Here is a 114118-nt window from a genome sequence, read left to right as displayed (position 1 = left end):
GCATGCAACATAAAGTATTGTTAAAATATTATTAATATGTAGTTGGGTAATAGATATTATATTCTCCATTCATATAAGTATATATTCTTTAATTTATATATAGCTCATGTAATTTTAAGAAGAAAAAATGATGCTAAGAGTCTTTACATTAGTTTAAATACTCCTACATAGTACATACCATTGATGTGTTAAAGATATAAACTAATTATTTATGTATCTCTTTTTACTAATTTAAAATTTTAGAAGAAATAATTTTATAATATTATATCAAAATTTTTATAATAAAAAATATAAAAAATTTGATTTTTATTAAATTCCAAAAGAAAAAAAAATTTAAGTATGAGATAAACAAAAAAGAGAAAAAAAATATATGCAAAAGAATAAGAGTAAACTCAAAAATAATTTTTTACTTGAATGATATGTTAGAAATATATAATTATTCTTTTTTTTTTTTTTTGTGATTTGAAATATAATTGTTTATATTCCTCTTCTTGTTATTAACTTAAGTTTTTAGAATAAGTAAATATGATTATATAAATTATTTTTTAGTATTTTATTATAAGAATAGAAACATATTAAATTGCCTTAATTACTTTGTAATTATAATTATTAATTTATAATTAATACATGGTTGCGGTATCTCATCAATTCTTAAAAGTGATACATCCACTTTGATGGCTTCAAAATTTCTAAAAGATATTACCGGCCAACACTTTGATAAAATATTTTGAACAAAATAAAGGATATAATAATGCATAGTTTGAGTCCCACTTTTCAACTATAATAACAGTAATAGTCAAGAGATTACATATAATTAAATTAATATTTTTTTAATATATATTCATTCCCTAATTTAATAATAATTTTTTTTAACCAAATTCGAAGTTGAAACTTTTTTTAAAAGCAAACCAACCGTAAAACACGCCCCAGAAAATACCTTTGAAAAAGTAAATTTGGTTCATTAAGATATTTTTAATTATATAGCCATGCATAGGTTGGGCCATATTTAGACCTAACCTACCCAAAACGTATGTACGCGGAGCTTTAATGCTATCAACTTGTAATTTTTTAACTTATTTTATATATTTTAATTATGCTAGCTATGCATGCATCAACTTTCAATCTATCATATAATAATGATATAATCATATGCTTGTGTTTATAAATTATGTAATATAATTATTGTTTGGTATTAAATTAAACGTCTTTATTAATGACTTACTAGGTATGGCTGGCAATGGGTAGGGTAGGGTAGAGTTTGGATCCTACTCTAACCCTATCCGCAGGTTTAAAATTTTATTAAAATTCTATCATATCCTACTTGCGGGTTGAGAATCTCTCAATCTAACCCTACCCGTACCCTAAAATTCTAAATTCTACCTTATCCTACTCTACCCGCAGAAATATCAATTTTTTTTAAAGTAAATATAAAATTCAATCATTTCGAATTTTATACATATTAATAACATAAAAAATAAAAAAACTAATGCTCTAAATTACTAAATTAACTAACTAGTTTTAGTAGTTGTTTATTTATTGTAAGTCATTACATAAGGGAGGTTGTGGGTTCAACTCTCACTTCCTTCACTATATACCTAATTTTTATAAAATATGTGTTATATATGAGGTGCGATTAGAGTAGGATAGGGTACACCCTAAACCTGTACCCTATTCTATCTGCAGACATACCCAAACCGTACCCTACCCGCAGCGGATTGGGTAATCTACCCTATTCGAACGGATGAATTGCCAGCCCTATTGCTAGGATGGATCCACTTTTAAAATTTAATTTGGCATTCTCATTAGTTGTATGTATGTGCGTAGATAAGTATTATATAATTTTAGATATAATTTTTTCATAAGTTTCTAATTATCATATATTGTGTATTATTCTATTTTTTGTAAATTTAAAAATAAAATATTTTAATCCTTATGCAAAAATATATCATATAATTCTTTTTTGGTGAAAATGTATAGGGTTATTAGACACTAGCAATATATCAACCGTATAATAAGTTAACCACATAAAATTAATTAAATGACCCTATAATTAAATTATATCCGTATGTATATTAAATTCTTATATTAACATGTACATACAAGAAGGCTTACCTAACTTTTTATAGTTAATTAATAATGGAAGAGTTTCTTATATTGTACCAAACTATATATATAGTTTTGTGATATTATTAAACTAGTAAAATCACTAATAAAAATGAAAGAAGGGGTACTTAGGGTTTCTGGTTAATTGTGTAGCAAATTAAAGCATAAAGAGAAAAAACTTTTGACCATTAAAATTACTTGAAGGAGAGAAGTGCTTTGCAATTTTAAAAAGAAGGGTCCTTGCTAAAGGCACTTATCTTTAATTTGTTAATTTTTTTTATGAAATAATTAAAAAAAAAAAAACAAAACACATAGACACATTTGACTTAAGCTAGAGAAAAAGTTAGTGGGATTTGAGAAGATTCTTACATTTCATTGTTTGATCTTATGCATGGTGTAAGAGGCACATTAAATTCAATTAAGCTAATTAAGATTATTCATAGTTTAATTTCTCAATCAACAATCATAAATAAAATGTTGTCAAGTAATTAATGTTAAATATCAAATATAAAGCATCCAAAATTTTGTTTGGTTGCCAAAAGAATATATATGATAGTGTATATTATATAGTCAATAAAGATAAATAGTAGAAAGTGCAATAATCCGAGGACCAAACACTTAGTTTGGCCAATGGTTTGGCTAAGAATATGCATTGAATTTCAACCCCAATAACCATTGTATGTGATAGGATCCACCACACAAGAAAACCCTCCTTGACTTCTCCTACTTGCATTAATAAATAATAATATAATATATTGATTGTTGACACATACTTGATACTTCTATAGTTAAAGCTGTGTCGGCCAATGGGGTCATTCTAAATTATAATCTTCTATGCTTATATAATAATATGCTTCATGATGATTATGTATGTTATGAGAGTTTTCTTGTTATTATTATATAGGTAATCAATCTTAAATGTATTATTTTTTGTTTTTTTTTTTGGTGACTGTATTATTTTTTTGTTTAGTTTCAAATCTGATATTTTTTCTGCAATTTGTAAGTGTCGTTTGGCTATTTTTTAATTGAAAGTTTGCTTCTGTTAAATTTTTTTTAAAATGTATTATTATTGTTGTACAATATTCATAGGATTTAATTTTAATTTAATACATTTATAAAAAAATTTAAGACCAATCAATCTTAGCTTTATAAAGTCAATTAATGAAAATTATATTTTTAAATAATTTTTTAAATAATAAATTTAAAAATAATTATTTTTATTGATGTGATAATAACAACCGAAGAATGTATGTAAAATTCTTTTACTCTATCCATACATAAAAAATTAAATTTACATTTAAAAAAAAATAGGTTATTAATAAAGTTAATATGTATTATGTGAGACATGTAATTTCATGGAGTTTCCATTTTTGTTATAAAGTTAAACTTGTTCATCTCTTTATTAGTAATATATGGTATGCTATAAAGAAAATGTTAAAAGGGCCAACATATTTAATGAAAAAAAAGGAAATTAGTTAGTATTGGTTCAAATACAAGATAATATATATACTGATCTTAATATTTTTTATTAATAGTATTATTTTGTTAATTTCTATAATATTTAGGTTTAATTATTTTGTTAATTTTTATAATTTTATTAAATTTGTAATTATGTCTTTATAATTTTTTTTTTCTTTCAATTAAATTTTTATATTGTTTTTTATTTTTTAGTTAAGTCTTTCTTAGTATAAAAAATATTAGAGTTAACAGAATACTTTTTTAAAAATTAAAAGTATCCACAATTAAAATTTTAATTAGATTTTTTATCACATATTTTTTAAGAAGAACATTCTGTTAATTTTAACGCTTTTGAGACGGCAAAGACCTAATTACAAAATTAAAAATCAACTGAAAGGAAAAAATATATAGAGAGACCTAACTGTGAATTTGATGAAACTATATGACCAATATAATAATTAAACCTAAGACTTATTGTTGAATTTATTTTTTTTTCCACGTATCTTTTTTTCCGATAAGTTAAGGTCTAATTCGTCGACAATTTAAACTCTACTAGTTAACAATTTGTCGCTAGTTAATAAATTATTGCATACACAAAAAAAATTCAAAATTGCAATAAGTGAACAATTGAATTGATGATTCGACTAATCCATATTAATTTATATTATTTCCAACTATAAATCATTGTCATCTGGACCATATTTTTTAACACAAAATAAGCTATTTCAATTATATATATTGTTAAAATGACAATGATTTCTCCCTCTAAAAGAAAATAAGATGTAGCATTTATAATTTTAAGCCTGCTACGTACTGTCACATTATATATAGTTATGGGGTATGGATGAAGTATATATGCTTCACTCGACTTGCCAATTTATGAAATTGAAATAAATGATAATGACAATGATGTTCTTTTCGGGAGATAGAGTTGTAACGAGTAATAACGAGGCTCATCAACTTAGATTGAGAGAGACCCCAATAATCCATAAATTGTTTTATGAACTTTAATTTTAATATTATATATATACATTGGTCCATCTATCCCATCCACCGGGCTCCTTGTGAACATGGAGTCATGGAATTAATTAATATTCTTCTTTAAGCTTTATATATAATTTCCAGAGAAATTAAAGAAGTTTATACCGTGACAAATAAAAAAACAAATATGTGAAAAGAGTCGTCTATCTATTTAATTTGTTTCGAATTATATATTAAAAAAGTGACTGTACAAGCTAAGTTAACTGTTTTATAATTTAAAAAGTTTATTTTTTTAGACACCACTTATATATTTTTTATCAGGTTATACTAAAAGCCTTAAATATTCTGATTAAATAAAAATCATAAATTTATAAGATTCAAATTTTTAACAAAAGAGTAACTTTTGACAAACAAAAAAAAAATCACATAAATTTATGAATAACCAACATTGTTTAATGTTACTAAAAGAATAAATAATGACTACTTAAAACGATCTTAGATATATTCTATGTTCTGAAGTTTATTTGAGATCCAAGTTTTTTTTATGAGATAAAAATCATCCAAATTTTTTTATGAGAATAGTGGATGGTATCTGTAAAGAATTCTAATGCTTAAAATTAGTAAGAATTTAAAGCAGTATTTATTCTAAAGATCATAATATTTGTATAAATATGTCATTATGAATATGTAGATAATTACTTTTAAAGTTATTATTTTATTTTTGACTGTAGATAATTTTTTCTTTCATCAGAAAAATTATTGTGATCTCTATTTTAAATTAGTAAAAAAGATTGTAAAAATTAATTAAAATTCATCTTATTTAAATAATTCGGATTGAACTGACTCCATTGTAACTGATTTCTATGAAGTCAAATATAAATTTAGATTTTTATTCCGTAAATTGTAAATTGAACTTTAGTCATTTTAGACCAGAGTTTTAGCACTATCAAAAAGAAGGGGTTTAGCCATGGAAAAATCCGTGGCTAAACTCCAAAAAACTGTGGCAATTATGCTTTTGCAACAAATGAACATCCGTGGCTAGGGAGGGCGACGCGTTTTTAGTTAGCCACGCTTTTTACTCCAATAGCCACGGTTTTAACACCCGTGGAGACATTTGGTTAGCCACAACTTTAGCACGTTTATACACACTCTTTTCCGTGGCAAAATAAAACATTTACCTGTGACAAAGTTGACCAGGCCGGGCTTTTTTGCCATACTTTTTTCCGTGGCTAACGATAGAAGTTAAATTAAAAAAAAATATCATAATAAAAATGCTCTTTAATATAAAATTACATCATATAATATTAAAAAAATTAATCACATTCCTATACGTATTATCCATAGTATAAAAATATAAAATTAACAAATACTTAGTATTGAAAAGCAAATATCCTAGATTAATGGATTTAATGTTAAAAAAATATTCAAATAAAACTATTACAAAATAAATATCAAACTTTGCTAAAATGATACAAATCTTGAAAGTATCAAAATAATGAATTTATCAAGCTCTCCATTTCTTGTTACACAGACAATCTACATGCAAAAATATTTTCAGGTGAATAGTAAAAAATACACATAACTTCGGCCATTAAATTATACACCACTGAATTATACACCCTGTCGATACTCCAGTTGCTTTGTGTACTCCAATAAAATCTGTTAAGCAAAATAGAGATCAAGAATTAAGCTAAAAAATTAATAGGTCATGATTTGACTCCTTCGAAGATGATAAAAAATTAAGGTACAATACTTACTTTTCGAATGTAATTTGCAGCTACTTTGCGGCCTTCAATTGTCAGTTGCATAACATCTTTCAAAATGCTAATTGGTGATTTAGAATCTATCTACACAACCAGTAACAAAAGAAAGAATGCATGTTGGAATAAATAAAAAAAAAAGGTCTAAAATTAACTTTCATTGTTGACTAAAAGAAATATAAAAAACAAAATGATGTCATGAAAATCTTCTTCGCGATTCGGGTTTACAGATAGAATTCCGATTCCACCGATTTTGCTTGCTTCTTCGGCGACTCAAACTGAACGGTACTCGAACTGCAAATCATGGTCCCTGCTCTTTCACAGAACGTCCGATGTGATTGTACCTAGAACCTAAACAGGAACGTCTTGAGCGAATTGCTCTTAAGGTTAGCTGAATTGATCTGAGTGCAGGAGTTAAGAAATTACGATCGGGAGAAACGGAAGAAAATGTTATTAACGAAAGGGTTGGCCGCATGTTATCAAACTTGAATCAATTGCAGGAGCTAACAAATAGGGATTTTGGAAGACTGGGTGAGTGGGCTACTTAATAAAAGTTGCGCTTAACATTGCCGCTCAAAATTTCATTCATCTTATTATAGATGTTAATTTGAATTTTGTTTAGTGAACTAACTATAATTTTTTAATTTAGAGTAAAATTTAATTTTAATAAAAAAATATCAAATTGTAAAATTTACAACTTTAAATTATATTAAAAAATTTCACGTATTAATTAGAATTTAAAATTTTTACTCGTTGAATTTTAAAAAAATGGGATCGGTAAAAATTAAAATAAATAAACTTAAAACTTAAGAATTTGATACCTTTAAATTGAAGAAAAAAAATTTTGTACATAATTAAAAAATGAACTCCCATAAAAATAATTTTAATTTATTTTTTAAATTAAATTAATAAAATATAAGTATAAAACTAATATTCTGAATTTTAAAAGTTAAAATTCTGTTTATTAATGTTGCCATAAATTAAGAGTGAGTAATTAAATAATGAATAATTAAATTAGTTATTATTTCAATAAAATCATAGTTAGTATCTTTTACTTTCTAAAATTAGTTAGAACTATTTTATCAAAGATAAATATGTACTCTTTTTATAAGTACTCTTTTTTATAATTTTAACATTTATTTTCAATTGAATCATTTTATTCTATCACCAAAGTCTTTAAATAATACATACGGTAAAATTGGACACTGAAACTGCATTTGACCAAAAAGAACACGCACAAAAAAATGTAACAACTAAAATATAAATATTAAAATTGTATGTATATAATTTAGTCTTTTAGGTTACATTACAATCTGATTTAGTAACAAGTAATGAATAATACAACCACGTTAAAAAACTACAGTTAAATTAAAAAGAAAAAATTAATCAAATCAGCGCATAGCTAATACTAAGTAAAAAAATACATGTTTCAGAGATATGGCCAAATTCAAGGATCATACGAAGTGAGAAAATTGCACATCATCAACAACATCTAAAATCAAACCATTAGCATACTTTATTAATTTTTCATGGCAGCACTCAAAAGAGGGAGAAGAATTCAACAATTGAAGAATTGAAAAAGCCTGCACATGATAAATCGAATTTACTTTTAAGTTACGGTTTAAATTTTGAAAAAGTAAAAACTGCATAAAAATATTTTGAGAGGGATGGAGGACAAAACCAAATTAAACGCGGAATTTAAAAGTGTCGTTCGATTTTGTCACGGTAATCATTAAGTCTGTGGTCATTGAGAGAACTCATCTCAAGTTAGCCACGAACAAACAAAATCGTCGAAAAATTTCACAAAATTTGGCCACGGAAATATAAGACGTTGCAAGTGATTACCACGATCATATAAATTTGCCATTCTTTTTAGTTTGTGGGTATCTTTCCGTTGGTAATGTCCGTATTTCTGGTAGTGTAGGATAAATTATAATATAAACACTCTGTATATAATCTTAATAATTTATATAAAATCTAACTATTTCAAAATATTTCACATCAATTGATCAATGGTCTAAGTTAAATCCTCCTATACCTGTATGGATCTCACAAGATTTAATGGTAACTGTAGCATCATATTATTATTCATTTATGCCATTATATATTATTATTTATTATGGGGAAAAAAATTGGATTTTCCAAAATGAATGATGTCGTCATCAGTACTATATTCATTCAAAAATCAAAATGGACATATATGGATATAGATATGGACATATATCTTCCAATATTGGACATGAGTTTATGTTGATGACCAATGTCAGGTGTTATCAGAATCATGACACCGCAACCACACATCTTATAAGCGTGTTTAGAAATTTGGAATCTCAATCTAATTTTAAAGTCGTACCACATCTAAATTTATTATATAAAAAAGGTTAATTGTCCTGTCTACATGAATTTAGTGAATTATAATTTAGGATGCATTATTTCACATGTAACATGATGTAAGATATTTTTAGTCCTTCATCTCATCATTCATAAAATTAATTAGTTTTAACTATTAATTTTAATCATAATATATATATAATTAATAGTAATGGCTAAAAATTTTAGAACACCTAATACTATAATATAGTACATTTAAAATATTTTCTATAGTTTATAGTATAAATTAGTAAGATATTTCAGTAATTTTAATTATTAATTTTAATTATAAAATTAATCTTAACTATTAATCTAAATCAATGGCTAAAACTACTAAATTAAAATACTTAATTTTTTGATACAGTTGAAATAATTCTTATAATATATGATATGAAGAGTGACTAAATATTTATGCAAATTACTTTAGTTTAGTAACCACACAATATCAATTTTGTTTTTGTGTTTTGGATTCTCTTAGTTTTTCTTCCCATAAGCAATGCTTCTATTATCTAATAAAAAAATTTAAGTGATCAATATTTTTCTTTTCTTATATTTAAACTAATATTAGTCCATTTTTAATTTTTCACACCAAAAATAAATTAAATTATTTAATAAATTTTAATTATCAATTTCACATAAATATAACATTCTTCTTCTCGGTTCAAAGCAATTTCAATGCCTACTTCACAATAAAATTTCTTGCAATGTATTAATTCCTTTGTCTGCTTCAGCCCCTTTTTGTCCCAACATAAATGCCTAGTAAACTCAATGCAATGCTGAGAGTAAAAATTAATTTAATACCTAAAATTGTAATTTGATCATTTCTCAACTTTCATTTAAATCAATTTGGAGAATTTCGTGATCCAAGATTAATAGGAACTTTTGTATATTTTGTTTATGATAATCCGCATCAGCAATTTGGGTTATTTTATTGTTTAAAGGTAAATTTGTAGAATTTAAAAATTATTGTTTTTTGAACAAATTAACTCCTTTTTTTTCCCTCAACGTTGCTAATATATCACAATATACGCATACAATAGAATAAAAAATTGGGATGCTCCCATAAAGATGCGTAAAACGTCTTTTGTAAAGACATTTACGTGTTGAATTATTATTGAACGTATTAATGAACCAGTTATTTTTTAATTTTTTAACAAATTAGAATAAAACCGATTTTTTTATAACAATAACAATAAACCTAATTTTTTTAGAAATTTAATTGTATTTTTAAATTTTTAGGGATTTAAATGTCCGAAAAACAAAAAGTTAGGAATATAATTATCTTTTTATCAAAAAATTTAAAGATCTTCAATTTAAATAGTATAATTCGATCCGATCAAATCGAGTCAAATAATTATAATGCAGACAATTGAGTTTATTATTGTTGCTATAATAAACCGATTTTGTTCTAATTTATTTTTATTAACCGGTTCAATAATAATGTCCAATAATAACATGACATGTGTAAATATCTTAAAAAAAAAGACATTTTTAGTATCTTTATTAGAGTGGTCTCCTAAAAAGTTTAATTTTTCTTAAAGTACCTAAAAGTAATTATATTAATAAAACGTTGTCTATTTGACCAATAAAAACAACCAACAAATGTGAGTAAAAATATCTTTGGTTTGGAAAACTTTTAACATGTAATTATTTAAATGAAGATGATAATTTAAAATTATTTTTTGACATATTTAATTAAATTTCTTTTCTGCAGGTGTCTAAATTTACTCCTAAAAATAAAAAATAAAAAAAATAAATTGTACTTTATTCTATCTTTATGTTTAGATAAATTAAACAAAAATTTTATAAACACTAAAAAACCCACCTTTAATTAAACTAATTAATATAACATGTATTTCTATGATTATATTTTAACTATTACTTTCTTAACATCAATCACTATAAAAAAACAATATTTTTATTTTAGTAGAATGAATATTTTATTTAAACAAAAATTTACATACAATTATTTTTATATAAAATTAATAAAAAATTATTAAATAATTTAAAATTTAACTAAATTATTATCTAACAATTTTCTTCCATTAATTTTAAATAAAAAGAATGATTGCATGCGAGTTTTGTTTTATTTAAATAAATTATAGAATAAATTATGATTTGTACTTATGAAAGATATAGATGCTGATAAATGTATCCATATAAGAATAAAATAATAATTATAACCATGAAAGATGACTTTCGTGTGCTAAGAGTATCCGGATATTGGTTAGTGGTTACACAATTGGTCCATTAAGGTATTTTTGGCACACGAAAGCTATATTTCGTGGATACAATTGTCGTTTTATTTTTATATGGATACATTTATCAGCGTTGGTATCTTTCATGGATACAAATGATAATTTATTTTAAATTATAGAGAAAAGGACAAATAGGTCCCTGACCTTTTGTCCCGCAGACATTTTTATCCCTGAGCATTTGAAAATACTTTTAAATCTCCGACCTTCACAAATCTTGGACGGATGAGTCCCTCCGTCCAATTGCCTCTGTCAGACCCAACAGAAAAGTCTGACGTGGCTCCGTTCTGATGATGTGGCATGACGGATTGACACGTGAACTGTTGACTGGAATGGTACTTTCAAAAATTGGACAAATAAGTCCCTGTACATAAACACTACGTCATTTTGCTTTGGCCCTAATTCTTAAATTGATTGCGTTTCTTTCTGGAGGCTAGTGGTAAGGAGCTCTACTTGCATCAACCATGGCTGCTAATGGAGTATCATCAACATCAAATCAGGCCAGGAATGACAAGGTGCTCCACCTGGCCCATGTCAAGGCAACTTGAAAACAACACGTCCATCCTTAGTTTTAGGAACAATTAAGCCCATCTCTCCGGAGAATAGTAATCAGGGAGTGTGATATGTACACACCACTGCTGGGAGCAATCATTTCTTGTGCCTTTTCGTTGGCCATTTTCCTTACACCGTCACAAAATGGGCCAGTCGCATTCACAACATCTTTTGCATATATATCAAACTCTTCCCCTGAAGCATTAAGAATTTAACATATAAATATCAAACTATAAGTGACAATTTGATTATGATTTTCAAAAATAACTCAAGAGACACAAGCAATATAAATAATCGCCACATGACATTGAGTAATAACTTGGTAAATGAACCAACTTTATGCATAAAAATAACATCATAAGAAGATTCAAATGAAATGTACCAAATTAGATTTAACAAATCACCAACCGGCAGCTACTGTGTTTATTGTTTATAGGAGTGAAGATGTAGGGGAGGTTCACTGTGAATATGCCGTTTAATCTAAATATTCATTAGGAATGAATTTGAACAATCTTGTTGTTGCTGTGCTTGATGTTGCCAATGTCTCCTTGGTAGCTGCTGTACTTGATCCTGGCCTGACTTGAGATGGTTGTGAGTTAAGTGGAGCACCTTGTCATTCATGCATGGTTGATGATGCTCTGTTAGCAGCCATGGTTGATGCAGGTAGAGCTCCTCACCACTAGTCTCCAGAAAAAAAAACAATCAATTTAAGGATTAGGGCCAAGCCAAAACAAAATGACGTAGTTTTTAGGTACATTGACTTATTTGTCCAATTTTTGAAAGTACCCTTTCAATCAGCAGTCCACGTAGCAATCTGTCATGCCACGTCATCAGAATGGAGTCACGTCAAACTTTTCCGTTGGGTCTGACGGAGACAATTGGACGGAGAGACTCATCCGTCCAAGATTTGTGAAGGTTGGGGATTTAAAAGTATTTTCAAATGCTCAAAGACGAAAATGTCTGCGAGACAAAAGGTCATAGACCTATTTGTCATTTTCTCTAAATTATATTATGTTGAGAAATATAGTAGGAGCCAAAGAGGGAAGCGCGTGGGGCAAGTGACGTCATCTACCCTTACTTTTGAAGAGTGTACCTGACTGAGGAATGAAGAAGATTACGTCATACTCATACATTGATACATACAACCCCAAAGGCTTTGAAAATCAATTAGTACGTACCATTTTATGAGTTTGATGATTACTTACTACTTAAATTCTGAATAGCCTCTCATCTCATGCATGCATTTTAATAATCATGATGAATCATAGAGTCCTTGATGTGAGCCTCAGGTTTATATCATCACTTGCAGCCTTTTCATTCCTTAATTAATATGTATTCTAAAAAATATGAATGAATAAAAAGTAATAAATTTTTTTATTCATTGAACTTTTAAAATATTGATAAATTTACCTATATAAAAACTTATTTTTATAAATATAAAACTAATTTCATTTATTATTAATTGATAGATTTATAAGTCTTTGAAATTTTTATAATTTATAAATAGTAATTTATTCTAAACAACCAATACAAATATTATTTAGGCTTGATTCGATAAAATTTTTATTTTTTAAAAATATTTTATTAAAATTGATTTTTAAAATATAATTTTCAAAAGTTGCATAATTATGTTTTGATGACTTAAAATAAAATTAAGTACAAATAAAATAATTTACAACAATTATGTTGGGTAAGATAAAAAAAAGATTGTTAAAATTTATAATAACTTTAAAAAAAATAAATATAAAATATATTAAATTATATCAAAATTTTTTATTTTTTTAAAAGTACCTCAAACTTTAAAAATTACAAATATAAGCACGTAAGTTTTATCAAACACAGATTAAATTTTCTAATTAAGAGACGATTTTCTCCTTATTAGATTAGCTTGCATGTAGTAGTATTGTAAAAGAAAAAATATTACATCATCAATTTTTAATTATATTCATAATTATATTTAAAATATAGTTTAGTTGTCTATATAAATTATTGATATAATATTTTTATGATAAAATTACAAAATTGTTTAATTTGACACATGGATTTGCTTATTGTATATAGATGTTGCGTTTGCTTTTCTAACTATGCTTTTGCTGGCAACAACACTGAGACAACTACCACAAGCTTACGTTATTAGATTTTTCATTGTTTATTGTTCTTTGAGTTGCTTTTGACTTTAATTTAATTTATTATGTAACAATTTTATGAAAACCACAAAATCCTACATTATACAACAATGACTTACTATCATAGAAGTTAATTGCAAGTCCAAGCTCAATTCTGATGTTTAAAATATTTAAGTTGAAAGAAAAATAACTACATACTACTCTAAAAAAATTACTATAATTAAGAATTATCAATACAAAATATTATATTGTAGAATTTAATTTTTATGTATTAAATGTATACATCAACAAAAAACAATTAACTTTTAAATTTATCACTCAAAAAATTATTTAAATAAATATAACTCATTTGATGATTAAATTATGGTAAAAATTCACATGCATGCTGTTATCTTTTTTATGAAGTTGATAGTAAAAAATCGTTTGATAATAATTTAATTAAATATGTTAAATTATTTAACTATTTTCAACTAATAATTTTATAAGAAGATAACTGAGTTTACCCCTTAAATTATTTATCAAAATTAAACTTTTTAAATATGAATTTTTTGAAAAGTTAACCGTATCCATGCAATAGGTGCAACTTTTGATTGATGAGGCAAAAGGCAATTTGAGCAGTGATGATTTATATGGCTAAGAAAAAGAGAGAATCAATAAAAAAGGAACTAATTTTTTTTTTATATGAAAAAAAATAGTGGTGTTTTTATTAAAAATAGTATTTTTTGGTGTAATTACAGGTAAATAAATTTTGCAGGTGGAGAGTCAATAGACAGATGCGTGTTGAACATCTTTTTTTACATATTTATAATATTATAATATATTTTAAATATCAATATTCAAATAAAATATCATTTTTATTTTCATATTAAAAATAGTTTTTGTAAAAAGGGTTAATATAGAATGAAGGAATGAGTGGAAAATAATAACAATAATAAAAAAGGATTATTGGTTGTTAGGATATTTTTACGTGAGAGAGATTCCAATATTCTCCACTTTGAAGAGATGTTTATTAACTTAAGAAACTAGGCCTGCCGTTTTGTTTTATATATTGTGTGTAAATTTGCAAGTGGAGTCATTTACACTCAAAATATTAAGGATTGGTGTTTTGCATTTGAATCAAATGGATTACGCAATATTCATCTTCATATAGTTCTGTGACTCTCTCTCTCTCTCCGCTTTTAAATTTAAAATCTGATTGCTTAACTTGTGTTAGCCTTGTTCATCAGCACAATAAAGTTGGGTTTGTATTTATTCAAATTCGTCTTATATTTTGACTGGAGCAATTTTTTAGATTCTCTTATTCGATTTAAAATTCAATAAAATTTTTATTGTTTTTGAGTCACAAATATATTATGTTTAGATCGGGTTTAAATTAGATTTAAATCAATCATAACAAAAAAATTAATTTTAAAAGTTATTTTATCAAACATAATTATTATTATTTGTGTTTATTAAAATATATTTTTAATTTTATTTATCAAATATCAATGTTATAATTTTTAGAAAATTATCTTTAAAAGTTAGTTTTTATAAGTTATTTTTAGAAAATAAAAATTTTATCAAACTAAACCTGATAATAACAAAAACAAATCAATTCGATCGGAGGGGTTCACCAAAGATCGAACTCTTGATCTTTCGGATCTAAAATTCTAACATCATATCATGATACCACTCATCCCAACAACTTACGCTAATAAGAAAAGATAACACTAATGGTTATATCTCTAATACTCTCTAAACCTTTATTATATGCATTGTACAAATATTTCATTGGCTTCCATATTTTCTCATAACTAATTTGTAGCAGATTGAAGTTCCATTTAAAAGTTAAAGTTTATATTTAATTCAATATTATTTAAATCAGATGGATTTGACCTAAACAAACTGGGTCGGTGCCGTTTTTTCTACCCGGACCGGATCTTGAGTATGAAAAGTAGGAAAAAAGAAAATGAAGTGGACTTTTAAATCATTGGATTCAACAACTGGAAATTTAATATACTAATAAATCCTTGAATTTTGTTCACGAGAGCCAAATGATGAAACAATGTAAAATTATCAAAGACATAATGAAAATAAGGCATCTTCATTCCCTTTATATCGGTCACGTGTTTTTCTTTTACTAACTTCTTTTTTTGTTGGGTCATGTTTTATTGATAGGTCTGAATTAAATAATATTTTCTTATAAAAAAAATGATTGCAAATGTTCAAATTGATCCTTCAAATTTAATGCGTGAATTTGAGATACTAAATTGATGAGCAATTACTAGTTTGTTATTCTAATATATAGCAACTCCAAAAATAAGTTTTCAATATGGTCTTTTTAGTCAAATCAATAGTAGAATCTTCGATCAATAGGTCATGGAATTAAAAGTCATAGATGTTAAAGGTATATTTCTCAAGGAAGATACAATTTGTACAAATTATTTATTAGTCTATTTAAAATAATAGTCATTATTTTTCTGCCATTGAACCTGTTTCTATCAATCAATGAAATTCCTCTTTTGAAAGTGAAAAAATATATTTTTTTTTCCCGAACATAAGGAAAAAAATATTCTTATTTCTGACACCGAGAGAAACAAAAACGTATCTTCAAATATATTGGTGCATGTAAAACGTATAAAAATTTATTGTGCAAGATGGAAATGGAAAAAAAGAAAATTGAACAGAAGAACGAAGAGTTTTTTATTTTTGGTCTGTTTTTAATTTTTTTAAAAAACTGGTGTAGTGGTTGATAATCCCGTCCATTTGGCCTAAGAAGTTTTGATTGGGCCCAATATTTTGCCAAGAACAGATACCCTTAATGGGCCAAGCCCAATAGTCTGGCCTGTTTTGTAGTTTGGTTTCTGAAAGAAACTCAGTGCTCTGCTCTTTTTTCAGATTTGTTTTTGTCCTTCTTGGCATTTCTTTTTCTTCACCCAAGAAAAACAAATCCAGACAATTTAGGACAGCTCATTATGGGGCACCGAACCAGATCCAAGCTTCACCCAGAACAAATATCGTGAACAACAAAAAAGAAAAGCTCTCCCCTTATTTTATACTATGTTGATTTTTAAAATTTTATTAAATTTATAATTAAATTTTTATATTATTTTTAATTTTGTAATGAGGTTATTTTCATATCAAAATTGTTAAAATTAACAAAATATTTTTTCAAAAAATATGTGATCAAAGACCGAATTAGATTCTTAATTGTGAGTATTTTTAATTTACCGAAAAAATATTCTATTAACTCCAATATTTTTTACATTATCGATCTAATTACAAAATTTAAAACAATATATAAATTCAATTAAAAAATATAAAGACATAATTACAAATTTAATAAACAATCTATTAGAAAATATAATTGCTGACAAGGAATTAACTCTATTGGCACGAGTCTTTCTTTAATTCTAGAAAGAGGAGTGCTATTCAACAACTTTTGTAATTTGTAGCCGTCAATATAAAATTACATTTAATGGTATAGGATTACTCACTTTTTTTTTTGTTAATTAAGAGCTTGTTTGGGTAAACTTATAAGAAAAGATCTTTTTTTGACTTATCTTTTTTTAAAAGATCTTATGGAAAAGTAAAAGTAATTTTATGTTTGGGTATTTCATGCAAAAAGATCTTTTTATCTATCAATTATGTTTGGGTATAACGATATAAAAGTACTCTTTTGTTTATTTATTAGGCGAAAAACATCTTTTTTTTAAGAGAAAAAGATCTTTTAAAAAAAGATGTAAATTACCGCTTCTCAAAAAAGATCTTTTTTTTATTTTTCTAGTACTTTTATTTTTAATACTAGAATTTGTCAAACACATTAAAACACAAAAAAAGAAATGAAAAAAGATTTTTTTTATCAAAATAATAGCGCCCAAACAAACACTACTGACCAAATTTTAATAAAAATGCTGGCTTTAAACTTTCTCCAATTGGTGTACCATCCTCTCTAGGTATTTTTTCTAAAATTCTTACTCACTTAATCATTCATGTCCATTTTTCAATTCTCTATTTCAGGTAAACTTAGAAACACCATCCAACCACGCATAAAAAAATCTTAATTTTCTTCACCATGTTTTTGGCAATAACAGTATTTTAATTACACATGTTTCACAACTTCATCTCATTTATTTATTTAGTGTAACATACTATTGTGAGAATTGTTTGCTTCTCTAGTTTTCTAGCTTTATTTCAAAAAGAGACAAGACTAATCATACCCCACTAGTGTTGTGTGTTTGTGTGCTAATAATTGTAGGTTGAAGTAATCATGTGAGAGTAAGTGAAGTGTGAAGAAGTTATCTTCAAAGCTCCAACCATGGAGGCACCATTACTCATGAGAGAGTCAAGTCCTCCAACAGAATCTGATGATTACTTGGAAGTGAAGAACTTGAAGGATGCAAAATTTGTGTTGTGCAGTGAGACAGTGAAGTTATGGAAGATTGCAGGGCCAGTGGCACTCTCATCACTCTTTCAGTACCTCACAGTTTCTTCACTCAACATCTATGCTGGTCACCTTGGAGACATTGTTCTATCTTCCATCTCTCTTTACCTTGGTGTCATATCCTGCTTTTATTATAATTTCCTGGTTCGTATATCTCACTTCAACCTTTGAATCTAAAACTCTAATACCATGTTATGAAACTACTGGTCCCAAAAGTTTAAGTTGATAAAAAAATGTAACACTAATAATTATATCTCTAATACTGAATCGAATATTCCTAAATCTCCATTGTACACATTGTACAAATATTTCATTGGTTCCTATAATTGTAAACTCCTACTATTTCTAAATCAAACATGGAAATTAATTCGATACTTCAATTATGATTAAGGTGCGAACCATTTTTATTGTTTTGTCGAATTAATCCAATTTTTTTATGAATACCAAGTTAAGTTAGTTTAGATTTTTTTTTTTTAACCAAGGTAGAATTTGCATTCATCTATGATGCACGGTGACACGGACACGGGACACGACACGACACGGGACACGCCGACACGCGAATTTTAAAATCTTACATGACACGGGGACACGCATATATATAAAATATAAAGTATTTTTTAGATAAATTGTAATGATATTTTGATATTTTATTGATATTAAAATATAAATTAAAATTTTAATTATTTTTAATGTCTTATTTTAATTATATCAAGTATTTAAAATATTTTTTATTTTAATAAATAATAATATATACTATATCTAAATTTATTTTAAGAATATATGTTAAGAATAAGACTGGATATGCGGACACATGATGGTATTTAGGTGTGTCCAGGCGTGTCCGAAGAATAATTTTTTTTTTTTTATTAAGACACGATTGGACACAGCAGACACGCGTGTCGGACGAGTGTCGATAAGTGTCGTGTCTGAAATGTGTCCGACATGCGGACATAATAACTCAGCGAAGTGTCCGTACTTTATAGGCATTCATTGATGAAAATGAGTACAAAAAGTCCATTAAAAACACACACAAGTTTAGAAATGGGACAACCTAATACCAAGACATAAAACAAATATATTATATAAAGAAAAGAAATGTAGGCTTGTCTTGAGAAGAAACTCTTCACTTAATTCAACTTCTTATCTCTACACAAATTTACAAATAGTTTTTTTTTTTTTAATCCAAATTTGCCAAATGAGGACAAATAAGTCTTTGACTTATTAATGTCATCACAAAAATAAATTAGTCTCTGACTAATAAAAAATACAAAAGCATCATGATCACTTAGAACTTAAGAAGATGTTTTTGTATTTCCATTAGCCAAAAGAGATGAAAAGTCTGAAATTTATTCGTCCTTTTTTCTTCTATTTATTATCCAAAAATTGTAGTTATTAGGATTGTATAACATGTATTTGGAAAATGTGACATAATAGACAGAAATATAGAGATATTACATGACAGTGATCTAAAATAAGTGTTAAAACAAACCAAAATGTGTATGTTTGAGCAAAAATTGCAGTTTGGCATGTCATCAGCACTGCTAACACTATGTGGACAAGCTTATGGAGCAGGACAAGTTAAATCCACTGGAATCTATCTCCAAAGATCATGGATTGTGCTAACTATGAGCTGCATAATCCTCTTACCAACCCACATTTATGCAACTCCAATCTTAGAGTTCCTTGGCCAAGACAAAGAAATATCAGAGCTTGCTGGAAACTATGCATTAAAAGCAATTCCATCCATGTTCTCCTTTGCTTTCATACTCCCCACACAAAGATTCCTTCAAGCTCAAAGCAAGGTTATGGTGATAACATGCATAACATTTGTGGCCCTACTTGTACAAAATTTGCTTCTTTATGTCTTCATCTATGGATTTAATTGGGGATCAACAGGGTTGGCTATGGCTCATAATGTCTCACATTGGGTTCTTGCTTTGGCTCTTGTTGTGTATGCTTCTTGTTGGTGTAAGGAAGGTTGGAGTGGTTATTCTTTCTTGGCTTTCAAAGATTTGTTGCCATTTACTTGGCTAAGTCTTTCTTTATCTGTTATGACATGCTTGGAGCAATGGTATTCTACTTTCATTGTCCTTCTTGCTGGTCACTTAGACAACCCTGTTATTGCTCTTGCTTCCTATTCTATTTGGTAAGATAATAATCAAACTTCATTATTTTATCATGACTTTAATTTTAATGATATTATTACTTATTAGATTTGTTCATTTTAATCATTTTTAAGTAAATATCTAATGATATGTTAATACATAATTAAATATTTCGAATATTTTTTTTTTAGGAAAAGTATAGATAACCAACAAGATTTTTGAACAATGTGAATTAATAAGGTTAAAAAAGTAAATTTAATTAGTAGCATTAAATTAGAGTGTAGTGTATTTTCATTTGATTGGTGGTTGTTCATATTGTTCAAAATTTTCATTGTTCCCCTAGCACTCTCCTTTTTTTTTATTCTGACATAATGCAAAAGACAGTTTGATGCACAAACATCCTGCGTTAACACAGGATCTAAAAAATGATCGTATCCAAAAGGATATAGACAACCTAACCTAATAATTATATCAGTAATAAATTCCATAATTTAAATCTATGATCGCTTAATCTTTACTTCAGGTTTCTATTCTGTTATGACATAATGCATAAAAGTTAGAAGTAATAAATAAATTCTTGAGAAATTATAGCTCTGGGCTAACATATTAACATTTTGTGAAATATGATATTTATTAGTTCCTTTTATCAATTATTTTCAGCTCTTTAATTTTCTCTTGATTTTCATAACTAAGATGCTTTTGTGTTTTAGCATCAATATTCAGGGTTGGTACTTGATGCTGCTACTTGGAATAAGCACTGCCATAAGGTGAGTTATATATAAAAATAAAATCCATTGGTGTATGATTGATGTAACGAAAAGAATAGGGTACCAATATATTATCTGTCAACTTATTGTCAACAATAATTAATTATTATATTTTAAACACATATATAAAAAGACACTTCTATTAAACACAGCCATAAAAAATGTATTTTTATTAGACACATCCACGAAGACACTTCATTAAACACAATTATAAATAAGAGTTGGCAGAAGTTGGCAGAAATACTATTGGTAACGTAACAGAACCGTTGATGTAATTATTATCTATAATTTAGAAGCATTTTATGCATAGAGTAGTAAATTTTCTTAAAATTGTTACACTTGATTGTTGATTTTATTGGTTTGTATGAATTGAATTTGAAGTGTTCGAGTGTCCAATACGCTTGGCATGTCACATCCAAGAGCAGCAAGATACTCATTCATTGTGACAATGTGTGAATCTCTCTTCATTGGAATTTCATTCATGAGTGTTGTTTTGTTGTGTAAACAAAACCTTGCCATGATCTTCACCAACAGTGAGGATTTGATCAGAGCAGTGGCTGATTTAGCTTACCTTCTTGCTCTATCCATGCTTCTTAGTAGTGTTTCACAAGTCATATCAGGTCAACTATATATAAATTTGCTTTAATTTGGTGACTTAACCTAAGTCACAACCCATAATAAATTCTAATAGACTTGTGTTTATATAATAATGTTGATAGGTGTTGCAATTGGAAGTGGATGGCAAGTGATGATTGGATACATAAACTTGGCATGTTATTATATTGTTGGACTCTCTCTTGGCTATTTTCTTGGTTTCAATTACCATTTGGGACTTAAGGTAATTATTAAATGGTTTAGTTATTCTGTGGTTTCTTATAGTTTTATCAAATTTTTAATTAGTTTTTTATATTTTTTATTTTTAATTAAATTTGTATATTGTTTTTAATTTTGTAATTAAGTCTTTTTTTATGTAAAAAATATTAAAATTAATCGAATTTTTATCTAAAAAAATATGTGATTAAAGATTTAGTTTGGTTTTTAATTATGGATATACCTTTAATTTACGAAGAAATATTCAGTTAATTTTAATATTTTTTAAACTAGAAATGACCAAATTACAAAATTAAAAGTAATGTAAGAACTTAATTAAAAAAAATATAAAAATTTAATTAAAAATTTAATAAAATTTGTCGACTAATTAAATTTTATTAAATAATTATATCTTCTTGCAAGCATAATTAATTTCTCAAAATAGCCTATATGATTTTATAACCATAAAAGGTATATCCAAAACATTATCTATTAAATTAATCCTTCGTATAAAATATAGTAAAATATAAAATATATATTAAAAATTATATAATACATATATATTTACATATAAATAAATAATTATTAATTTAATGACTTATTTTTAATATACACATAATATTTTTGATATTTTACAAAAAGAAATATTTGTTGAGTTACTTAAAAAAATTATTATTATACTCTTAAAATATATTTTTAAAACACAATTTAACTAAATTTTTTGAATTAAAATCTTTTAAGGTAAAAAAGTTAAAAAATAATTATTTTTAAATTAAATTAGTGAGACATATATTTCATAAAAATTATAAAATTAATAATAATTAACTCTTTATTTTATTATTTTACTAATTTTCTCTTTTTAGAGAATTCAAATTCTAATAGTTTTATATAAAAGATTATGACTAACATTTGTTTTTATTTTGATTTCGTGTGAATGTAGGGTCTGTGGGGTGGCACACAGTGCGGTAGTGTCATTCAAATATTTGTCCTTATAATAATTATTTGGAAGACCAACTGGACCAAGGAGGTAGTAATAATAATAATAATAATAATAATAATGTGAGATCCGATTATGTTATATGCACATAAAATCAGTTATTAAAATTAGTTATTAGTATAAAATATTTGTTAAAATATAAATATATATTAAAAATAAATTAAATCATATATATATTTATATACAAATATATTAGTAGCTAATTTTACTATATAAATATTATTTTTGCAATGGATCTTTTTCTTTAATTAAACAAGTGATTAAAGTTTTAGATATAGAATTAGCGATTTATGATTTACCAACCATAATTTAATTTATAATAAATATAATTGCAGGTGGAACAAACAGCTAACCGTATGAGAATATGGGGCTCTAGCAACCACCACAAGGAGATGATATAAGATGTGAAATTAGAAAATATATTTATTTTGTTATTAATAGAATTGACTATTCTAATATTATATTAGAATTTTGTAAAGTGAACTCCAAAAATATTGTTATTATTATTATTATTAAATATATTTCAAGATTCTCGACTATATGATTATTGTTAATATAGTTTTTTTCAAGTTTATTTTCTACTATTTTCACCACTTATCTATCTTTTATCTGATCTATTCTATTAAATGTTCTGATGATTTTCTCCCCATATGTTCCTACATGAATTTCTTAACACACTAATAAAAATTTAGTCAAAAATGATAAATATTTTGTGTTTTGCAAAATAATTAAATAAGAATTTAAGTTGAATGTGTGGTTGAATCTGGATGAATAATCCCACCACATTTTTCTATTTATAACGGGATCAACTATTCATTATGCTTTATGCAATCAATCAACGATAGTTGAGTAATTAGTTAAGGGATTAAGCATACTAATTATGTAAATTAGTTCATTCTAATCCTAATTGCTCTCACTAAAATCTAAAAGAACAAAACACTATATCATGATGATGAAGGCCCAACTTCCATGATAAAAACACTTTGAATAACGTGCCACAAAGTGCTTTTAATTAATTGAGATAAGACGTATGATGCACGGATAATGACACGGACACGGGACACGACACGAGACACACCGACACGCGAATTTTAAAATCTTACATGAGGACATGCATATATATAAAATATAAAGTATTTTTTTAAATAAATTGTAATGATATTTTGATATTTTATTCATATTAAAATATAAATTAAAATTTTTAATTATTTTTAATGTCTTATTTTAATTATATCAAGTATTTAAAATATTTTTTGTTTTAATAAATAATAATATATACTATATCTAAATTTATTTTAAGAATATATGTTAAGAATAAGACTGAACATGCGGACACGTGATGGTATTTAGGTGTGTCTAGGCGTGTCCAGAGAAGAATTTTTCATTTTTTTATTAAAACACGATTGGACACAGCAGACACGTGTGTCGGACGAGTGTCGGTAAATGTCGTGTCCGAAATATGTCCGACACGCGGACACGATAATTCAGAGAAGTGTCCGTACTTCTTCATAGGATAAGACTATAAACAAATTATGATCACATAAGGTTTGTTAGTTAGTATTGTTTGCAAGTTCATAACAAAATATTCATCACCCCTTTACTGAGTTCCAAAAATGGAGGAGGCACCATTATTGGTTATGGAAGAATCTACCTCAGAGGCTGATTACTTGGCAGTGAAGAGCTTCAAGGATGCCAAGTTTGTGTTGTGCATAGAAACAGTGAAGTTATGGAAGATTGCAGCACCAATGGCACTCTCATCACTCTTTGATTTTCTCACAATTTCTTCACTCAACATATATGCTGGCCATCTTGGAGACATTGTTCTTTCTTCAATATCTCTTTACTTTGGTGTAATCAGTGCCATCTATTTTACTTTGCTGGTTTGCTTCTCCCCATTCTTCCCACACTTGCTGCTACATCTTTTAATTAATTAATGTCTATGTTCCAAAAACACACAATTAAAGATAAGGTTAGAACTTAGAAATGTGTAACTTTACTCCCTTAAACTTTAGTCCTCATCTTATACTAATAACTACACTTGAAAGAGTAGTTAGTACTAAAATAGGGCATCTTGCGTTAAAAATATCGCACCCAAAGAATATAATATAGACAGTCTAACTTGATAATTATATTAGTAATTGATTTCGGTTTGAATTTTGTGACCTTAAAGTCACAAAAGACAACTCAACCGTTACTCCAGGACTCGCCTAACAAATAATAGTTATAAAAGTAATTAGACTTACTTTCAAATACTCTTTTTCTTTGAACATAAAAATTTTGAATTTTTTATGAGATTATAGCCTATCTCACTATCACAGCCATAATTTAAAAAAAATGAAAGTGCCTTTTTGTCTAGTGGTTAAAACCAGATTATTAAATTAATTATTTAAACATATATATACCATAATAAATTAGTCCTTGATATACCAATGTTTATTGTTATATATTATTATTATTATTGATGAACAAATTTAATGGAAAAATTGCAGGTTGGTATGTCATCTGCATTAGCAACACTATGTGGACAAGCTTATGGAGCAGGGCAAATTCAATTCACTGGAATTTATGTCCAAAGATCATGGATTGTGTTAGTTATGACCTGCATAATCCTCTTACCAACTCACATATATGCAACACAAATCTTAAAGTTTCTTGGCCAAGACAAAGAAATAGCAAATCTTGCAGGCAAGTATGCAATGCAAGTAATTCCCACCATGTTCTCCTATGCTATTAGTTTTCCAATTCAAAGATTTCTTCAAGCACAGAGCAAGGTCAATGTGATCATGTTCACATCACTTGTGTCACTAATGCTACAAAATCTGTTGCTTTATATATTCATCTATGCAATGGAATTGGGTACAACAGGGTTAGCTATGGCCAATAACATCACATGTTGGTTCATGGCTTTGTCTCTTGTTGTGTATGTTGCTGGTTGGTGCAATGAAGGTTGGAGTGGTTTTTCTTGGTTGGCTTTCAAAGATTTGTGGCCATTTACTTGGCTAAGCCTTTCTTTATCTCTTATGAATTGCTTGGAGCAATGGAATGGTACTTTCATTGTGTTGCTTGCTGGTCAACTAGACAACCCTACTCTTTCTCTTGCTTCTTATAATATTTGGTGAGACAATCAAACTTAGATTGCTTAGGAATTAGAGATAGTCAATAATAATGTTCTAAAGTTGGTAATTTGAAGAAGTTTATAATCTTTCAATATTGAAAAAGAAAATAATAATAATAAGTTATTTAAAATAAGGTTTAATTACTCCGTTGGTCCCTATAGTTTTGCGAAATTTTCAATTAGGTCCCTATACTTTTTTTCCTTTTAATTGGGTTCCTGCACTAAATTTTTTTTTCAATTGAGTCCTTACACTATTTTTTTCCTTTTATTTGAGTCCCTGCACCAATTTTTTTTAGTTGGGTCCCTATACGATTAAGCTAATTACTATCAAGAGAGACCTAATTGAAAAAAAAAATTGGTACAGGAACCCAATTAAAAGGAAAAAAAGTATAGGGACCTAATTAAAAATTTCGCGAAACTATAGGACCAACAAAATATTTAAACCTTAAAATAACAATATTATTAGATTAGATCTCTTTTATTCTCTTTATTACAAAACAGTTTTAGAATAGTGCTCGATTTTGCGATAAATAGGATTTATGATAGGAAAAAAATGTTAGAGGGCTATCAATTTTTTTTCAATAATTAGCTATTAATGTTTAAAAGTGTGGGTTAAAAACATGTTATTGAATTACTATACTTAAAAAATTAGATTAATGACTAAAAACAATAAATTTTGATGGCCCTTAAACGTTTCTCTAAAAAGAATGGTTATTCACTAAATTTTAATTAGACTCAAATGACCAATACCAAAGTCATACTAGGTGGTTACTGAATCTATTGCTAAGGGTTTTAGATAATTTCTTGTAGTGCATGCTTTTCTCTACTAACATGTATTTATGTTCTAGCTTCAATATTCTTGGTTGGTACACCATGCTGATGGTTGGAGTCAATACTGCTATAAGGTGAGGGGACAAGCTAAGATTAGATACTAATATGAATGTAAATATTCCCTTTAATAATTAGGTACTAATTATAATTAATCACTAATTATGGATTTTTTCTATGGCTCCAACATCAAGTGTTCGAATCTCTAATACACTTGGGATGTGTCATCCAAGAGCAGCCAAATACTCATTCTATGTGACACTGTCTCAGTCTCTCTTCATTGGAATTTTATTCTTGATTCTTGTTTTGCTGAGCAAAGAGCATCTAGCTCTCATCTTTACCAACAGCGAGGATCTGATTAGAGCTGTGTGCGATTTAGCTTACCTGCTTGGTGTAGCCATTGTTCTTAGTAGTCTCTCACAAGTTATATCAGGTATTTAATTACTTGCTTTGGTAAGTCCAAATTAAACCTACAAAGTACACAAAAATTAGTGTTTTTATATTTTATTTGGTAATAAATTAAAACAAGTTATAAAAGTTTATTTTTTTATTTAAAAAATTTGAAAAAAAAATATAATAATAAAAAATATAATTATAAAAAATTATTAAGAATAATACAAAATAAAAAATAAATTATATCTCTTGTTAGTGTGTCTGTGTCCTGTGTCTTTTTTGTCAGAATAGATACAAAATACACTAATTCAATCTCTCTAGACACAATATCTCTATTCATATCTCATTTGCCAAACATAATTTTATGTCTCTGACTCTCTGTATCAGTGTTCCGTGCATATATAATTAGAAAAACAAAAGAATACTGTGTGTGTGTTTTATTAGGTGTGGCAATTGGGAGTGGATGGCAAGTTATGGTTGGATACATAAACTTGGCATGTCATTACATTGTTGGACTCTGTCTTGGCTATTTTCTTGGTTTCAATAAACATTTGGGGGTTAAGGTAATAATTAAGGATCTTCTAATAGCACATGCATATAAAATGTGTCTTCCTTTATTAAGAAATTTCTCATAGGGTCTGTGGGGAGGCACAATGTGTGGCAGTATCATTCAGATTTTTGTGCTTATAGTCATTATTTGGAAGACCAACTGGACCAAGCAGGTAAATCAAATTTGGATCTTTTTATGTAATGCTAATTATCACACCAAGTTATTTATACTATATACGAGTTTAATTAACGTCAAATAAATGTGATTATAGGTAGAGCAAACAGCTAATCGCATGCGAATATGGGGCTCCAAGAATTTCCAGAACGACATGATCTAAAATTGAAAGTGTGTTGGATATGGGTGATGAGAGACAAGAAGCTGAATGTGGTTACTTTGTGTATAACTGTAATATAAATTGAGTTCCACTAGGGAAACAATGAGATATCTATACAATATGTATAATAGAATTTTAATTTGGCCCGCCAATGACCGAAGCCTACAATGTGTACAATGGATTAAATCTTTGGTCCATGAATAAAATGAACATCACCTATACTATTCAGAATAACCATCCGGATACCAAGGATAAAGAATCGAACTCTTGATCTTTCGGATCTAGAACTCTAATACCATATCATGAAACCACTCATCCCAAAAAGCGTAACCTGACAGGACAATGTAATACTAATGGCCATATCTTTAATACTTCTTAAACCTCTATTGTACACATTGTATGTTTAGGCATTGGCTCCCTATACTTTCTCAAATCTTATTTATCAAGTGTCTAAAGACACTACTAATAGTTAATAATACAATAGTAAAAAATTTTTGATAAAAATATAAATTAAATATTTTAAAATCTTTTCTTTTTGTTCTCATGTTCTTAGAATTATGAAATAAACAATTTGTTTTTAACTACGTGAGGATAAATTCATTTTTATTTTATGTGAATGATTTTAATCTCGATAATGACACGTGCCTTACGCCACTATCTATTGGCATGTGTTGAAAATCATAAAGATATCCAAGAAGATTAAACTTCATTGCTTCTCCTTCCTTCATCTTCTTCTTTGGGTCTCTTTCTAACTTTCTTTATGCCATTTTCTGAAGAAGGAGGGACCAAAAAAAAAAAGAAAAAAAAGTGTCCTTTATCCTTTTTATAAGTAGTGCAATTATTCGTTTTTGTTCATCCACATGTTCCCACTTAGCTTCTTTTCTTCTCTAAATTGTCCATTTCTTTCTCAGTTATTATTCATTTTAGTGCAATCAATGGAAACCTAGACTTTGAAAAGAGAGAGAAATGCTTTGGATTTTATTAACCAGTGTCGGCAATCCAAGATAGATAGATATTTTGCTAATATATGCATAATGAATATTGATTAAAATTTTAAATGTAAAATAGCTATTTACTTAAAAGCTAAGAAAAAATTGGCTTTAATTAAATAGCGTAATTGAATACACATATAAAGCTATTTTATATTGATGGTGCATGAGTGCATCAAAGTTAAATTTATTTTTTATAATTTCTAAATTTTTTAAATTTTAGATTTCAATAAAAAAATAGAAAATAAACTTGTTACGATGGGTAACCGGAGATTAATGGGCTGAACTCGTTGGGTTGGCCCAATAATTGTCTGAGAAAGGAAACCTCCGAGCAGGTTTGTGTTCCAGTACCTCCGTCTGACTTATGTGTATGAGAGAATGGGGAGTGGTACCTGCAAGGACACTCCGATGCCTAAGTCAGCAAAAGTGTAAGCAGGTCTAAAGAGTATTGGGACTTAGTAATACCTGAGGAGTGTCAATGTATTTATAGTGGTGAGCCAATAACCACCGTTGAGGTAGTTCCACTTTTAAAGGAGGATAACCGTCCATTTATCTTAGAGAAGTTGGGATATAGCTCTTGAAAGTGGGTTGAGAGATTTCAAAGGCAGTTACTTGTTTGAATGAGTGTTATCTGCCAGCTAATCTTCGTCCCCGATTTCTTTAGAGCAAGTCGTGGTAAGAACCGACTTCTTTGAGACAAGGTCGGTGTAGAGTGAGGGTGAATCCTTTAGATTGGACCTCTTATTGGGTTATGAGCCTTAACGTTGGGACAGGATATGAACAAAACTTGTTATTCAAGTTAAAACTCATAATAGTTATAATGAATACCTTAAGATAAGAATAGAAAATAATTTTTAATTAGTTAATATTAGTAAAAAAATTTTATTGTAACTTTGTTTTTTAATTTTCATTTACTGAAAAAAATTAGTTTTTGAGTTGAATTCATAAATATTTATAGTAAGAAAATTTAAACTTATTATACATTTATTAAATTATCCAAATTGTGATGAGTATATAATTCCTAGTACCTTAATTAAGAGGGCCCGGAGAACTACTAGAACATGGAATGGAATCATATTGAGATTTGAGCAGAATATTGACCACCACTACGTTAAGACACATGCATCTATATCCCCCTTAGATATTCCCAGAAGAAAAGTCACAAGTCACAAGTCACAACAGCAATTAATGAGAAAGCTAATTACTAATATTTCGACGCTGAATTTTGTTTGGACATCTGTTAGTAGTGTACTGTTGTTTTGCATAAAGATAAAGATATTATTTAAATAAGATATCTATTCAAATGAAGATGTTAAAAATATTTTTTTATAAAAATTCTTATGTTAAAAGTGTGTTTTGTATATTTAGTCATATTTAAAAAAAATAATATTTTTACAACATAATAAAATCAAATATTATAATTTATTATATAAAGATAATTATAAAATCTTTATGATAATATCTACTATTAAATAAATATGATTATATAAAAATATTTCCCCTAAAAAAGTCTTTGTAATAAACGTTTTTTTTTTTAAATTAAATGTTAATGTACACAATTACACTCGATATAACATAGGATTTTTTTAAAATAAAATTCAAATACTTTCTTATTAAAGTAATTTTGAGGACAGATATAGTGTGTGTGTGTTTTTTTTTTTAATTTAGAAAAAATAAAATATAATTTAAATAACCTATGTTCTTAGAATATATAATAAGACTATATTATTAATAAAATGTTTTAAATATTTTTATGTAATAAATAAAAAATAAATATATTAAATTTTAAATTTTTTAATTTATCATGTTAATATGTATCCTTAAAATATAAATTAGATAAATCCATTAAAATATCTAACATTGAGTGTTGGCCATGCAAACTAATGTTGTTAGCTGTTAAAAAAAAGACAAGCGCTATAAATTAAACGTGCCATACTTGTGTCTTAGTTGAGTAAAAGACAAATAAGAAAAGGCTACAACATTGCATATGAAAACAAAGGACTTGTTTCGTACAATGCAGCATTCTAAAATCGAAAACTCCGGTTAATAAAATATAACAGTCCAAAATAGAGTGTTAATAATTTCCTCTACACTATTTTCTTTTGTATGGCTGTGAAACTATATCAGCAAATTAAAGCGTTTGTGTAAAGGGGATGCTCCCGTAAAGATATAAGAAAACGTCTTTTTTTAAAGATATTTTTTAATAATTAAAATTTAACACATATAATTACTTAAATTATATTATTTTTGTCAAAATTAGGTCAGACAAATTAATTTGACCGAAAAATAGTGAATCAAATTTTGAATTCGTCTAAATTAATATTATTTTTTCATAAAAAATTACTACAATACCCTTATTATATAAAATGACTAAAATACTCTTATTATATATATTAATTTTAAGAATTCTAAATTTTAACCCTTTTCTTCTCTATCGTTATAGGATTAGAATTTAAAGTTTTCAAAATTAATATATATATATATAAAATAGGGATATTTTAGTTGTGTTTTATAATAGGGATATTGTAGTAATTTTTTTATAAAAAAATATTAATTTATACCGGTTTAAAATTTAATTTATTAATTTTTTTGCTAAACTGATTTATCTAGTCTAATTTTAATAAAAATAATACAATTTAATTAATTATATGTGTTAAATTTTAATTTTTAAAAAACATCTTTAAAAAAAAGACGTTTTTGACATCTTTATCTAAGTGGCTCCTTTGTGTAAATATCTTCATAGAGATAAGACTTACATACATATTAATTTATATATTAGAGTGTTATCTTTATATATAGAATTTTGGGGAAGAGGGTGGCATGCTTGAATTCAAAATGGAGGCACCACTACTAGTTGATGTGAGGAAAGAATCATGTAGTGATCATCATCATCATGATGAAGAGAATGATTACTTGGGAGTGAAGAGCTTGAAGGATGCAAAGTTTGTGTTGTGGAATGAGACAGTGAAGTTATGGAAGATAGCATTGCCAGTGGCACTTTCCTCACTCTTTCAGTTTCTCATAAATTCCTCAGTTAACATATATGCTGGCCATATTGGAGACATAATTCTCTCTTCTATTTCTGTTTACACTGGTGTCATCAGTTCTATCTATCTTTGTTTGCTGGTTTGTACCTTCATTCCTTCTCAATAACTCTCTTCTTACTTCTTCATTCTTATATTACTCATAATTCTTCATCCAATAACTTGGTTTTTCTTCTTTCCATTTCTCAACATATAGCAATACATACAGTGCTATGTGTTTCAAAAATGCTATAAAAAATGAGAAACTATTGGGGTTAACAATATTTAGTATTTTTGGCCATTATTTGGCCAACACAAATACTAAATTGTTTTTAACAAATAAATTTTATTAATTTATGTATGCAAATTTTGAAAAATTTGGGTGCAAATTGTATTGATTTATGTGTAAAATTTTGATAAATATAAGTGTAAATTATATACTTCTTGTATATAAAATGCCTGTAAATATAGATGTAAATTATTGCTGATAAGATACTTGCCAAAAATAATAATATTTGCTGGTCATGTAGCATTGCTCCAAAAAAAAAAATACTAATCAGTTACTAAATATTTCTATATATTAATGTGATATTTCATACATTTTCAATATATGTTTTGCAGTATAATTAGTGATCAAAATATTTTTTACCTTAGTCAAAAGTTGGTTTCTAGTTGAATATATATGTAATCATTTGATATTTTTTCCTTCTTTTAAATTATTTATTATACTCAAATTTTATATAAAACAACTATCATGGAGATTTCAATAAGATATTAACACAATAAATTAGTTAGTAAACAAGATCATTTTAGTAAATACTTTTATAATTAACCCTTGATTTTAAATTCATTGAGAACTATCTAATAATTATCTAAGAGTTCATGGTTTCAATAAAATTGCAGTATGGTATGTCATCAGCAGTGGCAACACTTTGTGGACAAGCATATGGAGCAGGACAAATTCAATCCACTGGAATTTTTGTTCAAAGATCATGGATTGCATTATTTGTGACATCCATATTTTTGTTACCTACACACATATATGCAACACCAATCTTAGAGTTTCTTGGCCAAGAAAAAGGCATAGCCAAAATTGCTGGAAATTATGCCTTACAAGTAATTCCAAACATGTTTTCCTATGCAATTAGTCTTCCAATCCAAAGATTCCTTCAAGCACAATGCAAAGTCAATGCAATCATGTTCATATCATTTGTGTCCCTAGTGATACAAAATTTGTTGCTTTATGTATTCATAAATGCAATGGATTTGGGTACAACAGGGTTAGCTTTGGCCACTAATGTAACAGGTTGGGTTTTTGCTTTGGCTCTTACAATCTATGCTTCTTGTTGGTGCAAAGAAGGGTGGAATGGTTTGTCTTGGATGGCTTTTTCTGATTTATGGGCATTTATTAGGTTAAGTCTTTCATTTTCTGTGATGACTTGCTTAGACCAATGGCATGGTAATTTTGTTGTGCTACTTGTTGGTCAACTTCAAAATCCTGTGATTGCTCTTGGTTCCTATTCTATTTGGTAAGATAATCAAATTAAATTTCATTGTCTGTTGTTATGTAATTAACTAATTATAGAGTTTAATTTTAATATACTGATAATATAAAAAGTTTACACAATCATCAATTTAGACGGTTGAAAATTAATTTGAGTAAACATCTAAACTGATTTTCAAGACATTTTTTATTGAATATTTTAATTACTAAAAAAAATTATTACACTAAAAATCCTTGAGATATATTGGTATTTTTGCAGAAAGAATAATTTATTTTATAATAAAATTTGTTATATGCTTTTTTTTTCAACACACATTAAAAATTTTATTGAAAGTGATGAAATAATTTGTCTTAAGAGAATTATTTTTAGAATAATAAAAATTTTTCGAGATCAAAGTATCAAATTTAAAATTTGTTGTGATCAAATTGAGTATTTATTTTTAATATTTTTTACTGATATGTAAAATATTACTTTATACTTTCCGTGTATAAAAATTAAATTCATACTTATATTGCTTGGAATACACATTTTTTTTTCTATTGAGTTTTTGTTGTTTAAAATCTAGCGTGTAATTCCTATGTTATCTTGGTTTACTTCACTAATGTTACTTTATGTTTCAGCATGAATATTCTGGGTATCTACGCCATGCTTCTCTTTGGAATGAGTATCGCCACCAGGTGAATGACGGATTATACTAAAAATCAAAATGACAATTATTATTATTATTAACAGAAAATAATATACATAATGGCGGGGAAATATGACTTTAAGAGAGTGTGTGTGTGTGTTTGATCTCTATTACAATATTATTTTTAAATAAGTCCTTACAAAAAAGTTTAATCTCTATTATACAAAAAAGTTTGTAATTATATTCTTACAATATTATTTTTAAATGATAATTATTTAGAGAAATTTGATTTAAAATTTATATCTGCAATAAGAATCTAATTTCTTTTAATGATAATTTGTGTTCATTTTTCTTTGTTTTGTTCTAATGCTTATTTCTTAATGTGATTTTTTATTATTGTACTCCTAGTGTTCGTGTGTCTAATACACTTGGCATGTCACATCCAAGAGCAGCAAGATACTCATTCTTTGTGGCAATGTTTGAGTCCCTCTTCATGGGGATTTTATTCATGATCGTAATCTTCTTTAGCAAACAACAAATTGCCACAATCTTTACCAACAGTGAGGATATGATCAAAGCTGTGGGTGATTTAGCTAATGTTCTTGCTCTAGCCTTGATTATTAGTAGTGCTTCGCTAGTGATAACAGGTAATTAATTACACTTCCTCTTTTAACCTTATATAATTATTCACCAAAGGAAGAAAAAAAAGGAAAGAACCTTGTGTTTGTGTAGAGTTATTCCATTTCCATTAACTATTAGGTATTAACCTTAGTTTGTTTTTTAATTATTTTGTCCATAGGTGTTGCTACGGGATGTGGATGGCAAGTAATGGTTGGATACATAAACTTGGCATGTTATTACATTTTTGGACTCTCACTTGGCTATTTTCTTGGTTTCATTCAACATTTTGGTGTGAAGGTATTCACCTTGACCTTGTTTCTATACCAATTATTTTTTCTTCCTTAATCTTCAAAGCGTCCCTTTAAAGAAAAAATAAATTTAATTATGGTACATTTATATAAAAAATTAAACACCAATATAGAATATATATTAAAATATAAAGAATAAATAATTTATTTATATTTATACATAAATACATAATTTACTGATTTTTAATGTATCCAATAACCAATAATGAAAGTACTACAGCATGGAAAAGCATCTTCTAGGCTTTATTTACATTATATTATTTGATACCTTGGTGGATGTAGGGGCTATGGGGAGGGACACTGTCCGGAAGTATTATTCAGATTTTGGTCATCACAGTTATTATTTGGAGAACCAACTGGACCAAACAGGTAACACATTGTTATTGTTATTATATGTAAGCTAGTTATGTCAACGTCTTAATCAAGCATCATTAAGCGAGCCAATTAAGTACTTTTTGTGTAGAATTTGGAAGAATCATTGTCCATCAATCATTATGCATTAAGAGCTATTACAACACAATGTTTCTTTTCCCCGAATGTTTCATCCTATTCAACCTGTGCTTTGTAATTTTCTTTTTAATCATCTAATGTTACCTTGTGATAAAATCATAAATACAATTTGCAGGTGGAGCAAACAGCTAATCGCATGCAAAAGTGGAGCCCCAAGGGAATCCGAAAAGAGATGATATAAAATATTAAAATGTAACATCTCCCAAGAACCTTAAAAGACACAAGAAAAGGACTCTGTTCTTCCCATTTCATATGGTGTGGAATTGTAATTCGTTAGTATAAAAAAAATTGTTGATATTGTAATCATATCTCAATAGGGTTAATATTTTGTAAAGTTAAGGGGTAAGTACGATTTTGGTCCCTTAAGTTTAGTGCCAGAATCGAATTCGTCCCTCTTGTTATTTTGCCATTAAAGTCGTCCTTAATGTTTTTTTTCGTATTAAAATCGTCATTTTCAATAAAATTTTTTGTTTTATTCCTAAACTACCCCTATCCTATTTTAATAATAAAAATTATAAAATTAAAAAAAAAAAAAGAAAACGCGTAAAAACGCGTTGGGGGTGGGAGAAGAAAAGGGTTACAAAACGAAGGGGGAGGGGAGGGGAAGAGGGGGACGGGGACGGCGCCGGGGAGCCTCCGTCATCGCCGCCGTCGTCGCCTCCTCCTCCTCCAGAACTCTGATGATGATGACGATGAAGGGGAAGGGAAGCCGCCGTCCCGCCGCCGCAGTCTCGCCGTCCCGCCGCCGCCTTGCCGCTCTCCGGCACCGCACCGCACCACCATCACCTTCTTCTTCTTCTTTGTTGATTTGTTGCTTTCTATTTTTGCTTGTGTTAAATTTGTGTTGGATTTGTTGATTTTCTGCTTTGTTTCTGCTTCTCTGGTGGTGGTGGAGGTGGAGGGTGGGGGGAAGGGGATACGGGGAAGGGGTGGGGCCGCCTGGTGGGAGTGTGGGTGCGGGGAAGGGGAGACGGGGAGGGGGAGGTGACGCGGGGTGGGAGTGTGGGCGCTGGAAAGGGAAAACGGGGAGGAGGGGTGACGCGGGGTGGGAGTGGGGGTGCGGGGAAGGGAAAACGGGGAGGGGGAGGTGACGCGGGGTGGGAGTGGGGGTGCTGGGAAGGGAAGACGGCGAGGGGGGTGACGCGGGGTGGGGGTGCGGGGAAGGGAAAACCGGGAGGGGGAGGGGGAGGGAACGCGGGGCGGGGGTGGGGGTGGGCGTGGGGGTGCAGGGAGGCAGGGAGGCAGGGAGGGGAAAGGGGACAGGGGGGAGGGGGAAAGCGGGGAGGGGGACGGCGGCGGTGTTGGTGGTGGTGCTGGTGGTGGAGGTTGTGGCGGTGGTGTTGGTGTTGGTGGTGGAGGAAGTAATTATGTTGGTAGTGGTAAGGGTATTTTTGTCCAAAAAAAATAAAAAGGACGATTTTAATACGAAAAAAAACATTAGGGACGACTTTAATGGCAAAATAACAAGAGGGACGAATTCGATTCTGGCACTAAACTTAAGGCACCAAAATCGTACTTACCCCTAAAGTTAATAATCCCTTCTAAGAGAGGATAAGTTATAAACTGTTACTAAAATTATAATCCAATGGCTGTTAACACTAAAGAACTTCCCAATTCTATATCAAAAGAAAAGATAAAATTCAAATCAAAATGCAGGGATTCAACCAGATAAAATTCATACATATGATGATGATATGAGAGCAACTGAATGCAAGAACCATATGGAGAAAAATGGCACTCGCAAGCATGTGCTCAATCATCAATTTTGGCAACCAAAAGGGCTGAATACGCTATTCATATAACGCATCAGTAACGCAGAGGATTGCCTTTTCTCCCTTTAAAAGAAACTTAATTGAAACATTAAGAGAAATTGCTTCAACCAAGCAAAAAGATAACAAAATAATCACTTTGATAACACTATAAGAAGAAACCCAACCATGAAATTACAAATTTACATTACACATTCTTTTGAAAAGCTTCTATCGAGTAGAGACTATCAGAACAAGGTGTAGGTATAAAAATCTCAAGATTTCTTTATTCACAATATATCACTAACATCTCAAGATATTGAATATTAAAACATGTAATGTAATCTTAAAAAACAAGTTTACTCGGCATCTTTTTTCTTCTTAGGCATTCTGTATCCACCAACGACACAGGCATGGTCCCGTTCGAATGGTTCAAGGGTGACTTGCTCAAAAGGCTTAAACTGCTCCGCCTTCAGCTTATTGACTTCACTTGCAAACACCGACTCCGCTGGTACTGTGGAATCTATGCAGTTGGCCTATTGCATACAAAAAAATTAGATTATTGATCACTACCCCTTTTTTCCAAGTCAAACAATCCAACACATTAAGGACTCGTTTGATCCACATAATCAAACTGCAACCATTAGGATAAGGTTTTCAACTGTTGCTGAGCAACTTTAACCATCTATCTAATTCATTCATAAATTATATTATGAAAGGACAGATTTCAATTAAGAATATATGTGAATTATGGATGTACTCCACATGAGAGGCATCTTATCAACAAAAATCTAACGTAAACAAACCTTGATTGAAATAACAAAATGACCCCCTGCTTTGAGATAATATGAGGCATTCAATGCTAAAATCCTTGCCTGCAAGGGTGATCAATATAGCATAAAGTTTTAGGGGGAAAATATTGATGCATAATCTAATTTATAATCCAGACTGTTGGTAACGTAAGGAAATAATGTTCTCATAGAACTATTATCCGGTTAGATTACAAGTCCACAAATAAAGCAGACTACATGCTCAGAGAAGACCGGAACATCGAAAGAAAAACCAACTTATCAAGGAACTAAATACTGCAAAAGCAAGTTTACTGTTCTAGAGAGAAAACATTGGGATAGAAAAAAAAAATAAGTCGTGCATCAGAATCTCGAATCTGCATCATCCAAGATGTCCTGAAGGGGAATCCGAGTATATCTCCTCATGTGCACAGATGTAACATATAGAAGAGGAAATTGTTCAAGTGAAAAAATACTTTGTATTTGAGAACTATTAACATCCATCAATTACTGAAAACAGGAAGCTTTTAAGAGAATTTTAAATGGAAAGTACATTGCATAAACATATAAAAAAATTTGAAAGAAAAAGACTTTGCCCTATGCAGCAGGTTATCACTAAAAGTTAAAAAAAAATAAATAAAGATAATAATAAAAACATCATTTGATTGCCTCAATGAAAATTTTGACATGCAAAAACTGTAGAGCATGAACATACAGAATTGGAGCAAAGAGATACTTACCTGAAGTTTGACAGCCATAAAAAGACATGAAAAGAAGATAAAAAATGAATAGGTTAAACAGTCAAAAGGAGGGTGGAACCATCCTCTAAAACTTCAATATTTAACAGATATATCTTTCACAATCGAATTGCCAAGAAGCTTAAAGCCTTAAACCACACCTGATCAGGCTGCGCAACATCAGAAAATATCACATCTACCATGCCAATCAACATCCTGTACTTAGCTGGATGTCTAGCATCTTCAATAATGGGTATAACATTGGTGCGTTTCTTCGCCATGTTGACCAAGTCACGCCCGCTACGATGAGAGAACTCCACGGCATAGACAACTCCATTCTGCATACATCAATCACAAACAACAAATTCTTAGCAGCTCTTGAAAACCATAAAATCACTTGAAATGATTATAGAATTTTGAATTAGTACATACCGGACCAACAACATCCGACACATGTGAAACAGTTGTTCCAGAAGCAGCTCCTAGGTACAGGACTCGAGCACCAGGTTTCTTTATAGAACACAAGCGAAGCCGATCAGAATATGCAAATTAATATACAGGATTCAAAGCAAAGGCTAAGACACAACACATGTTATTAAGACACCTGAAACTACTTACAATCCATATGTTGTCAACCCCACCGAGAATGGCAGCAGCCAACTTGGAACGGAAAGGGTTCCAAACCCTGTACTCATCTTTTGAGCCATCCTCCTTCTGCAGAATGTAATAATAGTTCATATGCAACATAACAGATGCTATGTTTAAGTACACTAATCTAATTTTTTCTTTCTTTTTGCAAGGCATGAACAAGATAATAACAGATGCTAAAACCAACAGCTCTCAAGCATTTCATTACATAATGCAGCATATTATAAAAATCAACAAATTATTTACACACCAAAAAAGAAAAAAAAATTGGTACAAGCTGAAGAAGAAAATAACCTGCACAGTGATCCTCTTCTCATTATAAACAGCTTCACCAGGAACCAAATTCTTAGTAACAAGAGCATCTTCTTTACCCTTTGCAATGAAAATACCTTCATGTCTGTGAGGTTCAACCACAACCTTGCTGCCTCCCTTCATTCCTCCACGGCCACCCCTACCTCCTCCACGACCACCACCACCTCTGCCGCCGCCACCTCGAGCTTTGAATGGCGTACCTCTTCCACCACCACCACCTCTCCCTCTGCCTCTGTCACCTCTGCCACCCCTGAACCCTCCACCAGCACCACCACGACCTGCAGAAAATGAAATTTCAAACTTATCAAACATTATGAAGAACCAGTAGAATCAAGCCAAAAGTACTAGAGATTGAATTACGAAAAAGGAAACACGATTTGGCAATAACCTCGGGGAGGAGCCATCTTCGAAAGCTTAGATTATAGAAGGGTTTGAATGAATACGGATCGGAATGAAGACAAAATGAAGTGTGGTAATGAAGAATTTATAGCTAAACTTTTAGGGTTTAGGGTTTTTGACAGTGCGAGTCTCGGATCAACGAGTTGCTTTTTTTTTTTTTTGGTCATGGATCAACGAGTTGCTTGGTTACTGGCTCTGCGATCGGGAACTACTTTGTGGACCGAAAAAACTTAATGGATCACAAAGCCCAATTAATATTAAATATTGAATTCATTTTAATTTTATTATTTAAATTTTAGTTGGATTTTAAATAGACATGTGAATAACTTCTTTTAGCATTTAAGAATGGTTTAATTAGTGTCCGAAATCTAAAGCTTGTTCAACTATCTTTTAATTAATGTTGAATTAATAACTTTTTAAAGTAGAAATTCTAAAAAAATATAATTAAAGAAAAAAGCTCAAAATTAAAACATTAATTAATAAATTATAAAAATAACTTGATTAAAAATATTTTTGGTAGCCGACTCTATTTACATTCTTAAACAAAGGTCGAAATTCTGGGAGGCACTTAAGCTGACTAAATACATAATATAAAAACTACTCAAATACTTAGATATTGGGAGACACTTAAACCGATTAAAAGCATAATATAAAAACTACTTAAATTTAATAATTAAAGATCTTTTGTTTCATTTTTCTTTAGTAAACCAGACATCACTAACGATGATGTCTATTGTCATAGTTCCTATAATGCTCATCAAGATCTGATTTACATACAACTAGAGAAACTGAAATGAAAGTAATTGATAAATTCGTATTAATGAAGAATCACATTAATTACAATACCAATAATAACTATATATATGGTTATACTATTTTAACTAATTTTGTACAGTTCAATAAAGCTAATGATAACAGATCTGAACAAAATGCCTAATTAAAGCAATGGAGTACTAAAGGAGTACTAAAAGAGTACTACTTCTAATTTCCTATTAAATAATTAATCAGCAACCGTTATAATCTAGACAAGTAGTGCATACATTGGTTTCGTTAAGATGAACTCTAGACTGATGATCTTTAAGAGCGTGATCATTATCACAGTCTTTATCGCATAAGTTACAAAAACCATTAAAATCTCTTCTTCCAATCTTTTAGCTTAATCTTTTATTTTTCTCTTTTTCTTCTTCTTTTTCTCTTTTCTTGGCTTGCTTACTCTTTTTTTATTAGTCTTTTTTCTTTTTTTTTTATCTTTTTTTTGTTTTTTCTCTTCTTTTTTTTATTTTTATCATTATTATATTTATACCTATTTAGTCCTACAGTAGCCATTTTCTATTAATATAAATATAACAAAATATTAATAAATAATATATATTTTATGTGTGGTTATTAATTAGTAGGTGAGATTGAAATTTAAATTAAAGCTTGGTATATATACTACCTATAGATGTTATAAAAGTGTGATATTGATTTTACAACTAACATCAAATTCATAAGCTAGTAGGTATCTAACTATTTTGCATGAGTCTAATTTAATACCCAACAATGAATTTATTATTATCTAACTGTGTTTCATAAATTCATCAAAATAACATGAGTTTATTTATAATTAGTAGACATAAAAATTGAAAGTGAATAAGGGTAAAATAGCATGAATATAATTTTTATAAATTATAATTTATATATAAGAATATTAATTATATATTTAATATATCTTTTTACATAAATAATTAATTTAATAATTAATATTAATATATAAATAATATAATTGAAAAAGTAAATAATTTATTTTAAATATTATTAATGGATAATTTAGATATACATAAAAATATTATATTAATAATATTTCTATAATTTAAGTAAAAATATGGTACTCCAAGAGTACTCTCATGTATATCTTTATTAGGATAGAAAATTAGGCATTCTAATTTATCATCCTAACAAATTAGAATGTATAATTAGTGTTAGCAACCTAAAATTTGTTTAACTATACTTTAATTAATGTTGAATTAACAACTTTGAAATGAGAGATTCTGAAAAAATATATAATAAAAAAAAGAAAAAAATGAAAACATTAATTAATATATTATTAAAATAACTTGAAACATAACATTAAAATATAAAAATCTTTTTGGTGGCCGACACTATTTACATCCCCATACAAAGGCCAAAATTCTGGGAGGCACTCAAGCCAACTCAAAACATACTATAAAAATTATGCATTCTAATTTACGATCCTAACAAATTAGAATGTATAATTTTCTATCCTAGTAAAAATATACACGAGAGTACACTTGGAGTACCGTATTTATACTTAAATTATAGAAATATTATTAATATAATATTTTTATGTATATCTAAATTATCCAATAATAAATATCAAAATATTTAGAATACTAACTTACACATAACTTATGTAATTTAGCAATTTATCAATATAGTGTGTGAAAAATAGAGCTAACTTACTAGCAAATAAACTAAGCTTAATATATTTAAGCTTGGGCCATTTAATAATAAATTTTTTAACTCAACTTATCTAATTATTCATGAACCAATTTGACTTACTTCTAACTTTTTTTTTTTTTGTATTTTTTCTATGATCAAGCCTTATTTATCAGTTTTTTAATTTAGAAATATACTTAGATTTATAATAATTTTTTTCTTATAATAGAATTTGAATAATTTAGACATATATAGATATACTTGTTTAAATAGTTCTCCTTTAATTAATTAGCAGTCGATTTTCACTCCAAGCATAACAAGTTTTAAATTTCCAATCCAACTCTCATATTTATTCAAGTTTTAGAAATTAATCAATATATATTAGTTTATTTCTTAATTGATAATATAAAATATGATTTTTCATCTTATATTTTTTAAGTGGTACAAAAAAATATGTAAAAAAATATTGTATAATAAAAAATCACACTTTATAATATTACTCACAAAAATTATTTCAGTTTATAGATAGATTTTTTTCTTTAATATATGTTATCCTTTAAATTTTACAGTTAAATGTATTCACAAATTTTATAATATCTTTAAAATAAAAATAAAAAATTATTTACATATCTAAAAAAGCATATATCTTATATATTGGTATATTATGGAAAGTTTCTTAACGACTTAATTTCTATGTGCATCCCATCTTTGGTAAAAAAAAAAAAAAATCTTATACGTGCATCCTCAGTTTTTTTGAAAACAGTACTTTACTGAGATAGATTTTGAAACCAAAGAAAATAGCTTTTTTTCTTTCAATTTCTCCTAAAAAATAAAAAAAAAGTCACCAAACAAAAAAATTTTCTCCAAATTAAACATAACATTATTAAAGAAAAATATTACAACAATAGAAGGCTAGTAGAAACAACAAATTGTTCTTGTGGAATTTTGTTTGATCTAAATAGAATTTTCTGCTTTTAATTAGCTGATTTTTAATGTATGTATTATATTTTTATTAATAAATTCTAGTTGAAAAATGAACTTAACAGTTATAGTAGCTAAATTATTAATTACTCAGTAAAATTATAAAAAAATAATTTAATTATTCGGTTAATTTTTATAATTTTATCAAATTTTTAATTAAATTTTTATATTTTACTTTTTAGTTAAGTCTTTATATTACTTTTAATTTTATAATTAATTTTTTTTTACATTAAAAATGTTAAAATTAATAAAATACTTTTTTTTTTAAAAATATGTGATAAAAAATTTAATTAAATTTTTAATTGTAAATATTTTTAATTTATAAAAAAATATTTAATTAATTATAATATTTTTTATATTAAAAAAAATCTAATTACAAAATTAAAAATAACATAAGAATTTAATTAAAAAATATATAAAAATTTAATTAAAAATTGAGTGAAAATATACGAACTAATAGAATAATTAAATCAAACAATTTGATTTCTTTTCCATAGCACTAAAAATAAGCACTAGCAGGATGTACCATTATATTAAGTCAAAACAATACAGAACATCATAGATTATGCATCCATAAAATAAAACAAATTAACCATCTAAAAATACCCCGGTTTCTATCTTGCAAGTAAATTATACAAATTTCTTCATAAAATCTATAACCTAAACAATTCTTTTAACACTACATCTATAGCGGGGCACAACAAATATTGGTGGTGGCATGCCTTTTGTCGAGAAGCTTGGAACAAAGTGTTTACCAAATTTTTTATTTTCTACATTGAACACTCCGGTATCACACGAACCAAATGCAAGATTCTGAAAGTAAACATTTACGTAATCATCTGTATAATATATTGAATTTGGAGTGAGAGTAGGAGTGTAAGACACCTTAAACTCGGCACTGAAACTGAATGATTGTCTCCTACGAATAAAATTTCACCATTCACTGTTTCGATGTTCCTCTGTCCCCTTGATAAGGGAAAATTTAGTTTAAACACCGTAAAATTCACACTCAAGTGGGGTTTATCAAATTTATGTAACTCCTCCTCTAGATCCTTGCTTAGATCAGGTTCAACATACTCTTCTACTTTTTGGTTTTCAAGTTCATCCATAATCTTGTTTATCTCCTCCCTTAGTTGGTCATGTTCGTCTTGAGAATGAATACGGATTGGAATGAAGAAAATGAAATGTGGTAATGAAGGATTTATAGCTAAACTTTTAGGGTTTAGGGTTTTTGACAGTTCGAGTCTCGGACGGGCTCCGCGATCAGGAACTACTTTATGGACAGAAAAAACCTAATGGATTACAAAGCCCAATTAATATTAAATATTGAATCCATTTTAATTTTATTATTTAAAATTTAGTTGGATTTTTAATAGTCAAGTGAATAACTTGTTTTAGCATGAAATATCTGTTTAAGAATGATTTAATTTGTTTTGTGCTAGATATCTAAAGCTTGTTCAACTATCCTTTAATCAATGTTGAATTAATAACTTTTAGAGGAATGCTAGGGGGCAGCAACTTTTAGGATTTATAGCCATCAAATAGCCATCAATGAGGTTTTTAATGGTGTAAGATTAGTGTGAAATTTCATCCAATGGCTCACTCTTCTTTGATGGTTACATGCTGGCCAGAATTTGATAAAGTTGCTGGCCCTCTAGACTTTTCCTAACTTTTAAACTAGAGATTACGAACAAATATAATAAAAAAAAGAAGCCAAAAATTAAAACATTAATTAATATATTATAAAAATAACTTAATTAAAAATATTTTTGGTGACCGACCCTGTTTACATCCCCATATAAAGACCGAAATTCTGGGAGACACTTAAGCCAACTAAAGATATAATATAAAAACTACTTAAACACTTAAATTTTAGGAGATACTTAAATTAACTAAAAACATAATATAAAAACTACTTAAACTTAATAATTATTTTTTTTATTTCATTTTCATTTAGTAAAACAGACCACTAGATGTTAATCACTAATGATGATTTCTAGGGCCATAGTTGTCTTTATGCTCCTGAAGATCTGCTTCAGTGGCAAATCTTCTTCTACTTTTGCAAGCAGTGCATATATTAGTTTCGCTGTGATGAACACTAGACTGGTGAATTTGAAGGCCATGATTATTGTCAAATTTTCTGTAGCATAAATTGTAATAGCCATTAAAATCTCTCCTTCCAGTCTCTTGATTTAATATTTTATTTTTCTCTTTTTCTTTTTCTTTTTCTCTTTTTTTTGTCTTGTTTACTCTTTTTTTTATTAATCTTTTTTTTTTATTTTTTTTTATTTTCATCTTCTTTTTCTTCTTCCTCTTCTTCTTTATTTTTATCATTACTATATTTATACTTATTCAGTCTCACAATAGACATTTTCTATTATTTCAAATATAACAAAATATTAATAAATGTATATATTTTGTGTGTGGTTATTAATTAGTAAATGAGATTGAAATTTAAATGATAGGCTTGATATATATACTATCTCTCCATGATACGAAAGTGTGGTACTGATTTTGCAACTAACATCAATGAAAAATTCATGAATTAGTAATTAATAATTTAACTATTTTGCATGAAAAATTCATGAACTAGTAGGTAATAATTTAACTATTTTGGATGAGTGTAACTTAATACGCAATGAAAAAAATGATGATTTTATTATTATCCAACCCTTTTATAAATTCATTAACACAACATGAATTTATTTGTACTCAGTAAACATGAAAATTGAAAGTGAAATAGGATAAAATAGCATGAGTATAATTTTTGTAAATTATAATTTATATATAAAAATAAAACAATTAATTGTATATAATAAAAGAGCAACCAAAATTTTAACTAAGGTAAAAAAAAAGCAAAAAATGTTAAAATTACATATTCATCTATTAACTAATATATTTAATATATTTTTTTATATGAATAATTAATTTAATAATTAATATTGGTATACAAATAATATAATTGAAGAAGCAAATGGTTTTTTTTTCAAATATCAAAATATTTGGGATGCTAACTTACACATAATTGATGTAATTTAGCAATTCATTGATATAATGTGTGAAAAATAGAACCAATTTACTAGCAAATAAACTAAGCTTAGTAAGTTTAAACTTTATCCATATAAATATGTAATAAAAAAATTTTCAACTGAACTTATGTAGTTATTCATAAGCCAATTTGGTTTACTTCTAACTTTATTTTTTTCGTGACTTCTTTCAACTTTATTTGTTAATGTGCAATCTACTTACACAAAAAAAAACTTTGTCTAATATTTTTTTTATGTTCAAACCTTATTTGTCAGTTTTTTAATTTGAAAATATACTTGGATTTATAATCATTTTTCTCTTATAATAGAATTTAAATCATTTAGACATAAGCAGATATACTTATTTAAATAGTTATCCTTTAATTAATTAGCAGTCAGATATTTGATTTTCGTTCCAAGTATAATAAATTTTAAATTTTCAATCCAACTCACATTTATTCAATTTTTAGAAATTAATCAATATATATTAGTTTATTTCTTAATTGATAATATAAAGTGTGTAATTTCTCATCTTATAACTCTAAGTAGTACAAAAAAAATATGTAAAAAAATATTGTATAACAAAAAATCACACTTTATAATATTAAGAACAAAAACTTACAAGAATTATTCCAATTTATAGATAGATTTTTTTTCTTTAATATATATTATCCTTTAAATTTTACAGTTAAATGTATTCACAAATTTTATAGTATTTTTAAAATAAAAATAATAAATTATTTGCATATCTAAAAAAACATATATCTTATATATTGGTATATTATGAGAAGTTTCTTAACGACTTAACTTATATGGGCATCCTCAATTTTTGAAAAACTACTTTGTTGAGATAGATTTTGAAACCAAAGAACTTGCTTCTTGCCTTTCAATTTCCCCAAATTAAACATAAAATTATTAAAAAAAAATAATATTACAACAATAGAAAACTAGTAGAAACAACAACTTGTTGATTGTGAAATTTTGTTTGATCTAAATAGAATTTTCTACTTTTAAAGATGTTGTAAATTAAATTTGTCAAAATAGTTTTTTTTTTAATTTAATAGCTTATTTTTAATGTATTAATTATATTTTTATTGATAAATTATAGTTAAAAAATAAACTTAATAGCTATAGTAGCTAAATTATTAATTACTCAATAAAATTATAAAAAAATTTAATTATTCTGTTCTCTATAATTTTACTAAACTTTTAATTTTTATATTTTTTTCTTTTCAATTGAGTCGTTACACTATTTTTTATTTTGCAATTAGGTCCTGTTTACGTCTAAAATATTAAAATTAACAAAATATTTCTCTAAAAATATATATGGTTAAAGATCTAATTTAATATTTAATTATGAATATCTTTGATTTAAAAAAAATTCAGTTAATTTTAATATTTTTATATTAAAAAAAATCTAATTACAAAAAAAAAACAACCTAAAAACTTAGAAAAAAAAATAAAAACTTAACTTAAAATTTAATAAAACTAAACAGACTAATAAAATAATTAAAAGAAACAAAATCACAGGGTTGATTTTCTTCCCATAGCGCTAAAAATAAGCACCAGCAGGATGTACCATTATATTAAGTCAAAACAACACAAAGAACATCATAGATTATGCATTCATGCTAATTAAGTTGCGTGTGTGAATATATAAAAAAAAAAAAAAACTACTGTGACATTGTATCATGAAGTTTAAATTTGATGAAACAAATTAACCAACTAAAAAAACCCTGGTTTCTAACTAGCAAGTAAATTATACAAATTTCATCATAAAATTTATAACCTAAACAATTTTTTTAGCACTACATCTATAGCGTGGCACAACGAAAATTGGTGGTGGCATGCCTTTTGCCGAGAAGCTTGGAACAAAGTGTTTACCAAACTCTTTATTCTCTAGATTGAACACTCCAGTGTCACACGAACCAAATGCAAGATTCTGAAAGTAATCACCTACATAATCATCCGTATAATATATTGAATTTGGAATAAGAGTAGGACACCTTGAACTTGGCACCGAAACAGAATTGTTGTCTCCTACGAACAAGATTTCACCATTCAATGTTTCCATACTCTTCTGTCCCCTTGATGACGGAAAATTTAGTTTAAACACCGTAAAATTCACACTCAACTGAGGTTTATCATATTTAGGTAACTCCTCTAGATACTTGCTTACATCAGGTTCAACATACTCTTCTACTTGTTGGTTTTCAAGTTCATCCATAATCTTGTTTATCTCCTCCCTTAGTTCGTCATGGTCTTCTTGGGTTCTAGCTTCATATTCTGCTCGAGCTCTTTTCATCTCCTCTTCTATCTCGGCATCCTTGCGAATTCGCTCTTCCATGGTAAGGTAGTCTCTTCGAACATGTAGCAACTCTCCCATGGAAGTTTCCACAAGATAAGCATTGCCAGAATAGTCGCACCACAAATATTCCGAAAGTCCTTCATTTATGGTCTTGAACCGGAGATAACAAGGAGAGGAATTATTACCACCGGGCCTTTGCTTATACCTGTTAGAAAAGAAAAGTAAAAGAAAGCATTGGAGAACATTATTTATTGTGTATTGAAATTGTATTTAACATCAAGATACAAAATATTTATAAAAATATTATCTGACAATATAAAAAATGCTAAGTTACTAACAAATAACTATATCATAAATACTTGTGAAAAAGTTAATATCTACTAAGAACCAATCAGCATTGTAAATCCTTAAACATCTATATTCTAATAGTCTTTAATAATACCTTTTGCGATAAATTCTGACGATCCAGCTGTGAAAATCCACGGCGTATGCCATACCCTTGTAAAAGATAACATCCGCAAAGGTTTGTATTTTTTTGGTGGATTTTGGATGGCTCCAGAAATTGTTACCCGATTTGTAATGTGCCAATGTTTGAGTGCCGCCATAGATTGCAATCACTTCAAAATCATTGGGGAAATCATTCGGGTCTTTGGAAAGAACGACTTTGTTGACACCATACTCGTCCATGTGCACCACTCCGCTGTTACGATCATCGCACTGAATTGGCGGCAGTTTGATCATGGATTTTTCCGATTCGTTTGCAAACGGGTTAATGAGAACCAATTCTATTTGCGGCGATTTGTTATCTACGAAGAACAACCATCCATGAGAAGATCCACAGCATCTTTTGTAAGGAAGGCTGAGTTGAATTCCATTGCAGAGAGTATCTTTGGCTATGTTGTACAAACCACGAATTTCTTGATGGCCTTCCATAGGAACCACCAGCAGAGGAAGTTGATGATTTGCGCGGAAAAGATGGTGCTTGTGCTTGTAAAATCTATAGGAGAAAGAGAGCCAAGGTTTGCACACTGCACCGAATCGAGCATAGTCATAGATATCATCAAACCTATCTGTGATCATATTCAATATGTCATCACCAAGAAGTGTCCATTGAGATGAAGCCATAATCACAATAGAGAAGGAAGGAGAGAAGAGAAAAAGAAAGACTCTGCTTTACTGGTTTTATTTCTACTTAATGACTGGGAGGATCAATCATATATTTTATATGTAGTTGAAAAGATTTTGAGGTTCCTATTATTATGTAAGTTTGATTTCAGTAAAATACAATTTTTTTTAAAGATTCGAATTGCTTTTAAGGATAGTAACGTAATCTTTTATGTGATCAACTTTTGAACAAAATAGATCTTCTCTCAAATTTTGTAGATGCGGATTACATTTATTTTTTCCGAAGTTAATATAGAAAACTAGAAAATAAATTAAGTTCAAAATTTCATGAAAAAAGTGATATTGCAATTTAAAAATATATGTAAAATATTATATCTTAACTGAAATATGAATTAAAGATATCTTTGATTGAAAATCATGTTTATGAAGTAAAAATTTTATTTTAATTTTAAATTATGATTATTATATATTAAGATGATAATGATAGTAATGGTGTTTTGAGGGTGATGGCAATAGTTTTATTTAGTTAAAAATTTAACCTAATTTAGTTTATGATAAAAAGTATGAGCTAACTAACATGTAGAATCTTTATCCTTTCCTTACTTGATATATTAAAATCCGGCTGTGTAACTTCAGGTGTCACAATATTCTCCAGGTGCCACAATATCCTTCTTGACCAAAGATAGAAATTTCCAAAGTCTTGCCACGTGCTTATCATGGATGAAAATTTCAACACCTAATTAAAGTACCTGTTAGTTCAAAAAAATAATAAATATAAATTCAAAGCATAAACAAGTGTGTTTGATATTTGGCCAATCTGTTTCGAAAATCTATTCTGCTACATGTAATCATGTATCCCTAAGTTATTAGTAAATATGTGTGATTTAAACTAAAAACAGTACAGCACATACCCCTTGATATTTATTTATTTATTTACTTGGACTAAGCAAGCTTGATTAAAATAGAACAAAGTTTTTTTTTTTTCATTATTTATTTGTTTATCTTTCCGAAATCATGAATGACAAGAAACTATCTATCTTTAAAGATTATGTCAGAAATTTTAACAAAAGATAACTTATCAAAAATTTAACTACAATATCCAAAATATGAGAAATTAAATCAATCTAAATATTAAATATGTAATATGTAATATATTCTTTTGGTGTCTGAAAATAAAAGAAAAGAAAAAGAAACAAAAAACTAAAGAATAAGCACGGTCTAAATGACATTAAGTAATAAATACATCACCACGTAGTAGAGGAATGTAATATATTAATATGTAATATGACGGTACTGAATCTGTTGAAATAAGAATCACTAGATTGCAAACAAAAATTTAAAAGCACATGCAAACAAAGTGTTTTAATATTGTACATCGGCAACCCAGCATTCCAACATACATAACAATTCTATCCATCAGTCTCAATGAAAACATAAATCTAATGACATAGAACATAAAAGTCATTGATAAAATTGTTCAACTTTTAAATTAGAACAAAATTTTCTGCTTTTAACTTCTGTAGACACTGAAAGTCTGAAATTAAATTAAACAAAGGACAAAAATAAATATAAATTAATAATTGCTTGAGGGAACAAATTTCAGCATTGTCTGAAGAACTGTTATGAGAGCTTACAGGGACAAAAAAAAAAACAAAGCATGTAGAAGCAACAAAAAATGGTACCACGAAGGGGAGAGCTGGAGAAGAGGACGGCGAAACAACAAAGTTCATTGAAGAGGATGTGGGTCGGTGGCGACGCTGCCAGACGAAGGCGGTGATGCTCGCGACGGCGGAGACTGCTGCGTCTTCAGCTGCGACCGATCTCTTGTCGCCTGGATCTGGGTTTGTTGCATCTCTCCCAACAAAGGAGCAATGTTCTGAAAATCGGTTCGAACCGGCCGGTCGAATCGAGAACCGTTAACAAATACGGTTCGGACAGAAGGCAAAACCACCAAATTAAAGAACCGAAATTGAACCGCTGAACCGATCGGAAACCAGTCGGTCGAACCGAACCGTGACCCGGCCAATTTTTTAAATTTTGTCAAAAACGTTGCGTTTTGATCCAGAAACCAACCCTAGCCTTCAGTCTTCGGTCCTCACTCTTCAGTTCACTCAGACACCACTCTCGAGCCTCCAACCTGCAGCCCTCCACTCTCACCTCTCGCACTCAGTGGCCACGCATGCAGTCTCTACCTCGAGCCACCGCTGCCGTCGCAACACCTCCATCGAAGTCACTCACCGTCGCAATTTCGTCGAGCCAGCTTGGAGATTCGCGCAGCCCTTTCCGTCGAAGTCAGCCGTGGAAATCGCAGCCACCGCCACCACTCCTTGTCGTCGCGCAGTGTCGTCCTGAGTGACCTGAAGCCCTTGCCCCTGTCTCGAGCCCCATTCCTGATTCCTCAGTCTCATACATACTCTCATTATTTCTCCCCAAAACACAACCCTAGCCTCCATCGCACCCCCCGTTAGTCGCACTGTCGCCGCCTGGTTCGTCGTGATCGTTCTTCAATCCTCCTATTTCGTGGTGCTCGAAGGCCCTTCCATTCCCCCAACGCCAATCCTCCTACTGATTGATGATAAATTGATACTGGTTTGTACATGCTTTTATTTTTTCTGTTGTTAAATTTTGTTAAAGTTTCTTGATTGTACTCATTGCCTAAAGGAATACTTGTATCACATAGCTCACTACTAGTGCCTGCTGTTCATGTTTGTTTTTTAGTTCATAACTTATCAAATTATATTGATTATTGAATGGCTCTGCTCACTACTGCTATGCTGTGATGTACCCTGGTTTGTGTCTTCTTCGCTGCTGTGCTATGCTTTTTTGGCTCTCTGTTGTTCATTGCTGAGCATTTTTGTGTTTAATTAAGTCAATTAAAACTATGCTTTGGGCTTAATTGTGCTTAGATTGTTAAGTTAGTTAATTCAGCATATGTTCTGCTCTGCTGTTGTTGTGCTGATGTTTGTGTTTTGTGATTTTTTTGTATAGTGATGTGCTGCTGGAAACTGAATTGCTGCTGTTTTGTGTGTGTTTGTGTTTGTTTTACTGTTTTGTGATTTAATTATGCTTAAATGGTGACTGTCTTCATGATTTTTTATTTCAGCTATGTAGGATTTTGTGATTTCTTTTTCTAGTGATGTGCTACTGGAGATTGAATTGCTGCTGTTAAATTTTTGAAACTTGACAAGTTTGAGGTCTTTGTGAATTCACTAGATTGTAATTTCCCTTTTGTGGATGATAAATTACAAAACTGGTGAACAGATATATATTATGGAATCAATAAGCAAACTGAAAGCCGGATGATATATATTATTCCATTCGTTAATTTATGACTCCATCCAGAATTAATGGCATGCATCATTAGTATCAATAAGGGTTAAGTTCAATTTTGGTCCCCAACGTAGAGGTCGAAAATCGGAATCGTCCCTAACTTTTTTTTGCTACAAAATGGTCCCCAAAGTTTCAGTTTGTTTTAAAACCGTCCTTTGGACCAAAATGCCCCAATCCCTTCTTCCCCAAAATCATGCAAAGCACCAGCAGAAACACAAGCATAAGCACCACCACCACCACCACCACACCCACCACCACCCACCACCTACCACCACCACCACCACCACCATCATCATCATCATCATCATCATCATCATCATTATGGAATCATAAGAACTCAGAACCAGAACCACCACCATCACTCCCCACCCACTGCCACTCCATCGCCATCTGCATCACACCAACCAAAACTTAGAAAATCAACATCATCATCGTCATCCTCATAAGAACCCAGAACTCAGATCCATAACTCAAACTTAGACAAACAAGAACTCAACTCAGAAAATCATCATCATCATCAAGAATCTAGAATCAGCAACAACAATACTCCAAATTCAAATTTTAACAGCAACAATGTTCCACAACGAATTTCACAAAAAAATTCAGAAATTTCACAAAAAATCTAATTCACAGAATTCACAGAAGAAGAAGAAGAAGAAGCAGCGGGCGACGGGCAGCGGTGGGGTCGGCGGTAAGAAGAAGAAGAAGAAGAAGAAGCGGCAGGTATGGCGGTGGTGAAGCAGGGGAGGGGAAGCAGGGATGCTCGCTGGCGGTGGTGAAGCAGGGGAGGCTGCGGCGGGCGGTGGTGCGGCGGGTATGGCGGAAGAAGAAGAAGAAGAAGAAGAAGAAGAAGAAGAAGAAGAAGAAGAAGAGGTGGCGGCAGCGGGCGGACAGTGGCTGTGCGGCGGTGAGCTCGTCCCCCTCCTCCCTCCCCCCTTGTCGCGCCCCAACCCTCCCTTTCTTTCTCTCCCCACCCCCGCTTCTCTGTACCCTTTCTTTTCTCTTTTTTTATTTATTTTATATTTATTTTATTTTATTTTATAATTTTTTAATGAGGGATAATTTGGTAATAAAAAAAAAAAATTGGTAAAAAGGACGGTTTTAAAACAAACTGAAATTTTGGGGGACCATTTTGTAGCAAAAAAAAGTTAGGGACGATTCTTATTTTCGACCTCTACGTTGGGGACCAAAATCGAACTTAACCCTATCAATAACATTGTGATTTATAGTGGATTTTGATGATTGATGATAAGTTTGGATGTTGGCATTTTATGTTTGGTTGTCTTATTTTGTTATTTGACTTTTGAGTTTGTACTTGAATAAGATTATAACATTCTGGTTTATGTAGTACTTTAATTTGGATAATATTTTAAGGTTTATATTAGACTATAATTATATTTTAATGTGTTTATTTATATTTTATTTATTATTTTATTATAAAACGATTTTTTCGGTTCAACTACAGTTGAATCGGTTGAACCTATAAACCAGTAAACCAATAGTTAGAGCGGTTTGATGACCGGTTTGGTTTTCAAAACCTTGCAAAGGAGTTTAGTTAAGAATTAAGATGCAGAATCAGAAGTGGACTGGGTTTCGGGTGGGTTGAGTTTTGATGCGAGTTCTGATTATTTTCATTATGGGCCAATTTTTTTTTGGCACCACGTCCCAAAAAAAGAAAAAGAGTTTAAGATCTTATCACTCCTGAATTCAAAAGGAAAGAATTAAAACATCCTTCTATCAAAGGTTCAATATGTGAGGACATGGCTGATATTTTTCCTATTAGGACTCTTGTAATTGATACTTAAACGAAATTAAAAAGTCACAAAAAAAAAAATTAAAAAACAAGTAAGACAATTGTTTTTTTGGGTGGGGTAGGTCCTACACCATATTTCACGTCGAGTTTGCTGAAGTATATTTGGGTCTTATGCTTGGTCCATGTTCAAAGATGAATCCCTAATGGGCTAGGCATTATTGGCCCACGATGAAAGGTAGTAGACCAATAGGCATGGTGGTTGGATGTAATGCTCATGGTCCCAATGGACTTATACGAGGTCCACTACTAGCTTGGTATATCCCAAGGTTCAGAAAACCGGACCGGTCATCAAACCGTTCTAGTCACTGATTCACTGGTTTACTGGTCTAACCGGTTTAAGCGGTGGTTCAACCGAAAAAACCGTTTTAGAATAGAATAATAAATAAATTATAAATACACATCCTAAAACATATATGAAATCAAAAACAGCCACAGCAATAAACATTAATAACTCTATCTACACAATGAACATCAACAATTATGCAGAACAAATTTGAGAAATTCAGCCAGTCAACAAATATGCAAAACCAAGTCAGTTTCCAGCATTAACAAAGTACAAAACAGTAACAAATTTGAGCTACAAAACAGAAATTTGAGCAACACACAGAAATTGAACTACAAACAGAAATTGAGCAACACACAGAAATTGAGCTGCAAACCAAGTTGCCAACAACCAGAAATTGAGCTGCAAACCAAGTTACCAACAACCAGAAATTGAGCTGCAAACCAAGTTACCAAGACACTTCCCTAACACTATCCCTCGTACTAGTCTCGTTTATGATGCAGGTACCCTTCTTCATTACTTTGTTTTTGGGGGCAAAGCTGCTTTTTTTATGGATTTCAATTATCATCTGTTGCCTGCTATCAAAAAAGATGGATCCTTTTTTCTTCTTTCTAACTATGCTTTATTGCTTTCCCAGTACTCTTTCCCCCCATTCTGCTACTGCATAATTCCCTTTGAACAAAATTAAACACTTCCATTCAACTACAGACTGCTCCAATTTTCTCATTCTTTCTTTTAAGTGTTGCCGAATTTCATGATTTTTCTATCATTATAAATTTACTCACAGAGGCAAAGAACAAAGATGAGCAGAGGAAGTCAGTTCACAGAGGCAAGTCGAAGTTCACAGAGGCAAAGAACAAAGATGAGCAGAGACGAGTTACTCACCGCGCGACGATGAAGACGATGGGACGGGCTACTGCCTGCTGGTGTTGAGAAGATAAAGACGACGCAGATGGATGGCTACTGGGCAGGGAACCAGGCGAAGAAGGAGGGTTACTTGGGCTGCCGACCAGGCGATGGCGGTTGCGCTGTTGACCGGTGACCGCGGCGACGAAGGAGGGCGCGGTGGCAGGCTAGGGTTCGGGCGTGGAGGGTTCAGTCTTCTCTGTTCTCTTCTCTCACGCAGATGAATATGACTCACTGATTCAGAATTAGGGATTCGGGGGAAGAAAGGGGGGTGGTTGGGGTGCAGGGTGCTCTACGGGTCGGGTCGGGTTAAGGGTTTCTTTTTTTTTTAATAATAAAACGGCGTCGTTTATGCAGAACCGGCCGGTTACCGATTTGGTCCAACCGACCGGTTTTTGACCGGTTCGCCGGTTCGTTGTCGGTTCTTTTCAGAACGATTTTTGCAGGAGGACCGGACTGTTTGCATCGCCGGTTTGCGGTTAAACCGGTCGAACCGGCCGGTCCGGTTCGGTTTTCAGAACATTGGTATATCCTGCTCCATTATTTGTAGTTTTGTCCCTCCATCTTATGTTATTACTTATTACTTATGACTTTAGTAATTAGTTTGTCCCTTCTTTTCATCGGTTTACTTGTTTTATGGGGTTGTCGAAAGCGCAAATACTTCAGATGTAGAATCAAAGTTGTATTAAATTTTAAAATTAAGATTTAGTATTTAAAATAAAATATTATTATATTTTGAATTTTAACTGTTGTTACATTATTTATTTTGATTTTTAAATTTTGACAAATTTAAATAAAATAAAATTTTTATTTTTAATTTTAAAATTTTAAATATGATCTTAAAATTTTTTATTTTTTTAAATCTATTTAAATGGATCTAAATTTTTTGAAACCAAAGAAAATAGGTTCTTCCCTTTCCGTTTCTCCGAATTAAACATAAAATTATTAAAGAAAAATATTACAACAAGGCTAGTAGAAACAACTTGTTCATTGTGGAATTTTGTTTGATGGAAATAGAATTTTCTACTTTTAAATATGTTGTAAATTAAATTTGTTAAATTAGTTTTTTTTTTTCTGATTTAATGGCTGATTTTTAGTATATGTATTATATTTTTACTGATAAATTCTAGTTGAAAAATAAACTTAATAGTTATAGAAGCAAAATTATTAATTACTCAATAAAATTATAAAAAAATAGTTTAATTATTCGATTAGTCTTTATAATTTTACTAAATTTTTAATTAATTTTTTATATTTTTTTCTTTTCAATTAAGTCCTTTCACTGTTTTTAATTTTACAATTAGATCTTTTTCACGTCAAAAACAATAAAATTAATAGAATATTTTTTGAAAAAATATATGATTAAAAATCTAATTTTTTAATTGTAGATATCTTTAATTTACAACAAAATATTTAATTAATTTTAATTTTTTTTAGATTAGAAAAGATCTAATTACAAGAGTAAAAATAATGTAAAAGCTCAATTGAAAAAAATATAAAAATTTAATTAAAAATTTAGTAAAATTATATAGACTAATGGAATGATTAACCAAACAAAATCACAGGGTTGATTTCTTTCCCATAGCGCTAAAAATAAGCACCAGCAGCAAGTACCATTATATTAAATCAAAACAATACAGAACATCATAGATTATGCATTCATGCTAATTAAGTCGCGTGTGTGAATAAAGGAAAAAAAAAAAAAACTACTGTGACATTGTATCATGAAGTTTAAATATGATAAAACAAATTAACCAACTAAAAAACCCTGGTTTCTAACTACCAAGTAAATTATACAAATTTCATCATAAAATTTATAACCTAAACAATTCTTTTAGCATTACATCTATAGCGTGGCACAACAAAAATAGGCGGTGGCATGCCTTTTGCCGAGAAGCTTGGAACGAAGTGTTTACCAAATTTTTTATTCTCTACATTGAACACTCCGGTATCACACGAACCAAATGCAAGATTCTGAAAGTAAACATTTACGTAATCATCTGTATAATATATTGAATTTGGAGAAAGAGTAGGACACCTTAAACTTGGCACTGAAACTGAATGATTGTCTCCAACGAATAAGATTTCGCCATTCACTGTTTCGATGTTCTTCTGTCCCCTTGATAACGGAAGATTTAGTTTAAACACCGTAAAATTCACACTCAAGTGAGGTTTATCAAATTTATGTAACTCCTCCTCTAGATCCCTGCTTAGATCAGGTTCAACATACTCTTCTACTTTTTGGTTTTCAAGTTCATCCATAATCTTCTTTATCTCCTCCCTTAGTTCGTCATGTTCTTCTTGGGTTCTAGCTTCATATTCCGCTCGAGCTCTTTTCCTCATCTCTTCTATCTCGACATCCTTGCGAATTCTCTCTTCCATGGTAAGGTAGTCTCTTCGAACATGTAGCAACTCTCCCATGGAAGTTTCCACAAGATAAGCATTGCCAGAATAGTTGCACCACAAAAATTCCGAAAGTCCTTCATTTATGGTCTTGAACCGGAGATAACAAGGAGAGGAATTATTACCACCGGGTCTTTGCTTATACCTGTTAGAAAAGCAAAAGAAAGCAATGAAAAAAATTGTATTTACAAAATATTTAAAAATATTATTGGACTAACAAATAACTATATCATAAATACTTATGAAAAAGTTAATATCTACTAAGAACCAATCAGCATTGTAAATCCTTAAACATCTATATTCTAATAGTCTTTAATAATACCTTTTGCGATAAATTCTGACGATCCAGCTGTAAAAATCCACGGCGTATGCCATACCCTTGTAAAAGATAACATCCGCAAAGCATTGTATTTCTTTGTTGGGTTTTGCATAGCTCCAGAAATTGTTACCCGATTTGTAATGTGCCAATGTTTGAGTGCCGCCATAGATTGCAATCACTTCAAAATCATTGGGGAAATCATTCGGGTCTTTGGAAAGAACGGCTTTGTTGACACCATACTCATCCATGTGCATCACTCGGTCACCATCATCGCACTGAATTGGCGGCAGTTTGATCATGGAATTTTCCGATTCGCTTGCAAACGGGTTTATGAGAACCAGTTCTATTTGCGGCGATTTGTTATCTACGAAGAACAACCATCCATGAGAAGATCCACAGCATCTTTTGTAAGGAAGGCTGAGTTGAATTTGATTGCAGAGAGTATCTTTGGCTATGTTGTACAAACCACGAATTTCTTGATGGCCTTCCATAGGAACCACGAGTAGAGGAAGTTGATGATTTGCGCGGAAAAGATGGTGTTTGTGCTTGTAAAATCTATGGGAGAAAGAGAGCCAAGGTTTGCACACTGCACCGAATCGAGCATAGTCATAGATATCATCAAACCTATCTGTGATCATATTCAATATGTCATCACCAAGAAGTGTCCATTGAGATGAAGCCATAATCACAATAGAGAAGGAAGGAGAGAAGAGAAAAAGAGAATCACAACAGAGAGAGAAGAGAAAAAGAAAGACTCTGCTTTACTGGTTTTATTTCTACTTAATGCCTGGGAGGATCAATCGTATATTTTATATGTAGTTGAAAAGATTTTGATGTTCGTATTATTATGTAAGTTTGATTTCAGTAAAATACAATTTTTTTTTTAAGATTTGAATTCCTTTTAAAGATAGTGACGTAATCTTTTATGTGATCAATTTTTGAACAAAATATATCTTATCTAAAATTTTGTAGATGCGGATTACATTTATTTTTTTCAAAATTAATATAGAAAACTAGAAAATAAATTAAGTTCAAAATTTCATGAAAAAAGTGATATTGCAATTTAAAATATAAAATATTATATCTTAACTGAAATATGAATTTAAAATATCTTTGATTGAAAATAATATCTATGAAGTAAAAATTTTATCTTAATTTTAAATTATGATTATTATATATTAAGATGATAATGATAGTGATGGTGTTGGTGGTAGTGAGGGTAATGCCAATAGTTTTATTCAAGTGTCACAGTATCCTTCTTCTTGAAGGTTTTGTTTGCTTTCTTCTATTGGTGAAACTTTTAGGGTTGAGAGTTTTTGACAGTGTGAGTCTGGATCAACGAGTTGCTTGGTTTTGGGCTCCGCAATCGAAAACTATTTTATGGACCGAAAAAATTCAATGGATCACAACGCCTAATTTATATTAAATATTGAATCCATTTTAATTTTATTATTTAAATTGTAGTTGGATTTTTAATAGGCATGTGAATAACTTCTTTTAACATGAAATATATGTTTAAGAATTGTTTAATTTGTTTAGTGTTAGCAACCTAAAACTTGTTTAACTATACTTTAATTAATGTTGAATTAACAATTTTGAAATTAGAGATTCTGAAAAAATATATAATAAAAAAAAAGAAAAAAATGAAAACATTAATTAATATATTATTAAAATAACTTGAAACATAACATTAAAATATAAAAATCTTTTTGGTGGCCGACACTATTTATATCCCCATACAAAGGCCGAAACTCTGGGAGGCACTTAAGCCGACTCAAAACATACTATAAAAACTACTTAGTCATAATAATTAATAAACTCTCTTATTTTATTCTCCTTACTAAATTAAACTACTAATTAGTTTTTAATCCATTAATCATGATGTTTTCTGTAACCATTGTTGCTGTAATGCTCTTCAAGATCTACTTTATTTGAAAACCTTCTTCCACAGGAAGTACATACATGCTCCATTTCACGATGAACCCTTGATTGATGATCTCTAAGACCTTGATCATTATCACAACGGGTGTTGCATAAATTACAAAACCCATCAAAATCTCTTCTTCCTGTCTCTTGACTAAATCTTTCATTTCTTTCTTTTTCTTCTTCTTTCTCTCTTTTCTTATCTTGTTTACTCTTTTTTTTATTAGTCTTCTTTTTATTCTGTTCATATTCATCTTCATCTTTCTCTCCCTCTTCTTTATTTTGATCATTATTATATTTATACCTATTCAATCTCACAGTAGACATTTTCTGTTAATACAAATACAATAAGATGTTAATAAATGATATAATTCTATAGTTATTAATAGGTGAGGTTGAAATGTAAAATTATAAGCTTAATATATATACTACTTATAAATGATATGAAAATGTAATATCTAAAATGTGCATTTAAATTTGTATAAATATTATTTAACAACTAATATTGCAAATATTTCATCATCAAAATTCACATGTAAAAAATTTAATTTAAAACATTAAATTCATGAGTTAGTAGGTAACATGAATCACATTTAATAACCAACGAAAAATTCATAACTCTATTGTTTTCTAACTACCTTTTATAAATTTCATGCAAATAACATGAGTTTAATAATGGACATAAATATTGGAAGTGAATAATTAATAGTAAAATAGCATAAATATAATTTTTATATATTATAATTTATATATAAAAATATTAATTATATATAATAAAAAAAACCAAAACTTTAATTAATGTGAAAAAGAGAAAAAAAAATGTTAAAATATTAATCTATTAACTAATATATTTAATGTATTTTTTATATGAATAACTAATTTAATAATTAATATTAGTATATAAATAATATAATTGAAGCAAATGATTCTTTTTTCAAAGATCAAAATATGTGAACGCTAACTTAAACATAACTTATGTAATTTAGTAATTCAACAGACACCAAAGAAAAAAAAAGACACCAAAAAAGATTTAGAAATTCAATATAGTGTGTGAAAATTTGAGCCAAAAATAAACTAAGCTTAATAAGTTTAAACTTGATCCATGTAATATATAAATTTTCGGACTCAACTTATCCATTTATTTTTTTTTTTGGAAATCAACTTATCTAGTTATTCATGAGCCAATTTGGATTACTTCCAATTTTATTTGTTAGTGTACAATCTAACTACAAAAAAAAAAAAACTTCCATGGTATTTTTTCTCCCGTTGAGGCATGTGTCCGTTTTTTTTTTAAATACTTTGCTGAGGTAGATTTTGATCCCAAAAAATAGCTTTTTTGCCTTTCAATTTCTCCATATTTAACATAAAATTATCAAAGAAAAATATTACAATAATAGAAGGCTAGTAGAAACCACTTTTGTTCATTGTGAAATTTTGTTTGATCTAAATAAAATTTTCTGCGTTTAAAAGTATTGTAAATTAAATTTGTTAAAATAGTTTTTCTGATTTAATGACTGATTTATAATAGATGCTTTATATTTTTATTGATAGATTCTAGTTGAAAAATGAACTCAATAGTTATAGTAGTTTAATTATTAACCACTCAATAAAACTATAAGAAAAAAAAGTGGGTTGATTTCCTTCCCATAGCGGCTAAAAAATAAGCACCAAAAGAATGTACCATTATATTAAGCCAAAACAATATAGAACATCGTAGAATGGACTACTCTGGCATCGCATCATCAAGTTTAATTATGATCAAACAAATTAACCAACTAAAAAAACCATGGTTTCTAACTAGCAAGTAAATTATATAAATTTCATCATAAAATTAATGATCTAAACAATTCTTATAGCATTGGATCTATAGCGGGGCATAATGAAAATTGGTGGGGGCATGCCTTTTGCCGAGAAGTTTGGAACAAAGTGTTTACCAAAGCTTTTATTCTCTAGATTGAACACTCCAGTGTCACACGAACCAAATGCAAGGTTATGAAAGTAAATACCTATGAAATCATCCGTATAATATATTGAATTTGGAATAAGCGTAGGACACCTTGAACTTGGCACCGAAACAGAATTGTTGTCTCCTACGAACAAGATTTCACCATTCAATGTTTCCATACTCTTCTGTCCCCTTGATGACGGAAAATTTAGTTTAAACACCGTAAAATTCACACTCAAGTGGGGTTTATCATATTTATGTAACTCCTCCTCTAGATCCTTGCTTAGGTCAGGTTCAGAATACTCTTTTACTTTTCGGTTTTCAATTTCACGTTCAAGCTCCTCTATAGCCTTGTTTATCTCCTCCCTTAGTCGGTCATGCTCTTCTTGCGTTCTAGCTTCATATTCTGCTCGAGATCTTTTCATCTGTTCTTCCAACTCGGCATCCTTGGCGATTCTCGCTTCCAGAGTAATGTAGTCTCTTCGAACATGTAGCAACTCTCCCATGGAAGTTTCCACAAGATAAGCATTGCCAGAATAGTTGCACACAGATTGCGGAAGCCTTTCGTTTATGGTCTTAAATCGGAGATAACAAGGAGAGGAATTATTACCACCGGGACTTTGCTTATACCTGTAAAAAAAAAAAAGTAAAAGAGAGAAAAAACTATTTCTTGTGTATTGAGATTGTATTTAACAAGAAGATACAAAATATTTATAAAAATATTATTGGACTATATAAAAAATGCTAAGTTACTAACAAATGACTATATCATAAATCCTTAAACATCTAATATTCTAATAGTGTTTAATAATACCTTTTTCGATAAATTCTGACGATCCAGCTGTAGGAACTCACGGCGTATGCCATACCCTTGTGAAAGATAACATCCGCAAAGGATCGTATGTGTTTGCTTGGTTTTGGATAGCTCCAGAAATTGTTACCTGATTTGTAATGTGCCAATTTTTGAATGCCGCCATAGATTGCAATCACTTCAAAATCATTCGGGAAATCATTCGGGTCCTTGGAAAGAACGGCTTTGTTGACACCATACTCGTCCATGTACATCACTCGGTCACCATTATCGCACTGAATTGGCGGCAGTTTGATCATGGAATTTTCCGATTCGCTTGCAAACGGGTTTATAAGAACCAGTTGTATTTGCGGCGATTTGTTATCTACGAAGAACAACCATCCATGAGAAGATCCACAGCATCTTTTGTAAGGAAGGTTGAGTTGAATTTGATTGCAGAGAGTATCTTTGGCTATGTTGTACAAACCACGAATTTCTTGATGGCCTTCCATAGGAACCACCAGCAGAGGAAGTTGATGATTTGCGCGGAAAAGATGGTGTTTGCGCTTGTAAAATCTATGTGAAAAAGAGAGCCAAGGTTTGCACACTGCACCAAATCGAGCATAGTCATAGATATCATCAAACCTATCTGTGATCATATTCAATATATCATCGCCAAGAATTGCCCATTGAGATGCAGCATTGCCGGTGTTTTCCTCCACCATTGTTGCCATAATCACAACAAACACTGAGGAGGAGAGAAGAGAAAAAGAGAAACTGTGGTTTACTTTTATTTCCAATTATATCTAATTGAAAAAATTTTGGGAGTTGATATTATTAAATAAGTTGGATTTCAGTAAAATACTTCAAACTTTTTTTATTTAAATTTCAAATCGCTATTAAAGGTAGTAACATAATCTTTTCTGTGATCAATTTTTGAATAAAATAAATCTTATCTGAAATTTTGGAGATATGCAGATCATATTTATTTTATTCGAAGTTAATGTAGAAAACTAGTAAATAAATTTAAATTCAAAATTTCGTGGAAAAAGTGATATTACAATTTAAAAATGTATACACTCTATAATATATTATATCCTAACTGAAATATGAATTAAAGATATCTTTATTTGAAAATCATGGCTATGAAATAAAGATTTTATTTTGATTCTAAATTATTATGCTTATTATATATTAGGATGATAATTGTAGCAATAATATTGTTGGTGGCGGTGATGGTGTGCCAATAGTTTTATTTAGTTAAAAATTTAACCTAATTTAGTTTATGAAATAGAATATTTAAAAAAAAAATTTTGGTCATGGGCTCAGCCCAGCAAGAAAAGAACCCAATCCGTCCAGAAACCCGCCCCTGAACCCGACCCACCCATACTCTCCTACGGTCCTACCCCGCTCACGTACCAGTATACCACCCCTTCTGAGCAGATCCTTCTCCTACCTTGATGCTGCCGATTCCAATGCCGCCAAACAGCTGCTGTCACCCACCATCAGCGTCAAAACATCGCCAGATCACCACCGCCGTAACTATCCCTCTGAAGCACGCGGCATCTCCGCTCCCTTCTTCGATCAGATTCCTTTTTTGCTATCAGTCACGGTGTTCCCACCACCAAACCTTCGTCGCCGATGCATGTGAGATCGCCAGCTGCCACTCCCCGCCTAAGAGTACGATTGAAGGCCTTTTTCTTCGCGGATTGAAGTTCTGCCCCATTGCCTCTTGTTCGATTTGGCAGAGATCTCGCTTTTCCACCCCCAATCCGGTTCTTCTAGCTGCATTACAGATCATTAGTTGCGGAACAATGCCGTCGCTACGCCAAGGAGGACGACCTTGAACTTCCGCCGTCATCGTCTTCTGAACGATATGTCCGTTCCGTTTTTGCCTCTGGAAGCTGGCTTCCTCTGCCGCGCCCTCCACGCGTTGCTTAAAAAATTAGAAGAAAAGCTTTTTTTTTTTTTCGAATGGGTCGTTTTTTGTTTGCATAAGTGGGCCAGCCCATGAACCATTTAACTTTTTTTTGTCCGTTCTTACGGTTTATCTCCCTCAAGTGACTGACTGCCTGCACTGCACACCCCTCCCTTGCTTCAGAGACCTCGCATCTCGCACGCTGCCTCATCGCCGATCACCGTAGTGGTTTCTTCGCCGGTAATCGGTTGCTGATCCACATATAACATCGTTGCTTCTTCCTTCGTTGATTTGTCCAGGTTTTTTTTCTTAATTTTTCATTTTTGCTTCTCTGTATGGTACTTCTAATCTTCATTATTGAAATTTGTTCAATTTTAGTTATATTTTATTTTTAGTTCCAATTTCAGCTGGATTTTAGGTAGCTCTAATCTTTTTCTGAGAACTGGTTTACTTCTACTGCTTGTATCATGAAAAGTATATCCATCATTGAAGTCTTGTTCTATGATTTATTCTGTGGCATATTGTTTGTGATTTATTATTGGATCTTTTTATGCTTCATTTGATTTTAATAAAAAATCGACGCTATTAATTGTTTGAAAACTTTCATGATAAGCTTGTTAGTTAACGTCAACCTAAAAAGAATTTGTTCAAAGATGTTTGGAATCTTTTAAACGAAACTTAATCTTTTGATTACTAAATTGATGTCATGGATCTTGAATAAAATCGATGTTTCACGCATTTGAAGAGTTAATTCAAGGGTTTAGCTCTAAATGTTACAATTGTCTTCCAATGCAAGAAGAATATCAAAGCAATAATAGTCAAGACGAAAACAAGGAGGACAAAGAAGAGACACCATGGAAACAAGCACCAAAGAAGACTTAGAAATCAAGAAAGTGGATTGTGATGCATCGGAGATCGAGTATGTTAGTTATGGTGGCGAGCACCACCTCCCCCTTATCATGAACCTAGTCGACCAAGAACTCAGCGAGCCTTACTCTATATTCACGTATCGTTACTTTGTCTATCTCTGGCCTCAGCTCTCTTTCTTGGCATTCCACAAGGGTAAATGTGTCGGCACGGTGGTTTGTAAGATGGGCGACCATCGAAACGTTTCCAGAGGATACATTGCCATGTTGGTTGTGATAAAGCCCTATAGAGGAAAAGGCATTGCTACAGAACTTGTTACTAGGTCTATTAAGGTGATGATGGAATCTGGTTGTGAAGAAGTTACTCTGGAATCAGAAGTTACAAACAAAGGAGCATTGGCACTCTATGGTCGCCTTGGCTTTATTAGGGCTAAGAGGCTCTTTCATTATTATTTGAACGGAGTGGATGCTTTCCGGCTCAAACTGCGATTCCCTCGGCCGGAGCTGCACCCATCTCTGCCTGTGATGGCAGATAAATATGGTAGTAGTCATGTACCAAGTGATCATGATAATTCAGCATTTGAACAATGATTTGATTCCTTCAATGCCTGTTTGAGTGTTTGTAAAGAATCATAAACCCTTCTTGAGCATATTGATGTAGAATTAATTAGATACCAAGATTTTTTGTTGGCTCAACTCTACTTATATTACCATGTAATGATGATTAATATAATGCTATTAGTATTAGTGATTATACAATATATGAATATGGTAAAAGAAAAAACTATAAAATTATGCTATATTCTGTTAAATAATACCCTGTGGGATGCCTTTTGTTGTGAAACTTAGAACAAATTGATTATCAAAGCCTTTATTTTCTGCATTGAATATAGGAACTTACCACTTCAACGATGCACTCATGCGAGGTTTAGTATCAATCTCACTCAAAGTCATATACTTCATGTTCTACCTCTTGATTTTGTATTAAGCAAATATTTAAGAGGACATATCTGTTGAACAAATATATATATATTTTGCAAGGCCAATATATACGCAGATGTTTGAGAGTGTTATCCAACAGCAACAAATAAATTAAATAAGTGTTTGCAGATATTGTCTCTTTTAGTTGAAGGCCAAGGACAGAATCCTTTGCTCTGTAATTTGTATTGATCACAATGTTCCTTAATTACCTACCAAATCTTGAAAGAATGACTTTTTCCTCATCCATCCAACACCTACATTAAGCTTTGTTAACTATGTTTATAACGTCGTGGAAAGTTGCACCAAGTCATGCTTTATCTTCTAAGAAAAATATCTTAAATTAATATAGAAAACCTTGGATTCTTCTTCAAGTAGCCAGTTGCCAATGGGAGCATATTCTAGAGATAATACGCCATACTAACATTATCTTATCTGTTTCATACTTTCATTTCCTTTATTATCTTTATGCTACATATCTCCGTCATATAGAAGTAACATTTGGGTCTGGCCCTACTTGACATTTGACAACAATTATGCCTTTAAAACATTAAATTGTGCTCTACGCCTCTCATCTGAAATACCCAAGATCCTTCTTGTAAATTCCTCCAAAATCCATAATGACCTCTATTAACATATAAGATAAAACCAAAAATACAGAATAGAACTATTAGATTTCGCTGAACACAATTTATCATTTTCCATTTAACAAGTCAACTTCAAACAATTAAAAAGAAGCCACTTATTTTTCTTTTTCTTTTTTTCCCCATAAAAATAGAAAAAAAAAGTTGACAAGTTGGAGTAAGCCGCCGTCGTTTTTCGTTTCTTTCTTGGTTCTAGAAATCATCACCGTCGTAACCACCATCATCGTAGCCAAGATCATCCTCAACCTTCTCAGCAGCATCATCAGCAATCTTATCCTCCAAATATTCAGCACCTTCCACAAGGGCTATTCCACCAACCGCACCAGCTAACGCTCCAACCGCCAAACCCGTCCCCATCCCACCAAACTTACTCTTCTTCTTCTCCTCCACTACCACCGGCGCCGATGACGGAGCCCCCGATCCATACCCGCCGTAACCACCGTACCCTCCCTCACCATACGCCGCCGGCTGAGGAGGAGCTCCACCGTATCCCCCGCCGTACGGATACCCCGCCGGTGGATTCGAATAATACGACCCCTGCACCGGCGGAGCACCACCGTAAGAGTAACCGTACCCCGATCCCGGCGCAGGAGAGTAATCCCTGGACCCTGGAGGTGGAACGCCGTAAGGTGGAGCATTGTATGGATCCGGCGCACGATAGCGTGGCTCTCTAACAGTAACGTTAACGTTAACCTTTCCGTGTGGCCTTCCGGAGGGTCGTTTCAGTTTGAGAGTTCTGCTTAATGGAACGCCGAATCCGACGTCGTCTAGAACCTCGGCTAATTTGAGCCGAGCCGAGCCGATTAGTGGCTTGGTGTCTTCTTCCCTGCCAGCGTGGACGACGTCCACGTGAAGCGTGAGGTTCTCCAGTGGCTCTGGTGGAAGCGGAATGACGAGGGTTTCGTCCCAGTTGGGATCGGTGTCTCCTTCTTCGTCGACACGTGTCGACGTCTTGTTGCTTGGGTCGACCCATACCACGGCGTAGGGCCTGTTGGGCCCGTAGCGCCAGTTCACGTTCTTGAGCCCGCGGGCTGATTCCAGCTTCACTTCGATTTCGTAGCGAGAACCCATCGTTGAGAGTGGTAGTTGCAAGAGTAGAGAGGATTTTTTTTTACGAAACATAATGTGGGATGTGCGGGTTTTTATATGGTGAAGTGGAAGGTGGAGGCTTTTGGTGTTTGTTTTTAGGTCCTTGGTTTTTGTTAGAATAACGGAATTGCCAAGGACGCCTTTAACAAATCACAACTTTATCCCTTTTTTTCCTTTGGATAACTTTAATGTAATTTGTGACTTTGTGTTATAACGTATAGTTAACGTAAGAATAACAGTACGTTTAATTAACGGGTGTTACCTACTGCTATTATTTAGAATTTTTTGATGTAGGATGAAATTGATTTTGCAAGGACAAAATTGAAATTAAATGTTGAAAATCAAGGTCAATTTGGATATAAATTATTAAAACTTATTTTGATAAAGTTGGTTGGTAATGTGATAATTTTCATACGCTTAAGCCAGCAGGGGTAGGGTGTAGCGGGGGTAAAGAACATCTTGGGTGGGGAATAATAGAGGAGAGTGGTTGCTTCGAAATTAAGGTTTTGAATAATATTTTGTGCCGGTTTGGGCTTCACTTTGAAAACAAAACATGGAATCGTTCTAGAAGTAGTAACTAATAGTTGAGGCAAATGACATATATAAAATCATTGGATGAAATATTTTTAAAAAACAGCAACATTTTAAAATATATTATTTCATTTTAAATTATTTGATTTCTATCTTTATTCGTTTTAACTTTTTGATATTTTATTTGAATTTAAGTAGGAGAATTTAATTTATATAAATAGTAAATCGTTGATTCGATTAATAATGTGCTTTCGCTGTAATGTAAATTAAATCAATATTAAAAATGTATAGATCGAGTTTAATTATTTTGATTTATATAATTTTATTTTAGAATATACATGTAAACTAATTCACTTTAAGACATTAATATAATTTTGATCCTTGAATAATTTGTTTGCATGAATTACCCTTAAAATAGAAAGGTTATATCTTATCTTATCAATATCATGCATACTCGCATAGGATAATTTGCACTAAACTTTGGTATAATTTGAAAAAAGGGATCTTAGCTTTTCGAAATTATCAAACCATGTAATTTTTTTTTCAGTGACCTTGGGTGCCTGCTTTAGCGAAGTCAGAGAAGGAATAATAAGATACTTGGATTAGGCTTTGCTCATCACGCATTTAAGCATTGCCACACGGAGAAAACACGGGCATGATGATGCATCCTTATGTTCTTTTCTGGCAAAGCATCACGCCAAAATTAATAAACATAGCCATTGTGATTGTGATGTCATCAATCCATTTATTTTTATTAAGTTTTTCCATTGATTTAACATTTGAGTAATATACCTTTGTTAAATACTAATATATTACAAACAAAAAATGTTAAAACTCCCAAAAAGATTGGTGTGTGATTATAAATTTTTTTAGTTATTTTAAGTTAAGCAATTCGATAATAATAAAGAGGCAGTTTAGTTCTATACATAGTTATGTCAGGTACATACCTAAATTTTGAGCTCATTTCTACGAGTGCATACTATTGGGCATTCATGTGTTGCAATGAGAGTGTATCATATTTTGGATTTAGATTAAGAACTAAGAAGATGGTTAATCTGTAAAATGCAGTTATGGTATTTTATAATTGAGTTTAGTCCATGTTTAGACATCTTTTCTGGTTTATGTTTGCACATGTACAATGTTAATAAGTGAATAATTGCACTTTTTAACCAAGCAAAGATTGTTTATTTTGGTTTTCTTCCCACTCTTTTGAAGGTAAAAAACCACGCTCCATAAACAAAAATTTATTTGTTCATTTGTAACTTTACTATGAATTATAATCTATGAACATCTAAAAAGTTTCTAGTTCAATGACCATGGAAGTTAGGCCAAACATTAACCTAGTATAGAGACAGTACCAAATTTTGAGAACTCTACCATAAGAAGCACAAAGAAGACCACATCGTGTAGAAGTGAGAAAGAAACAAAGTGTAAAGACTATAAATATAAGCGACAAGTGACACTTAAACTCACGGAGCCGTGTGGTGAACACAGAGCGAACTATTCTTTCGCCTTTTACTAAAGAATACCGTGTGTTCGCCACTAAATGCGGCATACGCCAATTTTTGGGAGAACTCTTCTTTGAAGAGTTCTACAACAATACTAGTTAAAATGTTAATTTCCTTTCTTATATGTATAATTTATGTTTAGCTATGTCTAATTAATTAGAAAACAATAAATTGGTTTTAAAATTGAGTTCTGAGTAGGTGAAAATGCAAAAATGTTTTTTATTATTTTTACTTAATGAAAAATTTATTTATATTTTTCAAAATTAATTTTTTATTTGTACTTTTTAGCGAAAATGGCCAACATTGAGCTATATTTTTTGGGCTAACAAGTGAATACATTTATTTTTTTTAAAAGGGACTCGAGAGTAAATGTTTTTATAGCCTTGTAGGAAGAGTGGAAACCCACAAATAAATTGTCAAAAACTAGTTATTGGAACTGCAAAACCCATTAGATTGGGGCCCAAATTGAGAACCGAGGGGGACAAAAACTTCAGAACAAAACTTTAGGCCAAACAAAAAGAAAGACAATAACTGAACAGTACATGACTAAAAAAAAAAGATTGTTTTTAGAAATATAATTTATATTAATGAAAATAATATAATGCATGATTGGATTAAATATATTCATGCTTATATTTTTGTTACTTCTAAATCTTGTTAAGACCAAAAGAAAGATGTGTTAAGGACTTAAGGTACTGTTCTTCTGAATAATTATTTTATTTAAAAAAAAAAACTAAAAAAGGGGAACTTTTTCATAGCAAATGACAATTACATTGATGTTCAATGCTAATGAGAAGGAATTTCAGCACATCAATCAATGGAGGAACTAAGCAAAGATCTAATATAGAACACAGGATAATATGATAATAGAGAGTTTATATAGATCTCTTGACCTTTTTTTTTTCCGGTTTAGAAGTGATTTGTGGTCTATCTTTGATAACATTGTTAAAAGGGATGGATCACGAATTATTGAATTCTTTTCTTTGAGTTTGGGTCAAATTTTGTACAAATGATCGGGAAAAAAAAAAAGTTGTGTCTCTGTCTTGAAATAATGCTGAAATGTCTTTAAACTAGTGTTTGTTTTGAGGTATTGAGATAGAGACCGAAAAACTGAGACTTAGTATCATGTTTGTTGGTTCAGTGACTCGTACTAAAATTTATGTCTCTGTCTTCAAAATTTCAATATTTCAGTACCTCAAAAAAGTGGGAACACATGGGACTAAAATTTTTAGAGATGGAGACTGAAACTTTAGTAACATTTTATACCTAAAATACTCTCATTTTAATTAATTAATTCCAATTTTATCTTTTGTACAAATTAAATTAGAGTTTCATTCTTATTTCAATTTCTGTCTCCCATTTTGCACCAAACAGAATACTAAAATTTATTTCAATCTCTATCTCTTAGTCTGTGTCTCTCAATCTCAGTCTTTTTGTCTCTGTCTCTCCATCAAACGCTACCTTGACATGCCAACTTTACTGGCATGATAATTGCATTAAACACTAGCATAAAACAAAACGGAAGATTTTCAAGTGTACCGTTATACTGGTGTATCAGTAATTTTTAACCGTTGATCTTAATTATATATATTATATATATATTTTATAATTAAGATCAACGGTTAAAAATAACTGAAACACCGGTATCACGGTATATTTGAAAATTTTCCAAAACTATAACAAGTTTATTTCCTTTAATACCAATACAATAATGCTGCTTTAGTGGTTAGACATTAAAAACATGGTTGCCAAGACTGATGAGACTATTTTCAATATTTCATACAAATATAATTACAGTCAGACTAATTAATTAATTACGGTCTTTCAAACCCAGTAGTAGTAAGCTCAATCTTTCAAGTTATGTAGTACAACCCCAATTATTTGCCGTCACAATTAGGTAGGTACAAGGTACACAATTGAAAGTACATCCACTACATTATATTTTTTTAATCAAATATCACAAAAGTTAATAAATTGTACTTCAAATTATTAAAATGACCACCATGAAATTTTTGTCTATCCATGCAAGTATCAATGATTTCATTTTGGCCTTTATTTTGAGTTACATGAATAATTTTCACCAAAGTTAATTGGTTGTAGAAAGTAGAAATTAAATGAGGAGTTAATAAGAGTTGGTTTGAGTTGTCTTAATTGTGGCACGTGGTGGAACAGCTTGCATGCATGTGGGAGAACACATAGGCCAATATATGTTTAATGATATTTAGAAGTAACCCTGCATATATATGTAACCTGGATATATATGTCCCAAAAAAAAAAAAAAAAAAAAAAAAAAAACTGGAAATGAAAAATACAATGCAAACCAATTTGGTTGAATCGAATGCTCAATTCTCTTATCTGCTTTGATAAGTATTAGAAGGTTGAATCTTATCTTGCATGTATAATAATTTATTGATTAAGAACACACTTTTATATAAAATTCAAATCTACTGATACATATATATATGAAAAAGTTTAGGATTCAAATTAATTATTTAATTTTGAAATTCTAATATATATATGAAAAAGTTTAGGATTTAAATTAATTATTTAATTTTAAAATTCGAAAAATTAGAATAATGAGAGATATTTTTTTTTATATATAATAGATCTTTTATTTTTCAACTAATTGATTCTAATTGACTATCTTCTTAAATAGTTTTCTAGCAAAATCATATTATATATGTATTATGAACAATGTTATATGGTCAACAAATATTATTATTTTTTATTAGCACTTAGTCAATAATAATTTGTACCCATATTTACATACATTTTACACAGAATACAAAAAATATATAATTTGTACTTATATTTATATTTATTATAATTTTACACACATAAATCAATACAATTTATACCTTAATCAATATAGTTTACATCTACGTCATAAATTAATAAAATGAGAATTTAGTATTTGTATTAGTCAAATAAATAATAATAATAAATATTAAAATTATTTGTCTTCAAAAATTTCTCATGTATTATTAGGTTATTTTAGCTGATCTTTTATTTCATTGAATGTAGTGATGTGTAAATAAGAATAATATATCATAAATAAATAAATAAATAATCTATTGTCCTGGTTCTCAAATTGAATTGACAATATGGCAAGCAAATTAATTGGAGTTTTGAAGAAACTGTACCTACCTATGAATAACTGCTCTGCAACACAATAAATTGAAAACCAGCAACATTATTACTGTTCACTAAAAGTATGTTTGGTTGATATAAGGTAGTAAAATTGTTAACTGAGTGAAATGTTCAAGAATATAATAATCTTAGTGTGACATGTTGAGATGACGAACTAATAATTCGATATATTTCCAACATAAGCTTTTCGTTTTTACGGAAAATTGAAAAAGGCAATTGATTAATCCTTAATGGCTTGATTTTCTTGTTGATCTAACAAGACATATTCTTTTAAATTACGTATTCCAAAATTCTAATGCTACTATATATATATATATATATATATATATATATATATTAGCCTTTGATTACCCCTAAGAAAAATAATTAACTAGCTTGATTGTCTGGACCTAAGCTAAAATAATAGTAGCTACCTGGCATATATGTACCTCTAATCTCGGCTCATTAATTTTTTATAGATATGGAGTCCAATTTTATCTTATTATGGATTTTGAAAAACTTTGACACAAATATGGAGTAAGAGAGGAATTGCCTTTGCCAGTTGACAATTTATGTAAAACCATTAATATAAGCAGATTTATTTAACTTGTGATCAGGGGTCTTATAAAATCTTCAATGGATTTGCTATCTACTACTTATTTTGCCAAAATAACAAAAAATTAAATAAGAGTATATTTTGGTTTGGTAAAATTTTAGAGAATTATTTATGTTCTTAGTTTTGAAACATTAAGAGTGTTTTTTTAAATATTTATAAAGATATTTTTTAAAATAAAAAATTTAATATAATTTTATATATTAATGAATATTTATATTATTTATTTTTATTTTTTTTATTATATTTAAAATTATTTAAAAATATTTTAAATATTAAAAGCAATTACTACAACAAAAATTATTTTTATTGACAAACTTTAGTAGCAATAACATAATAACTATTATACATCTTATTTAACTAATGTTTTTGTATCAATTATATATTTGTCATTATTACTGTATATTATGATAGCAATTATATTTTTTTGGAGTGAATACCCCATCCGGCCCCTGACAATTATTTCGAAAGGACAACGAAGCCCTCAAGAAAAAAAAACACCCAATCCGGCCCCTGATAATTTTTTTGGGACTGATTAGCCCCTGTGCCAAAAAAAATAACATTGATATTTTTTGGCACAGGGGCCTCGTTGTCCTTTCGAAGTAATTGTCAGGGCCGGGTTGGGTTTTTTTTTTGTCAGGGGCCGGGTTGGGATTTTTTTTTTGTCAGGGACCTCGTTGTCTTTCGAGGTAATTGTCAGGGGCTGATTTAGGTTTTATTCTATTTTTTTGCAACCAATAAAAAAGTTTTACCGACAATTGTATAATTACTGCTGAAACTTTTTAGCGCTAATGTCTAATTGCCAGTAAATTATTAATGATGATTTTTATTACCACTAAAAGTGTTCGGTAGGTCGGGTACCGAACGGTTCGGGTTGGTACTTCGGTCGATGAGAGGGGGGATCGCCTGGTTCCGCGTTGCTGTGTCGAAGGAGGGGTAACCGACTTTCCGAGCTCTTTATGTGGAGAGGGGGTGTCACCTGCAAAGACAATCCGACGCTCTAGTCAGTCCAATGTGCAGGCGAAAAGTGAAAGAATTGTATGTGACGTACCTTTGGGGAGGAGTAGGACCCTCCCCATATATACCGTGTCGGAGGTAGGTCCCATAAAGGTAGACCCAACTTCCTCGAAACTTTCTCCACACAGCTGTAACGGAGCTGTAAGGAACGCGTGTCTAGGTAGGAGGTTGAACAGCTCAAGCCCGACCGTTCGAGTCGGGTGATCCACAAGTCAGGTCGGCCCATATGCTGTTTGGGCCAGGCCGTAACAAAAAACAAAATAAATAGCCGTTAAAAATAACTTTTCTAGTAGGGAATTTTATTAAACGCAATTTTAAGTAAAAACTTTAATAAATCCACCCTATATATTTAAATTGATCTCACAAATTTTATATATGAGTCAAGTTAATATTCTAAACTTCTGTTAAATTAAAATAGTCATTTACATTTTTTTTTATCTTACACCATTTTTTCATCTTATCTGTCATTATACAAACGACGTAATTTTGTTGTATTTTATGTAAAATTTAACTATTTACATTAGTATAGGTCAAATATGACAATAGATACAAAATAGTTTGAGCACAAATGTGATACACATTATGATGATTAATAAAAATTTATGGGACTTATTTAACCCCCTCATGCATGCATAAAAACTTAGACCAATTTAAGGATGGGTTAGGGAAAAAAAAAACATCACAGTGAAACCTTATTCTCAAATGTCTTTATGTAGAAAACTGAAAACATCTATTAAGCCATTAGTATTAGTGAGAAAATTAGGTTGGAAATTATTGATATATACATGTTAGACTTGTGGAAATGGACGGTAAACATCTACAAATTAATAGAATTTAATTTTAATACACTGATAACATAAAATATTTAATACAGTAGTATAATTACATTCGTTTTTTTATATAACTATTTACACGATTAATATAAAAATAATTATTTTTTTGATATAATATTACATAATTGAATGTACATATAAAATTACTTTACACTGAAAATAGATTAAAATTAAATTCAATTAATAAAATAGCTGAAAGGATCCTTAACAGAACAGACGGCGTGTTTTAATATTCGGCAAGAATGATACAAAAAAAGACAAGTATCTACAATCTAAGCTGGACCATTAAAAGGTTAACATGAAAGTCATCACATAACAATGACTTTGAGGATGTGTATTGTGACCTTATAATTAGTCTCACAAGTCACAACAATAACTAACATTATAACCATATTCCTTTTCTTTCTTTCTATTTTTTAATCTATCCAACGGACACAAATTTGTTTAAATAAATATGTTGTAATAAAGCTTATTCTTTTAACATTTGATAGCATTGAATGGATCACTTATCATTAAGTTAAAAAGCTCTATACTATATCTATTCATTTTGTATAATGTTTATACTCTTTTAATATAAAAAAAATTGTGCTAATTTAATATATAAGTCACTATCACTACACAAAACATTTATTTATCCTTTAAAAATCCAATTCCAAAAAAATTGGGGAAGCATGTTCATGTGCTCAGAGCAAATGCATACTTCCAAATTTGAAGATCAAAGTACATATTTGAAGTGTGACATATGAAATGGACCTACATACATAGATTTATAGTTTTAGATGCTTTGATTTTAGGCATCATTAGGCATAAAAAAATGTAACAATTTCTAAAACTTTTACTTAAAAGAAAAAATTAAATTACTACCTCCTACCAAAGCTAACAGAGTAAAGGGCTCATTAATTGGTCACAACCACTTCCATGGATTCCATAAATGCTATCCAACAACATCACTCAAATGCAAGCTGTCTATAAAAATCAAAATTCACTCCAACACACACATCAAATAAAATTGTTACTTCAAATTGTATTTATTTATTTATTTTTATCATTGTGAAAAATGGCAGCAGAGTCTCTGAATCTGAAGATCACAGGTAAGAGCCATGTGAAGGCAAAGAAGAACATTGGAAGAAAAGAGTATCAACTTGTGACCTTTGATCTTCCATACTTAGCATTTTACTACAACCAGAAGCTGCTGTTTTATAAAGGGAATGACTTTAAAGGAATGGTGGAGAAGGTGAAAGAGGGTCTAAGTGTGGTTCTTGAGGAGTTTCATCAGCTAGCAGGGAAGATAGGAAAAGATGAAGAAGGAGTTTTCAGAGTGGAATATGATGATGAAATGGAAGGTGTTGAAGTAACTGAGGCTGTTGCTGAGGATGTTGGTGTTGAAGATCTTGCTGTTTCTGAGAGTAGCAGTTCCTTGATGGAACTTGTTCCTTACAATGGTATCTTGAATTTAGAAGGCATGCATAGGCCTTTGCTTGCAATTCAGGTAACTTTTTTCTTATAACTTAAGAGTTTGATTTTGATGCACTGATAGAAAGTCTTACAATCACATTCATTAACGTTTGTTTTGAGGTAGTGGGACAGAGACCGGGAGACTGAGACTCAGTATTATATTTGTTGGCTCAGAGACTGGTACTAAAATTTCTGTCTCTATCCCTAAAATTTCAGTATTTCAGTACCTCCAAAAAATGGGGACAAAGGAGACTGAAATTTTTAGAGACGAAAACTGAAATTTTAATAACATTTTATACCTAAAATACCCTATTTCAATTAATTAATTCTAATTTTACCCTTTGTACAAATTAAATTAAAGCTTCATTCTCGTTTCAATTTCTGTCTCCCACTTTGCACCAAACAGAATACTGAGATTTGTTTCAGTCTCTGTCTCTAAGTCTCTGTCTCTCAGTATCAGTCTTTCAGTCTCTATCTCTCTACCAAACGCTAATATCACGCAGTCAACGTGAAAGGTGGAAGATAATTATTTTTGCTAATGTGACATTATGTGATTGAATGCATATGTAAAATAGTTTTATACTGAGAATGCATCAAAATTAAATTCAAATTTTTATTTAATATTTTTTATTAGGGTACTATGATTTAAGAGGATAATTGTCATATTAATTTCAACAGAATGAACTTTGTAGGGTAAGATCATTTGTATGAGATATTATATAAATTTAGTTATCTTATGTCATAAAGATATATTTTAAGAATATAATAATATTATTTTTTAATTTTTTATGTATTTAATATACTAAAAATGTTAAAAGGATTATTTTTTTTAAATAATTTTTAGTAAAATATTTCTTTATGTATTTTTAAAATGTGTCTTTAAAAGAAGGATTTAATTTGGATATAGCTTCATAATGCAACATAATATACACATATTTTACACCATTTTTAAAAGGTGATGATAGATGTACTTGTTTTATGTTATAACTTATAAGGTAAATTGATTAAGACTTTAGTTATGAGATTGTAGGTTAACTTAGTTATATAATGCAAATTAGTTAGTCTCTCTTATATCCTACTTAGCTTAGCAAGTTGTCAAAACAAGAATGAGTAGGCTATTTAATAGGATTATTAATGAGTTGAAACTGGAAACGGCTTCTTCTTCCCTTTCATTTGGTTCAAATCATTAAGTTGAATTTTAGAATGGTCCTAGTAACAGATATATTAATGGACCCAATCCAAGGCAACTGAACTCAACTACCACATTTAGTGACTTGCATGCTGCATTGCATGTGATATTCATGATTACCAATTCATGAGACTCTGCTTTTGCATGAAAAAAAAAATATTAGTATTTAGTAACAATACACCTTCCTAAATGTTTTCTTAAATTAGTACTTTTTTTTTTCAACTTTTGAGTGTATAATAACATACAATTACATGGAAATGAAACTCCCTTAATCATAAGTGCTTAAATACTTATTTCCCAAAGTACAGGTTTTAAGTTTATCTTGATAAATGTTTTCATAAATTAAAGGGTCAGTTTGGGACCATTGCCTTTGCTATCTCTAACTTTTCATTGTGGTAATAAATAGAACCATGTCACATTCAATACAAAGGTAAGGGTGTAGGTAGTCTAATAAATTGAAAGTTTTAAGCTCTCAAGATAAGGCATGGTGAAAAATCACCCCATGTTACCCTATTTTGAAATTACCTTTATACTAAATTTAGAGCTTGTTTGGATGAGTTTTTAAGAAAATATCTTTTTTTGAATTATCTTTTTTTAAAAGATCTTATGAAAAAGTAAAAGTAATTTTATATTTGGGTATCTCATGCAAAAAGATATTTTTATCTATCAATTAAGTTTGGATATAACAATATAAAAGTACTTTTTTTTTATTTATTACATGAAAAATATCTTTTTTTAAGAGAAAAATATCTTTTAAAAAAATATGTAAATTACAGCTTCTAAAAAAATATTTTTTTATTTTCCTAGTACTTTTACTTTTACTACTAAAAATTTGCCAAACACGCTAAAAAATATAAAAATATCTTTTTTCATTATCAAAATAAGTGCCCAAACAAGTACTTAATCTATGTGGAAAATATTTAAGAGATTTTTTTTTTGTGTGTTGTGAACAGCTGACCAAACTGAAAGATGGGCTTGCAATGGGCTGTGCCTTCAACCATGCAGTCCTTGATGGGACTTCCACGTGGCAATTCATGAGTTCATGGGCCGAGATCTGCAGCGGCGCACCATCAACAGTAGCCCCACCCTTCCTTGACCGGACCAAGGCCCGAAACACCCGCGTGAAGCTTGACCTCTCATTGCCGGAGCCCAATGGGCTTCCATCCGAGAATGAGGAAAAGCCCAAGCCCAAATTAAGAGAAAAGATCTTCAAATTTTCCGAGTCTGCCATCGACAAGATCAAGTCAACGGTCAACGAAAACCCACCATCGGACGGCTCAAAGGCATTCTCAACATTCCAAGCTCTCTCGGCCCATGTTTGGCGCCACATAACCCTGGCCCGTAACCTAAAGCCCGAAGACTACACAGTCTTTACCGTATTCGTAGATTGTAGAAAACGGATCGACCCACCAATGCCAGAGGCCTATTTTGGAAACCTTATCCAAGCCATATTCACGGTGACAGCAGGTGGGCTTCTGTTGGCCCATCCACCACAATTCGGTGCATCATTGATCCAAAAAGCAATTGAAGCCCACAATGCTAAAGCAATTGATGAAAGAAACAAAGAGTGGGAGAGTGCACCAAAGATTTTTGAATTCAAGGATGCTGGAGTGAATTGTGTGGCTGTGGGAAGCTCTCCTAGGTTTAAAGTTTATGACATTGATTTTGGATGGGGGAAGCCTGAAAATGTGAGAAGTGGAACCAATAACAAATTTGATGGTATGATTTATTTGTATCCCGGCAAGAGTGGTGGTAGGAGCATTGATGTTGAGTTGACTTTGGACCCTCATGCTATGGAGATTTTGGAGAAAGACAAAGACTTCCTTCTTGAGGTTTAACATTTTCATTCTCTCTTTCCAATAAATTAAAATTAGGTCATTATTGCTATTCGGTAGTTATTCACTTGAAGATCCATGTTTTCAGGTAAAAATAATAGATAAGATATTGACATATATATATGTCAAATTATTTAATGCAATTCTTATCTATATTTTTGCATGAAAATATTGTTTTTATATGAATAGTTACCTTGTTATTATCTATACTAATGTCATGTAATTTTCAATTTTTATTATGATTGTGGGTTTTTCGTTCTTAGTAATTAACCATGTATGGTTATGGATATGATTATTGGTTATTGTTATGGTTATGGTTATGGTTATTGATTGAATGCATATATAAAATAAGTAATTAGTTCCTGTGGTTTTCATTTTTATTTGAATACTTTTGGTCTTTATTGTATTATTAACGAAAAATAGAAATGTTTGGTAACTAAAGAAAAATGAGACATTAGACCACATATTTTCTCTAACCCTTCATAATAGATTCACTTGTATGTACTATCACCAAACAGAGAAAAATGTTGGATTAAATTAAATACTAAAAATATTTAATAACTAAAAAAATTAGTCAAAAATAATTAAAATTTATCTTATTTAATATTCATTAATTCTAACAATAATTAATAAATATTAAATAAAATAAATTTTGATTTTTTTTATCTTTCCAATATTATCGATTAAATAAATATATGCGGCAGTTTCTAGTATCTAGTTTCTAGTTTCGGGGATGAGTGACATCAAATCGGTGCATGTGGCCATTAAATAGTGGTTTAATTTCACAAACACTTGTAAGTTGTAAGGTATTATAAGTTGAGGGAACATATGATTCAAAAAAAAGGTTGACAACTCGAGATGCATGACAACACCTAAACATAGATCTATCATATGTGTGGATGAGATATGAACAAGAGAAATTTTAGGGTCAAGTGATCAAATTCATGTTATCTTATAATTAAGCAATTATATAGTTGGTGAAGTCTTAATTATTTATTTTGTTTAGTTTATTTATTTATTTTTATGTTTTGGTCAGTTGAAGCTTAGTTGTTGTTGTTAGTTTTTTTTTTTTTTTTTTTACATCTAACCATGAAATCTTGTAGATGCAAATTGTGGGCCTATTGTATGCTTTTGCTTTCTGTGGATTAAAACATAAAATTAAATCCTGGCTTGGTCAATTACCAAAAAAAACAAAAAAAAAAATCCTAGCTTGGTCCAACCCTTTCTTCAAATCTTCATATCTGATATCATCGCTCATTTTTTATTTTTTATTACTGAGATCAAAAATTCTGACCACAAAATACAAAAATTCATATCACTTCCAAGAAAAACGCATAACTGATATCTACTCAATTATTCATATTTTATTAAAAAAAAAAATTGTTATTATGTGTATATAAATTGTAGAGTACCATGCCACTTACCTACACTTAGATTGATAATTGAGCTTGAATTAGACGATGTCTTACATCTCTCTTATGTATGCAGTTTAGAGAACAAAATTCTATGTTATTAGCTTCTTATTATGGGACAGACAAGGAGAAAAATAAAAAGAAAAAATCAAAATAAAAAAAATGACCAAAAGAGAGATCTAATTTTGCTTGTTCTTATATAAAACGAATTTATTCAATAGTAGGATAATTAACCATAACCTTATTTTCATTAGATGTCACTTGGGTAATATAACTAATATATATATAAAGAGTGAGTACAGATAGTTAGTTACAAGTTTAGAGTATATACTATATAATCAATTGTTAGTGAAAAAGTCATCAGATTTATAGAGTGAGAACTAGGATTGTTAGTTCCCTCAACTTCACCCTCTCTTCTTCTGGTTTGTGGGATTTTCACATTCAGAACTTCAATTCAAGTTTATCTTTCATTTTCAATGTCTTCTAACTATGAATTTAACATGGTGCGGTGAGCGATTGTCGCTTGCAATCACTTTGATCACTTTTTCTGTTCCGTTTCTTCTCCTTAATATTTCACACTTTTCTTCGATCACTTCGATCACACTTTTTCACATTTTTTCTCTGAATTTCTATTCCCTTCAATTTCTTTCTCCCTTCTTGTTTTCTCCTCTTTTCTTGAACTCATACCATAGAGATTGATGAGATTTGTCTAGTTTCACACATCTTGAAACGAAAAGCATTTTTTATCAACGAGATTAAGAAAAGAAGGTCCGAATCTGCACTCAGATTCGTTGAATTTTAAACTTCAAGCCATGGATCCTACAATGATTAACACACCGCCAGCACCTAGTGGCATCGATCTCAATGCCCTAGCTTATCTAGTAGCTCAGATCAACACTTTTTAGGCAAATTCTCCTCGTCCTCTAGCTAATCCTATCATGGATCCCTCATTCCCATTCTTTCTTCATCCTGATGATAGTCCAGGTAACCCCCTTATATCTGAAATATTAAATCACAAGAATTATAATTCGTGGTCAAGATTGATGCTGCGAGCCCTAATTTCGAAGAACAAGATCGCATTTGTTGATGGTTCTCTCTCAAAACCGATTGAAACTAATCCAACTTATGAAGCATGAAAAAAGTGTAATACGATGGTAGTTTCTTGGATCAATTTATCTTTCAACCAAGATATTCAAAATAGTGTGATTTGGAATGGTGTGGCTAACAATTTGTGGAAAGATTTAAAGAAGAGATTTTACCAAGGAGATATGTTCCAAATTGCAGAACTTGAAGAGGGTCTTTTCTCGATCAAGCAAGGTGACCTATCCATAACACCTTACTTTACACAGTTGAAAAGCATACGGGAAGAATTGGAGGATTATAGACCTCTTTCCACGTGCATTGTGTCTCGAATTGCAATTGTTCCTCCATTATCAGAACCTATAAAGATGATACATTTGTTGTTAGATTTTTACGTGGATTGAATGAACAATACACCACGGTCAGATCCAACATAATGCTGATGAAACCCCTCCTACCAATAGATACAGTTTTCTTGATGCTTTTACAACAAGAGAGACAAGCTTCCAATTCAGATTTCATGAATTCCAACTTGCAAATCAATGCAATCAGCAATCAAAATAGTCACACCTCCTTCGGAGGCAGAGGTCGTGGAAAAGATGGAGAGGTGGCAGAGGTAAAGGTTATGGAGGAAGAAACACCCTTAAGCAATGCTCATTTTGTGGCAGAGAGGGCCATTTAGTGGACCATTGCTACAGAAAGCATGGCTTCCTCCCACACCTCAAAGCCAAGACAGCCCATGATGAGAAAGGCAGTGACACTATTGATATCTACAAGGAAGGAAGTAGTATCTTCCAAGCCTCATTTACACTAGACCAAAAGCAAGCTCTACTAACATTGCTCCAACACCATGGAGTCACCACTTCTCATAATGTGAACAACATTTTCACTGTCACAGACCCTACGTCTTCCGATGAAGGTAATTTTGTGATCATGTCCATAGTTTTGTCACAGAATAGTGACTCTTGGGTTATTGACACAGGAGTCACAGTCCATGTTACACATACTTTTGATGCATTTCATTCACATCAAACAATCAATCCTGTTAGAGTTAGGCTCCCAAACAAAAGCATTGTCACAACTTCAATTTCTGGCATAGTCAAAATCTCTAACACATTGTATCTCACTGATGTTCTTTACATTCCATCTTTTGCATTAAATATGATTTTAGTCTCAAAATTAATAGAGTCAATTGATTGCCAATTTATTTTTAATAAATTTGGTTGTGAGATACAGGACTATCATACAATGAAGATGATTGGAGCAACTAAACTCATTGAGGATTTGTATGCAATAAAATCAGATACTAAGAAATTGAACACTCACACAACTATGTCCATACAAACAGCAAGAGCTTCACCAGTCACACACCACACTGATCAAGCACTTTGGCATATTAGACTAGGCATATTCCATTTAATAAATTGCATTCCATGCAACAGTTGCATCCCACAATTTTAAAGTTCAAATTTAATAAAGATGTTGCTGCTCTTCCTTGTGATTCATGTCACTTGTCTAAGCATAAAAGAAAACATTTTCTTCCCAGTTTTTCTAAAACTCAATCTTCATTTGAACCCATTCATGTAGATATTTGGGGTCCCATCAATGTCATTTTTATAAAGGAAAATACATATTTTTTAACAATAGTGGACGATTATAGTAGATATACATAGATTTTTCCAATGAATTTGAGATCTGATGCAATAGTTTTAATTCAACAATTTGTAATTTTTGCTCACACTCAATTTGAAAAGAAAGTTAAATGCACCAGATCTGACAATGAAAAAGAATTTCAAATTCATGAATTTTACAAATCAAAGGAAATTATACATCAATTCTCTTGTGTTGAAACTCCTCAATAGAATGAGATTGTTGAAAGAAAGCATCAGCATTTGCTTCAAGTCACCAGAGTAATCTTGTATGAGTCTTGTGTTCCACATTGCTACTAGGACTTGGCAGTGGTATATGCCACTCAAATTGTCAACCAAATTTCCAGCAATTTACTAGACAACAAAAGTCCCTTTGAGATTTTTTATCACAAAATCACAATTTTTGAAAATTTCAAAGTGTTTGGGTGCCTTGCATACATTTTCACATTGTCAGCTCATTGGACTAAATTAGATGCTAGAGCCAAAAAGTGTGTATTTTTTGGTTTTAAAGAAAGCACAAAAGATTTCTTATTGCTTGGCATCACCAATAATAAATTGCTAGTATCTAGAGATATTGTTTTCTATGAAAACATTTTTCCTTTTAAAGAAAGTAATACTACAGCGTCTCATTTGGCATCATTAGACCCAACTCACAATAAACCCCATGCATCACTTACCTTTGATGACATATTCACATACACCCAAACCACTTTGCTGCATATCCCTACCACAATTTCTTTAAACCCTCCTATTCAATTACATACATCATCATCACATAATAACAATAGCATTACATCATCTCATCATGCTCACTCACAACAATCCCTTAGAAGATCTGAAAGAATAAAAAGAAAACTAGCTCATTTAGAGAATTTTTATTACATGCAAACTTTCAAAGAGACAGCAACCACAACCAATTGTAGGTATCCTATTTTTCTAATAATTTTATCATATCATAATCTTTCAACTGCACATAGAACTTTGTCTGTGAGTATTGCATCATCCGTTGAGCCAAAACATGATGAAGAAGCTGTGACCGAATCTTGTTGGAGGGATGCTATTTCAACTGAGTTAGAAGCCTTGAATACAAATAAGACTTGGGTGATCACTCCTTTATCTCCAGGCAAGAAATCAATAGGTTGTAAATGGGTCTTCAAATTAAAATTGAAACCCGATGGCAGCATTGAGGGACATAAAGCAAGGCTCGTAGCAAAAGGGTACAATCAAAGACAAGGATTTGACTTCTTTGATACTTACAGCTCGGTTGCAAAAATGAATACACTCAGGATTCTCTTAGCCTTAGTAGCAACAAAGGGTTGGTTGCTTCTACAACTCGACGTTAATACGGCTTTTTTCCATGGCGATTTAGATGAAGAAGTTTACATGAGTTTACCTCCAGGCTTCAACGTGGAGAAATCTGGCATGGTTTGCAAATTAACCAAGTCGCTCTATGGCCTCAAACAGGCCAGTCGGCAATGGAATGTCAAACTGACTTCTTTACTCTTGAGCTTAGGCTACTCACAGTCCAAACATGATTACTCCTTATTCACTAAATCAAACAATGGTGTTTTTACTGTTGTTCTCGTTTATGTAGATGACCTAATCATCACAGCGAATGACCAATTAGAGATCAACATCACCAAGTAACAATTGCATGCAGCATTCAAAATAAAAGATATTGGCAATTTAAAGTACTTCCTGGGTCTTGAGATAGCTAGATCAAGCACTGGTGTTGCAGTTCACCAAAGAAAATATGTCTTGGACTTGCTTACTGAATACAAAATGATCGAATGCAAGCCTGCCACAACTCCGATGGATTATGCAACCAAACTGGCCAAGGATTCAACACCAGCGTTCTCAGACATGTCAGCTTATAGACGCCTCATTGGCAGACTTGTCTACCTTACAACAACATGGCCAAACTTTTCGTTCGTGGTGGGAAAATTAAGCCATTATTTGGACTGCCCTACCACTGCCCACTATAGTGCAGCTCTCCGAATTCTCAAATACTTGAAGAATACCCCCGCAGCAAGTCTCTTCTTCTCTGCCTCCTCAGACCTGCTCTCTTCCGGCTACTCAGATGCAGATTGGGCAGCATGTCCAGATAGTAGAATATCAGTCTCTGACTACTGCTTCTGAAGGATTACCATGTGTTCATAACACGCAGCGGAAGAAAAGAAAGTAATCCTAAAGATCTATTTTGTGCTTAAATTTTATTCCAATAATTTAATATATAGATCAGATCTAAATACCTTTAGACGCTTTAGTAAAAACTTTATTCTTCGATTGTACGAAGACTCTATACGTATCCATACCGAGACCAACCTTTGCTGTCAACTCCTTGACCAATGGACATCTGATCTAAATTGAGAAACCTCTTGCAACTCTTTGCAAACCATAAAATTCTTCTCCAAGAATTAGGCTCACATACGTTTATGTGTGTAGAGGTAAAGGAATAAAACCCTTGTGTTTTATTCTCATCTTCACTTGTATTACTCTACTATTGGCATACATATATATAGTATGAGATTTGTTACTGATTTTAAATTTGATTCTCAATTCAAATTTAAATCATATCTTTAAATTCCAAACTGAATCCTTCAAATTTTATGAATTATATCATAACAATTTAAAACATAACCGATTTGGATCTCATCCAAATTTATAATTCAAATTCAAAAATAGAATAACTAATTATTCTCAAATCTCATTTAATATTCTCAATTATCATATTATTATTATATTCTTGGTGCTAGCAAAGAATATAATAATATTCCATTTGAATTAATATAATTATTTATTTGATCAAATCAAAATAAATAATTAAATAATTCTATAGCAAAGATTAGAACACTCGTTAGTGTGTGACCCCATAGGTTCGATACTAAGCGGGTAGTAAATTAGTCATACTAAATTTACTAATCAAGGTTGGTGTCTAGCAACACTCCTCAACGATCCGATAGTATGAAGTAATATATTTTTACTAAGAACCTTAGAAGAACTAAGTATAATTCCTTCCATCTTTCCAGCTCTTGGTTAACCTTTAGAGTATGGTTTAATTGTCAAACTCTAACTTGTTACCATTATTATAATGAACTGTGAATGACCTAAGAAACTCATTTCTTCATTCATTCAATCCCCTTGGCCAAGGTTTTATTCATTTCAGTCATTATAATCATAGAGCTCAAACTCTTTACCGAGAGTTGACGGATTCCTTATTGACTAATCATTAATTCTACAAGTATTTAAATCATACCCAATATCCATTCAACTAGCACCCTAGGGTATTAGGTGTCTAGAATCAAAGTATAATAAATACATTGTTAATTACTATGACAGTCGCAAGTCAAAGGAAACTCTATTACTGTGTTCATCTTGAGAATATCCTATTGACAAATATACGGTAATGAAGGTTGTGGTAGGCTTAGAGAAGGGGGGTTGAATCTATGCCTTCCTTTTTAATTACTGTTGTTACCTTTTTAAAACAGATTTGCAATTCTGATTCTGTTTTAACTTAGCAGCGGAAATTTATGAGACAATTTATTTTTGTCTCATGAATATCAGAAAACAGAACACAGCAGAGAAGAAAAAAGCTAACACCAGCAAGTATCCTGGTTCGGTTGCCTTGTGCTATGCAACCTACATCCAGTCTCCTCCACAACTGTGGAAGAATTTCACTATAGTAAACAGTATTACATACACCAATAACACAGGATTGACTCAATCCTTTCATACTCAAGTTCTAACCTAACTTGACATTGGTTATGCTAATACCTAACTATACCTCTTAGTGCTAACCCAACTAAGAAAGGGATACCATTCAGATACTAGATACAAGACACTTAATCAACCTAAAGAAATCAGAAAATAACTCTAGGCTTTTCTCTCAAGTGTATCTCCCAGCCTTTTTCCACTCATGGCTTTTTCTCAAGCTTTCTCACAATCCTTTTCTCTCAAGAAATTACAGAAAGATAAGCTTAGAAAAGTACATTACAATCAGTAAAACATGAAGGAGATTGACTTCATCAACAGCCTCTGTGCTATGCGAAAAACCAGATTAGCAAGCCTCTGATTTAGTTTTTCATACTGGCGAAATGCACCTTTGATTAGGAAGCACTGTCCAGTTAGATGAACTTCTTCAAAGAGCTATCTCTCAGAACAAAACTTCTACTCACTGGTTTTCTCTCCTTAGTTTCTGAGTGAACAGCAAACCTCTTATATCTCCTTGCATGTGGCTGAGTTCTTCTTCCAAGGTCAACACCTTGAGCCTTGAGCTTCACCAACTCACCAGCTTACTTTTTCTTCTTTAACATCAAAGAGGAACCTTTGCTTCTGACTTTTCCAACTTGACCGAAAGCCATGAAGGAGTAGCCGAGATTGTCTTCCAATGGTCAACCAAATCTGAACCATAGAGATGCAACTTGGTCCCCAAGAATCTCTTGTGACCGTGGATTTGTAGCAGTGAAGAACAGAGATCAACTTTTCTCTTGAATGCCATTTTCGGATAGAGCAGAGAGTAGAGAAGAAATGATGAAGATTTGATGCATGCAAGATGAGATGGATTACCTTTCTTAAGCTTGATTTAGCTTGGGATTTCTGTTTTAGCTTCTGTGCTTCAAGCTTCAACTCTCTCTCTCTCTTGCTTCTTTGGTTAATGGCTTATGGAAGAAGCTTTTCTTCTCTTTCTCTTTCTTGCTTTTTCTGAAATCTTGATGTGACTTGATTAGAGAGGAGAGGAACGTTGCTCTTGGTTCATCAACAGATGGTGGGAAATTGAAAAACAATTGAACTTGGATCGGGTTCTTCTCTCTTTAGCCCGTGGTGCCTTGCTATGCTTCTTTGATGAATTTGTTTGAGATGAATGGCTTGGGCTTGATCTATTCATACTTACCATTCAGCCCATTAGCCTTGTTTTGTCATTCATTCAACTTGGGCTGCTTAAATTGAATTATGGCCTGCAGCATAACCTAAATAATTAGCAATGTATACTTATTAGTTAAACAACTCTAATTATTTATTTTGCCAAAAATAATGTTTGTCATCACTAATTAATTTAGTTAATTTCTTAACTCAACAATCTCCCCCTTGATGACAAACATAATTTAAGCAATAATCAAAAGGAAATGAGTTTGAGTCAGGTTTAGAAAACTCCCTTTGATTTTATGTTGCTCCCCCTATCCTTTTCAAGGTTAGCTCCCCCTGAATTTGTGCTTTCCTCTTTGTTCCTATTTTTCTTTGATCTTAAAGAGATCACAGTAAAGAGCTAAAATACATTAATCTTGGCTAAGGGATATCAGATAAGCAACATCACATAATCAGCCCAACATCAAGCTATTACCATCAGCAAACAGATTCAGCATGTGAAAATAAGTATTAATGTAGCAAAAATTTCCCAAAAAAATACTAGGATCTACTATCCTATCCCTATTGCTATTACTCCCCCTTTTGTCATCAAGGGCGGATAAGAGCAACAAAAACAAAGTCTTGTATCCTGCAGAAAAGAGTTAGAGCACAGATCAAAGTACTAATTAAGCTGTCTAAAGAGCATCAATAGTAAGAGTTATTACAGTTATCCAAAAAGAAATAGTTCAAAAGTAGCAAAAGAAGCAGAAATCATGAGACAAAAAAGAGATCAGCAGCAGTTTTTATGAGACAAATTCTAGGCATCAGAACCATTCCCTTCCGAAACAGCATCCTCTTCAACATCAGTGGCAGCATCTTCATCATTTTGAAGGTTATCAATGAAAGTCATTAGTACAGCCACCCTATCCCTTGACTTCTTCAGGAAGTTCTCATGCTTGCTAGCCAGCTTCCTTTTCTCTTTGCTCAATTCAATCAAGTGGTTCGATTGAGAGACAAACTCTTGAGCAACATCCCTGATCACATTCAGCAGAGTGGATTTCTTCCCAGTGGAAATGGAAGTACCCTCAGTGGACGGAGCAGTAGAATCATCTGGAATGAACTCTTCATCATCATCATCTAGAACCACTCTCTCAGATCGAGTTGGTCCTTTTTGCTGTTTCACTGAACCACCTCCCTTTAGATATGAATGTCTATTTTCATATTTCTCATTGGTCAAGTCAACACCAAAATACTCAAAAATACAAGTCAGAAACATGCCATAAGGAAGAGCTTTGTCCTTTTCACTTCTAACAGAGTCAAACATGTATCTAACCATCAAATATGCAAATGAAATTTCAGTTTTGGTGAGAAGGGCATATAAAACAAGTGTATCAGTGTAGGAAACCCTTTGATATGAGCCGCTTTGAGGCAGAATAATATGATTGACTATTCGGTGCAGTTGAGCACGCTCATATCCTAGGGCTTTGTGAGTGGGTGTAATGCCATCTATTAAAGAGATATGTTCACAAATACTAGCCAAGGCATCATTGTAAGAAACACCAACTCCTTCATCCCACTTAACTGACGTGTAGGCACAGGGCCCAACATCAGTATACTTCAAAGCATCACTGATGGTCTCATTGTTTAAAACGATATCTCGGCCCTTGACATACGAGTGAGCAGTGCCCTCATGATAAGTCATGTTTGCATAAAACTCTTTGACCAACAAGGGATAAACAGGTTTTTTGATATCAAAAAGGTGATTCCAGTCCAGAAAAATCAAGTTATCAACAAAAGGAAAACCTTTTCTTGTCAAAGATGGCAAATCAGCGAGAAAAGAGGGACATAGGGTACGATACTGGATAACCTTCTCATAAAAATCATTGTTCATGGCAGATTTGAATCTATAAGGGTTATAGTTCGAATGAGAAGTCAAAAAGTGAGCTTTGTGATCAAAAGGTCCAATGTCTGGTTCTTTAACATTCTGGAGAGGGACTCGAGTGTTACCTCGTTGAGATCGCATTGGAACTGACCTGGATTTTGGTTGTGTTGGTTCGGGTATGGGTTCCTTAGTCGCCTGACGTTTGCCTTTGGAGGAGCCAGGCTTTGCTGAACTTGGTTTTGAGGAGCCAGGCTTGGAAGGTGTGGCCTTTGGTGGTGGCGTCGGCTTGGCAGAGGCAGGAAACCTTGGAGTGTTTTTGGTTCGAGCCATGGGGTCACAGCGATGAGGAGAGGTAGGAGGAGAAGGAGAAGGGGTAAAGGTGCGGTCTTGAGAGCGAGTGGATGGCTTTGTGGGTAGCTTGAAAACCTTTTCACGAGGAGCCCTTTTTGCTATGGTTTTCTTCCTCATTTGGTTAGTTTCAATTTAAGAAGATGAAAGAGTAGTTAGGGTAGTGGTGAAAACCGAAGTGTTGGAGAAGGAGTTATTGAGGGAAGAGAGGGAGTGTTGGTAACCGTACCCAAAAGCAAATTTCCAAAACCATGCAACTGCATCACCATTTGAAAAGACTTGAAAAGACATGACCTCATTCAAGAAAGATTTTATTTGATTTTAAAAATTAATTTTAAAATTTTGAAAAACAACAATATTAACCTGAAACACTTTTTGGGCCAAAATTAAATCCTCTTGAAAACCTTTTGGGCCACAAAACATTTATTGAAGACCTTTCATGAAATACACAAGTCATCAAAAACTAACACACAAGATTGTAACATTCATATTTGGGCCTTGAGGTGATAAGAAATTAAAGAAACACATTTGGACCACTCTTGATCTGAATATTGAGGTTGGCCCAAATTGAGATTCATTTGAAACAAGCCCAGAACACGTTGACTTGAGGGAAACGTTCATCACCTGCCCAGAATTGTCTCATACCTGTTTATGAGACAAAAAGCTCCAACAAATACATCAGTATTTTTCAAACAAGGAATCATAACTCAAAATTCCTAGACAAGTCCTAAGCATGCAGAATCTATCCTCAGCTAATGGTTTTGTAAAGATATCTGCTAATTGCTCCTCTGATTTAACAAATTGAATACTAATATCCCCTTTTTGGACATGTTCTCTTATTGAGTGAAATTTCACTTCAATATGCTTAGTCCTAGAGTGCAAAACTGGATTTTTAGAAATATTAATGGCACTCATATTATCACACAGCAGGGGAATATTTTCAGCCTTTAATTTGTAATCAGCAAGCTGTGTTTTTAACCATAAAAGCTGAGAACAACAAGAAGAAGCAGCTATATACTCAGCCTCTGCAGTGGAAAGGGCCACTGTGGGTTGCTTCTTTCTTGACCATACATTTAAGGACTTCCCAAGGAAGCAACATAAACCAGAAGTGCTCCTTCTATCAACTCTATCACCAGCAAAATCTGCATCACAATAACCAACTGCAGAAAAATCATCAATCTTAGGATACCAAAGACCAAAATTGGATGTGCCATGAACATATCTAATGATCCTTTTAACTGCAGAAAGATGTGACTCTTTTGGTTTGGATTGGAACCTAGAACACAATCCAACACTTTGCACAATATCGGGTCTAGAGGAAGTTAAGTACATAAGAGAACCAATCATTCCTCTATACCTAGTCTCATCAACATCTTTCTCATTTTCTCCTTTATCTAATTTAGAATTAGGATGCATGGGAGTTCCCATGGGTTTGGCATTTTCCATACCAAATTTCTTAACTAATTCCTTGGCATACTTCTCTTGATGAATGAAAATACCTTTTTCAGTTTGTTTAATTTGCAGCCCAAGGAAGAAATTAAGTTCACCCATCATACTCATGTCAAATTCACTTGTCATGAGTTTTCCAAATTCAGAACAAAGGGATTCATTTGCTGATCCAAAAATAATGTCATCAACATATATTTGGACTAGAATAAAAGAATCATTAGAGTTCTTGATGAATAGAGTTGTGTCAGTGGTGCCTCTTTGAAAACCATTTTTCAAAAGAAAAGAGCTAAGTCTCTCATACCAAGCTCTAGGAGCTTGTCTTAAACCATAGAGAGCTTTAGATAGTTTGAAAACATGATCAAAATGCTCTTTATTTTCAAAACCAGGAGGCTGCTCCACATACACTTCTCTATCTATCACTCCATTCAAAAATGCACATTTCACATCCATTTGGTATAATTTAAAACCACAAAATGCAGCATAAGCTAAGAGAAGTCTTATGGCTTCCATTCGGGCAACAGGGGCAAAGGATTCATCAAAGGCAATTCCTTCTTCTTGGTCATATCCTTGTGCCACCAGCCTTGCCTTGTTCCTTGCAATGCTACCATCTTCTCCCAACTTGTTCCGGAATATCCACTTGGTGCCGGTCACTTTCTTTCCATTTGGCCTTGGAACCAACGTCCACACTTGGTTCTTTTCAAACTCAAGAAGCTCATCCTCCATAGCCTTAACCCAAGAGGGGTCACTAAGGGCTTCCTTGACGTTTTGAGGCTCTATTTGTGAAAGAAGGGCAATGTTTGAACCTTCATTTGCCTTTCTAGTGGAAGACCTAGTTTGCACTCCATGAGAGACGTCCCCAATGACAAATTCCTCAGGATAATTCTTCAAGAATCTCCATTCACGAGGTCTGGTGGACTTGGAGGCAGATTCAGTCACCAAGGGATTCTGTGTGCTGCTGTCTGCAGAATTTCCTTCAGATTCATGAGACAAAATGGAATTGTCTCTTGAATTTTCAGCGTTTGCTGTTTCTGGTTCAGATTGTCCAGAATTTTCTTTTCCATGATTCTGAGCAGTTTCATCCTCATTTTGAGCTTGATTTCCTGCATCACCATCTTCCAAAATGCTTTGCACCAAGTTAGTATCACAGAATGTAACATGTATGGACTCTTCAATAATTCTAGCATCTTGATGATAAACCCTATATGCTTTACTAGTTGTGGAATATCCTACAAACAAACACTCATAAGCCTTTGGATCAAATTTTCCCAAATTTTTTTTGTTATTTAAAACAAAACATTTGCATCCAAAGATGTGCAAGTAATCTAAGTTTGGTGGGTAGCCTTTCCAAAGTTCATAAGGGGTTTTCTTCAAAAATTTCCTTATGATTGTTCTATTTAAAATGTGGCAAGCTGTGTTAACTGCTTCAGCCCAAAGGAATTTTGGAACATTGCTCTCACAAAGCATAGCTCTTGTCATCTCTTGTATGCTTCTATTTCTTCTTTTCACAACACCATTTTGTTGTGGTGTTCTTGGACAAGAGAAGTTGTGAGATATTCCAAATTCCTCACAAAAGGATTCAAACAAATTATTTTCAAATTCAGTTCCATGATCGCTCCTTATAGATGAGATTTTCAAATCCTTTTCATTTTGAATTTTCTTGCAAAAAGGTTCAAAGACCGAAAAGGCTTCATTTTTGTGTGCAAGAAATAAAACCCAACCAAACCTAGTGTAGTCATCCACAATTACTAAACCATAATGTTTACCACCTAGGCTTTGAGTTCTTGTTGGACCAAATAAATCAATGTGTAGCAACTCAAGTGGTCTTTTAGTAGAGATGTCTTCCTTTGGTTTAAAAGAACTTTTTGTTTGTTTTCCCATTTGGCAAGCATCACAAGTGATGTCTTTGTCAAACTTTATTAAAGGAAGACCTCTTACTAATTCTTTCTTTACAAGTTTGTTTATTTGAAACATACTTGCATGACCCAATCTCTTGTGCCATAACCACTTTTCAGATTCTTTAGAGTGAAGACAAGCTACATTTTGATTCTTTAGTTCATCAAGAGTAAGTCCATACATATTATTGAAACGCTTGGCAACAAACATCACTTCATTTGTCTTTTCATTAACAACACAGCATTCAAGCCTTTTGAAAACAACTAAATATCCCAAATCACACAGCTGACTTATACTTAAAAGATTGTGCTTTAAACCACATACCAAAAGTACATCATCAATGAAAGTAGATTGCTTATTACCTACTTTTCCAACAGCAATGATTTTACCTTTACCATCATCTCCAAATGTCACAAAACCTCCATCATACTTATTTAGTTTGATGAAGTAGCTTGACCTTCCAGTCATGTGCCTTGAACATCCACTATCCATGTACCACATGTCCTTTTTGTTCTTGGATGCTAGGCAAATCTGCATGATGAGTTTCAAGTAGCCTTAGGTATCCAAATTAATTTGGATCCTTTGAAGTTAATCCATCTTGGTTGCCCAAGTGCATTGAAATCACAAACAACATTGTAGACTTTGTTTCCTACAACTCTCTTTTCAATGAAGCATTGTGCATATGAGTGACCAAATTTCTTGCAATTAACACAATGATTTTCTGGTGTGTGTTGCTGAAACTGATGTGAGTTATATTGCTTGAAATGATTAAAGCCTTGAAATTTTCTGGTTCTTGGAGGAGATGCATTTCTTTTGACAAACTGATTTTTAATAAAGTTATTCCTCTTTGCAAAAGCATTTTCACCAAAATTTTTTTGAATATTTTTGCCTTTCGAAAATGAGGTTTTGTTGTAAAAAGTTGGTTTCTTGAAAGCAGCCTCATTTTTCGAAATATAACCCAAACCTGGCCGGTTTGAACACGGTTCAGTTTTTGGTGAAGGCTCAGTTTCAATTGTGTATTCTTCATCAGATTTTCCTTCACATGTTGAAACATATCCGATACCTGATTTGTTTGGTATGGATTTGGTATTTGATGAAGAGGCCACAAATTTTATAGAGGAAGTGTTAGAAACAACATCTTCCTTGGCTATGTAGCCTAAACCAGATTTTTCAAACAATGGTCTTTGACTTGCAAGTAATTTGTCCAAGTTGTTAGAACCTTGAGCAAATTTTGCTAAGTCACCATTCAGCCTTTTAATCATATCATTTAATCTTTTATTTTCAGCAATTAACTCATGAGAAGGATCTACAATGTGCTTTCCTTTTAATTTTTCAAGTTCAGATTTTAGAAATCTGTTTTCTTCAATGATGTCTAAAGCACATTCAGTTTCCTTCACTTTTTCTTTTAAAAAATCATTTTCAGCTCTTAACACATTTCTTTCAGATCTGCACTCATTGTATTTATCAAGTAGTTTTGATGTGTTTAAAGTGAGATCATCAACAATAACATGCAAGTCCTCAATGGTTAAATCATAGTAGTTTACCTCATCAAGATTGTTGTTTCCAGCCATAAAGCAGTCTTTGTCATCTCCTTCAGATTCTTCTTCTTCATTTGAGTCATTCTCAAGATCCTCCCAAGCTGCCATGAGTACTCTCTTCCTTTCCTTCTTGCCTTTGTCCTCCTTTTTGAGCTTTGGACAGTTTGACTTGAAGTGTCCAGCCTCCTTGCAATGATGGCACGTCACTTTGCTCAAGTCTATCTTGTCCTCCTTTGAACTTGAACCCTTGTATTTGCCTTTGTTCTTCATCATCCTTCTAAATCTCCTAGCAAAAAACAAAAGTTCGTCATCTGAAATACCATCACTAGACTCACTCTCTTTCGGTTCTATTTGTGACTTGAGGGCTATTCCCTTTTTCTTTGAGTCTGTGTTTGTGTGTGTGGCTTCATAGGCAAGGAGTTTTCCTCTCAGCTCATCATAGGTTATGGGACTTATGTTGTTACTCTCGGTTAGGACAGTGGCAGTGTTTTCCCACTCTTTTGTGAGGCTTCTAAGGAGTTTTCTCACCAAGGTTTGTTCTGCATAGTTTGTACCCATAGCATCAAGGTTGTTGATTATGATTGAGAATCTCTCAAATGCTTCATCAATGCTTTCTCCATCCTTCATGCTAAACATCTCATACTCTTTTCGCAGCATATCAATCCTCGTTTCTTTGACTTGTTTAGTGCCTTCGTGTGTAACTTGGAGTTTTTTCCAGATTTCTTTGGCTGTCTTGCATCTAGACACCTTCCGGTACTCTTCAAAGCTGATAGCACAGTGAAGAAGGTTGATTGCTTTAGCGTTCAGCTCTATCTTCTTCTTGTCATCTTCATTCCATTCAGCTTCTTCTTTCGGAGTCACCACTCCATCAGCACTTGTTTTTGTTGGGATCTTGGGACCACTCACAACGATCTTCCATAAGTTGTAGTCAATGGATTGGATGAAGATCCTTATCCTTTCTTTCCAGTAGGAATAGTTCTTTCCGTTAAAGAAAGGTGGCCGGTTGTTTGACTGGCCTTCAGTGAGGGTGTAGGCAATTGTGGTTGTGCCCAGATTGTTCGCCATTGGATCTTTGCTCCAAGCGGTTAAGCTTGATTCTTGAGACCTTAGCTCCTGATACCAATTGAAGGTTGTGGTAGGCTTAGAGAAGGGGGGTTGAATCTATGCCTTCCTTTTTAATTACTGTTGTTACCTTTTTAAAACAGAGTTGCAATTCTGATTCTGTTTTAACTTAGCAGCGGAAATTTATGAAACAATTTATTTTTGTCTCATGAATATCAGAAAACAGAACACAGCAGAGAAGAGAAAAGCTAACACCAGCAAGTATCCTGGTTCGGTTGCCTTGTGCTATGCAACCTACATCCAGTCTCCTCCACAACTGTGGAAGAATTTCACTATAGTAAACAGTATTACATACACCAATAACACAGGATTGACTCAATCCTTTCACACTCAAGTTCTAACCTAACTTGACATTGGTTATGCTAATACCTAACTATACCTCTTAGTGCTAACCCAACTAAGAAAGGGATACCATTCAGATACTAGATACAAGACACTTAATCAACCTAAAGAAATCAGAAAATAACTCTAGGCTTTTCTCTCAAGTGTATCTCCCAGCCTTTTTCCACTCATGGCTTTTTCTCAAGCTTTCTCACAATGCCTTTTCTCTCAAGAAATTACAGAAAGATAAGCTTAGAAAAGTACATTACAATCAGTAAAACATGAAGGAGATTGACTTCATCAACAGCCTCTGTGCTATGCGAAAAACCAGATTAGCAAGCCTCTGATTTAGTTTTTCATACTGGCGAAATGCACCTTTGATTAGGAAGCACTGTCCAGTTAGATGAACTTCTTCAAAGAGCTATCTCTCAGAACAAAACTTCTACTCACTGGTTTTCTCTCCTTAGTTTCTGAGTGAACAGCAAACCTCTTATATCTCCTTGCATGTGGCTGAGTTCTTCTTCCAAGGTCAACACCTTGAGCCTTGAGTTTCACCAACCCACCAGCTTACTTTTTCTTCTTTAACATCAAAGAGGAACCTTTGCTTCTGACTTTTCCAACTTGACCGAAAGCCATGAAGGAGTAGCCGAGATTGTCTTCCAATGGTCAACCAAATCTGAACTATAGAGATGCAACTTGGTCCCCAAGAATCTCTTGTGACCGTGGATTTGTAGCAGTGAAGAACAGAGATCAACTTTTCTCTTGAATGCCATTTTCGGATAGAGCAGAGAGTAGAGAAGAAAGGATGAAGATTTGATGCATGCAAGATGAGATGGATTACCTTTCTTAAGCTTGATTTAGCTTGGGATTTCTGTTTTAGCTTCTGTGCTTCAAGCTTCAACTCTCTCTCTCTTGCTTCTTTGGTTAATGGCTTATGGAAGAAGCTTTTCTTCTCTTTCTCTTTCTTGCTTTTTCTGAAATCTTGATGTGACTTGATTAGAGAGGAGAGGAACGTTGCTCTTGGTTCATCAACAGATGGTGGGAAATTGAAAAACAATTGAACTTGGATCGGGTTCTTCTCTCTTTAGCCCGTGGTGCCTTGCTATGCTTCTTTGATGAATTTGTTTGAGATGAATGGCTTGGGCTTGATCTATTCATACTTACCATTCAGCCCATTAGCCTTGTTTTGTCATTCATTCAACTTGGGCTGCTTAAATTGAATTATGGCCTGCAGCATAACCTAAATAATTAGCAATGTATACTTATTAGTTAAACAACTCTAATTATTTATTTTGCCAAAAATAATGTTTGTCATCACTAATTAATTTAGTTAATTTCTTAACTCAACAGGTAATTATAACCATTAGGAATTCTCAAAGTGAGTCAGTTCAATGGTCATATCTCTATATGCACCATCTATATATATAATTTAATAAATGAGATCTATTAATCTTCATCCAATGAAGACCATTATATATATATTGATCTTTCCGGATTATTAATGTCCTTTTTAATAATCCTATGACCAAGAACAATTTAGATTAAATTATAAAAGATTTATCTCTCAATATTGTGATTACTATCACAATGATAAATCTCTAAATTTAATCAAGGACCTTATTATATTAACATTTTAACATAATAATAATAACAAATTATTTGACACATGATTGATTGGATTGTGGTCATACTACTTATTCCTAACAGCTTCTACATAGGCACTTCACTTATCTCATGGAAGAGCGAAAAACAAACAACTGTGGCTAGATCCTCATCTGAAGCGGAGTATAGAGCGCTAGCACTTGCGACGTGTGAAGCTCGTTGGATCTCATTCATTCTGGCTGACCTGCATGTTCCAGTCACCAAATCCATCCCAATCTACTGTGATAGTCAATCTGCAAGGTATATAGCCGCCAATCCAGTATTTCATAAGCGTACCAAACATATTGAGGTAGATTGTCATGTGGTAAGGGAGAAAATAATTTCTGGGCTCATCAATCTTTTGCCTATCGCCAGCAAAGACCAAAATGCGGACATCCTCACAAAGGCACTTGCTCCAGGACCCTTCAAATTAGGTTATGCTAAGTTGGGATTGCTCAACATTTTCGATCCCAACTTAAGGGGGAATGTATGATTTTTGTATGAACATAGTTTTTTCATTGTATGAGTCTCTGTATGTTTACATTTTTTTTTCTTTGAAAAGGTTTATGTAAATCCCAAGTGCATGTCTATATAACTCTCACTGTAAGTTGCCAACTTTTTAAACTTGACAACTTAAGGGGAAATGTCACTTGGGTAATATAGCTAATACATATACAAAGAGTGAGTACAGATAATTAGTTACAAGTTTAGAGTATATAATCAATTGTTAGTCAAAAAGTCATCAGATTTGTAGAGTGAGAACTAGGATTGTTAGTTTCCTCAACTTCACCCTCTCTTTTTTTGGTTTGTGGGATTTTCACATTCAGATCTTCAATTCAAGTTACCTTTCTTTTTCAATGTCTTCCAACTATGAATTTAACATTGGATGAAGCAATTTTTAGAATTAAAACAATAATTCGAAAAAAAAAATCAAATCTCAGTATATAATTAATCTGTCTTGAATATATCTAATTTTGGCTAAAGTAATATTTGAGATTTACTTCGAATACTAAAATTATTTTAAAATTTTAGTTACATCAATTTTGTCTCTAAAATTAGTCAACATACACCATGTTAATTAGTCTTTCGCCAGTGAATTACTAACATGTGTGATATATTAGCATACGTCAAATTGGATGTTATAATGGCTAGATAATGTGGCAAATGAACTTTTATATAAAAAATGGCCTCTGATATTTTTTATAAATTATAATCTTAAATTACTAATCTAACACAACTCGGGAATTAACATGGCATGTTGACTAATTTCAGAGATAAAATTGATGCATTTGAGATTAAGATAATTTTGATACATGAATCTAATTTTAAGAATTATTTTAAAATTTAATGTTCTATAACTACTTTGGTTGGTTGAGTAGTGATCAATTCATTTGTCTATTTAATTAAGTGTCGAAAAATTTAAATTTTGCCTTGTGTTTGTAATGACTTATTGGCCAACAACCAACTTAAAATTCAGATTTGTAACGAATTAATTCTTAACCTATTGGATTCAGCGACGCAAAAGAAAAAAAAAATGACTTTAGTGTTCTAACTTCTAAGTAATATACCCCCGTTTAACATGCGCTAAATCTGCTCCTTGTTGTGAAGAAGAACTCTTTGGATGCGATTTCACCCAAAGTCAAAATACAGGGGAAAGATTTGAATCAAGGTGTGACCAACTTTGGCGTATTAACCTAACTCAATCAAGAAGTTCGAATACAAACAAGGTTAAATCCAGAAATTCCTTATATTATTGTCACCCGCCCTCAATACTATACACTACACCAGAGGACAACGATGAACTAATTCAACATTAATTTTATCATAGTTTTAGCAGTAGTAAATTAGTTAGAAACTTAGAATTAGGTATATTCGGTTACCTCAATTCATTAATTAATGTTGTTGGTTCGTTAGTCTTAAATTCTATAATTGAAATGTAATATGGAATGATATATATATTATTAGAAAATAATAGAAATAGATAAAAAAAATTAAACATACAGTTTTTCAAGGTATCTCTTGATTATTTGACAAATGAAGAACTAATAATTCATACAGATTTAAATTTTATTTAAAAATTTATTATCGGCCAATAAATTACTATATATACAAAATATAATTCAAACTTTTGATACTTATTTAAATAGACAAATAAATTAACCATTCAACTAACCTAAAATTAACATAATTCTAACATAATTGTTATTTATATTCCACTTGATAGAAATCTATCCATACATTTAGTACTTATTAGTCATCTCTTAAATAAAATTGTCTCTAAATAAAGATAATACTTTAATATAAAAACTAGTATTCATACTCATACAAAAATATCAAATTATTTATAATTATATAACTTATCATTTTACATGCATAAAGATATTTTTATATGAATAGTCATCTTAAATAATTTATAGATGGATGTACTTAAGTCAGACTTTTATCAATCACCCAAAAATATGATGTCTATGAATTAAAAGAATTAATTATTTGCCAACATATTTGTGGCAGAATTGCTGCATCCAATAGCTACTAATTTGTTTTAGACCCTTCGTTTTGAAATATAGCTTTGAAGATAAGCTGTTGTCAAACAAAAAGCAAGTATATATGAGTGGTGCATTTTATCCATAAAGGACACCAAAAAGAGCCTACATATATATAAAGGAGAATCATCATCCTTCTTTTTGAAATCAAATCTTTCCATATAATTTTTTGCCTATTAATTAATTAAAATATGTATGTAGATTAACCACCACACTTATTATTTGTTAATATTGGGAACATGTGGTTTGCTGGGTTAACTTTTGAGTGGTGGGACACTGAACCACACAAAGCCAATCTCATATATGCATGATGAGGGGTCACCTTTGTCAAATATCAACTAGTACTTCCACCTCCTAATGGAACCCACTGATATATAAGGCTGCGTTTGTTTAGAGAGACAGGACACTGAAACAGAAATATAGAAACACAAAATTGTGTTTGGCAGAGAAGACATGAACAGAGACAATGTGTCTAGAGATATTGAATTAGTATATTTTGTGTCCATCCTAACAGGAAAGACACGGAGACACTAACAAGAGACACAACTTATTTTTTATTTTTTCTTTCGTTATTCTTGTTAATTTTTTATAATTATATTTTTATTATTATATTTTTCATCTCAAATTTTTTGAATGATAAAAAATAAGAATAAATTAAATTTTCATAATTTGTTCTAGTTTATCACTAAACATAATACAATAACACAAAATTTTGTGTCTCTGTCTATCAGTGTCTTATCCTATCCTGTTCTCTCAGTATCTTGTCCTATCCTGTTTTCGGAAACAAACGCAGCCTAATATACAGTACTTTTATTTTATTTTTTCATTATTAAAATACTCATCTCATAAGTTAATATTTTTATATAATAGTTAGTTAAAAAACATTATTAAAAACTAATTTAATTTAAAGCTATTTTGTTTTTCTTTTTTCAACAAAACGTTGAAAATTACCCTTTAAAAAAAAAAAGACTATATTAGTTCCAAAAATTTATACAAATATATGAAAAGTGACTCTATCTAAAATAATTGAAACAAGTCCACCATAAAACAATGAATTACTTAATTCTCTTGAGTAAATAAAATTATTCTAAAATAAAATTACACTTTAACTTTAATGTAAATATAGTTACTATAGTGTTTGAGCCTATACAAAAACCTTTTATGATTATTTCAATTATTTCAACCAGGTAAACTAATTAATTAATGGGTATTTAATCTCAATTGTTACTATTATCCTTTTTATTTTAAAATTGATATGTTATGTATATATCAAAATCAGTTATCAGTATAAAATATATATTAGAATATAAATATATATTATTAAAAATAAATTAAATCATATTTATATTTAGATATAAATATATTAATAATTAATTTTAATAATTAATTTTACTGCACGAATACTATTTTTAAAAATATCTTTGAGTTGGTTATCTACCTATATGAATAACTAAAGTAATGCTAATTTCATAACAACGACCACATGGAAATCTACCAACTCCTAATAATAATAATTAAAGATGCTGTAATAGTCAAATTAATTTTACTCGAATATTAATTATAGGTTCAATTATTATAGGATTCGACGTTTGTGAAACTAGGTTAAAAAGTGGCTTTTTTTTTTCTTTTTTATTAAGTTACTAGTAATAAAAAGTTGCTTTTGGTGAATGTGAGAGTGAGTGGGAAAAGAAGAGAGAAAGGGAGTGTTGGAAAGGAAGGAAAGTGAAGTAATCTTAAGAGTTTTAAAAGAGAGGTGCTTATTAGGGTTATGGAATGTCGCAATCTCTTTCAAACTCACACACACAAACACATAAGATTTAAGCACGAAAATCCATTCACATTCACATATGTCACCAAAGTGCGAGTAATGGATCAGCACACGTGCACATAAAGTTTCCCTTACACAAAATAATTCATCAACCTATCTTTTTCTTTCTTTCCCCCTAGCTATAGCTATCATTTTTAAAATTAAATAAAACAAGTTAGTATTTTGAAGGATTAAAATACTACACTCTCTTTTAGGAAGTAAGTTTCAATCATTATTAAGATTTCCATACGAATTTTCAGACTTTTTAATGTGTTAAATTTTTTTAATAAATGTCCTAAGGATATTAAAAAGTGGCTTTTAAAGAAAATAAAAAATATGATAAATATTAGAATGTGTTTGAGTTGAATTTTTATTTTCTATTTTTATCTTAGGTATCTTTTATTTTTAGAATTATTAAAAAATATATTTTTACTTTTTATTTTTATTTAAAAAAATTATAAAAACAAAAGTTATTAAAAATAAAAATATAAATCAAATATAGTCTTAATTTTTTAAATTTCTATGTATTAAATGAACACATTTAAAAAAATCAAATTTTTATTCATATAGTCTTTAATCAATGTTCTTAATGTACTTTTAACCGAATTCTTAAAATTTATTAATTTTTTTAAAAAATAAGAATTTAACTAGAGAGTAAGATATTTATTTTGAATTTAATTTTAATATACTCTCATTGTAAAATAACTTTACATATACATTCAATTACATAATGTCACATCATAAAAAATAATTACTATTTTCCTTGATTGCATGGATAATCATCCAAAAGACAAGATGTGATTATACAACTACATAAAACGTTTTATACTGTTTGTTGAGTTTGGAAAACTTATGTTTAATTAAAATGATGATCAAATATTATCAAAATATTAACTAAAAAATTATTAAATTGTTATTTACTTCCAATGATTTGTTTGATGTGTTTGTTAGTGTGCAGGAAGAAGAAATTAATTTTCTATTGGGCCAAAAAGCTAGAGCAGCCCACTTTGATCAATAAATTAATTTAGCTTTGTGCAAAATTAATTTAAACATAAAGTGGCTGAACTTTGAGATTGAGACAAGACCAAATCACAAGCCCATTTTGATAAAACAAAAGAATGAAAGAAATGGCCTAAGGGTTTCTAGCATGTTTCGGTCACTTTGGTAATTTGAAGTTGAAAATTCAAATTGGTTGAATCACATTAAAAGATCCATACGTTACTCTATGCATTGGTTATGCATTGGTTATGCATTGGTTACTGGAACTCAAATTTCAATTTAGTTAAATACATGCATAGGTAACCGAAACTCAAAATTAAACTGAGTTTAATGGTGCATTGAAAGCTTTGTCTCTTCTTTTTCCTCTCTCTCTTTGCATTCGGTCATGTCGATCAGAGAAAAAAAGATTGAAGAAGAGTCACAGTGAAGCCTATGGAAGAAAGGTTACGAGGAAGGAAGATCTAAAGTAAGGCATGGCAAGATTTTTGCCATTGAAGGCAAGATTTTGAAGAAGAGCTTTAAGATATTTCATACCAAGAAAAGAAAGGATCCGCCTCTGTCAGAGAAGATCTCAGTTGCAAAAGTTCATTTCCATTTTTGTTCATCAAATAAAGAAAATAGCCTTTGGAGCTACGCATATGAAGAAGCAAAAATGGAAGGAAAGAAGCGGCTCTGGGTCAGAAGATCATCAAGGATCCGAATCCTTTTTTAGAGCTAAAGACAAGATCAAGGGTTCAGATTGAAGGAACTTGATGAAAAGGGTTGAGAGAGGTACATGCATGTTGGTTTTTGGTTTTCCCTTTCTCTTCTTTCTGTCTGAACTGCTGCTGCCTTTGGTTGGAGAAGAAGTTGCTTGGTTGAACCGGTTTTAACCTTGGAAGCTTCCCCTTCTATATTAAGGGTGAACGGCCAAGGGTTGAGATCAAGGAGAGAAAGCGAAAAAGCACAAAGTTCTCATAGCTACCCAAACTTCCTGAGTTCTTCTTCTTCTCATTTTGTTTTCTTTTTCTTAGTATTGTCTGTCTGAGTCTCATGGTAAAAGACAAACATGGTGAGGTTTGTAAGAAAAAGCCAATGAGAGAAAAAAGGCAGTGAGCAATATTAGAGAAAAAGTCATAGATGTCTCAGAGTTTCTTTGTACATCTGTATGTTGTATTTCATGATCCTGTGGGGATTCCCTTTTAAGTTGGGTTAGCACTTTGCAGTTGAAAGCTAGGTTTTGAGTCCTAGTCAAATTCAGATTGGGTGTAGAATTTGAATTTATCCCAGATAGGAATGGATAGTTCCTAAGAGGAAATTGGTGTTTGTAATGTTGTGATAACATAGTGAAATTCCATCGTTGTTATGATGGAGACTGAATGTAGGTCACATTGTACCTAGTGGCTGAACCAGGATATATCTGGTGTTAATTATTCTTCCCTACTCCTTTTTTCTATTTTTGTTTATCAGGAGACAAAAACAAAATTATCTCTCAACTTGGCACGAGACAAAACAAAAGTGTCTTTCAACTCAACACAAGATAAAAAACAGAAATATCTGCTGAAGTTTCTTTAAAAATTATAAATTAATATTCAGCAAAAAGTGGCTAAGATTCAATCTCCCTTCTCTTAGTTATTGATTACCATCACTATTAGTACTTTAAAATTAAACACATTTATTTTAAAATTAATGATACTAAATATATTATTATAAAAAGTATAAAAAAAGGTTTTATACTTCAATATGTTTATCGTATAAAACTTTTATAATTTTCTATATTTTTACATAAATAGGATTTTTATTGTTAAGTGTTAACCAAAAAATATTTTAAAAAAATATTTATCTTAATACAAAATCAGAAAACTGCTATGTAATAAGAATTTGGCTGTTGTAAAAAGAAAATTTTATATATAAAGTAAAAAAAACAAAAGTTGACAAACTAATTAATTTTAACGTAAAAATTAATTAGAGGTAAATTTTACAAAATAATCCATTAATAAAAATAAGAGTAAATACTCTTTTCGATCCTTAATCATTTACTCAATAGATATTGCGCTCCCTAACAATTATACAAACACAAATTGATCCTCATCCATTTTTGTATTTGTTCAATCCAGTCCCTGAAACCTGCTGACAGCAGGTCAACGTTGACGTGTCAGATAACTGTGTCTACGTGACTTTGTCTCCTTTGTAATAGGGACAAACGTCTCCTGAGCCTTCAATCAATAGGTACAAATCGCACCCTGTCAACCATCTTCCTCCTCCGCTTCACTGGCTCTCTCTCTGCAACTGCCTCCTCCCTCTTCCTCCGAAACTCTCACTCCCTCCTTTTCTCCCTCTTCTCCATTGCTTCTCTCAACTCCGAAACTCTAACCCCCAACACCCCCAATCCGTCTCACCTCGTTTCCCGAATCATCATCAATATCATCACCACCACAATCATCATCAAAATCACCATATTCATTTCTTCTCATTTTCATCACAATCATTATCGTCATTAATAATATTATCAGCATAATCCAAAAATTTAAAAACAGAAAATATAATCACATTAAATAAGTATCCTGGACACTTAGAAGAAAAAATCCATTTGTTTTTTCAAAAAAATTACCAAAAAAATAAAGATTAAAAAAGAGTAAAATTTGAGTGTTAAAATAAATGAAATTCATGATGTTGTTGTAGCGGTGGTGGTAGTGGTGAGATGAAGAGAAATATGAAAGTAAAAAAAAATGAAGAGAGAAAAGAAAGGGAGGAGAGAAAGGAGAGGGAGGAATGTGAGTGCGATGACGGTGGAAAAGAAGGAGGAAAGAAGGAAGAAAGAGTTGCGAAGGAGGGAGATAGTTGAAGAGTTTAAGGGGCGATTTATCCCTTTTACGAAGGAGATCCGCTTAAACCTGTTGTTAACTGGTTCTAGGGGCTAGATTGAACAAATATGAAAATAGATGACACCGATTTATATTTTTATAAGAAAAAGTCTAGGGAACCAGCACTTTTATTAAAATTTGGCTAGTATTCAACCATAAAAAAAAAATGAATAATTCTACACCATTAAATATTATCTCATACTATTAAAAATATTAATAATGACTAATTGATAACTATACTGCTGTCCCACTAGCATTCCTCAAATAATTAATCTCCCACTTTCCATAAACATATATGATTGCTAAGAAATGTCTACAGTCTACCAAATGTACTCCACAGCTATTCGTCAGAGATTATAATGATTAGATCAACGTCTGAAATAGGTCAAAAATATCAGATTGGTCAACTGATTGTACGTTCTTGATTCGTCTAATGACGAGTTCTACCAGTAAGCATGTGGTCCTATACGCACTCAATTAGCACCATCATGAGGGTCACGTGAACGCTCTGAATAAAGGTAACATAAGCTGTTAAAAGCATTGAGGAAGGAATGAAATGAATAACTCATGCAATGAATCACGAGTATCTCACCCTCTTATTAGTTATTAGTTATTACACCCCCGTTATTTTTAACCTGGTGGCAAAATAGTAATTTTACATGTACAAGGATAGGCACTTGTGTCAATTCACCACAATCTATCACATACATTTCACTATTTCAGAGCCTGCGCTGTCATCATTATTTTATAATCTAAATCCTTAGCTTGCTAGATCTCAATTATTAAGAAATCCTTGCATGAAACATAGTGGTACCACTATAACAATAGTAATAAACTAATAATTAATTATTATTATTACTATTATTACTTTTCTTTATGTGAATACAATTTAGCACATATAGATGACCTTTTTTTTTCTTTTCTCTAAGATGGAAACTTATTTGGGCTTTTAAACGTAGTCTGAAATTAGGATGAGTTCACTTTTAAAGTTGGATAAAACATTATATATTATGATTCAATTTTTATTTAGTTAAACATTCTCCTGAAAAAATAGTTATAATTATGTTATACAAAAAAAAAAAGAATAGGGCCGTAGCTTGATCAATATTATGAGCATTATTGTTGTTGTGATGATCATATCATTGTTAAATTATTCAACAACAACACCGGTTATTATCTTGTCAATTCTTAAAAAAGATAGCTGTAATTATACGCAACTATATGTATAAATAATCATTTAGCCTAATATTGAGATTATATAGAATTCATATTTATATTAATTTTTATGCGTGCTTTATATTTGTTAACTATATATAATTAATATGTAAGTAAAAAATATATTCAATTAAGATTTTCTAAAAATTTAATGGCTTATATTTTTTTAAAAGGATTAAAATATTAAATTAAGAAGAAGAGAATTTGGTATTTTAATATTTAAATTCTTAAATATAGAAGCTAAAATTTTCGCTCTTCGTGTGTAATAAAGTTACAACGCAGAGGAAAATAAGGAGAATGAAAAATGAAGTAGTTTACCATTTACATTTATCACCATCATCTAATAATGCTCTTCTTTAAGAAAAACAACATAAAAGTAAGAATGATACCTTTTTATGATTTTCGTAAAATAGAAATTTGATCAACAGAATCGCAAAATAGTTGTATGATAATTAATTATTAATTAAAGACGTATAAATTAATTTTTTTTAGAAAAATGATAAATAATAATAATAATATAATATTAATATAGTTCCATTCCATTCCCATGTTGGCAACTTAATGTGATCATCATCATCATGCTCATAACTTTCCACTCGCTTTTCTAATTCTCTCTCTCTCTCTCTTTCTCTCTCTCTCTCTCATCCATTTTCTGTTTTCCAAATCCATGATTGCCTCTCGCCGGAACCTCCTCTCTCCGTCGTCACTTCTCCAGCTCCGGTGACCGTACCACCACCTTCCTCCGTGCATATCTGCCATGGGAAGCCTCAACAACAGCGTAGACACCGTGAACGCCGCCGCAACCGCCATCGTCACCGCAGAATCCAGAGTCCAACCAACTACCATACCGGTCGGTTTCTCTCTCCTCTCTCTCTCTCTCTCTCTCTGAAACATTCCTGTGCACGTGTGCCTGTTTTCTGGCGCCATCGCTTCGCTTTTCGATGCTCTGTTTCGTTACTGTGATACAGCTTCGCGAAGAATGACAGAAAATCAATGAGATCTTGTGTTTTGTGCTTCGTTTTTTTATTTAATTAATTAATTTTATTTTTTATTTTTGTTAAATCTACTTTTTATTTATTTATTTATTTTTTATAGCGATGAACTTCTGGTCTAGCTATAGTCTTTATTTGACTCAAGTGATGGTAGCGTTGAAAAGTTTGAATCACTTTTTTGCATTCTTTAAACATTTCTTCCTGTTCCGTTTTGGAAAAGTTTGTGAGGATGGATCTTAGATTTGCGTTGTTTTTTTTGCTCGCGTTTCCGTTTTTGTTCCTGTTATTATAACGCATAAGATTGCAGGTGATGAATTGAGTGTTGTGCGATGGATTCAACTATATATCAGATATTCAGATGCTTAATTGTTTTCTTAGTTAGTTATTAAGTAGTCAGAATAAAAAGAACCTTTTAAAGAAGATTTGATATGATGAATATATTCCATGAACTCTGTTACTGCTTGCTATTGATGATTTTTGTTATGAGTCGTTACACAGTCACACGGATCTAATGTGAGTAAAACGTGGATGACTAATTCAACGGAGATATCGATCTTATGATTAGGGCCTTTTTTAGCTTGACTTTAGGGAACACAGCATTTGATTAAAGCTTATCAACTTTTTAGAAAACATTTGGAAATATATTATTAAGGTATCGCCATCATTTGCTGATAATTCCTTTTTTCCTTTCAAGGCTTCACGAGATAGTTTTCTTGAAGCTATTGATTTTCTTTACACATCTGGTGTATAATAGTGTTCCTCTTTATACTATCTAAAAAGTAAAGCACAAATTTATTTGAGAATTGAGGTGCTTATTGATGTTTTGATGACTTGTGAAATGCCTTTATATTTGCAATATGTTTGACGTAATAAGTTTATAGATTTCAAACTCAATTGATAGGAAAATTACAATAGATCAAGACATTAGAAATTTGGAAAAATTTCAGTGGAAGATGTTTAATGTTTTGGTCTTGCTTCTACATTTGATTTAGAATTGTTTCTTCACTAACTGCAGAAAAAACGTTGGGGAAGCTGGTGGAGCCTGTATTGGTGTTTTGGATCTACTCATAAAAGCAACAAGCGGATTGGTCATGCTGTCCTTGTTCCTGAACCTGTTGCACCAGCAGGTCCAGCTGCTACTGTGCCGCCAAATCCTTCAACCACCATTGTAATGCCATTCATTGTCCCTCCATCTTCTCCTGCATCTTTTCTCCAATCTGATCCACCTTCCGCTACTCATTCGCCGGCTGGATTGCTCTCTCTCACAGTCAATTCTTACTCATCTGGTGGACCTGCATCCATTTTTACCATAGGTCCTTATGCCTACGAGACACAATTAGTTTCACCCCCTGTATTTTCAAATTTTACAACCGAACCATCAACTGCTTCTTTTACTCCCCCACCTGAATCAGTGCAGATGACAACACCATCATCTCCTGAGGTTCCATTTGCTCAGTTGTTAGCGTCGTCACTCGACCGGGCTCGTAAAAATAATGGGATTCAAAAGTTTGCATTACACAATTATGAATTTCAGCCTTATCAACAACATCCTGGGAGCCCAGGTGGCCAACTCATATCACCTGGATCAGCAATTTCAACATCCGGAACCTGTACTCCTTACCCCGAGAAACGCCCAACTCTTGAGTTCTACAAGGGAGAATCACCAAGGATATTGGGCTTTGAACACTTCTCTTCTCGAAAATGGAGTTCAAGGGTGGGTTCTGGATCCTTGACACCAGATGGTACAGGGCAAGGTTCAAGATTAGGTTCGGGATCTTTGACACCTGATGGTGCGGGTCTGGCCTCAAGACTTGGATCTGGATGTGCAACACCTGATGGTTTGGGGCAGGATTCAAGGTTGGGTTCTGGCTCTTTGACCCCTGATAGTGCTGGACCAACCACTAAATGCAGCATCTATGTGCAAAACCAGATTTCCGAGGTAGCATCCCTTGCAAACTCAGAGAATGTACATCAAAGTAATGCACCATTAGTCGATCACAGAGTCTCATTCGAACTAACCGGGGAAGAAATCGCAAGATGCCTTGCCAATAAAACAGGTGCATTGCTTCGAAACGTGTCTCAGTCTTCACAGGGTATACTAGCCAAAGAAACCATTGACAGAGAAAGCATACAAAAAGACAGCATTAGTTGTTGTGATGTGTGTTCAGGGAAAACGAACTATAACCCCAACAGTCCTCTAGGAGAAGAACGGCAGTGCTGTCAGAAGCATCAATCCGTTAATTCTTCCAAAGAATTCAATTTTGACAACAGGAAAGGTGATGTTTCTGCTAATGCTGCCAAGGAAGGTAGATCAGCCAACAGCTGGGCTTTCTTCCCACTGTTACAACCAGAAATCTGAGGACTTAGTTAATTGCAGCATGACTTGACATGTATGATTCAAGACAAAAAGGATTTTTAATATCTATGCAGGACTTAGTTCGCTGAATCCATATCTGAGGACTTTGTTTCACAATGCAGTTGGTTCAGCCTTTGAGGAAATGGTGATAATTGGATGGGTGAGTGAGACACAGAAGAGGGAAAACCAAAAAAGAAAAACAAAACTAAAGTTGGTATTATTGTCCTTTAAGACCCAAGGGGGAGCATAGTTGGTAGGTAGGGACCTAGTAGAAAGAATTCTAAATTCTCATAGATCATTGGTTATGGACATTTCCTCGTTTCAAGCATACAGAAATAGCAAAATACAGGTACTTCATGTTGTGAATTCTTGTATCATTCCACGTGCAATAATGAAATAGGTAACTTTTTTGTTGGCACTTGGATCATGGATATAACCTGCATATTTCTTTCGAATTTCTACTTTGATGCCTGCATCCTTTTCGTGCATTGGTGGTGGGGGCACTTTTCTAGGTTCTAGTAAGTGGGTTCCCCATGCATCTCTGTTTTCTCCACATGTTAACTTCTTACATGGATCTGTAATTATGTACTTATGTACCATTTAAATCAAGACTTGTGTGATTTGAAGTTTGAACATAATATTTGTGGGAACACTCTGCTAATATACCTTCATCGACCATTAGATGAAATATTGAAATTTGAAATATTGGTATGTCGGCACAGTGTCCCAGAATGTTACATACTAATAACATTATAGCACAATCTGGTACAATCTGCCACTAACCGTAACATGGCCCCTAATGTATGAATGTGTTACTGAAAGACTGCAATGAAGTTGTGCTGCTGGC

At 31.2% G+C, this 114118-nt stretch overlaps 11 protein-coding genes and 2 non-coding genes across 15 annotated transcripts; 7 read left to right on the top strand and 6 right to left on the bottom strand.

Moving 5' to 3' along the window:
* The first annotated feature begins 17780 nt into the window (after positions 1 to 17780).
* LOC112751835 (protein DETOXIFICATION 35) lies at positions 17781 to 23246 on the top strand. The gene is made up of 7 exons (XM_025801118.3): positions 17781 to 18172; positions 19549 to 20174; positions 20844 to 20900; positions 21282 to 21520; positions 21620 to 21738; positions 22651 to 22737; positions 23043 to 23246. The coding sequence occupies exons 1-7, from the start codon at positions 17903 to 17905 to the stop codon at positions 23106 to 23108; spliced, it is 1464 nt and encodes a 487-aa protein (XP_025656903.1). The 5' UTR covers positions 17781 to 17902; the 3' UTR covers positions 23109 to 23246.
* A 1003-nt stretch (positions 23247 to 24249) lies between these two features.
* On the top strand, positions 24250 to 28161 carry LOC112751834 (protein DETOXIFICATION 34). Its single transcript, XM_025801117.3, has 7 exons — positions 24250 to 24587; positions 25197 to 25822; positions 26671 to 26727; positions 26845 to 27083; positions 27488 to 27606; positions 27679 to 27765; positions 27865 to 28161. Exons 1-7 carry the CDS (start codon positions 24321 to 24323, stop codon positions 27928 to 27930), a joined length of 1461 nt encoding a protein of 486 aa, XP_025656902.1. The 5' UTR covers positions 24250 to 24320; the 3' UTR covers positions 27931 to 28161.
* Positions 28162 to 31706: 3545 nt separating this feature from the next.
* On the top strand, positions 31707 to 35994 carry LOC112751833 (protein DETOXIFICATION 35). The gene is made up of 7 exons (XM_025801116.2): positions 31707 to 32042; positions 32843 to 33468; positions 34065 to 34121; positions 34481 to 34719; positions 34872 to 34990; positions 35284 to 35370; positions 35627 to 35994. Exons 1-7 carry the CDS (start codon positions 31737 to 31739, stop codon positions 35690 to 35692), a joined length of 1500 nt encoding a protein of 499 aa, XP_025656901.1. The 5' UTR covers positions 31707 to 31736; the 3' UTR covers positions 35693 to 35994.
* A 1409-nt stretch (positions 35995 to 37403) lies between these two features.
* LOC112751832 (rRNA 2'-O-methyltransferase fibrillarin 2) lies at positions 37404 to 40343 on the bottom strand. The gene is made up of 7 exons (XM_025801113.3): positions 40133 to 40343; positions 39727 to 40022; positions 39403 to 39498; positions 39217 to 39294; positions 38946 to 39122; positions 38066 to 38134; positions 37404 to 37795 (listed from the first exon to the last, which is right to left on the bottom strand). Exons 1-7 carry the CDS (start codon positions 40146 to 40148, stop codon positions 37619 to 37621), a joined length of 909 nt encoding a protein of 302 aa, XP_025656898.1. The 5' UTR covers positions 40149 to 40343; the 3' UTR covers positions 37404 to 37618.
* Positions 38407 to 38479, bottom strand: LOC112753603 (small nucleolar RNA snoR60). The gene has a single exon (XR_003177983.1). It is a non-coding gene; the product is annotated as a small nucleolar RNA snoR60 (small nucleolar RNA).
* An 8035-nt stretch (positions 40344 to 48378) lies between the features above and the next one.
* On the bottom strand, positions 48379 to 50022 carry LOC112747293 (uncharacterized). The gene is made up of 2 exons (XM_025795245.2): positions 49340 to 50022; positions 48379 to 49102 (listed from the first exon to the last, which is right to left on the bottom strand). The coding sequence occupies exons 1-2, from the start codon at positions 50020 to 50022 to the stop codon at positions 48379 to 48381; spliced, it is 1407 nt and encodes a 468-aa protein (XP_025651030.1).
* A 3657-nt stretch (positions 50023 to 53679) lies between these two features.
* LOC112747292 (uncharacterized) lies at positions 53680 to 59759 on the bottom strand. The gene is made up of 3 exons (XM_025795244.3): positions 59080 to 59759; positions 58290 to 58902; positions 53680 to 53742 (listed from the first exon to the last, which is right to left on the bottom strand). Exons 1-3 carry the CDS (start codon positions 59757 to 59759, stop codon positions 53680 to 53682), a joined length of 1356 nt encoding a protein of 451 aa, XP_025651029.2.
* Positions 59760 to 62732: 2973 nt separating this feature from the next.
* On the bottom strand, positions 62733 to 65324 carry LOC112751828 (uncharacterized). Of its 2 annotated transcripts, none has more exons than XM_025801106.2 (3): positions 65191 to 65324; positions 63759 to 64482; positions 62733 to 63574 (listed from the first exon to the last, which is right to left on the bottom strand). In XM_025801106.2, exons 2-3 carry the CDS (start codon positions 64466 to 64468, stop codon positions 62839 to 62841), a joined length of 1446 nt encoding a protein of 481 aa, XP_025656891.1. In that variant the 5' UTR covers positions 64469 to 64482; positions 65191 to 65324; the 3' UTR covers positions 62733 to 62838. The 2 variants fall into 2 exon arrangements, with proteins under 2 accessions (XP_025656891.1, XP_025656890.1); XM_025801105.3 differs by having other exon boundaries at positions 65154 to 65282.
* On the top strand, positions 65302 to 67272 carry LOC112751831 (N-alpha-acetyltransferase MAK3-like). 2 transcript variants are annotated; one of them, XM_025801110.2, is made up of 2 exons: positions 65302 to 65951; positions 66452 to 67272. In XM_025801110.2, the coding sequence occupies exon 2, from the start codon at positions 66507 to 66509 to the stop codon at positions 67107 to 67109; it is 603 nt and encodes a 200-aa protein (XP_025656895.1). In that variant the 5' UTR covers positions 65302 to 65951; positions 66452 to 66506; the 3' UTR covers positions 67110 to 67272. The 2 variants fall into 2 exon arrangements, with proteins under 2 accessions (XP_025656895.1, XP_025656896.1); XM_025801111.2 differs by having other exon boundaries at positions 66449 to 67272.
* Positions 67273 to 68170: 898 nt separating this feature from the next.
* Positions 68171 to 69628, bottom strand: LOC112751830 (uncharacterized). Its single transcript, XM_025801109.3, has one exon. It carries the CDS (start codon positions 69260 to 69262, stop codon positions 68333 to 68335), a length of 930 nt encoding a protein of 309 aa, XP_025656894.1. The 5' UTR covers positions 69263 to 69628; the 3' UTR covers positions 68171 to 68332.
* A 1607-nt stretch (positions 69629 to 71235) lies between these two features.
* Positions 71236 to 71352, top strand: LOC112753337 (U5 spliceosomal RNA). The gene has a single exon (XR_003177728.1). It is a non-coding gene; the product is annotated as a U5 spliceosomal RNA (small nuclear RNA).
* Positions 71353 to 77817: 6465 nt separating this feature from the next.
* On the top strand, positions 77818 to 81702 carry LOC112751827 (BAHD acyltransferase DCR). Its single transcript, XM_025801104.3, has 2 exons — positions 77818 to 78349; positions 80458 to 81702. Exons 1-2 carry the CDS (start codon positions 77918 to 77920, stop codon positions 81340 to 81342), a joined length of 1317 nt encoding a protein of 438 aa, XP_025656889.1. The 5' UTR covers positions 77818 to 77917; the 3' UTR covers positions 81343 to 81702.
* A 28713-nt stretch (positions 81703 to 110415) lies between these two features.
* Positions 110416 to 113909, top strand: LOC112751826 (uncharacterized). Its single transcript, XM_025801103.3, has 2 exons — positions 110416 to 110773; positions 111931 to 113909. Exons 1-2 carry the CDS (start codon positions 110681 to 110683, stop codon positions 113272 to 113274), a joined length of 1437 nt encoding a protein of 478 aa, XP_025656888.1. The 5' UTR covers positions 110416 to 110680; the 3' UTR covers positions 113275 to 113909.
* The last annotated feature ends 209 nt before the right edge of the window (positions 113910 to 114118 follow it).

Source organism: Arachis hypogaea, chromosome 15 (assembly GCF_003086295.3).
Source record: "Arachis hypogaea cultivar Tifrunner chromosome 15, arahy.Tifrunner.gnm2.J5K5, whole genome shotgun sequence".
Classification (NCBI taxonomy): Eukaryota; Viridiplantae; Streptophyta; class Magnoliopsida; order Fabales; family Fabaceae; genus Arachis; species Arachis hypogaea.
The sequence above is the reverse complement of the archived record's forward strand: the minus strand, read 5'-3'. Positions and strand labels throughout refer to the sequence as shown.

Bases quoted from the DNA above. Each gene is read 5' to 3' on its own strand.
- LOC112751835 (XM_025801118.3), top strand. From the start codon at position 17,903: ATGGAGGCACCATTACTCATGAGAGAGTCAAGTCCTCCAACAGAATCT. The intron at 20,175-20,843 runs GTAAGATAATAA...TTTGTGTTTTAG, and splicing joins CTTGCTTCCTATTCTATTTG to CATCAATATTCAGGGTTGGT. The intron at 21,739-22,650 runs GTAATTATTAAA...GTGTGAATGTAG, and splicing joins ATTACCATTTGGGACTTAAG to GGTCTGTGGGGTGGCACACA.
- LOC112751834 (XM_025801117.3), top strand. From the start codon at position 24,321: ATGGAGGAGGCACCATTATTGGTTATGGAAGAATCTACCTCAGAGGCT. The intron at 24,588-25,196 runs GTTTGCTTCTCC...GAAAAATTGCAG, and splicing joins CCATCTATTTTACTTTGCTG to GTTGGTATGTCATCTGCATT. The intron at 27,084-27,487 runs GTATTTAATTAC...GTGTTTTATTAG, and splicing joins TCTCTCACAAGTTATATCAG to GTGTGGCAATTGGGAGTGGA.
- LOC112751833 (XM_025801116.2), top strand. From the start codon at position 31,737: ATGCTTGAATTCAAAATGGAGGCACCACTACTAGTTGATGTGAGGAAA. The intron at 34,122-34,480 runs GTGAATGACGGA...TTGTACTCCTAG, and splicing joins GGAATGAGTATCGCCACCAG to TGTTCGTGTGTCTAATACAC. The intron at 35,371-35,626 runs GTAACACATTGT...TACAATTTGCAG, and splicing joins GAACCAACTGGACCAAACAG to GTGGAGCAAACAGCTAATCG.
- LOC112751832 (XM_025801113.3), bottom strand. The intron at 39,295-39,402 runs GTAAGTAGTTTC...TGTTCTATAAAG, and splicing joins GGGTTGACAACATATGGATT to AAACCTGGTGCTCGAGTCCT. The intron at 39,123-39,216 runs GTATGTACTAAT...TGATGTATGCAG, and splicing joins TGTCGGATGTTGTTGGTCCG to AATGGAGTTGTCTATGCCGT.
- LOC112747293 (XM_025795245.2), bottom strand. From the start codon at position 50,022: ATGGCTTCATCTCAATGGACACTTCTTGGTGATGACATATTGAATATG. The intron at 49,103-49,339 runs GTATTATTAAAG...CTTTTCTAACAG, and splicing joins GTCAGAATTTATCGCAAAAG to GTATAAGCAAAGGCCCGGTG.
- LOC112747292 (XM_025795244.3), bottom strand. From the start codon at position 59,759: ATGGCTTCATCTCAATGGACACTTCTTGGTGATGACATATTGAATATG. The intron at 58,903-59,079 runs GTATTATTAAAG...CTTTTCTAACAG, and splicing joins GTCAGAATTTATCGCAAAAG to GTATAAGCAAAGACCCGGTG. The intron at 53,743-58,289 runs GTAGAGAATAAA...GGTGTGATGCAG, and splicing joins GTGATACCGGAGTGTTCAAT to ATGGCGATGGAGTGGCAGTG.
- LOC112751828 (XM_025801106.2), bottom strand. From the start codon at position 64,468: ATGGCAACAATGGTGGAGGAAAACACCGGCAATGCTGCATCTCAATGG. The intron at 63,575-63,758 runs GTATTATTAAAC...TTTTTTTTACAG, and splicing joins GTCAGAATTTATCGAAAAAG to GTATAAGCAAAGTCCCGGTG.
- LOC112751831 (XM_025801110.2), top strand. From the start codon at position 66,507: ATGGAAACAAGCACCAAAGAAGACTTAGAAATCAAGAAAGTGGATTGT.
- LOC112751830 (XM_025801109.3), bottom strand. From the start codon at position 69,262: ATGTTTCGTAAAAAAAAATCCTCTCTACTCTTGCAACTACCACTCTCA.
- LOC112751827 (XM_025801104.3), top strand. From the start codon at position 77,918: ATGGCAGCAGAGTCTCTGAATCTGAAGATCACAGGTAAGAGCCATGTG. The intron at 78,350-80,457 runs GTAACTTTTTTC...TGTTGTGAACAG, and splicing joins GGCCTTTGCTTGCAATTCAG to CTGACCAAACTGAAAGATGG.
- LOC112751826 (XM_025801103.3), top strand. From the start codon at position 110,681: ATGGGAAGCCTCAACAACAGCGTAGACACCGTGAACGCCGCCGCAACC. The intron at 110,774-111,930 runs GTCGGTTTCTCT...CACTAACTGCAG, and splicing joins TCCAACCAACTACCATACCG to AAAAAACGTTGGGGAAGCTG.